The following is a 143,792-nucleotide window of genomic DNA, read 5'->3' on the forward strand; positions in this document are numbered from 1 at the left end:
CATCATGAGAAACACTGGGCTGGAAGAAGCACAAGCTGGAATCAAGATTCCCGGGAAAAATATCGATAACCTCAGATATGCAGATGACACCACCCTTATGGCAGAAAGTGAAGAGGAACTAAAAAGCCTCTTGATGAAAGTGAAAGTGGAGAGTGAAAAAGTTGGCTTAAAGCTAGCATTCAGAAAAGGAATATCATGGCATCTGGTCCCATCACTTCATGGGAAATAGATGGGGAAACAGTGGAAACAGTGTCAGACTTTATTTTGGGGGGCTCCAAAATCACTGCAGGTGGTAACTGCAGCCATGAAATCAAAAGACACTTACTCCTTGGAAGGAAAGTTATGACCAACCTAGATAGCATATTCAAAAGCAGAGACATTACTTTGCCAACAAAGGTCCGTCTAGTCAAGTCTATGGTTTTTCCAGTGGTCATGTATGGATGTGAGAGTTGGACTGTGAAGAAAGCTGAGCACCGAAGAATTGATGCGTTTGAACTGTGGTGTTGGAGAAGACTCTTGCAAGTCCCTTGGACTGCAAGGAGATCCAACCAGTCCATTCTAAAGGAGATCAACCCTGGGATTTCTTTGGAAGGAACGATGCTAAAGCTGAAACTCCAGTACTTTGGCCACCTCATGCGAAGAGTTGACTCATTGGAAAAGACCCTGATGCTGGGAGGGATTGGGGACAGGAGGAGAAGGGGGCGACAGAGGATGAGATGGCTGGATGGCATCACTGACTCGATGGACGTGAGTCTGAGTGAACTCCAGGAGTTGGTGATGGACAGGGAGGCCTGGCATGCTGCGATTCATGGGGTTGCAAAGAGTTGGACACGACTGAGTGACTGAACTGAACTGAACATTTCTTTTCCTTGTCCATGGGAAGCCAGCGTCATGTCCATACACGGGCAGTGGCTGCAGAATTAGACGTGATGGAAATCAAAGTCATTCAGTCTTAGCTAGATCTTGTTTCCTGCAAGGACCCTAAACCTGAGATTTGTTCTTGGTTTGGGGCTTCCCTTGTGGCTCAGCTGGTAAAGAATCTGCCTGCAATGTGGGAAACCTGGGTTTGATCCCTGGATTGAGAAGAGCCCCTGGAGAAGGGAAAGGCTATCCACTCCAGTATTCTGGCCTGGAGAATTCCGTGAGCTGTATAGTCCTTGGGGTCGCAAAGAGTCAGAGACAACTGAGAGACTTTCACTTTCACTTGGTGAAAAAATAATTGCAATTTCGGACCAGGAGTTTTAGATCATTGTAACTGGGCAGACATATCTTTATTTATCAAAATAGGAACCATTATAGTCAACACATTTCTGCCAATGAGAAGTAAGTTTGCTTATTTCTGTGGCATAAAAATCTGTGCTCCAAGATTTGACAAACTCTTGGAAAGCATTTTCTGCCTCCTGCTGGTTGTGGAAGTGCATTCCCTGTAAAAGGTTGTCGAGATGCTTGAAGAAGTAGGTAGCTGGCAAGAGGTCAGGTGAACGTGGAGGGTGAGGCAGAACTTCGTAGCCCAGTTCCTTCAACTTTTGAAGTGTTGGTTGTATGACGTGCAGTCGAATATTGTCCTGGAGAATTGGGCCCTTTCTCTTGACCAATGCTGGCTGCAGGCATTGCAGTTTTCAGTGCATCTCATCAATTTGCTGAGCGTAATGGTTTTGCCGGGATTCAGAAAGCTGTAGTGGATCAGACAGACAGCTGGCCACAAAACAGTGACCATCACCTTTGTTTGGTGCAAGCTTGGCTTTGGGAAGTGCCTTGGAGCTGCTTCTTGGTCCAGCCACTGAGCTGGTTGTCCATGGTATGGACACTTTTGTGTATGAAATCCACTTTTTCTTGCATGTCACCATCTAGTTTGTTGTTGTGTAGAATAAGAGAAAGTGACACTTCAAAAGACAATTCTTTGGAATTTTGGTCAGCTTCATGAGGCATCCACTTACTGAAGTTTTTCACCTTTCCAATTTGCTTCAAGTGCCGAACGACTGTAGAATGGTTGGCGTTGAGTTCCTCAGCAGTTTCTCGTGTAGCTGTAAGAGGATCAGCTTCGACGATCCTCTCAGCCAGTCACTGTCAACTTCCGATGGCCAGCCGCCGTGCTCCTCATCGTCAAGGCCCTCGCCTCCTGTGCAGAGCTTCCCGAATGCCTGCTGCACTGTGTGTTCATTAGCAGGTCCTGGGCCAAATGCACTATTGATGGTGCAAGTTTTCTCCACTGCTTTACGACCCATTTTGAACTCAAATAAGAAAACCATTTGAATTTTCTTTTTGTCTAACATCATTTCACTAGTCTAAAAGAAGCATAAATAGCAAGTAATAAGTCATTATCAAAAAAAAATAAAGGGAGAAATATGCATTAAAATGATATGTAACATAACCACATTTATTTAGGAATGTATTCTGATATCAAACGGCAAAGTTCAACAATGCAAAAACCGCAATTACTTTTGCACCAATCTAATAGAAGGCTGTCAAGACTTAATGGCAGCAGAGTGAATGTCAGTGATTACTTTCTCCTGCGGTAACCCGTGTGGCACAGAATTGAGAGTAGCACGTGGTAAATCTCTTGCTGTGTGGGCCTGGGTCTTTTCATGCTGGGTCTGTGGACCACCAGAGCCATCCCTGAACTTCCAGTGGAACTCATCCCAGACCATGGACAGTCCTGTCTCCAAGTCAGGCTGTCCCGTCAGCACACCACGTGGCTGCATTATTCAGGACCTGTGGGAATTGACATTGACAGGTGGACACAGGTAAAAATTAGCTCAGGATTAACTGGTGTGGCCTGGTGGCTTCCTCAAGCAGGCAGATGGGAGGCTTCATCACACAAGCCTTCTATTTAGAGAAGGCATCTGAGCAACTGGGTTTGGATAGGCCAGGCTCTGCAGAGGGGTTGCTGGAATCTCCAAAGCAGGCTCTCTGGTGACATCACTGGAGGCAGGGCACAATAGCCCAGCTCTGAGGTCACCAGGAAGCAATTAAAGGAATGAGAAACCCCCCACACCTTCTAGGAGCTTCTGCAGAGACAATTCCTTCCCCTGAAGGAGGCTGAAACCAGCTTATTGGCTTCCTGGAAAGAAAAAAAGTGAGGATGAATAGCTCTTTGGTGGTGTCTTTAATGAGCATGCTTTTCTCAGTCCCTGCCCTGCTCAATAGGAATGTGCTCATATGCCTTCCAGAAAGACTAATAAGCGCTAACATAATCACGGACACCAGAATTGACCTTGGGGAAAATATTTGCATCCTTTACAGATTCTCTTTCTAGGCCATGATATTAGCAGGGATGCTCAAAATATTGGCAACGTCTCCTCTTAAATCTTAGAGTAAATTTTAATCATGTACAAGAGTAGAGAGAATGTTAAGTATAACGAGCCCTTGGTATCTAGTGCCCGGACTCAGCAATTACTAACTCAGGGCCAGTGTCATTTCGTCTCTTATCACCTCCTCTGCTTCTGTTAATCCCACTAGGTTATTTGGAAGGAAACCCTAGAATTGTGTTATTTCATCCACAGATACCTCCTAGTGTATTAGCTGGAACTATATGCAATTGCTACTAGATGCACATATTTCTGTAAAGTTGGTTTGTTTGGCTGAGGCTTTGTGCCCAGTTTGGCAGTGACTTCATGTTCTTCTGCCCCTACCTATCTCCATCTTTTCTCTCATGTTCCCGAGATTGACAGTCATCCCGAGATGGAAATTTGAGAAGGAGCTAAATTTGTCTTTGGAAGCCCCAATCTCTTCAGGGGATTGTCAGCCCTTCAGATCCCACCCACCTCCTTTAGCCACCCAGAGATTTTACATTTTCTATGTATTTAGGAATTTTGATTCCCAACACATTCTGCTTCCTTGAAAAAAGAGGATCCAGAGATGAGACAGCCAGTGGATTAGATAGTAGAAGGGCCTCTTTGGTGCTTCTGGGCCTTGTGGACCTGACATTTCTGTTTAAGAACTGAACTAAGGCCTTGTGTGACCCTGGCCGAGTCATTGAACCTCTCTGGACTCTAGTTGCCTCCAGTACGATGCAAGAGAGTATCTGTTGGCTTATTAGCCCTTTCCTTTTCCACTGGTAGAATGGACAGCTGTAGCAGGATGCCTACCACATTGAGAGCACTTGCTCATCCGCTGGGGGAGCTGATCAGAGGCCTAAGACTCGCCAGCCCTGCCCCGCTCAGGGTGTCTCCTGTCCCCCTCCTATTGGTGGGGAGGAGTGTCTCCCATCCCTGACTTTGCTTGGCTGATTGCGAAGAAAACTGCAGACAACAGTGGAAGGAGAAGTGGGCAGGGATGTTAGAGGCCACCTCCCTCGTGTCCTTGGATGGATGTCCCCTTCCTGGGTGCCAGCCTGTGTCCCGGCTCTCAGCTCTATTTCGGGCGCCGTTTGGCATGCGTCGCCTTGCAGAGACCTGAGCCCGTGGGGACAAAAGGCCAAAATCTGCCACAAGAATGGTAATTTGAGGAACCTTGGCCCTCTGCCCCTGGGGCTTCGGTGTTCTTGGGACAAGTCACTGATGATATCATGGACTTAGTTACTTTCTGGAGCACGTAGGGTCCTTGTCTCTGGGCTCCAGCCGGTATGAGGCCCCAGGGAGCCTAATTTAGCAAAAGGAATCAGTGGGATGGCAGCTGTTGAAAGTGCTTGGCTCCTGCCTTTAGCAGAGAATTTAAGGAAAAGGCCCCTAGAGACACCCTGCTAGAGAGATAGGTCTTTCCTCCTAAGGTCTCCCAGGAAAGGCTTAACTTGAAGGTGAAAGGGACCACAGGGTTCATCTTAGCTGGCTGATACCCTTCCCAATACCCCAAGAGGTGGTCATTCTGCTGGTACTTGATGACTTCCAATGATGGGGAGCTCATTCTCTTTGGAGACACCTCAAACTGCTGGACTGCAGCTGACTTCTGCACAGCCCAGTCTGCCTTGATGCCACTTTCATCGCCCAGTTTCACCCTGTGGAGCCACATGGAACCTGCTGAAATCCCTCTCCCTCGTGGCAGCCCTTAGGTATTGGAAAGCCTCTCAGATATTGGAAAGCCGCTCTCCTGTCCCCCTGAGCTGCTTCTCTAGGCTCAACGTAGCTCTTTCCACTGTTGCTTATATGACATGGCTTCCGTCTGCCCCACTGTCTTCACCATTTTCCACTGGATGAGTACTAGCTCTTTGCCGTCCTTCTGAGAGTAGAGGGACCTCGGAGGCGCTGCTTAGAGCAGAGGAGCCAGGCACTGTGTTTATTCCAACTCTCACACAGCCACCGTCACAGCCCTGCTTGGCAGACACCCCTGCTCCTGACACATGGCCAACCCCACGACTTCCTCACACCCGCGGCTGTCAAGTGCTGAGCCCCCTCTGGGATTTGGGCAGCTGCATCTCGGGGCCCAAGTGCAGGGCTCTCAAGCATCTGTCCCATTACAGTTTCGCCTTGTTGGATCCATGCTGTTGCTCTAGGCTGTCTGGATATTTTTGGGTCCTAATTCTCTTAGAAGTTGGCAGCCCGTCTCAGGTCTGTGCTCCCAACACTGTGCTCACCTGTCACTGAGAAGCATGACCTGTGAGATTGGACACGTGCATCCCTGTTAGGCTTCAGTGAAGCCATCAGTCAGTGCCCTTTTAGGGGGTGGCCATTCAACACCTTACAGGCTCCATCATCTGGCTTCTATTTCTTGATCCACTCACAGGGTGCTTGGGGGAGCTCGATTGTGATCCAGATAGTCTGTGTCTTCACAGGACCCCTCTGCAAGTGACTTGTCACAGTGTTAAAGCAGGGATGGGGATTGTTCTGTGCCTGATCACCCGTCCTGCTCCTGGTGGTCCTCATCACCTTTGTGGAGGACCGGGTCTCCAGGTGGCCCTGGGAACCTGAGGGAGGCGATCCTCAGGCAGCACTGCCTGTGTGGTCCTGGGGGCTGGTCAGCAGGTTCTGGAGTCTCTAGGCTGCTGGCTGAGGTCACCAGGAAGGGCTGCCTCAGGAGTGACAGCTGCAGGGAAGGGGGAGCCTCCTACCTACAGGTCTGTTTACCCATGGAACCCTTTCCAGGGACTGGACTCAGTGGTTTTATAACTAGAGTGACTGTAGGTCTTACATTTCTCTGGTTTACTTTTCTTATCTTTCCTTCCTTTCTCACTTTCTCTGACTTCCTTTCCTTTTTCTCCTGTCTTTCAGTACCCTCACTGAACTCAACGTTGCCCCAGGTGCCTCTGTCCTCCAGGTTGCAAGCCATTGGGCAAGACGCATGTCAATCACCAGCATCTGGTGAGAGGTGGGCCCAAGGTGCACACAGGATGCTATGGGAACATGTTATGGGAACATGGAGTTTCTGGGTAATCCCAGTGCCTGAATTTCTCCCCTATGTTCTTCATAAACCATTGACCTGTCCTTGGAATCATCATACTTTGGTGTCCAATGATACCTTCCCACATTGACTTCATACTTGAAGGAGAAAATAATTCATCTGTTAGACTCTGGGCTTGTATTTTGGTTTGGAAAATGTGTCCCTATAATAGGTGAGCTTAAAGTCAGTCCAGGTCATTTTGGGATTCAAGATGTTGCTGAATTTGGCAACAAAGCCTGATAAATTACAGCTCATTGTGATAAACTGGAACCAGAACTGCCTCTGAGCTGAGAGAGCTAGGAACCCTTAGGACCTTCTGGGAAGAGTACAGATTCTCACATCAGCCTTGAGTTTGTATCATGACTTTCCCTTTCACTGTCTGTGTGATGTTGAGCCTCTTAACTTCTCTGAACTTCAGTTTTCCACATCTGTAAAATGGGGGTAGCACTTTGCAATTTTTAATTGTGAGGATTAATTGAGTTAGTGTGGTACCTGATATAAAACAGACATTGTATTTATAACTTCATTGTTATGCCTCTAATAGCACTATAAACTCTTTCAAAGAATCCTACTCTTCTAAAAAGGGAAAAAAGAGTTAGAGAACATGACCCATATAGATTCCATAGGGTGCTTGAATTATGTTTTCAAAATGATTTTCATGTATGTTTCTCATGCATGTAATTCTGTGCAGATTGGCCTTTCTTTGTTGTTAGGTTTTGTTAGGAAGTCTTTTCAGAGGGGAAAATGCAACAGCCTTTCAAAAGAAAACCGCAGGCCTTGCCTTTGCTTGGGACAGCTGGTCCCCACAGAGCAGGAGTCTGGGAGCTTATCCTGAAGATGACCAGGACATGTGGGCCAGGGCCTGTCCTGACCTGTGCTGTGAGGTTGGGTGAAATCAGGGAGCTTCTGGGGTGTTGAGCTGGAAGAGCTTTGGTGTGGCTGAGAGAGGAGGACAGATCGGTGCCATACAGGAGGGGCTTGGGGCTTTCCCATTGACTCCTCCTGGGTTCCTGGGTCAGATTTGGGGTGGAGGACATCAAGGTGGGGATGATTGCTCCTGCCGCTCTGACCTTTACTTCTCTCACCCATTTCCAAGGCCAAGATCTAAATTCCATGTCCACCATCCCAAACACTGTACTCCCCTTGTCTCCTCCCAGGACTCAGCCCAGCCCGGCTGCCAGTTAGCATGCAGCCTTGCTGCACGTTAAGTGGGCTTTTGTCCGAAGGTCATTTCTCTTGTGGATTCACCTTCCTCCCGGGTCCCGGCTGTGCACCATTTCATTAGGATTTCCCAACTCCAAACTCTGTGACACAGTCAGCCCAGGCCATTCCACACCAGGTCAAGTCAACAGATTTCATCCTATTTATAGGATGAGGAGGCAGTTCAGACCTGATGCCTTAGACTGCCAGCTGGGCGGGCACAATAGACTTTGTTTTCTTTTCTCATTTTATTTATTCTCTGAAGTTTTAAAGGTAATTATTCTCACAAGTAATATGTGACTATATTCTCACCAGAAAAGAGTTAAAAAAATTAGAGAAATATAGAAAAAAAAAACACAACAGTGAAACATTTGTGTTACACTTCATTCTATTCTGACTATTCCCTGTGGGTAAGTTTCCTTCTAGTCTTTCTTCTAGGCATTTATATACTTATCTGTGTAAGTGCAAGCAAATATATGTGTGTATATGTAGTACAGAGTTTAGCCTTGCCCCAAAGGAGGTCTGGCCTTTGCCCTTGGCTCCTGGAAGGTGATCTTTGTTTGCCTGGGTCAGCCGGATATAACAGGGTGATTGAGGGTGGGGCTGGCCACGCCAGAAAGACCAACTGGATGATGCAGAGTGCAGGCTTCGCATCGTGCAGTTACTAGCTGACCTGCAGATTAGCCAACCGTGGGGCAGTCAATCAGTGAACCAATAGATCAGCCAGCAGCTGTGCCCGTGTAATGGCACCGCAGTGAACATGCCGAACTCTGCGGCTTGAGTGAGTGTCTCTTGTTAGAGACACTCTGTGCGTGGCGTCCCATGTGACTGTCAGGAGAGTAAACTGTCAGTGACCCCGTGCAAAGTGGGCAGTGGAAACTCCACCTTTGACCTTTCTCATGGACTCTGCCTTATGCACGCCTTCTCTTGGATGAATTCAGTCTGTATCTTTTCCCTGTGATAAGCCGTAACTGTGAATCTGAGTTTTCATGAGTTCTGTGGGCTCTTCTAGCAAGCATGAGGGTTTTGGGAACCACCCTGAGTTTGCAGTTGGTGTCAGAAGTGTCAGAAGTGAAGGTGCTCTTGGGGACAGTACCGCCTAACTTTATGGTTGACTTAAACTCATCTCAGTGTGTGAATTTACATATATGTGTGTGTGTGTGTGTGTTTCAAATTACATAATTGGGAATTCTGTTCATGCTTCTGAGACTTGAATTATTTAATCTTTCATATGCTTGGAGGCCTTCTTTAAGGCTTCTTACTTCACAGGTAAAGTGAAAAGTGAAGTGGCTCAGTCGTGTCTGACTCTTTGCAACCCCACGGACTGTAGCCCACCAGGCTCCTCCGCCCATGGGGTTTTCCAGGCAAGAATTCTGGAGGGGGTTGCCATTGCTTTCTCCAGGGGAGCTTCCTGACCCAGGGATTGAACCTGGGTCTCCCGCGCTGCAGGTAGACTCCTTACCATCTGAGGCACCAGGGAAGCCCCTTTACTTCATAGGTAAAGTGGGGTTAATAGCAGCACCTCTGTCACAGCAGTGGCTGTGAAAGTTGCTTGTTGCTCATCATATCACTGGACTGTTGAGAACAACTCTGATGTAGGCAAGCATTATGATCCCCATTTATGGATGAGAAGACCGAGGCCTGATGGACCAAGCACCTTGCAGCTGAAACAGTTTTCAAAAATAACTTGCAGTTAAGTTTGCACCGTGGGCTGTGTGGGTGTCATAATATTGTGAGTGACTGTCTCTGTGACCAGGAGTCATTTTTCTGGTGACAGGGGGCTCTTCTTCAACTCCAGGACCTGTGCCCCCATCTCTGCAAGGCAGCCTGCATCTTCTTTGACTCCCAGCTCCTTTTGTTTCCAGGCTAGCTACTCAAGTCCTTAGGACTCTGAAAGCAGATTCCTTTGGGCTCTTGGTAATGGAGTGTTTAAAAATTGAACCTAAATGAAAAATAAAAGCCTTAATTAGGTTCTTTTGTAGCTTTATCTGCAAACAAATAAATGGCTGCCTCTGGAGGGTTTTCTTCATTTTTCTAGGCATGACTCATTGTCAGATACATGCATCCTCCAGGATATAGTAGAAACTAAATGAGACTTTAATCTCTGCTGAGAGGAGTTGAAAAACCCAAGTTGAATGCAGGGATGGCCACAGGGCAGCCAGTGAGTGACTCAGGATGCTTTTCTACATGACCTGAGCGTGGACTTTGAAAGGGTGGCTGAGCTCTGAACTGCCAAAATAAGGTCGTGAATGAAACTGGCACTTACTTTCAATGTGAACTTCAGTTTGTGAGGCATCCAGAGACTCTTCCCCTCTCTGTGGAGGGGGCCTTGTGAGCACGCAGGGCACTAGCACCCAGGGCCTTTGCAAAGATAGCAACCCTTCCTCCCTCTGCCACAACTAGAGCTCACATAAAGGGGTCTCTGCCCCGACGCCCCACCTCCAGAAGTTGGGATCCGTTTTTCCTCTTTGGAATCACAGCTCGGCCTGGTACAGACATGGTGATTGATCATCCTCCCAGGCTCTTGTTCTGAGGACCGCAGGATCACTGGGATTTGGAGATTTATTCAGGAATCTTCTGCTTGGAGCAAAACAGTTAATTTGCCCATTCTTCCGGCTTCTTTGAATTGGGTGCCTACTGTGTCCCACTCAAGGTACTAGGAACTGGGAGTGTTGCCTGGCATGGAACAGACGTGGGCCTCCCAGGAGGCCTGAGTACTCTTTCATCGTGACCCCCGGTGTCGCAGCCGCCAGTCTCGGATGGTGCCCACAGCAGGGACGTAGAGGAGGGAGGGATCAGTCTTTCCCATTTTCCAGGTGAGGAAACAGGTTGGAGAAGGTCCAGTGACAGTCACAAACCCGTGTTGAAACTGGGTCTTCAAAGCCACAGTTTTTCCTTACCCTGACCCTGAATGTCTAAACCAATAAGCTGTGCAAACTTTGGGAAAGGTACTTAATGTTTCAAAACCTCAGTTTCCCCTGTGATACGACAGGGTTGAGAGAATCAGTTCTGCAGAGTTGCTGAGATGATTGAGTTAGATGAGATAGATGGGTGCTGATAGATAGATATCTCTCTGTAGAAAGAGAGGAAACATCATAATATGCTTGTGGCCCTTGATACACGGTTGAGAACATAAGAATAACCACCTTCATAATAATAATACTAGCTAATAGTTATCGAATGCTTCCTAAGTTCCAGTCAAATTCTCATATTTTCTCTAATTTTACAGTAGAGAAAAACTAAGTGTAAGAAAGTGAGGTAACTTGCCTAAAGTGACATCGTTTATAAGGTGATGAAGCAAATATTTAAGATTTACAATACATACAGATATATTATATGTATCTCCTTTGCCTCTTATTTCTTCAGTGGAAAGAAAAGGCAATTATTTTGGAGCCATCAGGGGAAAGGCTACAACTTTTCCGCAAATAGTTTATAATATACATTGATTTTCCAGTGCTGTGTGTAGGCTCCTGAAGGAAGACCAAGGCCTGTTTTCCTATCTGTTCAGTAAGGATTGCTATAATTCTCTCAGGCGGTTTTGAATATTAAGTGAAAATGCCTCGCACCAGATATCCTGTCCAAAACACAGATTGTCTTCATGTGCCAAATTCCCGGGACCACGACATTTTGTGTTCTAAATGGGTAACAATTACGTTTGACACAGAGAGAAATCATTCTTCTGAGTCTGCAGTCCAAAAGACGGACTCTTACTGGGGTGAAAGGACACCCAGCTGATCACCCTGGGAGAGTTCAAGTAACTATTGAAATTAAATAAATTATTTCCCCCTGGGCTATTGACCCACTGTTTCAATGGAAGATCTAACTTTTAACTTCATTTTCAAAAGACTTGTTCAGAAACTGTTTGCTCTTTCTAATTTTGCTTTTAACAACCTCTCTCTTGTCTTAAGGGCTTCCCAGAAAGGTCAGTTGGTAAAGAATCCACCTGCAATACAGGAGACCCTAGTTCGATTCCTGGGTTGGGAGGATCTGCTGGAGAAGGGATAGGCTACCCTCTCCAGTATTCTTGGGCTTTCTTCGTGGCTCAGCTGGTAAAGAATCCTCCTGCAATTCAGGAGACCTGGGCTCAATCCCTGGGTTTAGCAGATCCCCTGGAGAGGGGAAAAGCTACCCACTCCAGTATTCTGGCCTGGAGAATGCCATGGACTGTATAGTCTGCAGGGTTGCAAAGAGTTGGATACAACTGAGTGACTTTCACTTTTCACTCTTGTCTTAAAATAATGGTGTCACTTGGTGTCAGGTGAGGTACAAAGGGGAAAAAATAGAAAATTAAAATTTCTTCTCAGAAAACAAGCAAAATAGAAATGCTGTCTACTACTCCATCCATTTTCAGATGTGAAAGAAACATAGGGTAGTAATTTCTTCCTATAGATTTTTTATAGAAGTATTCTTTTTTATTATGGTAAAACATGCATAACAAAGTTACCATTTTAGCCATATAACCCAGTGACATTAAGTACACTCAAAATATTGTACAACTATCATAACTATCCATTTACAGAACTTTTCATCATCCCGAAGACAATCTGTGTAACCATTCCACACTAACTCCCCGTTCACCCTCCCCTCAGCCCCTGTTAGCCTCTCTGCTACTTCTGTCTCTGTGAATCTGACTGAATCTCACCGCATGTGAGTGGAATCACGTAATGCTTGTCGTTTTGTGTCTGGCTCATTTACTATTTTCAAGTTTGGTCCATGTTGTTGTGTGTTAGAGCTGAGTTTTGTGTCCCTCCTCCCTCCATCTGTGAAAATTTATATGTTGAAGTCCTGGCGGTCAGTGCCTCAGAAAGTAACCGTGTTTGTGGAGTGGGCTTGTACGGAGGTAATTCAGCCGAAATCAGGTCATCTGGAGGGGACCTGATCCAGTGTCACCAGTGTCCCTAACAGAAAAAGGAAATTTGGACGCAGATTTATACAGAGGGAAGACCATCGAAAAGCCAAGGAGAGCCTTTCCTCACAGCTCTCAGAAAGAATCAGCTCTACTGACACGTTGATCTTGGGCTTCAAGCCTCCAGAACTGAAGAAAATGAATTTTTGTTGTTTAAGTCACCCAGTCTGTGGTACTTTGTTATGACATCTCTAGCAAACGGCATGTACCAGAAATTCCTTCCTTTTTATGGCTGAAAATTACTCCATTGTATCTAGACCACATTTTGTTTACTCATTTATCTGTTGATGGACACTGGGTTATTTCCATCTATTGGCTGTTGTGAATAACGTCACTTTCAATATTGGTATACGAGTGTCTCCTTGAGTCTCAGCTTTTGATTCTCTTGGCTATATGCCCAGGAGGAGAATTGCTAGCTGGTATGATAGTTCTATGCTTAACTTTTTGAGGAACTGCCAAACTTTTCAGCAGTGGCTGTGCCGTTTCACATTCCTACCAGCAAAGCACAGGGGTTCCAATTTCTCCACATCCTTGCCAACACTTGTTATTTTCTTTTTTTTCATACGTTTCTTTTAAAATTTTTTTGTTCTATCAGAGGTGTTAAGATCAATAAGGAGTTGCACTTATGGGATGGGAGGCTAGGCTCCTAACAGACTGATCCTCCTTCAGAGAATATAAGCTCTGAATAAGACAGAAAATCGGGACCTGAAGACTCTGTAAAGTGCACAGAGTGAGTAGATTTTGGAGAGGGTCAAAACTTGGAAGAAGTGACCCAGCATTGAGTAGTTTGCAGCGTTTTTGGCTTTAGCTTGAAGGTAGTGTGCAGTCATGGTGCAATAAACCGTACCTAAAACTCCAGTAGAAGTCCTGCCACATCGTTAGCCAGGGAGTCAGAGCTTGGTTCTGGGGGGCTACTGAAGACTGACAATGAAGTCCTGGGCAGGAGAGAGAGCTGGAGGCGGAACCCCTACGTTCTCCATTTTCTCCACATGTCTCTGGCTGAACAGTGAAAATGCATGTTCAGGGTAGATGTATGTGGCTTCCGGTTAAGGCTAATCAAAGTCAATTGTGTTTTTATGTATTGGCAGTAAACAATTAGAAAATGAAGTTTTTAGAAATTATATTACCACTAACAATTTAGGAATACATTTCATCAAAATAGCCAAGACTTTTACAATGGAAGTCATCTGCAAGAAGAGAATGAAAGAAGACCTCAATAGGGTGGTATACCATAGTCATGGTTTGAGATACTCATTTTTGTTGAGATGACAGTTTTTCCCAAAGTGATCAACATAGTCCCAATCAAAATCACAGTAGGCACTTTTGTAGGAATTGACCAACTGATTCTAAAGTTTTTGTGAAAATGAGGATGACCTAGAATCAACCAAAACTATTTTGGAAAAGAACAAAGGTGGGAAACTTAGGTCTTCATGGTCTCAAGACTTACTGTAAAATTAGAACAATCAAGACAGTGTCGTGTTGGTGAAAGGTAGACACATAGGCCAGTGGAACGGAAGAGAGTCCGAAATAGACATATGTATGATAACTGATTTTCAACAAAGATGCCCAAGCATTTGGACCAGGAAAGAATGGTCTTTGCATTCTGTTGGCCAAAGTAGGTAGGTCCCAAGGATAGTCCAGATTCAAGGAATAGGGAAATAGACTTTGTTCCTTGGTTGGAGGGAGGCCAAGTTGCCTTGCTAGGACTATGGAGACAGGGATACATGAAGGACTGAAATCCTTCATAATGAAGGCTGGATGAAGATCCGTCTTTAAGATTCATTGGTACCAACTCTATTCATGGGAGTTTCGGGTCAAAGGCCACCTCTTCTGAGAAGCCTTCCTAGATTGTTCTACCTCTAGGTGACCCACAGTTATAGCTTATCACACTGCTCTGTTCAGCTCTTTCATATCTCCACAGTCTCATTCATCTGTTTCTTTGTTCATTGTCTGTCTGCCCTGTTAGGATAGGATTATAGTTTAAGATGGCTCTGAAGGAGATAGAAAGAAATGAGGTTGGAAGAGTACCCAGAGGCTGGGCCATAGAGGCCTGGAATGTCCCAATGAGGAGTGTAGACATGAAGTTGTAGAGAAACAAAGAATCAGAAAGTTAGAGCAAGGGCATGACATGCTAACCCTGATATCTTCTAAAGAGTCTTGTGCCACAGGCAGTGGGGTAAAATGCTTTTTTGGGAGGTGTCTGAAGGGAGAATGAGAGAGGGTGGAAGCAGGAGCCTTTGAGGGTGTCACCGTCTGAGTGAACGTGAACAAAGGGTCAGTGGAGTTGGGGAGGTGGGTCTCTGAACTCTGATAAGTGCAGCCCTTCTTTTTTTTTTTTCTGCAGAATATGGACGTTTAGATATTCTCTGTGGAATCTCACAATTTTTCATCATTGGCAACTAATAAAAATACTTCAACTCTTGCTGGTGTGGAGGGGGTGCTATGGCCTGAAGTCCCACTGGACAGCTCTATGCCAAGCATAATACAGTCCTGATTTCAAAGGCATAATTGTAGCTTAATTTGAACTCCTGGAACCCAGGTTATTGCGCTGAATGAATTGTGTGTGCAGCCCAAGGGGGCTGGGCAAGAGCCGGAGTGGGCTGTGGGCCCCACAGTGGGAGGAGGCCCAGCTCTCCATCCTGACTGGAGGAAGCCTGGATTCTAACACACAGTGAGTGGTCAAAGTACAGTCCCACCACGTCTTCACTTCAGTCTCTTCCTTCCAACATAGAAACAGTATTCATACTTCTTTGAGCTGGTTGGCAGAGAAAACAAGGGCAGGTACTTACATCTGTGGTGATGACCGTCTGCCACATGCAGCTCTCTGTTCTCTGCCTAAATGAATGCATTTAACACTCACAGCGATTCTCTGAGGGCATTATTTTGTACTACTTTTTATGTGGGTAAACTGAGGTGCAGAGAAGTTAAGTAACTTGTCCAAGTCTGCACAGCTGGGACGTGGCAGAACAGGGTTTCCCCAGGCTTCGGTTCTTGCCCCCACTGTGCTATCCTCTGAGATGTGGACGATCTCGACACTTCGTAGGCCCTCAGCCAAGTTATTCATTTATTCAGTTGATGTTTATTATGCTCCTGCTGTGTGCTGGGCAGTGTGCTAGGCTCTGGAGGTAGAGCAGTGGGCTGGGTAGGCAGGACTCCTGCCCCCGTGTGATCTTTGCATGGGGTTTGTAGGCTCCGTGATAAAGAATCCGCCTGCAATGCGGGAGACCTGGTTCCAATCCCTGGATTGGGAAGATCCCCTGAAGGAGGGCATGGCAACCCACTCCAGTATTCTTGTCTGGAGAATCCCATGGACAGAGGTGCCTGTTGGGCTATAGTCCATGGGGTTGCAAAGAGTCAGACATGACTGAGCGACTAAGCACAGGCTCTGTGTTTGCGGATAGGAGACTGTATTCAGATGTAGGTCTTATTACTATTTATGTGTCATGAGGCCAACAGGTCAGGAGAGGACAGCCCTTGAAAAGAGAGTCTGTTGCTCATTCCCAAGAGGAGGGACTCATAATGCCATGGGGGGCTATGCAGGGAAACGCCGGGGTCCTCAGGAGGCAGGAAGAGAGAGGAGGAAGAGTGGGCAGGGGCCTTTATTGTGGTTTTCACAGGAAGGCATGGGAGAGGCAGGGTGAATAAGCTGAGCTGTCTAGGGCTGGGTAGTTTGGAGAATTTTATGTGAGCTCTGGACTTACAGGAGGGTCCCTTCTTGCAGCCTGGCGGTGACTTAGGGCAGGGGAGTAGTGTCTCAAATTGCAGGAGTCTGATCAAAGGTGATGGATGAGGGGCAGGATCAGATTGGTTTCCATATCAAGGTCCTGCTGTTTAAGATCTCTAAGGAGTGACCAGCCCTGGGAGAGACAGTCAAGAATACAGACAGTAAGAAAATGCAGTTAATAGAAAGACACCGTCTCTGCATGAAACAGACATGGTTCTGCTGTGGAGAAGCTTTCAGGCCAGGATGGGAGCACAGAACAGGAGCAAACTCAAATGTAGGCTGTTCATTCCTCTGTCAAGCATTTCCTCATTCAGCCAGATTTATTGAGTGCCTACTATGTGCTGGACACTGTTGACAGTCTGAGGGATCAAGCATGAACAAGGCCCCTGTTTCATGAAGCTTATATTCTGGTGGAAAAATAAGAAGAAACGAAGAAAATAAACACGACCCACTCCTATATGTTGTACACAAGAAAATAGATTTTTAAGTCATATACAAAATACATGTGTCTTAGTCTCTGCTCCTGCTTCCTGACACAAAATTCCTAACACCGTTGGAATTTCCTAGGTGAGAGGAAATCTTTGGTTCTAATGAGGCCTCCCTGGTTGGGCTCTTGAATAGGGCTGGTCACCAGAAAGCCCAAATCCTGACCAAATTAGTAGCTTGGGGCTTTCAGCTCCCTCCCCCAATCTAGAAAGAAGGGAGAGGGGCTGGAAATTGAGTTAATAAGGGATGAGGTCCAAGTGATGAAGCCTCCATAAAAATCCTTAAATCATGGGGTTTGGAGAGCTTGCAGAGTGGTAAACACATCCATGTGTCGGGCGGGGTGGGAGTGATGTTCTCCAACTCTGTACTTGGGACCCTTCCAGACTTCACCCTGTGTCCCTCTGACTATTCATCTGTATCCTTTATCGTGTCCTATAGTAAACCTGTAAGCATTACTGAGTTCTCTGAGCTGCTCTAGCCAATTATCAAACCCATGGAGGCGGTCGTGAGAACCCTGATTTATGTCTGATTGGTCAGAAGTACAGGTGGCGACTGGGGACACACGGTTGGTGCCTGGGGTGGGTGCAGTGTTGTGGGGCTGAGGCTTTAGCCTGTGGGATCAGTGTCAGAAGTGAATGGTTGGACACTCAGCTGGTGTCAGAGAATGGGTGAGTCTGGTCACAGAAGTGAGCTATGAATAGCGAGCATACTGAGTTGGACAGAGGAGGGTCTTAGTCGGTGCAGAGAAGTTCTTGTGTCACAGGCAGGGATGTGACGTAGAGTGACTGGGGACGGGCCTTATGGATCAGGTGGTTGGGGCAGCGTCTCTGTAGAGCTAGCATCTGAGTCAATGCTGGATGGCAACGTGGAGCTGGTGTGTGATGACCCGGGGAAGAGGCAGCATCCCTGTACCCAGCAAGTGCAAAGGTCCTGGAACTGTTATAGCTCAGCAACGCGGAGAGGCCTGTGTGGCTGGAACCTAATGAGTGAAGGTCGGGGTGAGGGAGGGTGAGATTCGGGAGGTTGGCAGGCACTGAATTATCCCAACCACAGAAAAGAGACTGGACTGGATGCTATAGGAGACCCCACCAGGCTGTGAGCAGGGTGGGACTTGAGCATGTCAGCACCAGCTGTGAAGAATGGCTCATGTGGGGACAGGGGTGCAAACCAGTTGGGAGGCAAGTGCCAGGTGCTAGCCTGGACAGTAAGGGCACCCTGGGGTGGATCCTCAGGGATTCCCTGTGTAGAGAGCAGACAGCACTAGACACCAGACCTCACAAACCTGGGACAGAGCCCCCGACCCCCAACACGCCGGCCTCTTCGTGGGGTTTCTGACCTGCTCTACTTTCCCTTCAACATTTCTCTTCTGCTCTGAAACCAGCAAAGCTTCTTCTAAAGTGGCCCCTTGTGGAGCCTTGTTGAGACGTGGCAGAGTCAGGCTTCACCCTCAGTGCTGGGGAAGAGCCCATGATGGATTGTTCTTGACCCTGAGTTTCCCTGTCTGTGAACAGAGAACCAGGACCCTGGCCCCTGCCTTGAGCCGGGGAGCGATTCTAGGGCCGTGAGCTGTCTGTCCGACCTCCAGTTATACTTCTCGAGTGTTTCCCAGGCCAGCCAATATTTTAATGTGGATTCTGTGAGAATGGAGGTCATCTTTGCCTCTCAGTTCATTGAATTGCAGTTAAACCCTGGTTCACATAGGGTTTCTCTGAGCCTGCGGGAATCAGGCCATTGTGGTTGAAACTAATTGGGGTGGCGGGATTCTGTTTGCCTTTAAACTGCTTGCCCTGCAGACAAAATATATGGGCAGAGTTACAATAAAACAAAAATAGGAGTGTTTGTTCCAGATCAATTCCTCCTTTGCTGGCCAACTTCAATTAACTTCTCTGACCTTAGGCAAAAAATGACAAGGAAAACAACAAAAATAGTGGCAAAAACAGCCTTAGCAATTGCTGCTTGCTTCCCTGGTTACTAGCACTGCTTTTACGGAGGAGGTCAAAGGCCTCAGGACAAGGAACCAGGAAAAGGGTGGCCAGTCCCAGGTCTGTTACTTCCCAGCTGTATGGTCCCGAGGCCTCAATTTCCTTGCAAGTAAAATCCCTTCCACCCAGGTTATCATCACCCCTGGTTTGCCGGCTGTCTGCCAAGTGACCCGAGGCTTGTTCCATAACCTTCCTGAGCCAGTGTCATCATCTGCAAAAAGGAGACGAGTAACCTGCAGCGCAGGCAGAACTCCAGCTGTGCGAGGGTCCCCAGAAACACTGTTTCCCAGCTGTATTATTGATACAATATAGTAAGGTCCGCTTACTTGAACAGTCTTGACATTTCGCCCAGAATAATCTTCCTCGGCTCCACACTGGATATCTGGCAATCTTCAATGACAGTCAAGGAAATAAACACAGTGGTTTTGAGCTTGCTTTCCTAAGAGCCACAGAGTCAGTCGGTTTAGGGGAAAAGCAGGAAAGAGCTAGTCCTTGTAGTGATTAAGACTGAGAGCCACACCGTGTTTTGCGTCTAGGATCTGTTGTCTCCTGACAGAGGCTGAGATAGGTCAGACAGAAGGGGGGACCCCCAGAGAAGCTCCAGGTCCTCCTCAAGGCTGGGTGCCTTCCTGACGTCAGCATCTCGGGTGGGCTGGGCCCCCGACCTTTACCTGCAGGGCCCTAAACCTGGCCTGGAAACCAGCTGCTCTGGGGCCACGGTGCAGCTCCAACCGCTTGGCTGGTTAAGCAAATCGAACGTGTGGAAACTTCCCTCAGTTCGCCTCCCATCCATCACCATGTGGGCTGTTTGGACAAGAGTTGGGGTGGTGGTTTCCACTTGCAGCATGTAGTGAGAGGCTAAGCTTGACAGAAATTGAAGGAGAGTCATGAACGTGACCTTTCCAACCTGGGCCCAGATTGCCAGCCTTGTCTAAGACCATTGGCCTTGTCAGAGTCCCCTGCCCCAGTGACCCTCCCTTTCCTGCCCTCAGACCTGAATGGTGTAGTCAAATAAATGGTCTCTTTTGCTTTCTCTTCTCTCCTAATGCCCTTCCTTAAGGAACTTCCAGAAGGAGGGGGGTCTGGCTTCTGCTCATGCCTCAAGGGTGAGCCTTAGTGTCGAGAGCCCCTCCCCACCCCGCCCCCTTGTTTCCTGGGAGCCCTGGGGTCTGTGAGGAGGCCTCGTCAGTTGCTGTCAGTTGAGTGCATACGTGGATTGGGTGGGTCTCTGGCTGCCTTCCCCCTGCTCATGCTTATGGCCCTGCTTTCCTTTATTTCATGTATGAGGAAGCTGTATGAATTTTATTGACATAGAGCATTTGGACAGTGTTTGCACATGCCTGAGTTAGGCCATCAGGGGCTGCCGAGAGAATGTTCTTCTCAAACCGGATTAGCAGAAAGCCAGTGTTTTCTTCTGAGAATATCAGAGAAGCAGGCAGTGCGTTACTAGTACTCTACAATATACACAGACCATTCGCATCCCATCTCTCATTCGGTCCGCAGCAGTGCCGAGGGTGGGTGGGAGGGATGCTCTCGGCCATCACCTGCCTGTATTGGAGGTGATACTGAGGTGAGAAAAGCCTTCAGGGAGCAGGAAAGCCCAGGACTGAGCTCCAGCTTTCTGCCTTCTGGGCCAGTTTCCTGTTATCCCCGATCTAGAACCAACCCTCCCCACCCCACAAAAAAAGAAGGCCCTGACTAGAAAAAGCCTAGGTTAATGACACTTGTGGGAATACACCACCCCCGAAGAAGCAGCAAATGTAGGAAAACCTGTGAAAACAGGGCATAGGAGGAAATTTAGATTCACGAGAAATTTCTATTTGTAAAGATGATTCCCTGTCTCTATATTATCAGCAGGGGACTCTATCACTCATTCACAGAGAAAGCTTAGACTTAAACCTGCCTAACAAACCCTCCTAAACAACCCTAGTTTACTGTACTTTTGCTGGTTACCTTCCTGTAACTTGACCAGCTCCCGCATCTCAAAGCCCAAACCCCCTTTCCTTTGTTGAGCCTGAAATGTGTGCTAGAAATCTCGTTCATCTAGCTGTCTCTTTGAGCTGTCTCTTTGTCAACTCCTGGGCACAGGTATGCAATTAAAAGATTTTTTCCTTTTGTTAATCTTTCTTTCAATAGTTTGATTGGTGGGCCCCAGCCAATGAAAAAGAATTTCCCCCTCCCTGCACTAGCCTGCCGGCAGGGGCCCAGATCCCAGGTCACAGAGAGATGGGTGCAGAGTGGTGTGCTCGTCATCAGGAACCTCAGAAACTTCCTCTTGCTATGTAACAACTGGGACTGACTCCTCTGATGGGTCTTTTGGTGCTGGAGTGTCATGTGCTTCCTCTTCCTAAACTTTTTCTTGCAACATTGCCTGGCCTCAGGTTATTACTGAATGCAAGTTCATGTGCCCGACGCACAGTGAGCTCATATAAACCGAAACATCAAGAGTTTGAGGTAGAGAAAGGTTTTTGCAGGCCCATGCAAGGAGATGAGAGGCTTGTGCCCTCCAAGCCTCAAAATCTGCGCAGGGTTTCAGCAAAGCTCTTTTCACCTCTCCAGCTGTCTATTTCTGGTTGCGCTGGATCTTCGTTGCTGCATGTGGGCTCTTTCTACAGTTGCGACAAGGGGTGATTACCCTTGAGTTGCAGTGCGCAGGCTTCTCGTCGTGGTGGCTTCTCTCGTTGCACGGCGCAGGCTGCATGCATGGGAGCTTCTGTGGTTGCAGCACTCGGGCTCAGTAGCTGTGGCTCCTAGGCTTAGTTGCTCTGAGGCCTGTGAAATCTTCTTGGACCAGGGATTCAACCTGTGTCCCCTGCAGTGACAGATGGATTCTTATTCACTGTACCACCAGGGAAGTCCGGCAAAGTTCTTTTTAAGGGAGAACGAGGGAGGGCTACGGTTGGTTGCTACAAGTTTCTTGATGTTGGAATCCTTTGTTCTTGCAGCTGTTTACCTAGGTCACGTCATGATGTTCCTGTAAATCTCCAGCAAGACAAATGTTTTCTCTGTTCTGCAGCTTTTTATCTCTTTATGAATGAAAGAGTGTTATCCTGTATATTTCAGTCTATAGGTAGCATTCTTAACTGAGGCAAAAGTATTAGAATACAAGCTTTAAAAGAAACAGATTCAACATGGAGTCAGATTTGTTCTTCCCTATGACAAAGTTGCTTCCCAGGTAGCACAGTCGTAAAGAATATGTCTGCCAGTGCAGGAGATGGAGGACACGTGGGCTTGGTCCCTGGGTTGGAAAGAGCCCCTGGAGTAGGAAATGGCCAACTACTCCAGTATTCTTGCCTAGAGAATCCCGTGGACAGAGGAGCTACAGCCATGGGGTTGCAAACAGTCGGACATGACTAAGCAACTGAGCATGCCCTCGCACATTACACAGTTACCTGGGGTGGGTGGGGACAGGGTGACAAACCTTCCTCCTCTTCCCCACTGACAGGAAGACCACTGGGGCCTGCACCTCTAATGTAGTCATTCAGACCGCTGCCCAGGGGCCTGCAGATGACTTAGCCTTTTAAATAAGAGTCATCTAATTTTAAAGAATGATAGAAAATTTCTCTGGTTCTCCATTATAAATGGAACAGACAAGATTCACCGATTCTAAATACTATTTATTCCTTTTCTCTTGGCAAGTTTCCTGGCATGGAGGATACCACATGGTGTCCTAATGGTTGGAACTGGGTTTGCCTTTGGAACAGAAGGAAGTTTCTTGCAGTGAACAGTGCCCCGGCCCCAGTGTGAGATGGATCCCCACGTCGCTCTCTGTATGAAGCCGATGGTGGGATTTCAGGGCCACGTGTGCGTTCTCCTGTGGGATTCCCTCGCCAGGCATCAGAAGGCAGTCTCGATTTGGGCAGAATCTGGAAGATCTCACTCTGACTGACAGATGGACAGCCTGACAACAACCAAACTGAAATAGACGCGTGTACCCATCAGAAGGCACTTGAGACTCTGAATATGGAAGAAGAAATCAGAGTTAGAGGAAAAACTGGCCTCTGAGGCCATGGCAGGCTGCCAGCTATGTTCTGACTTCGCAGCAGCTCAGAGGACGTGTCTCTGGAGCCACGTAAACTGTTGTTTGTCCTTCCAGCATGAGGCGTTTTCATTTCAGGCTGTGGGCGTCTCATCTAGAATGCTTGGTATTTTCTCCCAGGCCTCTATTTTAATAATCTTTTGATTTTTAATAAATGTTTTCTTTAAAAAACGATGAATACATAGGTATAATCATGCCTCATTCCCTCAGACCCATATGCTCATTTGGAATTTGTGATTATTCAGCTCTTACAGAATTGATTCCCTTTAGGGAAGTTACATGCTTGCTCAGTCATGTCCAGCTGTTTGTGACCCCATGGACTATAGCCTGTCAGGCTCCTCTGTCCATGGGATTCTCCAGGCAAGAATACTAGAGTGGGCTGTCATTTCCTCCTCCAGTTAGGAAAGTTACAGTCATATATGGTAGAGAAACCACTTTGGGGATAGTAGGGGGCTTTTGGGTAGTTGGTGGCAGGGAGACAGGTAACTTCTGAAAGTAAATTACAATTTTCTGTTTTTAATTGGAGTGTAGTTGATTTACAATGTTGTGCCGATCTCTGCTGGACAGCAAAGTGACTTAGTTATACACATACAGATATTCTTTTGCATTATGGCTCATCATAGAAAATTGAATGTAGTTCCCTGCGGCATACAGTAGGACCGTGTTGTTTACCCATCCTATATATAATAATTTATATCTGCCAACCTCAAACCCCAGTCCTTCCCTCCCCAGCCATCCTCCCCCTGGGCAACTGCAAGTCTGTCCTCTGTGTCTGTGAGTCTGTTTCTATGTTGTGGATAGGTTCATTTGCGCCATGTTTGAGATTCCACGTGAGTGACGTCATATGATGTTTGTCTTCCTGTGACTTCCTTCACTTAGCGTGACCATCTCTAGTTGCATCCGTCTCGCTACAATTGGTATCATCTCGTTCTTTCTCGTGGCTGAGTTGTATTCCACTGCATATAAAATTCTCAGTCTCGGGTTCCACATGAATCCCATCCATTTACCAAAGTTTGGCCATACAATTTCTCCTAGATGGAAAAGCACTGGTTGCCCTGACCTAGAACTCGGGCTCGTCACACCCTGCTGTGCTGTGATGAGAGCTGAAGAACCCCGTGGCCTAGAGTAGACCCTCAGCAGAGGGCGTCCTCCACGATGATCTGCCGTGTCCTCCAGGGGCTTTTGTTCACCGCTCGTACCATTCACTCAGCTCACAACTTTGTACGGGGCTGCAGGGCAGAACTCGACCACTTGTCACCCCGAGATAAGTCCCCATCCTAGGAATGTCATCTTTTCATTTCATGTGTACTTTAGAACCAAGAAAACGAGATAGTTAGCCTCCACTCTCTGTCCCTGAACACTCACAGAGGACAGCACTTTACCCACTAGAAAGATGCATGTTGCATTTTAAAAAATCCTCTTTTAGAAGGGATAGTTGGTAGAAATAGAGAGCATTCCCCCCGCCCCCTGACTCTGTTTGTGTAATTAGCTGAGTGAACGCTGGCTCCCTGGCCAAATCCAGCTACCTCCAGTCAAGTTTCATTGGCACCCGCCGGCGTGCTTGCTTGTTTCCGTGTTGTCTGCGGCTACTCACCCGACACCATGGCGCAGTTGAGCAGTTGCAACAGAGGACATGTGGCCTGAAAAGCCTAGAATACTTGCCGTCTGGCCCTTTACAGAAACATGTTGCTGAGTCCTGGCCTTAGGTTGGGGCGATGCAAACTGGCTGCCTTCAGAGCAGTTGTAGCAACAGGTATGTTTTGTTGGCGTGTTAGAAAGCGAAGTGATAGGCGGCCACACAAGCAGCTTGGCCCCTGCTGTTGGCACGTGGCCTGCTCCACGGATGTGCCTCATTACCTGGTCCCCGCAGGCACTGGAATCCCATCCCTGGTGAGCAGCTCCTGGAAGGCTGTTGGCTTTGAAGCCAGGAGGCCTGGGCGGTGGTCCTGGCCCTACCTTGAGCTTGCAGCGTGACCCTGATACAGCGCTTCTACTCCATGGTTTCCGTTTCCTCCCTTCTCAGGCATGGGGTCAGGTTGCCTGGCCGCAGATCAGCCTTTCTAACATGCTCCAGCCTGGCTACACCAGGGGTGGTCCTTAGACCAACTGCATCACCACCTGGAGCTTGTTAGAGGGGCAGAATCTCAGGCCGCATCCCAGAACTACTGAATCGGTTGTTCGGTTGCTAAGTCGTGTCTGATTCTTCGCGACCCCATGGACTGGAGCACGCCAGACTTCCCTGTCTTTCACTGCCTCTGAAACTGCTCAAACTCATGTCCATTGAGTCAGTGATGCCATCCGATCAGAACTGAATCAGAACCCACATTTAACAATCTCCCCAGGCAATTTTTCTAAACACTGCATCCGAGAGGCCTTCCTCAAGAATGTCACCTTCCTGGTGTTAGCAGTGAATGCGTGCTTAGTCGCTTTAGTTGTGTCCAACTCTCTGCGACCCCACGGACCATAGTCCGCCAGGGTCCTCTGTCCATGGGATTCTCCAGGCAAGAATACTGGAGTGGGTTGCCATTTCCTTCTCCAAGCAGTGAATACCGGGCTCCATGTTTTAAGTCAGAGGCCTTTGGGGATTTCAATTCCTGAGCTGTTTTCACTCCTCGACTGAGTTAGGTGAGACATAAAATGTATGGCATTTTCAGAGGAATGTTTCCCCTACCTTTTCCCAGGTATTCCCTTAAGATTTTGTGGAACTCGTTGTGAGTCTGCGGGTCAGCAGAGCCACTCACTATTCCTGTTTTTGTTTTTAATGTTTAACTGAATTTTAATGTTTAAATGTTTTTGTCTTTAATGTTTAAATAGTTGATTTACAAAGTTGTGTTAATTTCTGCTGTGTAGTGACATGACTCAGTTATACCCACATCTGCATTTTTTAAAATATTCTGTTCCATCATGGCTTATCCTAGGATATTGAGTATAGTTCACTATGCTCTACAGTAGGGCCTTGTTTATCTGTTCTGTATGTAAGAGTTTGCATCATCTAATCTCAAACTCGCAACCCACCCCTCTCCCCTGCCTCTGCCCCTTGGCACCCACAGGTCTGTTCTCTGTGTCCGTGAGTCTGTTTCTGTTCACAGATGAGTTCATTGTGTCGTAGTTTAGATTCCACATGTAGGTGATGTCATGTGATATTTGCTTTTCTCTGTCTGACTTACTTCACTTAGTATGATCACCTCTAGGTCCATCCGTGTTGTTGCAGATGGCGTTGTTTCATTCATTTTTTTTAATGGTTGCCACTCACCATTCTTAAAACATGCACGACACAAGCACAGGGCCGGCATCACCTGGCTTTGAAGAGGTCGACAGACTTCACTAGCAAGGAGGGGGTGTCGACATCTACAACTCTGTGTGTGCAGGTGTAGCAGGATGCTGAAATAGCTCTCTCAGGGGGGATGCAGGTCTTATTTGGGCATTTACCAGATGGTCTCAGAGATTAGAAATAAGAAAAGGAAGTTTGCTGATGAACTTTTTTTAAAAAAATACAAAATTAAGAAAAAAACACTCTTTCTAAGAGTAGAGGAGATTTCAGTTAAGCCGTCTTCTTCCAGGATCCACTGTTGGGTAATACAAGCAACACTTACTTAGTTCGGTAATTACTGAGCACTTACTGTGGACCAGGAGCTGTTCTACATCTTCTAATGTGCACACTCCCATTTAATTTTCAGAACAGCCCTATAAAGGAAGTGCTATTACTACCCCCATTTTATAAAGGAGAAACTTGGGAACAAAGTGGAGTGACTTATCTAAGTGACACAGTGGAGGTGGTTTTAACATTGAGGCATCTAGCTGCCACCCCTGTGCTGTCGGTAGCCAGGCTGAGCTGCCCGACATGTAGGATCTATTTGGTGACTGAGTGAGGAGGGTCAGGCCTACTGCTGGCCTGTTTTCTAGGAGGCTGGGGAGACTTTGGCAAGGAGCTCAAGCTGGAATTCTGCTGGGATGCAGGTCTGAGTGGATAATGGTGTTACTGCTGGCTCTCCTCTGATAGATTTTGACTCTGTTAGTGCAGAAGCCATGTCTCTTTCATCCACTATTGTATTTCTAAGGCCTAGCACAGCGCCCGTTTCTTAGTAGGCGTGGTGAGATGGATCAAAGAATGAACTAATGAGTGAGTGAGTCGCCTTTTCTGAAGACAAACCTGGAGTCTGACACATGGAGTCTGGTCAAGGGCCACGTCAGTCACACAGTTATCTGAGGCTCTGGACATCTGGAGGAGCCAGCAGGGCTTCCTGGAGGAGGGAGCATTTCCGCTGAGCCTTGATGTGGAGGTGGCAGACGGGTGGCATTTGGGGAGGGAAAAAATGCTGAAAGCTTAGTGTTTGCAGGTCCTGGTCCAGATGTCACGGACACCTCTCCTGCAGAGGGGACCACACAGGCACTGCATTGAATAAACACCGTCTTCCTTGGCCTGGGACTCTGGCGGGAGCATATTTCTCTGTCCCACTTTGGCACACGTGGTCCCCTTGCATTGGCCAAGGATGTCCGCCCACCCGTCGCCTCCTGTTCCCTCTCCCCTTATCAGCTGAAGATGAACTTCGTGGAGCTCTCCTGTCAAACGATGCACAAACCATTCCCTTGTAGGGCAAAGACTTGTGGTTCTTTGCAACAATATTTCATAATTTATATATTTGATTAAAAACCGGAACCTGTGCCAGCAGTCTGCATGGTCTAGCATATTGGGATCATTAGCTGCTTGTGTCACTTTTCTATTTTAAAACTTTCCATATTTGAGCTTGTGGATGTACATCCTTCACATTTATTAAACTTTTCCCATAAAAACAGCTTAGTAAGTCTCCATCATCTTTCATGGAAGAAAAGAAAAATAAAAAGGTCCCAATAAAACCCTGCAGACATTTCCTTTAGGGAATACCATTTTATTTGGCCCTTTAAAAACATTTGTCTTTTCTTGCCAGTAATTAAAAAAAATACCAGGACAAATGAGAGTTTTAGTAGCACGATAATTGCTTCAAGATGAGCTCTGTGACTTGGCTTCCTCCCTGGCCCTTTGCTGTACGCCTCCCAGGAGTCTGCATTCCCCAATCCTGGGATGGCCTCGTCCTTAGATTCCTTGGCTTGGTTCTCTTCTAACTTCCCGAAGTGCTCCTTCTCTGTGCTTTGCTCCTGTATTTTTATCCACCCTCCCTCTCTTTGCCCAGAAGGATTTCCTTTGTCACCTCCAGTTCTAATGGGACCTGTCTTTTCTACAAGGGCCTGACTTATGTGATTTAGGGGTGGCTGATCCCTTCTTTTCCCCTCAGGGATTGGCTGGTTAATCAGGGCACTGCCCATCAAGGTACCCTGCCTGTCTGGGCATAGTCATTGGTCAAGGGATTAGTCATATGATCCATGTTGGGCCATTCCCAGAAAGCCCAGAAAAGGGAGCCCTTTCATTAGGCTTAACTGGCTCCAAGGACGAATATGAGCTTTGTTGCTTCTGGCTGAACCTGGTTGAGCATGAAGTCAACACTGAGGAAAACAGAGGTGAGAGATGGAAAAAGGAAGCAGATTCTCAGCTAGAAAGTAGATTCTAGAATGTGGATTCCCTCCAGTTTTTTTCTTTTCATTGTTGTTGTTTCAACTGGTTTGCGTTGGACTTCCCTCACTTGTGAGAGAGGCCTGGATAGTATTTCTTCTGTCTGCAAGTCCAAATCCTTCCTGTTGTTCAAGAACCAAAGCTGTTCCAGACTCAGAGCAAAGAAACTCATTATGCTGATACCCTCAGATTCTATCATCATAGTACCGAGGGAATCAGTCCAAGACATCATTTTCCCTGAAACTAGTAGAATCTGGCTGAACACACATCGTGCTTGAGAAGGAGGAGCAAGCACACGTCTGCCTTCAGCAGCATCATCTCCGGTCTCAGGTTAAAGGCAGGGAAGTATGAACGGTCTGTATGCATGCCATGGCCCCCTCTCAGCTTCCATGGAACTGTCTCAGATTTGAAGCTAAGCTTTTGGAGCCAAAGTCTATAACCTAGACAGTCAAGCACTCATGCCACTATCGTCTGTGTCCCCCTGGACAGACTTGACTAAACGTCCAGATGAACCAGGGGCTGTAACAGCTTCAGAAATGTGTCAGTCAAGCTAGAGCATGAGACATCTTGGGTACTAGCCACATGGTTTCTGGCTACAGTGAACAAGACGTCACTAATGAGAAACTGTATGGTGAGGAAAGGTATCAGACAAGGAATGTGTAGCCCAGCACAGAGTAGAAAGAAATTGTCTCATGTGAGTTCACTGGCTTGATGACGTAACCAAGGATCTAGGTACTGTTTAAGCCTCAGCTCCATCTCCCTCAGTTTATTAACTTCTTTCACTTGTCTCCTCACGGTTCTAAGATGGTGCCGGGAGCTCCCACCTGACAGCACCCAACTTAAGAAGATGAGAAACGGCTTCCTGAGAAACGGCTGAATCCAAAGCTATCCAAAGCTGGGGCAGGAAAAGCATAAAATGAGCTGAGAGCTCCTTGTGGTGCCAGAATGTAAAACTATGTTCGAGGCATGATGGCAACCTGTCGAAACAGTATAACAGCCCACTTGTAAAAGTTTTTGTTGGCCATATTTGGGACCGTTTGAGCATCAAAAGTAATAATGAGAAAAACAGATAATAAGCAATTTAATAAAATAGACATCTACAACTCCAAACTGACAGAACGATGAATGAATACATAAATAGGGAGAAAATAAAGCTTTTCCTTATAGTAGAATGCTGACTGATAAATATGGGAGGAATGATTAAATTAGAAAAAACCAGCATTTGGCAACTGTTTTAGTGATAATTAAATCATTCAAGAAACCTCAATGGATACTGACAAGCAGTGGGTGGAATTTTGATGAGGAACAAGGATATTAACATAGTCTCAAAGTATCTTCCCACAAAATAGTCATTAAGTACAAAGAGAAAAGGAGTAAGTTTATCATGGAAGAATCTAGTATAATCAAGTGCTGAAAATTAATATCAACACTAAGGGAACAAGTGAAAATCTTGTATTATCTTATAGGATGCAATGAAAGGAAAACAGCATCACTCCTGTGGGCTTCCTACCAGAAAAAGCATAACCTGAATCTAATTATAAGAGAATATCAATTCTCAAACCCAATTTGATGGACATTCTACGCATTAAGTGACCTTTAATCATTTAAGATGTTAAGATGGTAACTGTCACGGCAAGAAATAGGATTATTTCCCAACTGAAGAAGGCTAAAAGGGAAAAGTTAAGTAACTGCAGTATGTCATCTTGGACTGGATCTTTTTGTTATAAAAGACATTATTGGGACAACTGGTGAAATGTGACCGAGATCTGAGAATGAGAAGGTAGAATGGTAATACCTATTTTTGATGCTATTTCACGCTTAGGTTGGAGAATGTCCTTGTTTGTAGGAATCACACACTATAAGATTCAGGAGCAACGGGGCATGGTGTCAGCCACACTCTGACATAGTTCAAGAAGTCAGATTCTTTGTTCTCTTTTTGAGACTCGAAGTTTGAAATTATATCAAAAGAAAAGGAAAGTAGGACTGTTTCCTCCAGAGCATCTCTTTTCCTCAAGGAAGAAAGCATTCTTAAGTAGCTTCCCTATGGCGAAGCCCCACTGGCCTGGCGCAAGTCACATGCCTGTCCTCCAGCTGCCAAAGAGGCTGGGAGAATGAGTGTATGTCATGGGAATGGGCTGTCCCCACCAAGAAGAAGGAAATGGAGCCAGCAATGTCTGCCTCAGACTGAAGTTCCCATATTTGATTTAGGCGCTTTTGGAACCCACTGCCATTAGCAACAGCAACCCACTCCAGTGTTCTCGCTGGAGAATCCCAGGGACGGGGGAGCCTGGTGGTCTGCCGTCTATGGGGTCACTCAGAGTCAGACTGGACTGAAGAGACTTAGCAGCAGCAGCAGCAGCCATTAGCAACAATGAATCATCCCAGGGCCCTCTGCGATTTGTTCTTTGATTTAGTTGCTAAGCGTTATCCTAAGGATTGAAGACCAGAGATGATGACAGTACGTATTGTCTCAAGAAGCACATAGGGGAGCCTTTCTCTAACCATCATTTAGAGCACAATAGAGTCAGTGCGGTGATCGCTGTAAGCCTAGGGGTTTTGGGGAACACAGGTGAAGGGGAAGGGCACCTACAGCAGTCTTGCAGGGAGGGTGAGGCCACGGAATGGCAGTGGTGAGCGTGGCAGCTGCTCTTCCTGCTGACATAGGGATAAACCATGCATGAGTTACAACACTTTAGGGCGCATGTCCTTCCAATTCTGGTGCAGAATCCCATTCAGCTCTGGCAGCCCCATGGACAGGGCAGTAATAGGGCACCATGTGGGGAACTCTGGGCAAAGCGAGCAGCCGGAGCAGCCAGCAGAGATGGGGGAAGCTGGGGTGAGTGCATCTGGCTTCCGAAAGGAGAGTGGGAAGTAGGGTGGGTTGGGGCCGGGAACATTAAGACGTTTGACTACAAAGCTAGGAGTGAAACTCGTTCAGTCATGTCCGACTCTGTGACCCCATGGACCATACAGTCCATGGAATTCTCCAGGCCAGAACACTGGAGTGGGTAGCTGTTCCCTTCTCCAGGGGATCTTCCCAACGCAGGGATTGAACCCAGGTCTCCTGCATTGCAGGTGGATTCTTTACCAGCTGAGCCACCAGGGAAGCCCACAAAGCTTTCCACCTTCTCCTGTGTGTGCCCCTGTTTTGTAGAGGAGACTGCACGGCGAGGCTGCGTTTCTGAAAGGTCTAGCTGAGCAGTGTGTGGACAGGGTGAGTTTGTGGCAGGAAGACTCACTAGGAAACCATTGTCAATCTGGGCAGAAAACATACAAGGTGAGGTACAGCCTTGGGGATGGAAGGAAGAGGCGATGGGAGAGAGGGCTGCACTGAGTGCCCATCAGAAAGGGGTGTCAGAGGGGATTCGGGTATTTCAAGTACAAGGTCAATGTCGTTAGTGGACACTGGGAAGGCAGGAGCTTGCTCTGGGTGGTGTCCACCAGGGTCTGTGGGGGGCATCACTCCTGTCCACAATAGTGTGGACAGAGGCACCAGGACAAACTCAGGCTGGCATCACTCTGGGGCTTCATGTATCCCGTGGTCTCTCTGCCCAGCCATCACCAACCCCTGCTGAAAACTCTTTGCAGGCTTCCTGTTGCTCTTAGGACAGAGACGGGTCTTGTCTGCTGCCCACAGAGCTGACGACCCCCTTGTGCCTCAGCATCCGTGCTCCCTCTCTGGACCTGCCACACCTTCCAGGGACTGTGGTCACCACTGTCTCCAACAGCAATAAACAGGTGCTGAATAAACTGGTGCTGCTTCAGCCACAGGGCCTTTGCACACGCCACCCAGGCATCCAGCTTTAGCATCTTCCTTTCCCTCTTCAGATCTCAATTCACACGTCGCTTTCCCAGGGACACGTTTCCAGACATCCCTGATTAGGCCCAATCTCTTTCGTTTGCTTTATGGAGACACGTTTCCCCGCTACCACCTTTACGGTATCCATGTGTACGTGCACGGGTGCTCAGTTGCTAAGTCGTGTCTGACTCTTCCGCCATCTCATAAACTGGAGCCTGCCAGGCTGCTCTGTCCATGGAATTCTCCAGGCAAGAATACTGGAGTGGGTTGCCATTTCCTCTTCCAGGGAATCTTCCTGACCCAGGGATGGAATCTGCGCCTCCTGTGACACCTGCATTGGCAGGCAGATTCTTTACCATTGAGCCACTTGGGAAGCTATAGCATCTATAGCAGCAGTACTTTTAAATCTACTTGTGGGAATATTTGCCCAAGGCCCATTTCCTGCACAGACTGTGAAGTCCAGGGGCGTTGTTCTTTCTGTAAGCACCATCCCCACCTGTACTCAGCAGAGGAACTGGAACTCTATAGTGCTCAGTGAATATTTGTGAATGAATGAATGCGGGAATGTATGAGTGACTATTCCACTGGTGTTACAGGAAGGGCTGAGAAGAAGGTTATGTTTCAGAAGCACCTTAGGACAGAATTTCAGTGGGGAGGAGTTGGCCTTCAAGGAACCAGCACAGAAAAGGGATGGCGGGAGATGGGGAGGTCTTGAACCAGAGGAGTTCCTGAATGTGTAAGAGAAATAAGGAAATTGAAATCTAGAGGAAGAAAGGTTTAACGACCAGAAAGACAGTTAAGCCAAGTGTTGGAGGGACTTACATGTCAGGGTGAGGACTTTGTTCTTCAGAGGCAACTGGGAGGCAGGAAGAATGCATCTGGAAGCTTCTCCTTGAAAAGGTGGACATGGAAGAGAAGCAGGGTGGCTGGAGAGAGGAGCTGGACACAGAGGACCGCCTGGGAAGGGCGTGGCCATAGCTTCATCGCGCTTGCAGAGCCCATGAATGGGGCTATTGCAGCCAAGAGGGTGTGAGTGGAAGTTGGGTGGTGAAGGCACAGACACTGGGCAACAGATGGGCAGTTTAAGAAAGAGAGGCCAGGGTTGACTGGACTGTGAGCTACTAAGACTCAGGTCTTTTTACACTTAATCCCCAGGAGAGAGGGAAATGTGTTTTTTTTTTTTTCCTGAAACGACTAAGGTCCGTCTAGTCAAGGCTATGGTTTTTCCAGTGGTCATGTATGGATGTGAGAGTTGGACTGTGAAGAAGGCTGAGCGCCGAAGAATTGATGCTTTTGAATTGTGGTGTTGGAGAAGACTCTTGAGAGTCCCTTGGACTGCAAGGAGATCCAACTAGCCCATTCTGAAGGAGATCAGCCCTGGGATTTCTTTGGAAGGAATGATGCTAAAGCTGAAACTCCAGTATTTTGGCCACCTCATGCGAAGAGTTGACTCATGGGAAAAGACCCTGATGCTGGGAGGGATTGGGGGCAGGAGGAGAAGGGGACGACCCAGGATGAGATGGCTGGATGGCATCACTGACTCAGACGTGAGTCTGAGTGAACTCCGGGAGTTGGTGATGGACAGGGAGGCCTGGCATGCTGTGATTCATAGGGTCGCAAAGAGTCGGACAGGACTGAGCGACTGAACTGAACTGAACTGAACTGTGGGAAGGAAATGAATTTGGAGGCTGTAAGTGCACCGAGGTCATAAAAGAGAGACTAGCCAATGAGCTAGTCTGTTTGGTTGGCAACATGTACAACAGGGAGTGATTTCTCATGAAGTCCTCATTTCCTCAGGTCGGCTAGCACTGGCCACCACGTCCCACGTGGCACCCATCGGTTGAGCTTAGGTGGCCCTTTCTGAACACTCTACCTGGTCTCACTCCCAGAGGGGCTCACTCATCACCTGCCTCAGCTCTGAGAGCACTGAACTGCTGCTCCTAAGTTTCCAGGAGGCTGCTTTTAGGTTCCCGTGAAACAGCACTCTCATTTCCATCAGTGCCCTGGGGCTGCCTGGAACTGGGTCATGGGGGTCCTGCCCTGAGGACCTACAGTCCCCAAAGAAGTCTGATGAGACACAGCTGAAGAAGAGGCGCGCCAGCGTTTCCGAGGCTTTTGCCACCAGCGTCAGCATTCAGGGTCTTGGGGCAAAAGAGATACCCTGAAATGCTGGCCACGTGGAAATAATGAGATCAAGGTGTATGCGAACTTCATAAAACTTTTATTGGTGTATTTATCATGCCAACATTATTTTTTATTTAAAATTCAAATTCCATTTGAAAAGGAGGCAGCACAAGATCATTGGGGTCCCAGGCTGCTCCTGGAGGAGCCTCCCCATTCACGAGGAAGCACGCACACCCTACAGCCACAGGATTTGATCATTCAGAGTTGCATTCTGGGAAACTCCTCCTAGAGCCCTGGCAGGATGCCTTTTGTTGGTGGCAAGGAAACAACAACGACAAAACAACTGTATCCTAAGACTTCGCAGGACATCTTTGGCTTTGAAACTATTGACCCTGAAGGATCCATCACCACCCAGCCTAGAACATATGTGTATATATATATTCCCACTGAAAAAAAGATGACGTTTTTGTTGCTGGCTGTCTCGCCAGACCCTTAGGATGGCCCTGGTGCACTGGGTTCCCCTCCTCAGCACGATCCTGTGGGTTCCGGCCATGGGCAGTCAGCCCTTCAGGAGCGTTTGGACTTGCTGCATGTCGGGCACAGGAGCTGACCCTTGGTGACAATGTATGCCCGGCCACCCAGCAGCTGCTCGCAGCCCTCGCACACAAAGTGCTTTCGGTGCCAGGCCAGGTCTTCCACACGCTGGTAGTCCTCTGAGAAGATTATCTGGCAGGGGGAAGCAGAAGACGTACAACTCAGGTTCTATCTCGAGGAGACAGGGCATGTGAGATGGTGGTCCCTCCACCCCCATTCTTGTTTTGTCCTTTAAATGCTTCAGTGGAGAAACCTGACATAAGTCTCAGGCAGTAAGTATAGTATTTGATGGAGATCATGGTTGCATCTTAGCATCTCGGATGGAAAAAAAAAAACACAACAATCCTCCACTATTGGCAGGTTTTATGAATCTGGCATCTGTGATGCTCTGTGGGTCAAATCCAAAGCCCAGTTGTGCTCTGAGCTGGTGAAGACCACCTCACTACAGCCAAGTGGCCAATGGCAAGTCTGCAAGAGTAGGCACACCCAGCGTTACTTGGGCTTGGGACAAAGTAAACTTTGGAACATCTGTGCGATCTGGTGAGGAACCAGAGAGGGGAACAGCAAACTGGTTCAATGTGCCTTCTCATCTCGTGGTCAAACAGGGACAAGGTGTGAATGTTCATTTAAATACATAACAGCTGCATGACTAGGGGCAAATTTCTCAACCTCCCTGTGCCTCAGTTTCCACATCTGCAGGATGGGGATATAAATACCACCTGGCCCAGGGGGTTTTATGAGTGTTCCAAGTGTTGCTGCAGATAGAGTACTCAGAAAGGTAACAGAGTCAAGGTCAAGGCTGTGTGATTAGCACTGACCCTCTGAGCTACACTTTCCTCAGATGTCAAATGCAGATAGTGATTCCCTCCCCCTAAAGGGGTGTTGTAAGATGTTAATAGCACATCACGTAAAAGTCTACAGCACATTAGGATGAGGAGGGGTTACCGCGAGCAAACTGTGGTCCTTAAAATGTAAGCTGGGGCCCAGGCCTGCTCACAGCCCTTTTCCCTTCTTAATGCTCTTGCTCACACAGTTAACGATGTAGGAGGATTACAGGGTCTTAACTTTTCACGGTGTTGGAGAAGACTCTTGAGAGTCCCTTGGACTGCAAGGAGAGCCAACCAGTCCATTCTGAAGGAGATCAGTCCTGGGATTTCTTTGGAAGGAATGATGCTAAAGCTGAAACTCCAGTACTTTGGCCACCTCATGTGAAGAGCTGACTCATTGGAAAAGACTCTGATGCTGGGAGGGATTGAGGGCAGGAGGAGAAGGAGACGACAGAGGATGAGATGGCTGGATGGCATCACCGACTCGATGGACGCGAGTCTGAGTGAACTCTGGGAGTTGGTGATGGACAGGGAGGGCTGGCGTGCTGCAATTCATGGGGTCGCAAAAAGTCGGACACAACTGAGCAACTGAACTGAACTGAACTTCTCACAGAGAGCAACAAGTGGAAGGTGGGAGGCGGAGATCCTAGCTCAAAGTGAAGAAGGCATTTCTGACCTTCATGTGTGCCAAAGGCGAAGGTAGCGAGTTTGCCGTCACCGAGGGCATGCAGACAGTAGCTGCTACCGTCATGACTGCTGCTGTCACTATTCACACACCTGTGAGTGCCTCTAGTCTAAACCCATACTGGAGAGCTGCACCCCTTTCCTAGCATCTCTGACTGTTGGCTTGTGTTATGTTGACACTACATGCTACAATAGTACTGTCGTCTCATCGTGTATTACCTGATTCTAAGACTCACGGCAGCTTCTATTTTTTTAGTCACTAGGTCGGGCCCATGCCAAGCATTTTCGGACATGATCTCGTTTGCCCTCACAGCAACTGCACGGGGTGGGCACTGTTACCCTCCCATTTTGTAGGTGATAAAACTGCGACATAGGAGTTAGGGGCCCATATGCAGAGCCAGGTGTGAACGTGTTCTGTCTACCTCAGGGCGCACCCCATGATGTTCTGAGCACTCACTAAGTGCCGGGGCCCTTGCCAAGGATAAGATTTGACAGGTGCTCTGTGTCCCACCCATCCCAACAGACCTGGGGGCAGGAACTAATTTCTGCCCATTTTGCAGATGGGAAAACAGAGGCCAAGAGTGTGAAGGGGGCTCTGAGCCTGTTTTCCTACCTGTGGATCACATCATTGGCGAAACCACACCCTCCTGGGCCTCGGGGTCCTTTCCTGCAGTCAGAGGCACGCCTACCCCACCGTCCACCCCCACAGGTCCTCACCTCATCACAGCCGGAGCACCGGGGCCGCAAGCTCTCGCAGTAATGACGGCCACACCAGGGCGCCCCATCCTTCCAGAAGTAGATGAGGTCCACCAGCGGCTCGGAGCACTTGGTGCACACGAAACAGGCGGGATGCCACTGCTTGCTGTAGCCTGCCCTGTCTGAATAGACCACAGGGCTGTCGGCGGGGGCCACCCCCTTGCAGAGCTCACAGACCTGGAAGGAAGGGCGGGGGCGGAGCCCCAGGACACAAGGTCGTCAGGAGTGCATCATGACCCTGGTGCCAGTGTCAACCCCAGTCCCCTGCTTCCTGGGTGATCTTGAGAAGGTTATGGTGCCTCTCTGCTATTCAGTCTCCTCATGTGCAAAGTGGAATAATAATACTACCTGCCTAGCAGGGAGTTGTGAGGACTGGAATATTTGTTTAGTACAGTGATTCTCACATATTTTGTTCTCAGGGTCTTTAGACTCTTAAAATTATTACTGAGAACCTCCAAGAGTTTCTGTTCATATGGGTTAACAGCTCATGGTATTTACCATATGAGAAATTATAACTTAGGAAAAAGTCAAATAACTACTTATTCATTAAAAATAGAAAAGCAACAACATGTCAATATAAATATTTGTAATTAGAAATAACTATTTTCCAAAACAGGAACATGGAGCCAGAGTGTGGCCTTGTTTACACTTTTGCAGCCCTCTAATGACTGGCTCAGTAGAGAATTTCTCACTTCCTGTGATGCCTTTAACTTTTCATCTTTTGCATTATGTGGTTTTCTGAGGAACTGAAAAAGAAAAGAAGGCATTTTTAAATAGCCCTTCCAGATAACTGGACTATTTTTCTTTGCTATTAATCAAAATTTGACAAGTGGTAGTTCCTCAGAAGCAAGTTAATGCAGAGTCTGAAACCATATCAACCAGCCTTTCATCCCTGTTTTCAACACAGTAAAACCCACTGGTCCACCTTGCACTTTGAATGAATCTTTTACCTGTGCAGGGTTGCCTTTTACTAAACTTAGAATTTTAGAAGTTTTCCATTTGCAGCTAGAGCAGAGAATTCTTGCAGACCCCACACCCACTGTCCTGCTTGGCTTCTTACATGAATATGGTGTACTCGTCACAATCAGGTAACCAGTACTGATATGTTATTATTAACTAAAGTCCAAACCTTCTCCAAATGTGCTTCGATTTTACCTAAGGCCCCTTTCCTCTTCTGGGATCCCATCCAGGATCCTGCATCACGGATAGCGACCCTGTCTCCTTAGGCTCCTCTGGGCTACGACAGTTTCTCAGACTCGCCTTGTTTTTAATAACCGTGGAGAGGTTCTGGTCAAATATTTGGTATTTACCACAGTGGTAAACGGCTGTCCTCATCACATCCTATCCAGACGGCATCCTCAATCTGTAACATCTTTCCAGTTGTTTTGGAGTTCTCACCCACTACCCAGAACTCCAGTGATGAGGGTGATACTGGTTGTCATCTCCCTGGGGCAGGTGTATATCCAGTATTATGCTTGGGTGTTTTCTCTCCTGATGGACACCCTTATGGAAACCCAAGAGAGTTACTTTCCCTTCTCGAGTTATTGTCCTTTTAGGGAGACCTGTATGTCCTGCTCCCTCCCTTCCCCTCCCCCCACCCCCCAAACATGGCAAAACCCAGGTTCACAGAGATTCAGTCACTGTCGAGCAGCAACAGCTGATGGGAGGCAAAGCTGGGATTTCAGCACAGGCCCAGCCTGACCCCAAACCTGAGGTTCCTTCTACTCCACTACGTGGCCTTTCCATCAGTGCTGGCCCAACTACGGCAAACACGGCTTCTGCCTGCTCTTGTAGGAACCATCAGCTTCAAATGCATGTTACGTTTGAACTCCAATTTAGTGGCATGTTTTTCTGCCCCCAAAGAATTCCATTTTTCATGAGCAGACCTGTGTTACAGACTGAATGATTCACCTCCCCCAATTAGTATGTTGAACCCCAAAGTGTGACTGTATTTGGAGATAGGGCCTTTAAGGAGTTCATTAAGGTTAACTGAGCTCATTAGGGTGGGGCTCTAATCAGACAGGACTTGTGTCCTTAGAAGAAGAGAGACCAGAGATGGCTGGCTCTCTTTCTGCTGTTCTCTCTCTGGGAGTACTCACAGGGAAAGCCATGTGAGGCGGGCTTGTAGCCCTCTACAAGCCAGAAAGAGGGCTCTCCCCAGAACCCAATTGTGCCAGCACCTTGAGCTTGAACTTTTATCCTCCAGAACTGTAAAAACACACATTTCTGTTGTTTAAGCCCCCTGGTCTATGATATTCTTTATAGCAGCCCGAGCTGACTAATGCAACATGTCTTGTAAAAGCCTGTCTTAATTATCCTACTGTATTTTGAATTTCAAAAAGTTGTGGACATTTATTTTCTCTCTTGCCACAGAAAGTTCTCATGTGATATCACTGATTTTAACTCTTGGCCCATAACACCTAATTAATTGATTACCTGGCCCTCTATAGAAATGCTTGTTGACCCATGGCTTGAAATGAACATACTGTCTTACTAAGCACTAATTATATGTCAGCCCAAATAGAGATTATTTATTTTTTTGCTATGTAAAGATGAGTAGGCATATATTCAAAGCCTAAACACTTTGTCTTATTTATACGCTTTAATTGTATGCTTAATATATTCTTTTAAATGAAGAAGAAACAAAATTAAAATGGTGATAATCAGGGAAAGAAAACCAAGTGACAAAAATAAGCTCATGTACTGAGAGTGGTCGCTAAGCACAGCCGTGGCTGAGCGCGTGCCCAGATAGGAATGTGTTTGATTAATTAGTCCTGGCTGCCTGACAACGTGCCTTGGACCATACTGGCTTTGTGGTTTCATTTACGCTCACAAGAATGATGTGTGTGAGTTCCTCCCCAGAGTGAAACCCTGTCCCTTCACACGTGACTGAGCCCCAGCTCACCTGGAACTCATCAGAGCCTGCCTGTGCATGCCCGCTCAGTCGTGTCCGACTGTGTGACCCCACAGACGGTAGCCCGCCAGGCTCCTCTGTCCATGGGATTCTCCAGGCAAGAGCACTGGAGTGGGGTGCCATTTCCTCCTCCAGGGGGTCTTCCCCACCCAGGAACTGCACCCACATTTCCTGCACTGGCAGGTGGATTCTTGACCACTGAGCCACCTGTGCGGCCTCACAGGAAACCCAGATAATGGACCCACATTCACTGACTGTCACATCTCTTAAGCATGGCTGGGAAGTGTCAGCTGTCTGGTGAGGGCTGTTTGAGAACCAAGTGAGTTTCCTATCCATCTGTCTTTCCATATTTCACAGAATGAAGTTTCCAGCCCCTTTTCTCCCACACAGAAGGGCTTTCTGCCCATCCATCATGCCTGGTCAGGTATCACCAGGCAACATCAGTGGGGCTCCCAACTTCAAATTAATTTCCAGCTATTTTGCTAACACAGAGGTGGGAAGAGGAAGGGATGTAAATGTACCTGGGTGTGTCTGGGCGGGGGGAAGTGGTGGTACTGGCAGGTGCCTGCGACCCACCGAAGGAAGCAGAGGGATGTGAGTCAGAGAGGCAGCCTGGGGTGATCACGGGTGACTACAAACTGTGGGTTGGGACCTCACTCTGGAGGTAATGGGGAGCCCGTGCTGCTTCTGGAAGCCAAGAGTGCCGAGTTCTGGTTCATGCCGTGGGAGAGAATTCAGGAGCACTGCCTGAAAGGGCTCTGTCAGGGCCTCTTTGGGGAGTGTCTTTTCTCTCGCTGTCCCCCAGCATTCCTGCTCCGCACCCCATTATTACCAGTAGCCAGTCCTTTTTCTTTTAAGCTGATCCTTTTTAAAGCAAACAGTGTCACTGCCGTTTTATGAAAACATGATGTTTGATTAGTAAGTCCTGTCAACATGAGTCAGGAACCAATTTCTTCTTGCCTCTGAACTGTTTCCCATGCCCCCTTCCCTGTGGTCTCAAAGGATGAGAGATCTGATAGTGTCCTGGCGCTATCAATCTGGCGGCCCCTCAGCCACCAGGGTCATCCTGGCAACCAAGAGTCCAGAGGCCCAGCCTGCCTGGGCCCTGTGATCTGGGGTCTGCCTTTCTTTGCATAAACTTATTCTATCATCCTCGGCACTGAGGATTACAGTTTCTAAACTGCAGCGGATGCTTGGGTGGGGGGGCGGCGCTAGCTGTGTAACCTTGGGCCAGTTAACCAACCTCTCTGTGCCTTAGTTTTTTCCATCTGTCAAATGGAAAATATTACTAATGATACTCAGAACATCATAGGCCTGTTACATGGATTAAGTGAGATCCTAGAATAATGAACTTTATAAGGGTTTAGTACTAATTAGCTAAAAATCTACTGTCATCCCTGCTGCTGCTGCTGCTAAATCTCTTTAGTCGTGTCTGATTCTGTGTGACCCCATAGACAGCAGCCCACCAGGCTCCTCTGTCCCTGGGATTCTCCAGGCTAGAACACTAGAGTGGGTTGCCATTTCCTTCTCCAATGCATGAAAGTGAAAAGTGAAAGGGAAGTCGCTCAGTTGTGTCCGACTTTTTGTGACCCCATAGACTGCAGCCCACCAGGCTCCTCCATCCATGGGGTTTTCCAGGCAAGAGTACTGGAGTGGGCTGCCATTGCCTTCTCCGGCTGTCATCCCTACCCAGCCCTATTTATAAAAAGTTAAGGCTTGGAGGAGCTAAATCCATTTCCTAAGATGACAATGATGTCTCAGGCAGGATCTGCTTCTGGTTTGAAGGCTTGGGTTCCTTTCAGTAGGACCATGAGCACATGGAGTGTGAGGAGGTCATTCCTCCCACCTGTGGGCTCTGTGTTTTTCCATGCCTGTTCTCTTTCTCTGTACAAGGCCAGAGAATTGAGTCAGGCGACTTCCATCCTGTCACTACCCCAGACGTGGCTACAACCAGTCCCTGGCTTGGCAGGCCTGCTCGTCTCCCTCTCCCATCGTACCCCCTCTAAGACCGTGCTCTCCGGTTCCAGACAGGGAGGTACGGCACCTCCCTGACACTGCAGGGTCTGATGAGTAGATCTGGGAGTGGGCAAGGAATTTGCAGACTCCTAGGGGATGCTGGGGTAATCAGGGGACCACAGTTCACGAACCACTGTCATAGAGAATTTAAACATGACCTTATATATAAACTCAGCAAAAATGACATCACCAGTAAGGTTCAGTTGGTGCAAAAGCCAGTTTGAATTCCTGGGATGCTTCAGTTCTACACTGTTCTGAAGAAAGCTCAATAATAGTCATTCCCAGGCGATGTCCCCTCTGGAGGAGACAGCGTGGTCCAGTAGAAGTCCTTTGGGACTGGGTTAAAAGGAGCAGAGAAGAACATTGATCATTCGCATGTCAGTGGGTTCTCATTCAGACTCCCAACTGGCTAAAATCAGAGCTTCCTCATGGGAATCTGTCCATGTACTGGTTGCCATGTGACCTAGTTTTCAGACTGTCATCCCTTGGGGAAAGGAGCTTCAGCACGGACCTTTCTTTTCTTTTTTAGAATATGTATTCATTTATTTGGCTCCTCTGGGTCTTCATTACAGCCCTTGAAATCTTTAGTTGCAGCATGCAAACCCTTAGTTGCAGCACGGGGGGGTCTAGTTCCCTGACCAGGGATCAAACCCAGGCCCTCTGCATTGGGAGCATGGATTCTTAGCCCCTGGACCACCAGGGAAGTCCCCAGACCTGTCATAAGTAGAACATACATGACGTTTTTCCCATGAATGTCTCTTCACGCTGAAGTTTTGCCCTGTCCCTGTTCAAAAGGTGAAAGTATTTATCACAAGGGTCTCAATGAAAGGCTTTTATCTATTCCGTACTCTGGGTCTTTGTAAACACCTGCTTTGAGAAAGCACAGGAGCATGCTAAATTCAGTTGCCTCCAAAGCTCAGACCCTGTAGGGCTGGGTTCCATCCACTGTGATGTGTGGAAATGATGCTGGCAGTTCTGTGGACCTTCCTCCCACCTGTGGGTGTCTGTTTCCTTTGTTCACACGGGTCCTGCCTTAGTGACTCATTTCTGTAGAACCGAATGTGGCAGATGGGATGTTGTCAATTCCCGAGGCAGGACATAAAAGGCAGCTCAGCTTCCGCCAACTCTTCTTTGTGAGTTCTGGTGGGGGCAGAGGCGGGGGACTGGGAAAAAATCCTGAGGCCCCCTTTCTAGGGCAACTACGCAGAGAAAACACAGAGATAGAGGGAGAGGCCAAGGCCCCTGCTATGGTCCAGCCCCAGCCCTCTCCGTCTTCCCAGCATCATGGCCAGAGACAGGCTAGGCCACTGAGCCCTGCCCGAACTGCTGATTTGTGAGCAAAACAGACATCAGTGCTCTGAGCTGCTGCCTCCTGGGGGGGTTTGCTGTGGGGCCCCAGGTAATAGAACCAGCACACATGGGCACGCAGAGTCATTCAGGCTTCTGAAGTGGAAGTAACCAACACACAAAGCAATTCAGGAAACAGCAGGTCCAGGCCAGTGGCCCCAGGTCCCACGGCCAGAGAACTACCTCCAGGGACGAGACACACTAGCCTTCAGAGGTGAGTCTGCAGACACCGAGAACCTTCCAAACCAGCCACAGCCTCTCTCAGGGTGGCCAGCAGTTCTGTCCCAATCATGCCCTTCCCTTCTGGAAGGCTCTTATCCAAAGGCCTCCCCAGTCTAAACTCAGATTACCTCGTGAAAAGCTCGCCACTATAACACAGTAAATATTAACACAAGGGCCTTGAGTCCAGGCGCTGGGTTCCCTCCAACACAAATACTCAACAATTTATTCATAAACAGCATCTCCCCATTTCCTCTTATGGCGATTATTCACCATCTTGGCTTTGCAACCTCGTGCATCCCAGAGTAGTTTGGTTCCACGCCCCATCTCTGCTCTCTTTCCTGGCCTGGTGTTGTGGCGGGCATCTTCAGCCCCTTGTGCTCCTGGCCCCCACACCAGCATCTTCCCAGGTTCCTTCAGGTGCAGACTGCTTGGGGTGGTGCAGGCGCGGTGGTCAGGGTCCCGGGCTTTTGTACGAAGTCCCAGCATCGCTTCATCTTGGGGGCACCTTGGATGACTCAGCCACCTGTCTGAGCCTCAGTGTCCTCCTCTGTGACACAAGGCGGGCCCTGATGCTGGGAAGTGCTTAGCCACCCCATGCTTTGCCTCCTACATCTTCTCAGCCAGGTCCTTGGGGAGGGGGCACTTTGCCAAGCAAGGTAGAATGGCAGGCGTGTAACCAAGTCTCCCTCACTGGTGGTCTGCTGAAGGGGGAGGTGGGAGCCACAGAGCCTTCTTAAATGCCACACTTGGAAGAGAGGCTGTCAGCCTGGCGTCTTCTTGGATCCCCCTTTGACAAGCGTGTCCTTACAGGGGGAGAGTGAGGACGAGGCTCACATGGGGCCATCTCCATTGCAGCAGCCTCACATGGTGCCCAGGCCCCCTGGGAGCTCTGGAAGTGCGGGAGCTTCTGTTGTTTGGAGTCCGTGCAGGGTTTGGAGTGAGGCTGGCCCGCGCTCCAGTTCCGGCTTCATTGCTCACCAGTTAGATGACTGGCTGCTGGGGGCAGTGTATCTTGTCGAGTAATTCTTAGAATTGAATAAAACAGCCATGAGAAGCCCCTGGTGTGGCGCTTGGCACGACACAGGTTGTCAGTGAGTGGCAGACACCACCACCCTCTGTGTCATCATTGTCACCAAGTAACCTCCAACAGGAAAATAAAAGCCCTGTTTTAGTCAATGGACTATTACGCAGCCCACTTCAAGGGGGGCAGGGCGGGGCAAGATACTTGTGAAGCCTTATGTGGCAACACGGAGAAGTATTTATAGTATCAAAAGTGGGATGAAAGGAATTTTCTGTGGAAAAGAAAAATCTCCTTTAATGTCATTAAAATATCTCCGCCGTAAAGGAGGAGGCAGGCGGATGTGGAGGAGCCTGGTAACCATGGCAACTGGGAGGGCTGCCTCTTGGGCCTTTGACCCTCAGTCCTCAGCTCAGATGGGGCTCTCAGGCATGGGGTGGTGGTTTCAAGTGTGCAGAGAGAGACTGGCTCTCCTGCCAGCCCACAAGCCAAACATCTGCTCTGACCAAGCTTTGGAAGTCCCTTGCCCACAAATATGTCCCCATCGGGGCTGGAGTTGGGCTGAGCTGCCAGCTGCTGTAAGTTTCCATCTGCAAGGCTGGCCCACGGGAGGGAGGGGACCAGGCCTCCGGTCCCTCCTCTGTGCATTCTTGTGGGGAAACGGGGTCGGGGGAGGTCCACTGTCATTTGGGACCTGAGGAACACATCTTTACGACTTCCAGAAATGTCTTCGCTTCTTTCAGTCTGTTCTCCTTTTAATCTTCTCTGGGGCCATGGCCTGGCCTGTGAGGCAGGAGCTGGGGGGCTCCTGGCAAGAATGAAAAATACGGAAGGGCGGAGATGACATTAAATGCTATGTCCTGGCTTGCTTGCTTCTTTCTTTGGTTACAAGTTTGGGGTGTAGAGAAGAGAGGAAATTCCTGGGCAGGATGACCATGCCCAGGAAATCTGTATATTTAATTTCTGAGAACATATCCAGTAGGCTCTGTAAACGCAGGGCAGTGGTCTGGTAGAGCCGTTCACGGTCAGCACATCAAGGTCCGGTGTCTGTGGGATCCATCCAGGTGGGAGGGGTTGGGAGCTGGATGTGGGGCCATGCCTTGTGGTTGTGGAGTAGTCCAGGCTGCTGGGGTGGGCAGCTTCCTGACCATGGGATGCTTCAAAGCCCCCAAGACCCGTGGGAACCCACTGCAGGTGGGATTGGAGTGGGCCAGACAAGCCCTTCCCTTGTTCCTGACTTGCCCCCAAATTCTTTGCTGGCTGGGCTGTCAGTGAGTCCACACATCACCACTCCCACCAACAAACAGAAGTGCACGCGCCTTTGCTTTGTCCCAACCCTGCCGAGACCCCACAGGGTGGTGATGCAGAAGGACCTGGGCTGGGATCTCACTAACAAGCCAGTTAACCTCTCCAGGCCTCAGACTCCACATCTGTAAAATGGGTATAACAACCCCACCCTCTCTCACCGGTTGTTCGGGTGATTCAAAGAGATGAATGAGACTGCTGTGCAATGGCAGCCCTCCTGCGCCCTCCATGCACACGTAGTGGGGCAACTCAGGGAGAGAGAGGGAGGCTGAATATTGGGGTGGGGGTTACTTGGCCTCAGTGGTTTAAAGGGTCTGCTTTGAGAGCGACAGTGGGCAAGCTGGAACCTGGGATTTTTCTGTGTGACTTTTCCTCACGAAGAGGGCTGACTCATGGGCATTTCCCATGCTGCCACCTCTCCTAAGCACAGCGTCACAGTGGCGCTTCCAGGGACCTGCTGCTCCCGCCATGCCGCTGCTCTCCGGCTTCACCCAACACTCAGTCCGTGGGCGGGGATTCCATACGGATGAGGATGACTTGGAACAGGCTTTGGCGGGAATGCTCCTCTGGTCTGGTCAGTCTGGTGGAGGGAGGAGTCGGCAGTCCGACCCTGGGGTTGCCACGGTCCGGGATCCTCCCAAGGTTTCCGAGGAAGGCCATCACTGTAACAGGCTGCCTAGCCTCAGGACGGAGCCGAGCGAGCACCGGGGAGGACAGCCGTGGGGCGCAGGCTGCGGGAGCTCAGACAGCAGGGCTCTTGGCCTCTGGCTGCTGAGAGCAGAGTGTTGTGAGGTCCCAGCTGGGGCAGTCAGGGCCGAGAGAGAGTGGGGGCCTTTATTATCTGCAACTGTTCCCTGAACTCCCCGTGGCCAGTTCAAGGAACTTGAGAGTGCTGACAGTGTTCTCAAAGCTGGACACCCAAAGTCGGGCATGGCGGGGAGGCCGCACACGTCTAGAACACGCCTAGGTTAGCGTCTGGAGGACCCTCACTGTGTTAACAGATTGGCGATATCGTTTTGGCTGAGTTTATACATCAGGTCATTTTCAACCCTCTATAGCAGTGTTCTCAAAGGGTGGCCCCCAGCCCAGCATTGGCATCAGCCTAGAGACTTGTTGGAAATGCAGATTCTCAGGCCCCACCTGCACCCGCTAGTCTGGGGTGGGACCCAGGCTGCTGGACTTTAGCCAGGGTGCCAGGTGCTTTTAGACATTGCCATAGTCTTCTGAAAGCTCTGAGAAGTCCAGCCTGAAAGAAACCTGGTTCATTTTGTCCACTCTGATGTCCCCTTTACACGGCCACATGGCCCTTTAATAGCTTCATATCCATGAGCTTTCTGGGCAATACGCTTTGGGAAACAGGAAGATGGGCTTGGGGGCTGACAGAGGTTGGTTTGAACCCCACAGCCTCACCTCCTGTGGCTGGGTGGCTGGGAGCTCTACGTCAGATGCTCCCCTGCTTAGCACTGTCCTTGGTTCAGCAAAGGCCACTGAATGGCAGCTGCCAGCAACAGTCCTGACGCTCACCGTCAGGCTGACAAAGCGTGGTATGTTACAACCGTAGCTCCAGTGTACTGCATGTCACATGTCCTTCTTTTTGCCTCCTCTTTCACGCATCACTGATTTCGAATGTCAGTTCTATGCGTCCTCCCTGTACCCGGGTTCTTAGGTTGAATGCCCCGATAGCTTCTAGCCAAGTTCACGTCCCTCCTCAGGGGAGCGAAAGTCAGGTTTGTGCCTGACATTTGGCTTTGGAGGCTGTCCCGCTGCCCTTTTATGAGAACAAGAGGAGCCCGGCACACAGGCCGGCCAGCACCCACATCCCCTTGATATGCTGCCCCCTGGGTTGGGGCTGCCAGGGACCCACTGTCTACAGCCTGGCAGGATATTAGTTACCTTAATAGAATTTGCTCCTTGGCTTTGAGGAGATAAACACTGAGTTAAATACAGATAACAGGCAGGGTTTTATATTCAGCATCACACAGTAGAAAGAGTATCAGATCCGGAGTCTGCCCACCCCCTTCCCGCCAGAAACAATGGGGCCTCAGACAAGCTACCTATCTTCTCTGAATCCCTGAGTCCTCCCCTGCAGCACATGTGTGCAAAGCGTCATGTCTGACTCTTTGCAATCCCGTGGTCTATAGCCTGTCAGGCTCCTCTGTCCATGGGATTCTCCAGGCAAGAATACTGGAGTGGGTTGCCATGCCCTCCTCCAGGGGATCTTCCTGACCCTGGGATTGGACCTGCCTCTCTCGCATCTCCTACACTGGCGGGTGGAGTCTTTACCACTTGTGACACCTGGGAAGTCCCACCTATAATAGGGGACTTGTGAGGTCCACCCACCAGGTAACGGTCTGAATTAATCCAAGACCTGAAAGTAGTGAACGTAGCATGCAGCACACAGAAGATGATTAAGGCATGTAAACGCGAAATCTCACTGTCCTGTCAAGCAAAACAGCCACCCAAGTGGTCCCCATCTTTAGAGGATCAATTTAGTTTCAGCACTCGTTCATTCACGCATCACATAATTATCAAGCACCTTCTCTGTATATCAGTGGTGCCTGCTGCAGAGATGGGGTGGTTTGATTTGTAGCCCTAGGTTACAGAGACGGACAAGACAGGACCTCAGTGTCTAGAGGGGGTGACGGAAGTGAGTCTGCCAGTGACACAATTAGTTATCTAATTAAGATCAGGTTTAGGAAAAGGAAGGGGCTATGGTGCTGGAGAAGACTCTGGAGAGTCCCTTGGACTGCAAGGAGATCAAACCAGTTAATCCTAAAGGAAATAAATCCTGAATATTCATTGGAAGGACTGATGCTGCAGCTCCAATACTTTGGCCACCTGATGTGAAGAACTGACTCATTGGAAAAGACCCTGATGCTGGGAAAGATAGAGGGCAGGAGGAAGATGGGGAGACAGAGGATGAGATGGTTGGATGGCCTCATCGACTCAATGGACACGAGTTTGAACAAACTCTGGGAGATAGTGAAGGACAGGGAAGCCTGGCGTGCCGCAGTCCACGGGGTCACAAAGAGTTGGACATGACTTAGCGACTCAACAACAACTACTGAGGAAGGAAAAGTCTGTCTTCCCTAACCAGCCCAACCCACCAATATCACCTCCCTGTACATTCCCTATTTACTGTCTGGTCTTGTTTAAAAGCTTCTAAAGTGTCAGAGCTATTTTCTAGAGCTGACTGTTGCCAAGGACCTGGGATCTTAGGCTGCCTCTGCCCTACTTCTACGCTGTCCAAACATGTGGAATCCAGGATGAAATACGTTCTCAGATCAGCATTTCTCTCCTGGGAATGGCAACTGGGAGATGTCACAGACTTCGAGAAGCTGCCTTTCAATCTGGAATTCCGCAGTACTTAGCTGTTAAGAGGCGATGGCTACTGGAGGGCGGATAGAGAGCAGGGCTGGAGAGGGGGCTGGTTTCTGAAAACATGGTCACTGCATGTAATTTTTAAAAATCAACTCCTGGGGTGTGAATTCTTCCTGAGAAACAGGTCTTTTCAACACCAGCACTACTTTGTGCTAGCGAAAATCAGTTTCATTCTTTTGTCTTCGAGTTCATTGGATAGCAATCCCAAATGAATGTCCCCATGGGGTGGGCGTTGGAAAGACAGAACGCAGGTTTTGGATAGCAAATGTGAGTTACTACAGAGAAGAGAGACCCCCTTCTTGACGTAGTGACAGCATCATTTGGGTGGGCATTTCCCTGGGGTTCCTGGCTCATGTGGGTGACTCTTGCCTGTTGCCAGCAAGGCAGGTGATTTGCTTGATGGATTGGGACTTGTATTGCCAAATGTCACGTAGAGTCACAGGGCCGCTTGACTGATGGGGGCTGGGGTTGGGGGTCCCATGAAACTTAGCAGATAGCCCCACGTGGCCCCCAGTCTCAAGCCCACCACTGTTCTCTATGGCCCTTGGAGTAAAGTCTTAAGTCTATGACATCCCAGTATGGGGACAGGGTCCTCTGCTTGTTTAATTTCCTGGATCTCAGCAGACAGTACAGGCTAATGGATCCTTGAGTGATGGATGGATGGAGTGCATGACTCTTCAGGAAATGTGCCTCCGCTGACCTTGCCAGCCCCCCAGTACCACACCATCACCACCTGGCACTTCATTCAGTCCTTTGACTGCCATGCTCTGAGACTCTCACCTCTTATAGGGCATGCTTACCTCTTGAAGGCAACACAGGCCTCCCATGAAGAGCCCAAAGGCCCAGGGGACTCCTAGTGACTCTTGCAAGGCCAGAGGGGGCCTCCCCTCCTCCCCCAAGCCCACCCTCACCATCAAGCAAGGAGAGATGCCCTCTCTCTGAGCTGGTAGGCTCTGCTTGTCTGTGACCGCTTCTGGACCACGACCATACATGAACGCAGGAATGAAGGAACAGGACCTGGAGCTGGGGCCCTGACCCTGCAGCCCCGACCTGGGCATTTTCATCCAGACCCGAGGCATGCATAGGTGGATGGATGGAGGGGTGGGACAGACTTACGTATTCCTTGGACAGGTCACCGATGCTGCCGTTGGCGGTCGGGGCGGCGGTCTCGGCTCCCTCAGGCTTCTCCTGCTGCTTCCCCTCCTCCTTGGGCAAGCCGCCCTGCCCGGGGAGGGCCACCTCGCCCACACCCAGGGCCTCGCTCTTATACTGCTTCACAAACTCTTCCATCACTTTCAGCTCGTTCTCCAAAAGTCCGCGGCAGCGAGAGGGGTCCTGGTCGTAGATGGGGAGCTGGTGCATGAGCTGGCGCCGGCGGTAGAGGGCGCCCTCGGTGCCGGTCACCGGCTGCTTCTCCTTGGGGATGAGCTCCATGTACTGCAGGCCCTGGGGAGGGGGAGGCCCAGCACCGTGATTCCCATGCACCCGGGCATGGGAAATCTGAGCCCTGGCAAGACCTGGGCTCCTCCAGGTTTTGGAGAACCCAAGGATTAGTCTCAAGGAAGAAAAGGGGTGAATCTTTGGGGAACGCCCATGAGAGGCCTGAACAAGCTTCCACTCTCCCCCAAGTCGTAACTGCAGCTTCACATGCTTGATGAGAATGGGATAATTTCAGTAGACTTTCATTTCAGATCTGCTGGCTCTGCAACAGGGATTTTGTTTCCTTAAAAACTGAAGATTTTTACCTCATTTACCTCATGGCAATGCTTCTCATTAAAAAAAAAACTCATTTAAAATCGCTTTTCTTAGCAAAGTATAATTAAATCCTTATAGGCAGAAGGCATTTCATGGTTTATTAATTTTAAAATATGCAAAGGCCCCTTCTAATAGTAGAATCGACCAGGTCTCAGGTCAATAACATTTCCACACTGATATGGCTGGGATAGATGGTAGGCCATCTAACTATACATAGGGCCATGGATAACTGTCTGATTGGCCTTTCATTAGTTTGCTGGCTTGTTTTCTTTAAAATGAGTAGAAATCTTACACTTGGGTGGGTCCCAGGTATGGGGAGATAAAGGTCAAGGCCACACAGCTTGAGAAAGTGTGAAACGCAAATTGTCTATCCTCTGTTTTCCACCTCTGTGCCCAACCCTGACCCTAACCCTCCCGCCGGATGGCCTGATGCCCATGGCTGTGGCTGCTGCCTTCTGTGCAAGCATTGCCTGGTGCCAGGAGGCCCAGGCCCTCGATCTCTGTATGGCTCCCACCTTCTAGGGCCTGCACCCCTCCCTGCTTGACTTTATAAATCGACCCTGTGGTTGAGACTGTGTGTGTGACCTGCAGAGCTAAGGGATGCCTGGCTGGCATCCTGGAGATAGAGACCTACTTTTCCTGTTGCAGCTTAAAGCCCCAGCTGGGTACCAGCTCTCTGCCTCTGCATTGACAAGGCCCCAGCATCTGGTTGTGTTTCGTGATCCTGGCTGGCTTGAGGCCTATGCTACCACTCCCTACTCACTCACACACGGCAGACATTAATAATCAACCCCAATGAGCGTCTCAGAACCCACCTCAACATAGCTCTCAGACAGTTGCCGTCAATTGGCATGGACGTGGGAAGGGGGCGATGGAAAGAGAGCTTGGGTCAGAATCAGCGATCTCTCCAGGAAGCCAACCAAGGTCACGTTCCCAAAACCTTTAGCAAGAGGCCTTTTCTCAGGTCAGTTGGGAAGACTGCTTTAGGTCCTAAACCAATCTTTGGTTTAAGACTGGATGGCCTTTCTGAATCATTTGGTGCTTTGCTCTCTGGTAGTGAATTCTTGGGGAAGAGGTTCCCAGAATCAGGCTTTTCCAGGAGAGAAATCAAAAGATCAGAAAGAAAGGTGGAGGAGAAAGGTGCTCTTTCCCAGGGTTGGGCAGTAGGACACACACAGACTCCGAGGTCAGAAGACCCAGTCCTGGTTTTCCTTTTTCTACCTTCTCCAGCTGTCAGGCAAGGACGGTAAATGGGCTTCACACTCCACTTGGTCCTGGTCAGTCCTGGCAGCCTAGAGTGCGGTGCTGAGAAGGATGCTGAGGCCCAGTAGGGCTCAGTGGGAAACTGATCAGCAGGAGGCTGAGCAGTGGTGTCTGCCCTGGGTTCAGGGGTAGACGATGGCACATGAGAGTGCCAGTCCTGCATGGACTCCTCCCCAGCCTCTGTTTGCTCCTCTGTAAAATGGGAGCAGTAATGCACGCCCCCCCCCCCCCCCCCACACACACACAAATGGCTCAGATGGTAAAGAATCCACCAGCCAATGCTGGAGACCTGGGTTCTTCTATCCCTGGGTTGGGAAGATCCCCTAGAGTAGGAAATGGCAATCCACTTCAGTATCCTTGCCTGGGAAATCTCGTGGACAGAGGACCCTGGTGGGCCATAGTCCGTGGAGTTGTAAAGAGTCAGACACAACTGAGCAACTAACACTTTCCGTGCATGTATGGCTCTTAGCATAGCGCCTGGCACACAGTATGTACTCAATAAATACTAGCAATTAGGTTTATCATGACTTTAGTCTTTAAAAGCTCAAGAAGTTCTCTGGTTTTTATTCTGGTTGGGAAGGGTGATAAACAGCAAGATTCAGGCCATTTCCAAAATGTAGTCAGTCCCAATCACTTGGTAATTTAAGGAAAAGTTGGAAGGGTGAGTGGGAGGAGAGTCATCCAATCTCAGAAATGCGACTTGCTCAGGCAGGCCAGACACAGGGCAGACAGAAGGGCCTTTATCCTGTGCGGTTTTATGAGCCGGCATTAATCACGGCCCGACGATGCCTTCCTCTGATTAGGCTGGGGCCGAAGCATTTGAGGTTTTCACCAGCCAGTTCCTGTCGCCCACAGCCGGCTCTTTTATGAGATTCTTGCTTTAGTTTCCACTAACATCTTGGAGACCCAGTGATGGCTCACCCGGGCCTGGGCGCTGGAGGCAGACCTGTGTTCGGAACCACCGGAACCCGGCACTGCTGTTGTTCAACGCCTCCCTCTGTGGCCCCTGACCTGCCCCTGCCTATCCCCTCATGCTGGCAAAGGGCAGTGAACCATTCTGTGTCCCCTCACAGGTAAACTGACCCCTGCCTCACCAGGTGGCTAAGCTCAGGCATCTCTGAAGTGTTCTTTGAAAGTATGCTTCTCAAAAAGCAAAGCTTAAAAAAAAAAAACAGAACTTTGTCTCTCCTTGCTTTATCTAGAAGGGATTTCTGCACCCCTCCTCCCTTAAACTCCAGACTTGAACCTTCTGTGGTAAAGAATCAAGGTTTCCTTGGGGGTTCTGTTGGGTGGTTTGAATTGCAGGACGATCTGTGGGCTCAGTGTGCCTGGTGAGATGGTTCTCAGGCCATGGGAGGCTGTGCACACGAGAGCTTTATTTGGCCGTCACACACTTGGATGTCAGTTGCCACAGAGGTTTCCCGATATTCATTCTCAATTCCTGTGCTTCTGTTTGTGGGCCAGTCACAAGGATTTTTACGGAGCAGGTCCAGCCCACTCACTGACCACACATAGTGTGTAACTGGCTGGGAGGTCACCTGGACACAAATACTCATCAAGCCCGCTGCACGCTCTGCGCAGTGTGAGGCAAAGGATGCACCATGCATAGGACACGTGTATGCATGCTCTGGGTGATAATGACGCACAGGCTTGCATGAGACAAGGACAGCTTGAAATAAGAGCTTCTAAGGATATACCTATGGCTGTTCATGTTGAGGTTTGACAGAAAACAGCAAAATTCTGTAAAGCAATTATCCCTCAATAAAAAATAAATTAATTTAAAAAAAGATCTTCTAAGGAGACCATGGAGAATGGAGAGAGGGAGAAAAAATATCTAGTGGGATGAGTGACATCAACTGTAGATGGGGTAGTGTGGTGAGGCCCGTCTGAGACTTGACTGACAGAAGGACCCAGCTCTACAGAGAGCCAGGAAAGGATGTTTCGAGTAGAGGGAACAGCATGTGCAAACCCGGAGGAGGGCAGGAGCCTAGAGTGGTCCAGGGCAGGAAGGCAGGTCAGCGCACTGCCCGGTACTGAGTGAGGGGGCATGGCAGGAGCTGCGGGAGGAGCCTGCAGGGCCAGGCCACACAGGACTGGAAAGGCACTTCTTTTCTCCCAGGAGGGATGGGATTCAGTGGCAGGTCTGCATTGCTAACCTTGTAGGGCTTTTAAAAATCTCATTAACCTGCAGAAATCACCCAGGTCCTTGCTACTTCAGGTGTGGTCTAGGAGCTGGCAGCCTCAGCATGACCTGAGAGCTTGGCACGCCAGCCCCGAGCCTGCTGGGTGTGTTTCTGCAAGCTTTCCAGATAGTTTCTGCACTTGTGGAAATTTGAGGGGCGCTAGTCCACTGCTCTGGGTCTTGAAGGGACCTGCGTGGGATGTTCATTTAAATTCTCGTGTCTGATGATTCTGACCCTGCTGTCTGGAGCTTCCCAACTTAATTGTCTCGGGTAAGGCCTGTTCATGGGGACTTCCCTTGGGTCCTTTTAGTTGGAAGCTGAAGGGGGCTGACTTGTGCAAGTCACCTGCTCTCTCTAGGCCTTGTCCTTCTCTGGGTGCCATTTCCCCAGAGTTATATAAAGTAAACTGGCATAACTCCCTTCCAAGCCCAGAGGTTAGGGAGAAGAGAGGAGTGTTCCTGTGTTCTCCCCTAGGCTTGCAAAAGGCACATCACAGCCCACTTTGAGGGAAAATGAACAACTTGTGGATGAAGACAAGCACTCAGAATTCTGAAGGATAAAGCATCCTCTATTCAGAAGCAGAGAGCCCAAAGGGAACCATAAGCAACTGTGTACTGCAGCTGGAATTCCCATGAACACCTCTACCCATTTCATGGATGAGGAAAAATGAGGCCCAGTTAGTTTTCACTTCAAGATCCCAGAGGTAGGAGCAGCTATGAAACCATAGCTATTCCTACCATTCTTACAATCTTGCACCTGTGTTCCCTTGTCTTTGACATTCAGGAACCCATGGTATGACTCCTATTTACAAGAGAAAGGAAATAACCACTTGGTTGCAGGAAGCTGTCTTACCAGTTTCTGGGTGACTCCAGGGGGAGCCCACTCGTAGGTGATGGTGTCAAAGGTGGGATCTTTCCCTGTGGCAATGGGGTTGGTCATGATCATCCGGTTCCTCTTGTAAATCCGGATGCCGTCCCCGCCTTTCACCCGGGCTGTGAGCGTGGAATACTTGGAGTCCATCAGCAAGCGGCCAATTTTCCGATCGTCTTCCAGGTCAGAGCTCAAGCAGTGGTCCTCTTGGCTGCATCTGCATGACTTGCATATTTTCCTGAGGGGTGGGATGGGGACAAGTGAGATCAACCTCCAGAAAAGAGAGGCAGAGTCTCCCGCTGGCAGCATCTACGCTTTGGAAAGCAAGCGCAAAGTTTAACTTTAGTAACTTGAAAAGGTTAGCAGCAGACAAATGGTAACTGGAGACCAAAAGGCCTTTGGAATCAGCACCTCAATGTCTTCCTATCAATCTCTGGGGAATTTGGTATGACTTTTGTTGGTAAAAAGAACAGCACAATTTTTCTCTTGAGAAATTTTCCACCGCATTGGGGTGGCAAAGGCTGGTTCATCATTGGAGATGTTCTAGGTCAGGAATCTTCGCAGCCTTTGGGCTGAACCTGGCTCACAACTTGCTTCTGTAAATAAAGTTTTATTGAAACACAGCCATGCCCATTCATTTAGTGGTCTGTAGCTGCGTTTGGGTGGCAACAGCAAGTGAGTAATTACAAAAGAGGTCAGAGGCCTGCAGAGCCTAAAATATCTGCTATCTGGCTCTTTATTTTAAAAAGTCTGTTGATTCTTGCTGTAAAGAATTATTGAAATTGTCTCCCAAGATTCATGAGTCTCAGAGCTTCAGCAATTTGTAAACACTTTAGCACTCATCCTGAAGTTAAAATACAGCTGGAAATTTTCTTCAAGAAACTGGTGGACAGGACCTGGGGGGAAAGAGGATGAGCTTAAACCCCTCGGGCTAGAGAGATTGACATCCATTGGCAAGCCTTCGTCTTGGGGCTGGAAGAAGAAAAAGTGTCCTGGGGAGGCTTCATAGGCTGACTTGAAAGCCTGATGCTTCCCTCTGACAATTAAAAACAAAAGCAGTTGGCAGCTTTGTGTCATGCTGTTAAGGTTTAGCTATCCAGAATTCCCAGAGTGAGAGGAAAAGCGCTCCCCTCCCTTGCTGGCCGGGTCCCCTTAGGCAGGCTGCATCTCAGATGCTGGAACACACGCGATGCAGAGCTGGTTAGGTCAAGTAAGCTGAACCACGACCTATGGTGGGATGGGGCAGGGCTCGGCGGGAAGATGTCAGGGCAGTGGCCTGAGCGCTTCACAGCCAGGCCTGCTCAGAGGAAGCCTCCTTTTCTCTTCAAAACTCAGGAGATTGATGCATTTAATCAGTTAGCACAAATTTTGATTGTGGGGCTCTGGGAAGCTTACCCTGATGCTCTCCATCAGTGGTTTGCAACTACAGTCAGAACTGTCCCCAGGGGGCATTTGGCAATATCTGGAGACACTTTTTTAAAAAATTATTGGAGTATAGTGAATTTACACTGTTGTGTTTCTGCTGTATAGCAAAGTGAATCAGTTTTAACATATGGATGGGCATATATCCACTCTTTTTTTTTTTAAAGATTGTTTTAGGGTCTTTTCTCACATAGGCCATTATAGAGTACTGAGTAGAGTTCTCTGTGCTATACAGGTTCTTATTAGTTATTTCCTTTATATATCATAGTGTGTACATCTCAGTCCTAGTATTCCAGTTTATCCCTCCCCCAGCCTTATCCCCAGGTAACCATAGTTGGTTTTCTACATCCGTGACTCTATTTCTGTTTTGTAAATAAGTTCATTTGTACCTTTTTATTTAGGTTCCACATTTAAGCAACATTATACAATATTTGTCTTTCTCTGTCTGATTTACTTCATTCAGTACAACAATCTCTAGGTCCATCCCTATTGCTGCAGATGGCATTATTTTGTTCTTTTTTATGGCTGAGCATGGAGACATTCTGGAGAAGGAAATGGCAACCCACTCCAGTGTTCTTGCCTGGAGAATCCTGTGGACAGAGGAGCCTGGCAGGCTACAGTCCATGGGGTCGGAAGAGTCGCACATGACTCAGCGACTAAACCACGGAGACATTTTTGATCGTCCCAGTGGGGTGCTCTGGCGTCTGGGTAGAGGCCAGGGTCACTGCTAAACATCTTACAATACACAGGGCAGCTCCCTCCACGGCAGACAACCATCCAGCCCCCATTGTTGGCAGTGCTGAGGTGGAGCCTGAGATGAAGAGAAGGAGGCCCCGTCGCAGCCTTCAAGGCGACTGCAGTGGGGATGGGAGAGAGAGAGACGCGCGGGTGGAAACTGTAACGCAAGGTAGAATCAGGGTGGGCCACACGAGTTGCATCCACTCTGGGGTGGTTCTGCTGCCTGGACCGGTTCCCCCGGGAGTCAGGATGTGGCACGTGGAAAGCGCTCATCGGTGATGAGTCTGGAGGACAGCAGGCTATAGAAGGTTAAACACGTTTCTTCAGTGCAAGGCTTGCTTCTTGTTTTTAACACATGGTGTGCAGTGTGGTGTTCAGGAGAAGAAAAGACAGCCTTTTAAGCATTATTTGAGGAGAAGCTTCCAGCTTGCATTCAGTGGGCTGCCATTTCAGTCAGTTCAGTTCAATCACTCAGTCGTGCCCAACTCTTTGTGACCCCGTGGACTGTGGCACGCCAGGCTTCCCTGTCCATCACCAACTCCTGGAGGTTGCTCAAACTCGTGTCCATCGAGTCGGTGATGCTGTCCAGCCATCTTATCCTCTGTTGTCCCCTTCTCCTCCCACCTTCAATCTTTCTCAGCATCAGGGTCTTTTCTAGTGAGTCAACTCTTCACATCAGAGGGCCAAAGTACTGGAGCTTCACCTTCAGCATCAGTCCTTCCAATGAATATTTAGGACTGATTTCCTTTAGGATGGACTGGTTTGATCTCCTTGCAGTCCAAGGGACTCTCAAGAGTCTTTTCCAATATCACAGTTCAAAAGCATCAATTCTTTGGCACTCAGCTTTCTTTATGGTTCAACTCTCACATCCATACATGACCACTGAAAAAAACCATAGCTTTGACTATACAGATCTTTGTTAGCAAAGTAATGTCTCTGATTTTTAATATGCTATCTCGGTTTGTCATAGCTTTTCTTCCAAGGAGCCAGTGTCTTTTAATTTCATGGCTGCAGTCACCATCAGCGTGATGGTGGTGCAGTGGTTTTGGAGCCCAAGAAAAAGTCTGTCACTGTCTCCATTGTTTCCTCATCTATTTGCCATGAAGTGATGGGACCAGATGCCATGATCTTAGTTTTTTAAATGTTGAGTTTTAAGCCAGCTTTTTCACTGTCCTCTTTCACTTTTATCAAGAGGCTCTTTAGTTCCTCTTCACTTTCTACCATAAGGGTGGTGTCATCTGCATATCTGAGGTTATTGATATTTCTCCCGGCAATCTTGATTCCAGCTTGTGCTTCATCCAGCCCGGCATTTTGCATGTCATTTGGGACATCGTAAAATCAACACGCTCAATGATGACTTCAGGGAAATTATCTCTAAAGACAAATTAGCACCCTCAAGATGGTAGGTAGCAAATGCAAGAAGGCTTTTGTTTTCATTCTCATGAGAACGGGTTGCTTGTTTTATGCAATTGGAGCATTTTTTCATGACCAACGGGCTTCTCAGGTGGCTCAGTGGTAAAGAATCCACCTGCCAACGCAAGTGACGCGGGAGACGTGGAAAGACCTGAGTGAGACGTGAGACCTGAGTCGGAAAACCCCCTGGAGAAGGAAACGGCAGCCCACTGCAGCGTTCCTGCCTGGGAAATCCCATGGGCAGAGGAGCCTGGCGGGCAACAGTCCACGGGGTCATGCAGACTCGAACATGGCGAGCGAATGAGCACGCGTGCACATGCGTGACCAGCAGTATTCTCTAAGCGCCAGGCGTGGCGGAGACGCCTTCTTTAAGGAGACTGGTGAGGGCGCTTTTGGTCTGTGGGGGTGAGGCAGCAGCAGAGCCAGAAGTGGAGAGAGGAGGAAGAGGAAGGAAGGGAAGGGAAGCCCGGAGTCCCATGGGCTCCTCTGACATCCGCACACCTTCTGTACTTGGACCTGGGGGAGGAAGCTGCCCTTTGGCAGTTTTGGTTCACGTAGATGCTATGAGAGGTGTTGGGATGCAGAATACCTTGAAACGGAAAATGCTGAGAAATATGAGATGTTCTTTGATTGTGTCAACATTATTTCTCCTTTATTTGTGCTGTTTTTGTTGCCAGACTCATTTCTGGGACTTTACAGATGAGAAGGACACCTCCTTGGTCCCATTCCTGCTCTTTCCAGGCACCCAGGTTGCAGAGGAATACACGCATCTAGAGAGATCCTCAGTAGTGCCACAACGGGCAATTCTTCAGCCTGTCGCAGGTAACGTGAAGTTGCGGAAGAGGCATGACATTGGGATATAATCTCAGCCTGAACACAAGCCTACCACAGGCGCCTGCCAAGTTTCTTATCTGTAAAATCAGGCTTTGTCTACACCAGGGGTTGGCAATGTATAGCCCACTGGGCAAATTCAGTCCATCAGCTGCTTCCCTATGGCCTATGAACAGTTTTTACACAAGATTTGGAAGCAGATGATGACTTGGGGACACATGAGCACAGTGAGGAAGTTGAGTTTCAGTGGCCCTCACTGAAGATTGACTGGAACACAATGACACTCATTCACGACAGACTGTCTCCAGGGCCAAGTCAAATAGTTGTCATGGGAGGCCATGTGGCTTGTGTCCTGGACAGGCAGGACCTACAGGCTGAAGTCTGTATTTCTCAATTAAAGTTCCCTTGATGTTCTGGGAACCAGTAGGATGATGAGAAAATGTCAGGATGGAAACGATGCTGAGAGGCTTCCACTCCCAGCCAAGAGGAACGGGGTCCAGAACTGCCCTCCTGCTATAAACAACTAGGAAACCGGAGAGAAGATACCAAACACCCATTCTCAGAGGCCTGACAACAGGGAGTGTGGGCCTGTGCACCTTGAAAGAAGGGAAGGACCTGACCCCATGTGTACATTTAGGGAACACTATCCCCTGGCCCCAAGAACTCTGAAAGGGAGGCACCATCTCTTGTCTTCAGGGAGAACTGATACAGCGCCAACCTCGTCCTCTGACACCCTGATGGCAGGGTCAGGACCGGCGGGGTGAGACGATGGGCAGGCAGACCCTCTTCAAGGCCAGAAAGAGCTCACATGGTCAAAACAGATGTGTGGGGAGAGGACGTCCTAGCTGTGGGGGGAATTGGTACAGGGGACGGGAGTCGGGACTGGAGGACCTAGATGGTCCCTGGCATCTGGAAGCCCATATGAGTGCCTCTGAAGTGGGGGAGTGTCTGGGAGTAGAGTCAGGAACAATCTTGGACGTCAGGACTCTGTGCAGAATGGCTGGCAGCATGGCATGGGGCTTTACTCACAGACCTGAGTTTGAAGTCTGCTCCATAGTCGCTAGGCGCTCATTACCCACCCTCAGTTTCCTGATCTGTAAAATGGACATACTAACACCTCCTGCTCAGGGTTACTTCAACATTCAAGTAGAAGAGATATAGCTCAGCTCAGTGTGTATTTTTGTTACTGCCATCTCACGGTGGAAATCAACTTCTCTGAGACAAACGCCTCCTGAGATGGGCTCCCTCTCTGAGTGCCCAAGGCCACCCTCTGGCAGTGGAGACCAAAGCTCCTTTTAAGCTGTCATGCTCTACAGAGCTTAGCCACTCTCTCCCAGGGCTAGGGGGATGGCCCCCTCAGACTGTGCCCTGCACACCTCCAGGGGGTGCCAGCTACACAGAGGCTGATGTTAGCAGTGCCTGAGGCTTGTGCAGAATGGCAGGAACACCTCTTGTTGTGAGTCCTCAGTGAAAAAAAAATGAAACAAAACGAACAATGCCGTGAATCCAAGTCTAAACTAGATCTCACCGCCCTCCTGCATGGACGTGAAACCAGGCCCTGGCTTTCAAGTGCTGCAGACACAGGGACTTTTATTTCGGTCCCCAGGGCACTTTGAGATCAGAATCCCGGGGGGCTGATGGTGCAGGAGGGGAGGATGAAGCCCACACACCGAACCCCAGGAGAGAGGGGTCTACCCAGCGTGGACCAGGCAGCAGCTAACAACTGCCCACCGCTTCCCTGAGCATCCTCGCCTCCACCTGGAAATGGTTTATAAAGCCTGAACTCCTTCTTCATCTTGGCTCCTCAAGAGCTTTTCTGTCATTTCTGAATTAAGCCAAGCAAGAATGCGTTCACTCCCAAGCCAGTCAGCCAACAACCCATGCACCCTAAGCAGTCCCAGGGTTCCCAGAAAGGACAGCCAAGAAATGAAGGCAGGCAGAGCCTTTCCTGACAAACTCCGTTACCTCCATGAATGTGGCTCGAAGCCCGAACACGTCCCCTTGCATCTCAGACAAGGCACACCTCTTGCTGACTGCTGCTGGCCCAGCGACATCTGGAAAAGGAGACAGAGAAGAGGGTGTGTTCCTTCCAAACGTCTTGGACCGGAGATGCTTGACCTCTAAAGACTTGGCATGCTGGTAAAGCAATTGTGTGGGGTTCAAAGGGCTCGAGATGAATAAGCCATGGCTTTACTGTTTACCAGGGACAGAGGAGACCAGCCGGGAAAGTGGCCACAGGGTAGGCAGGTGTGGAAGGGTGGAGTCCTTCCCATAAAAATGCACTGGGGGTTCATGGGCTTCTTTCTCCCACCCTCACCCACTCCCTTGATCCACTTGTCACTGGAATGGAATCTTCCAGTGAGTTTCTTTTCTCTCATTTATTTGTGATTTATTGATAGGGTGTGATTAAACCAAAGCTACAGGCACAAACAAATGTTCAAGCTGCCAAATGTTTATAGCTCAAAGCATAACTTAAATATTTTGCTAAATCATGGACAGTCAGAAGCATTTGAAATCTGGTCATCCTTTGGAAAGAGAACAAAGCGGGAGACAGGTTTTATTGTTCATTACCAGCCAAAGGTAACCAAAGTGCATTGACTGCTGTTGGCTAATGCATTTAGACTCCAAAATGTGATCTTCAAACTGGCTGCATCACCAGAAGCTTGCAGGAAATGCCCTACCTCTGAGGGTCTCAGCCCTTTTGAATCAGAATCTGTATTTGAAGGAAATTTCCAGGAGGTTCATAGGACGTGAAGCAGTGGGTTAGTAAATGGATCTGGCTGCTGAGAAACTGACTTGATTCTATGCTGGGGATGGGGACTGACTTGGGGGGACTGGCCATGTGTACCAGGATTTTATAGAAGCATTGCTCCATCAACCAGTAAGATAAAGGGATAAGCTTCTCATTCCACAAACTGTTGACTCACTGAAGCATTTATTTAGCATCTGCTATGTGCCAGGCACAGGGATACACTGTGAGACTTGTGGTGCCCTGGAGGAACACACAGTCTAGTGGGAGGTGAAGAAACACACACTTCCTGGAAGGGATAAGTTTGAGGCAAGGGCAGCTGTCTATTGTGTGGTAGAAACCCATGGACTTCGGAGCCTGAGACCTGGATTTCAAACTCAGCTTCATGATTTAGCAGCTGCGTAACCTTGGACAAACTAAGCCTCAGTTTCCTTACCTGTCAAATGGGTACAGAGATAATGCATGTGATGTGCCCGAACACCTTAGGCACCACAGATGGTAGCTGCTATTATTTTGCACATAGACTTTAGGAGCACAGAGGAAGGTTAACCTGAGTGGGAAATCAGGGAGGCTTCTTGGAGGAGGTGGCTCAGAATTGGGGCTGTGCAATGTATGCAGGCAGGAGAAAGGAGAAGAGAATTCCTAGCAGAAGGAGGCGGTGTGAAAGGGCAGAAAGGTACAAAAGGGCTGGATGGCAGGGTGTCACAGTCTGAGCATGCTCTTTAGGGCATGATGCCTCTACCTTCTCTGCTTCTAAGTGGGAAAAAAGACAAGTTGTGAGGCTACCATCATTGCTAGTGTTGGAATTCAAAGATGGACATGGAAAGAAACAGTTACTCTTCACATTATTTCTCTGCTCCCCCACCAGTTCGTCTCATAATAACACCCAGCTCCACGCCGCCTGCTTGGTGACTTGACACACCATGTCTTCACACACTGTGCTGTTCTAATACACCTTCACAACTTAGGGAGTAAGAGTCATGTGGCATGTATTTGGAGGGTTGCATGCTCATGTCTGTGCCTATTTGGTGTTAGATTCATGTTAAAATGGAAAACCAAGACGATGCTCACTGCCATCTCATTGTCTGAGCCAGGGAACTTTGATTCATGGGTGTAACTTTGCTCCCTAAAGCTGTTGGCATAGAAAACCTTGCCTCTCATTTCTGACCTGTTGGATTCTACTAGTTGAAATACAATGGTCCCCTTACACTTAATATTTAAGTCATTCGAAGTTTTCGGCAGAGGTAAACAATTTATGAATCAGGCTTCATCATTGGATGGTTTCAGATCAACTCCCGAGGCAACAAAGCCTGAAACAGGAGAGCTCTGTGGGAGTGTTTCCTCTCTGGTGAATTACCCTGCCCGCTTGAGCACTGTTGTTATTCTGGCTGATTTAACAGCCATCCTACAAGGGGATTAGTCCTAGTGCTTGCCCAGGAGAGCTAACTGCTGGCTCGGGGTCTAGTTTAGAAACAGTGGTGTAAGGCAGCTCAGTGCAGCCGGGTTCTGGCCTGCAGGGCGAGGGGCTGGCCCTCTGGTGCCAACTCTGACATTTATTAGCTGTGCAGCTAGAGGCGACTTCTTCCCTGCCCAGCCTCCATTAGTCCTCTGTGAGATGAGAAAACTGGCCTGGATTGGAGTGGCCTGTATCCTCTTCTGTGGAACCCTCATTGTGTGGGATGTTACAGAGGGGCTTATGGCTGGAGGCAAAAAGCATGAAATGATCAAACAAAAATGGTGGACGCTGGATGACAGTGGGGTCCAGCGCCTTTGAAGAGTGAGGCTACAACAGAGACGTGAAGAGAGATGAAGAGAAGGGAGCTGTTTCAAGTCAGGAGGTCCAGGCTTTGGGGTCAGAGGGCTGGTTTTGATCCCAGTCTTGTCCCTTTCTTCTGCTGGACTTGGGTCAGTGACTGCATTGCAGAGTCTGCTTCATTGTCTGTGTCACGGGGACACTAAGCACCCCTCAGGTGCGTGGAGTCACTGAGAGGGTTAAATGGGCCATGCACTCAAGGGCTTAGCATGCACTTATTATACTCTGAATGTTTGCTGTTGTCAGTACCCCTGTATAAACGTGCTCTGAATCAGACATTCTCAAAAAATTGTTTTACCTGCTTCAGAGTTCTTGGAAACTTTAGAGGAACTACTTTTTAAACTGCACACCTTTAGGAAGATGGCAATGACGACCTTGTATGCAAGACAGGGAAAGAGACACAGATGTGTATAACGGACTTTTGGACTCAGAGGGAGAGGGAGAGGGTGGGATGATTTGGGAGAATGACATTCTAACATGTATACTATCATGTGAATTGAATCGCCAGTCTATGTCTGACGCAGGATGCAGCATGCTTGGGGCTGGTGCATGGGGATGACCCAGAAAGATGTTATGGGGAGGGAGGTGGGAGGGGGGTTCATGTTTGAGAATGCATGTAAGAATTAAAGATTTTAAAATTTAAATAAATAAATAAATAAATAAATAAATGGAAAAAAAAAAAAAAAAAAAAAAAAAAAAAAAAAAAAAAAAAAAAATAAACTGCACACCTCATATAGTTTCTTCTTCTAAAATTAATTTTTATTGGAGTACAGTTGCCTTTTTTTGTGTTTTTGGCCTTGCTGTGTAGCGTGTGGCATCTCAGTTCCCTAACCAGGGATCGAACCCACACCCCTGGTATTGGAAGTGTGGAGTCTTAACCCCTGGACTGCCAGGGAAGCCCCCACCCCATACACTTTCTTACTCCCTCCTTTGTTTCATGATTATAAACGTTGCCTCTCTGACGGTGCAGAAAGCAGGGTTGGCCTGCGTCTCCATCCTGCTAGTGAGATGGTTTCTATGGCAACAGAAGGCCGTGGGTGAGAAAAATAAATGGCCTTGCAAGGAAGAAACCAATTTGGGCCATTGGACCACACTCACTGCCAGTTTCCTGGCTGCCTGTTTAACACAGCGAGCAGTCATTTGTCCAGGGCAGGCATGCCATCCAGCCAGGGGCCAGACAGATCCAGCTCACCCCCAACACAGAAAATGAGTCTCCTGTTTGTTGATGTGGGGGAAGAGCAAGTGTTTCGAATGAGACATTCTTTGTAAACAGTAGGTTTCTCTGATGTGGATGCAGCTGCAGATGAAAGATAGCAAAGTAGCTCACGGTAGCCGAGAAGAGCAGAGCTTGAAAGGAGCCACCACTTAAAAAAATGGGTTCCTGGAATGCGGCCTCCTTTCTGTCCTTTTTCCTGAGCAGGGGATAAAGTGTCTGGACAATTTTCTTTGGCTCAGGATAGCAGGATGTGGTTCACCTGATGCTGTGCCACTGAATTGTGTCGGGGACTTAAAAGGACTGGGATGAGACCAGGAGCCCTCTGGGGTGTAAAAGGTGGGGGGCCGCAGGTGCCTCCCTCCCTCCCTCCTTCACCTTTAGTGAAGCCCAAGGGAAGTCTGAAAAGAGACAAATGCCACTGAGAGTAACGCGGGGCTGAGACCAGGGGGAACTGAGAAGGCCAAGTGTGAGATGGAGTTTCAGGATGGGCGCCAGACTCGGAATTAGGAAGCAGGATTCTCCTCCTGGCCCAGCTTCTCTCTCTCCTGTGTAACTAACTCAGTTTTCTCCTCTGGAAACAGGTTTTCCCTGACCTTTTTGCCCCAACAGGGCCATTATAAGCATCATGTAAGTGAAGTGAAAAAAGTATTTACCAAAATTGTTGAAAAAAAAATCCAAAACTTGGATGTAAGGCAGAAACGGGGGTGGCACACCCTTTAATGTCACATGGTGAGGCCTGAGTGTTCCCTCTCCATCCCGCCTCCGCGAGGATCTAGGGAGGTTCCCTCTGTGCTCTTCTTACACTTGGCCGAGTTCCATGTTAGCTTGTAGATTTTTATCCAGTAGTGACACCCATGCAGAGAGTTTTTGTCATTTTGAAAAAGACAGCCCCAAAGGCTATGGTTCATCGTCATGTAGGATATCAACTAGTTCTGTACCTATCAATCTTGTCCTAACATTAAACTGCTTATGAACCCCTAGCTCCTCAAATGCTTTTTGGACTGCTCTAAATATCTTACTGGTTCCTTCACTATGTCATGAGTTGAATAGAATCTTTGCTAAGTTTCGTTTTATAGTTGTACAAGAATGCTGACCTTACCTTTTTGAAAACTATATCTTAACACCATCACATGCCCTCCTGACTATCTGTGGGCTTGCTCTTTGAGCAGGGATGTTCTGAACTGATATTAAATTCTATTCCAAAGCAACTCCTCTGACTTGTCTTTCACAGGTAAATTCTATAAGCATACCTGTGTTGTTATAAAACATTACTGGTCAACGTGCTTTGTTAAAAATATCCCTTTCCCCCAGGGTCCCAGGAGAGGAGGTGGGGAGAGGATGGAGATGAGTGGGGAAAAGGTGAAGTTATGAGAAGGTCCAGAAGAACTGAGATCATAAACAGGAACATGATCAGAAAGGTACTCGACTACCCTCAACAACCTCCAAATAAAAACAGCTCGACGGCCCACAAAGCGATTTCCCTTATGAAACCACTGTCTTCCTTAACAGTGATGCCAGCCCTGTGGGGGATAGTCATTATTCCCAGTCATCAGGTGATGCGAGGGCCGTCTGAGAGGAGAAGCACCTTGCCCATTCAGAATGCCCCTCTGGGGAAGGCTGGTGTCCTGAGTCGATCCTTATTTGAATTACAACTTCAAGCAAAACTGTTTTATTTTTCCGAGACTCCCCCGGTGGTCCAGTGGCTAAGACTCTGTGCTTCCAACGCAGGGGATGTGGGTTTGATCCCTGGTCGGGGAACTAAGATCTCACATGCCATGTGGCATGGCCAAAAAAAAAAAAAAGATATATACCTTAAAAAAAACTGTTTTATATTTTCTAATGATTATGATTATAGCTAGCATTTACCACCTTATGTGGGGGCATATGCCAAGCATTTGCATAATATTTAATCTAAGCTTCTTGATGAACCTACAGGAGGCACTTTTTGTAACCTTGTTTCCAGGTGAGGAAACAAGCTAAGAGAGGTTTCACCTCCCCTTCAAAATCCAACAGTCAATGAGTGGTGGAGCTTGGACATGAAACCAGGCAGGCCTCACTTCTTGACTACGCTCTCATCTCATGTTCTACAGCCCAGGCACAGCACTTTACAGGTTACAAAGTGTATTCACATCCCTTCTCTCACGTGGTTTTCACAACCAGCCTAAGATGTCAAGATTTAGCATTTGGCTCACGAGCAAAACAAGCTCCCAGAACTGTTAGGATACACCACTCAGAACATGATCCACACTCATGTCTTTGGATTCAGATCCTGCAGCTTCCAACCACACCAGGTGTCTCCAGACCCCAGACAGCCTCCTGCGAGTCTCGCCTTGACTCGGGGCCTTGGACTACGTGGGTCCAAAGAGGTGGACAGCACTTCTGTAGGGGTGGGATGTCCTGGAAGGATTAGGAGTGGGGAGCAGTAAGACAAGGTCATGATCACCCTGGTCCCAGGATTTCTACCAGCCAACCTTGTTCTGCGAAATAAAGTGTAGATGCTCAGGGCATCAGACGGGCTTCAGTGGGAGAGGTGGCAGCCAGTGGAGGAAGTGGACCAGAACCATGGGCAGTGCCTGTGTGCGTGAAGCACTGGGCACTGGCTTCCCCCAGTTGATCTGCCCTGTCCTGGAAGCCTGAAATGACTACAGGTCACAAGTGGCTAGGACCAGGCCAGGGAGCTGGTGCTTACGCCGTGACGCAAGTTTACATTTCAATTTAACCCATACACTATAGGCAGTGTCAAGAAACTATCTCTAGATATTGTGGGGCCCTTACACTGACTTCCGTAATAACTCACATACATGAGCTGAAGCTCCAATACTTTGGCTACCTGATGTGAAGAGCCGACTCACTGGAAAAGACCCTGATGCTGGGAGAGATTGAGGGCAGGAGGACAAGGGGGCAAAAGAGGGTGAGATGGTTGGATGCATCACTGACTTAATGGACATGAGTTTGAGCAAACTCTGGGTGAAAGTGAAGGACAGGGAAACCTGGTGTGCTGCAGCCCATGGGGGTCCCAAAAAGTTGGACACGACTTAGTGACTGAACGACAACACTGGCTTCTGTAATAACTCACCTGAATATACTGATACAATTACAAGTGCAGTTGATGCCAGGAAGGAGGGAAGGCGTGTGCCACAGGATCGTACTTGAGTAAGACGATTTGGCTGTGTCTCGTGGACCAGCGCTTCTCAAGTTACCCGACTCTCTGATTAGCAGAAAGATCCCCTGAGATCTGGCCAGTGTGCAAATTCTTGTCTAGCAGATCTGGAGTGAGCCTGATATTCCATGGTGCTCCCAACCTCCCAGAGGAGGCCAGTGCTGCTGGTCTGGGGGCCACACTTTGAGTAGCCAAGGGCCACATCAGTGGTTCCCAAATCTGAGTGCATATTACAATCACCTGGTGGGCTGCCGTCTATGGGGTCGCACAGAGTCGGACACGACTGAAGCGACTTAGCAGCAGCAGCAGCGGTAATGAAATGAAAGTGTTAGTTGCTCAGTCATGTCTGATTCTGTGTGACCCCATGGACTGTAGCCCACCAGGCTCCTCTGTCCATGGGATTTTCCAGGCAGGAACATTGGAGTGGGTTGCCATTTCCTCTTCCAAGGGATCTTCCCGTCCCAGGGATCAAACCTGTGTCTCCTGCACCATGGATTCTTTCCATCTGAGCCACCAGGGAAGCCCCTAGAATCAGCTAGAGATCTTTTCAAACTTCCGAAGCCTAGGCTGAATCCCAGAGCAACTTAGCTCCAGTCTTGGGGGATGGGCCACAGGCTGTAGACATTTTGGAAGTTTCCCCCGGGGATTTTAACATGAAGACAAGTTTGGGAACAACCGGGCCTCAGTACTGGGCCCTCGGCTATTCTAACTTGGACTTGAAGGCTCTCAGCTCCCTGGCTTAATGTATTCTCATCCTGTACTCCTCTTGCAGACCATCACTCCTCCAGGGTGAGGTTTTATGGGCTGCCTGACTTTTGTTGTCCCTTCATTTTGGTCCCATCTTCCCCGGCACAGGCCTGCCTCACAGGCTTCTGTGCCTAAAGCAGTAACATTCTTAACAGCCAGACGGAAGGGAAACCACACCCTTCCTCTTCCTTTAAATTTCACTGGCGGCCCAACGCCCCTCAGGGGCTCTCAGGGATCCTGAGACCCTCTGCCAGGCCTGAGGTCAGGGGTGGTCCTCTCCTTACCCCACCCTGGGGCCAAAGCGGGGAGCGGGTGACGGTGCCAGACGGAGGAGCCCAGCCTGGCTGTGGCTTCAGATCTTGGCCGTGAGAACCCTGTTTCCCCAAATAGGAGAGGAAAGGCAGGGATGTGGAGCCCAGACCCTGGCAGGGTCGTTTATCCCCTCCTCCGCCTTAGGAGGACTGGCTCAGAACATGGTAGCAGCAGAGAGTGCAGAACCAAATGCTGGCAGCTGCTCCCTTTTCCAAATTTCCATCCTGTGCCGTCCCACCCATGCTCTCTATGATGACGTGTGTATCAACCATGGAGACAACTTTGGATAAAGTGCTTTCTAAAACCACAGAGTGCCCCCAGGCTAAAGCAACATCCTTGTCTACGTTAGAGGTCATATCTGGGGGCAGAGATGTTCTCCAGGGGGCTGTATCGAAATCTACTGTTTCTCCCCCAAGTTTGCTCCTTGAGAATTTCTCTTCCTCTGTCTGGACAAGCACAAATGTGAAGAAATCTCTTGAGTTTAGACCCTCTTTTCCTAAATTGTGTAACAAGGCTAAAAATGTACAGACTAAACAAATTAGATGATCCCTACTGATCTAGTGCTTAGAATTCTGTGCATGGAAAAATTTCTTTTTTCTTTCTGATTATAAAGAGCAATCCTATTTAAAGTGACAGTAAAGGAAAGCATTGGGTGGGTGACAAGCTGATTGCAGAAATGGCTGAGTAGTTTGCATTCTAGGTTAAGACTCAATTATTTTTCCTATTACATATGTGTGTTGAAATTGATTCCTTGGACTGGCTGTGGTTGGGACAGTTGGTCCGATGGCTTTAGTTTAGGATGTTAGGAGTGTCTGGCGTCCCAAAGATAGTTTTACAGATGCCCCTAAAGAGTACTTTTCACTCCCTGTGATAAATGGTGTTTCATTTGGGTTTTGTCCACTAAGATAGTTTGTATGGGTTCAGCTCTAGATGAATTTGGGTTTGGGGCAAAACATACCATGTTGTCCTTTATTGTTGTCTTTTTAAAAGAGCTGAACACAGTTCCCTGTGCTGCATAGGAGTACCTTGTTGTTATCTGTTTTATAAACAGCAGTTTTTCTCTGCTAGAACGAAACCCCTAATTGATCCCCCTCCTCTTCCCCCTTTGGTAACTGTCAGCTTGCTTTCTATATGTGTGAGTCTGTAAATAAGCTCATTGGCATCACTTTTTAGATTCCCTATGTGAGTGATATCATGTCTTTCTGATTCGCTTCGCTTGGTGTGATCATCTCTAGGTCCATTCACATGGCTGCAAATGGCATTACTTCCTTCCTTTTCCTGGCTGCGTAATATTCCATAACATATAGGTACCATATCTTCTTTATCTGTTCACCTGTCAGCGGACACTTAGGTTGCTTCCATGTCCTGGCTCTTGCAATCAGTGCTTCTGTAAACACTGGGGTCCACGTATCTTTCTGCATTAGAGTTTTCTCTGGATATATGCTCAGGAACTGTCCTTTCTCTCTCAGTACATCATGTTTAACAGGTAAAATTAAGTTTAACTCAGGGTGGCCAGGAAGGAGAATTGAATTCACAGATGCTCCAGAGCTGCAGTCCCCAACCTTCCTGGCACCGGCGACCAGTTCTGTGGAAGACAGTTTTTCCACAGCCTAGGGGTGTGGGGGGCATGGTTTGGGGATGATTTAAGCACACGCCATTTATTGTGCACTTTGTTCCTAATCTAATGCTGCTGCTGATCTGACAGGAGGTACTGATCTGAGGCCTAGAGGTTGGGGACCCCTGCTCTAAAGTACGTGAAAGGTAGGCAAAAACCATGGTGGGTCCAGACCCTTTGTGGGGTGAAAGGGCCTGTTGCTTCTGTGTCTCCCACACCAGCTGTCCCTGAAGCGCGTCCCAGTCATCTGTTCAGGCTCCTCGACAAGCATGTGCCAGGAAAGTTCTAGAAACCACTGTCCATTTCCTCCTATCGCTTCCTCAGGGAGGTTCTTCTTTTCCTAGGCTGGGTCCTCCCTCCTGCCCCCCTTAAGTTCCTAACCACCAGACACAACCCTTTATGGCACATTTTTAATAGTTGTAATAATTTATATGGTTCTGTTCCCCTCCAGGGGAAGACATGATTCGAGATTCCCAAGGGTCACATCACGTGTGAACAAGGGTTAATCGGGCTAGGAAAACCAAGTCGGAAAGCAAATCCATATGTGGCCAGGGAAATATAAAATGAAAACCTTCTCTGTTTAAGACCCGGCCTTTGCCTCCCCTGCCCCCACCCTTGTCGGACAAGCCTCATTGATTTGTGGTTGGTTCCAGAAAAGCAGGAATGCCCAAACCGCCTGCCTTTGGGGCGGCTGGCTCTATTGATGATACTGCAGCTGCCCCGCCACCCCTGCACCCTAGCTGACCCTATGCTCAACCGGCTGCATCCTGGAGCTTTCCCCTGATTAAAAATGTCTTATTGCCATCATGGTGGAGAAGGAAATGGCAACCCACTCCAGTATCCTTGCCTGGAAAATTCCACCGACAGAGGAGTCTGACAGGCTGCAGTCCAGGGGTCACAGAGTCGGACACAACTGAGTGACGGAGCACGCACACACACGTTGCCATCGCGGGTGCTGGTTATCGGCCTGCTCGGCCGAGTCTGTGTGTAATGTCTGCCTGTCCCACATCATCACTTGGCAGCGCAGAGTGGACACCGAGTGCTCAGACAGCCACGGTGGCGGATTATCTACCCCTTTTTTCTTTTCCTTCTTTCTGTCTGCCTTTTCCATACATTGACTCTCTTGTATTTTTAGCACTTGCATCAAAAAGGCAGCTGAGAGCACCAGACGGAAATCAGGACGTTTTCCCCAAGGGTTGGCAGCTTATGGGAGGGCCTGACAGGAGGGCCGTTTAGAAGGAACGGCTGTAGCAACGCTATGAAACAATTGGTGTGGCCGGGCTCCTCTCCAGCTGGCACTGCCAGAGCCCTGGTAAGGGGGCAGCCTCGAAATACTTGCAGAGTATCTTTTACCTTTCAAAGGAGATGGGGCTTGGGGTCATTTTGAGAAAGAGGAGTACTGACTGGGGCAAAAAGTCCCATCTCCTAAATTGAACCACCAATGGCTGGGTAGCTGGATCTACTTGATGGCTACGGAAAACCTAGGGCATTGTCAGCCCCCACCCAGGATTCTGACTCCTTTGTTTAACATTCTGTTGGCAGAGAGACAATGATGACGACCTGGGAGGAAAGCAAACCAGCCTCTTGGGCGGCCAGCTTCTTGTTGATAGCTGACGTTGTATCCAAAGCAGGTCCACAAGTCTTTGTATTAGGTTGGCCCAAAAGTTCGTTTGGGTTTTTCCATCTGTAGCATCTTACGGAAAAAGCTGAACGAACTTTTCGGTCAATCCAGTATGAGGAACCCAGCTGGACTCAAGTGATAGCTGTTTGTTTTGGACTGAATTCTTATTTCCCTTTGACACCGGCTCACTTTGCACCAGCTGCAGAACCTGCCCAGGACACTGTGAAGAGCTCACCGCAAAGCGCAAAGAGGTCAAAACAGCCCAGGGGGCATAGCCCTTCTCTCCTGTTTTTGAGAATCACCCACTTTTAGAAAAGCCTGCCCATCATCCGAGCAGCTCGCTCACCTGCTTAATCAGTGTGTATGGCGGGGAGAGGTTCCTCCTGCCTTCCTGCTCTGCCACCCCCAGACTTTTATGGATCTTCTGAGACACTCAGGTTCCCAGAACATGGGCACCGTTTCATCCACTGTGAAAGGGATTTCCACACAGCAGGAGGAGCTGACCTGGCATTTCTTTTCCAACTAAGTGTTTCCAGAAGCTCCAACAATTCCCCCCCCCCTTTGTAGTTGTCTTTTCCCTCTTGGAAAGGCCCTGCCTGCTTTGGGGGAGATGGCAGTAAAGCCACCAGGAGTTATCCTGTCCTGCTGGGAATCCTATCTAGAGGTTTACCAAGTAGCCTGGGGAGTCAAGATCAAAGAAAATGAAGTCCCTGAATAGAGTATTTATTAGCAACTCCCCCTTCTAAAGGAGAACAAGCCTGGAGTCCTGAGGTTACACTGGAAGTGAAGATCTCATTGGTTACATGGTTCTTAGGTTTGGACCCTTAAAAGACTCCTTCTCAAGTATAAAACTGTAAGCTTGAGGCTGGCAATGTTTACTTATTCTCTCTCATTTTAGAGGCCTGGTGTCTTAAGAACAGCTTCTGGGACTTCCCAGGCAGTCCAGTGGTTAAGACTCCATGCTTCCAGTGCTGGGGGCATGGATTTGATTCCTGGTGGGGGAACTAACTTCGCTCATGCTGCTTGGGCAGCCAAATATAAATAAATAAGAACAGCCTTCTGTAAGGATGTCACTTGGTGTGTGTGACTGTGTGCATCTGAATCCTGAAATGGCAGCATCACTGAGCTTTTCAAGGATAATACACTTTTATTGGAGTTCATTTTGGAAATGTGTGTGTGTGGTGGTGGTGGTGGTGGGGGACTTAGCAACTCATATTGGAGAATTTTTTTTTATCTTGCCAATCTGAATCTTAATATCTTAAAAGGAAATGTGTGGTATAAAGGTATAGCCCTGTTATTAAAAGTCTGAAGGCTTTACTTATATAAGTGATTCTGCTGGGAATCTCACGGTTAATGTATAGGACAAGGGAAGCGTTGAGACACAAACGTTTCCTTCAGCCAGCACTGGGGCCTTGATGGAAAAAAGCACTTGTGTTTTAGGGTGGTGTCTTTCACAGGACATTTTCTTGGTTTAAAACAAGATCCTTCTTATAAACGACTTCCCTCTTCTGTCTTTATTGCTATCATATGTTTCTAAAACTAACATTCAATACACTTTCAAATATTTCATCCTTTCCTTGATTTTCCAACCCTGCATAATGTACCAGTTGTCCACACTCTGTAGAGTTGAATGCAGCCTTTAAGAAAACCTGAGACAAGAAAATCACAGATTCTGAGAAAGGAAAACACCTTAAAGAGGAGGTAGGCCAAGTTTTCATGTTTATGAAACAGAAATTAGCAGATGTCATTCATTTTGCAAGTCACTCACTTTCCAGGTCCCACCTTTGAAGCTCATGGAACAGAATGAAAATGTAGAATTAGAGATAGAGAAGCCAAGTGCCCTGCCAGCAAATTATCTCTGGGGTAAATTTAGAATTACTCATGTAACTGTATGCCCTAGAAAAGATGTCAAATTCCTCTATCCCTTTAAGCTAGCCCATAGGCACTTCCCTCTGCTTGGACTATCTTCCTTCTCTCCTCCCTTCACCTAACAAATTTCTACTTGTCCCGCAGGTATTTAGGGTCTTAGAAAAGCCTGCATCTTGCACTTCTTTGTTGTATCTATTGTGATTATCATTATTTAATGATGGTATACCCGTGAGTATATACACTTTGATGTCATTTTTTCCTGGTGGGCTGTCAGTTCTCTGGGGGCAAGGTCCCTGTGTGTCTAGGTCATAGCTCCATCACCAGTGGCTAAGGTAGTGCCTTGCACTCGTGTTGCCCCTGTAAACATGGGGATCAATAGCTTCCTCTGCAACAATTTCAGTTTTTCCTTTGAGCACTGCTTTTTGGTGCTTTCCAGGTGGCTCAGCTGGTAAAGAACCTGCCGGCAATGCAGGAGACCCTGGTTCAATTCCTAGGTCGGGAAGACCCCCTGGTGAAGGGATAGGCTACCCACTCCAGTATTCTTGGGCTTCCCTGGTGGTTCAGACAGTAAAGACTCTGCATGCAATGTGGGAGACCTGGGTCCAATCCCTAGGTTGGGAAGATCCCCTGGAGGAGGGCATGGCAACCCACTCCAGTATTCTTGCCTGGAGAATCCCCATGGACAGAGGAGCCTGGCGGGCTACAGTCCGTGGGGTCATTAAGAGTTGGACATGACTGAGCGACTAAGAACAGCACACTGCTTTTTGGTGCATTAAAAGCTAACACATAATAGTGATCTTCTACCTGAAGCTGATGTCTGTAGTTTGAGTTGGAAGAAGAAAGATTGACTTCGGTTTCCTGTTGTTTCCAGAATTCTAGCCTCGCCTGATCACCCCACCTGCCTGGCCAGCCCTTGTGTGCTTCCCTCACTTGCTGCCCTCCCCTTTCCTGGGTTCTAGTGCTGGGCTCTGGTCTCCCTTTGGTTCTCAGGATGCTTCTGTCTTAGGCATTAATCTGCTCAAACTCTTCCCTCTGGCTCACAGCATCATCCCTAGGAGTATGTTCAGCTCCTGCAAGCTCTTCCTGGATAGACTGGCGGAAATGCCAACTCACCTCCTTGGTCATCCAACCCCACTGGTTGTCCCACATTTATGGACTCCCCGCACATCCAGTCACCTGGCCCTGCAGTCTGAACCCTGGCCAACTGCTGGGAGAAATGTTCTTCCTGGGCAGAAGCTGGCTTTCCCTCTTTTATAGTTTGTATCATCCCTTCCTTAGTGTACCCCAGAAAGTTGGACATGTGCTCCTGACAGGAGAACCAGTTTTGGAACTATCTAAAAAGTGAGTCACTAGCAAGAGAAAGTCAGGCTTCTTTAGCAAAACTAGAATGGCACTGATACATGTATACTATCATGTAGGAAATGAATCACCAGTCTATATTCGATGCAGGATACAGGATGCTTGGGGCTGGTGCACGGGGAAGATCCAGAGAGATGATCTGGGGTGGGAGGTGGAAGGGGGGTTCAGGATTGGGAACTCATGTACACCCATGTCAATGTATGGCAAAACCAATACAGTATTGTAAAGCAAAATAAAGTAAAAAACAAAAACACTAGAATGGAGCAACTGTAGGCTTGTCCATGAAACAGAATATACACAATCACTGGGAACTTATGAGACTCAGGCAGTCAAGGGAGCCATCAAGTTCTACAGACGTCCTCTGGCATTTTGGGCCTTGGTTACTTGCCTTGGAGTACCCCTTTATTCCCTCCTGCCCTGACACGATGTGCTGGGGACACTGCGGGAGGCACCGTGGATCTTGGACTTGACCCTGAGCCCTGGGTGCTTTTTCACTGTTTGTGTGACCACGGTGAGCCGTTTCTGCTCTCTGAACCTTGATGTTTTAAATGGCTCATCTTTGAAACGGATCACAATCCCTACCAGCTTCATGGGGTTGTGGTAAGAATCCAGTGCAGGTCATTTATACAAGAGATGTCGAAAATTGTAAAGTGCTGTAGAGATCAGGGATTATCAAGTATTAGATGTTTATGAAGCCCTACGTTCCTCTTTCCTGAGTCCTATCCTCAGTATACCATCTCTGTGGTTATTTACTCTTAATTTTTCTTCAAAAAAAAATCAGTTTTTTAAAACATATTTCTTAAAAAACCCTTTTTCCTTACAATTTCGAAAAAATAGGAGGTAAGCCACAGACATAGAAAATAAACTTCTGGTTAACAAAGGCAGGGAGGAATAAATTAGGAGTCTGAAAATAACACATGTACACTATTATATAAAAAGGGATAAACAACAAGTACCTACTGTATATCACAAGGAACTATATTAAATATCTGGTAATACCCTATAATGGAGAAGAATCTGAAAAGTGTATATATATATATATTTGTGTGTGTGTGTGTATGTGTGTATAACTGAACCACTGTACACACAAAACTAATACAGTATAAATCAACTATATTTCATTAAAAAGTTGCTTGTTTTGAAAAAAATAAGAGGTAATAATAAAAATGCAATACATATGAACCAACACCATTAAATTCTAGCTAATACTCTTGCTTTAAAGCTCTGAACCTGAGGACTGCTCTCTCTCTGTTCAAAGTGACACTGGGCAAGTGATATAGGTGTTAAAGCCCTATGAGCACCAGGTGGAGACTTTCTCCTGGTTATAATCCAAAAGGTAAGAGAACTGAAAATGGAGACAAATTCCGACTAACATGGTTCAGCACTGTTAATGCATGTCTGGGTACCAACTTCATTCATCTTGTGACCAACAAGTTCATGGCCCAACATTGTGGAGCCCTATAAACATGTTTGGTATAGATGAGAAATGGTTTAGAGGGAAGGCGGTTGCTGAGGACTGAACTGTCTACATTTAATTCCCATTCATCGCATCAGCTCTGTCACAGTGGCAATTTACTTCATCCCTCTGAACCTTAGTTTACACATCTGTAAAATGGGATTTATGTAAAGACGAGGGGAAAAAAACCTATGTAGCACAATGCCTGACACATAGCCCATGTGTGGTAAGTACAGGTCATATGCCAAGTATAAGAGCAAGGCTTCTATTTTTGCTCGTCATACCAAGAGCATAACTGGTTCAAGTTTCTGGTGTTTTGGTTCTGCGGAGCATGGGATGACTAAAAAACCTGAGGAGAAAATCTGGGGCCATTTCTCTACTAGCAAAGTAAAAAGGAGAATTAAAGTGATGAACTGGGCCATTCAGATTTTCAAAAGATGGGGAAAATGTCAACCAACAAAGCAATCTCACCCAGCAGAACTTTGAATAGTCTTATCCACTCTTTCAAAAAAATGATCATAGTCAGCAGGGTGTCAAAGACTGGCTGAAATTATAAAGCACTGAGAGGTGTTGATATTATGCATTTTTAAAGAAGGGAGTGCCAACTCTGAGTCTGCAGAATAAGAAGAAATATGATGGGTCCAGGGACTTTTCAGAATTATTCTTGCACTTCAAAGAGCATGTACTTGGCATTGATTCCACCACTTTCCTGAGTTTGGTCAACGTGGCTGAGGGAAGGCAAAACTCTTAAAAATCCACACAGATGGAACATTTCCACTGGCCCTATTTTGGTATAAATATTCATCAAGGACTAGAAACTTTAAGTAGATATCGATGTGAGCTATGAGTGGTTTGGACTAAATTTCAGCCAGTTTTCAGTCGTCCTGCTGTATCTTATCTCTCCGGAGGGCCAACCCTTCTGAGATGTGGCTGCTGTTGTTTAGAGATCCCAGCCAACCTGTCTCCCCGGACCGGGGAAATCATGGGAGTTTGTTCTCAGGAGGCTTCCTGCCAGAAACAGGGGGCCCGCTTCAAGGTTCAGATGGGGGGGGGGTCTGTGTTAGTTGTCTGAAGGCAGGAAGCAAATCAAGGCTTGGCTCATCCGCCACCTTGAAGTGTACCCTTGTGTAGATGAGTTTGAAGGAGGATGAGTTTGAATTCGGCACCAGACATGGAAAATTCAGGCTGCTCTGGAAGGGAGCCTTTCTGATTCCCCCTCACTTTCAGTTCCTTTTCATCTTAGGATCCTTCCTAAATACTCTCTAGGAGTCTTCCTCCCACTCTTCGGGCTACTTTCCCATCTTGCCAGTTCTGACTGCGGTCCATGAATCAGAAGGTTTTAGATTAAGCAGCGTGTATGGGGCTCTGGAAGAGGCTGACGGTCCAGCCTACTCTATTCCATGTCTCTCTGTGTCCTCTGCCCTGCTCCTCTCCGTCTCCCTGTCTACTCAGGATTCCTTGTCTCTGCCAGGAAGGAAAACCCACTTGCTCTTACTTCTTTTGATGCCTCTCTTCTCTCTCCTGTATCCTGATTCCATCTCATTTCCTTCTCAGTCCATTCATATTTTTGAGCCCTTCCTGTATGCCTGGCTTTCCAGGGTGACACAAAAGAGAAGTAAGGCCTGGCCTCTGCTCTCAAGGAGCTCATGAATGGAGGATGTAGGCATAAGAAAGATGTCATGGGATAGGAGTTAAATGGCCAGGAAAGGGCTCGTTGGTAGAAGAGCTAGGATTAGAACTCAGGGTGTCTTAGCATTTCAGATTCAGAAAGACTTAAAAATGATTTTGTCCAAGTACCCCATCCACAACTTTAAATGCGAGATGGAACACGTGGCCAGATGCTGTGAGAGCCACTTATAAGCACTGAGACCTCGTCAAAAGATCAAGTGTTTTTAAAATTCCTTTAATTATTAGACAGCTTTTTCTTATTTCGAGCTAAAATCTCTCTCTGAACCTAACCTCCCTCTCGCCCATTGGTACTGTTTCCTTAGTTCGTTAGTTCGGGGATGCAGTGGCCACTTTTTTCTCGTATCTGGTTCACCGTCCAAGTCCTACATATTGGTCAAGATTGCGGTCAGAGCATGTGTTTCTTTGGTGACTTCCTACCTGCCGGGAGACCTAGTAGGGTTCAAAGGAGGTACCAGGCAAGCGGCAACAGCTCTTCTAATTAGTGTGAATCTTGCTACAGAGTAAGTTCTCCCAGTGGGCTGTTTGCGCCTGTAGGCTGTGAAAGAGGGCAGACGAGGAAATCCAGCTTTTCCGTCAAACTTCACCTCTTTGTCAGATCCTTGCAAACCCAGGGACTGTCCCCATAATTTCATTTTCCAGATAACTGGCAGGGAATCATCTGTCATTTCCCGCCCCCCCCACCCCCCCAACCTGTTTAACATACCATCTGCAACTGACCCAAAGCAACTGCCAACAATTATTTCAGTGGCATTTCGATATACAAACCATGTGGTTTTCATTGTGCTGCGTTACCTGCCCAGAATCATGGCAGGAAGGGGCCCCACAGTCTCAAACCAAGTCAGAAACCTGAAGGAATTGTTCTGATGCAAGGGATCGTTCTTACTCAAGTTTCCTGATTTTCCTTCTCACAGTTTATCAAGGAATTCTCTGTGGAATTTCTTTTCCTCTAATTACTAGCTGAATGACTTCAGAATTGGAAGGTGGATAAAACTTGGGGTGCTCACACCATCCTGTGGTCCTCACAATTGTGTTTTCACATTCTGCTCACAGGCAAAGCATGCTGGATTTCACAGAGGGTGTGTGTGTGTGTGTGTGTGTGTGTGTGTGTATGTGTGTGTGTTTCTCTCTCTCTCTTTGTTCCTTTCTTTCCATATATGTTGCATATCCTCAGTTATTATTTTTTTTCCCTTCAATCACAACACAAATCTACATCTTCCTGTAAAAATTCAAACTGAGTCGGGGTGAGCTTGCTGTAACTTCTCTGCTGAGCTTGGGAGTCTCAAGCATGCCAGCTTGGCAGGCTGTGCTATCCTATCATCCCAAGGGTGTTGGTTGAGAGGCGAGAGGGACAAGTTCTCGGATGAGAAAGTTACAAGATGTGTCTGATGGATGGATGGATATGTAGGAGTGTATCTCTCTGTAGTTGAAGATGGATGATACTTCTCAAGTTAGAAGTCAAGTAAAACTGAGAACAGGCGTGTCAAGACTTGGAACTCATAACACTGGCCTGTGACCCAAGCATAATATTCATTCATCCTTGTCTTTCAACATTCAGCTCAGATGTCACCTCCTTGGTGAGCGTTCCCTGACCTCCCCAGGTCGGGTTAAGTACTTCCTCTCTGATCTCCCTCACTCCCTCATTTGAACCTCTGATCAAGGCTTTGATTCTCTGGTGGCCAGGCTGGCTGTTCCATCTCTCAAACTATCAGCTTCTGGAACTTCTTTCCTTTTTACTTCTCTGCTTCCCAGCTCAGCCCCTGACTTATAGTAATTACATGGAATATGTGTTTTCACAGAATGAATTCTTAAAGTTGGCCAAATCAGAGGGAGGTGATGAGTTTCACCAGAATAATGTTTGCACATTTTACTTTCATTGGGTCTTTCAATAGTGATGATAACTCATGTGTAACACACACTCAGGAGCTGTCAAATGCTGTATTAAGAACTTTATAGGTTATTGTCATGAGGACAACTTTTAGGCCCATTTTATAGATGAAAAAACTGAGGCTCAGAGGTAATGGGATTTACCCAAATAGGAAGCAGGTGATAGAGCTGGGATTTGAACTGTTTGTCTGCTCCACACAAGAGGCTCACTATGTGGGTTGAGTACATGTGCATGTATGCAGATATTTGTGTGTGTGTATGTAGAATATTGTCAGAGCTTTTTTTTGACAGAAGTCTTAATCTGTTTGCGTCCTTTTGTCTGATATGAAAGTGTCCCTTTTCAGAACCATGTTCTAAAAGCACAAATGAAAATATATAGTATTACAAAGAAAATGAATATTACTGAAATAATATCAATATGTAAAAGCTAATCTGTAATTTAGTAACATACATGCCTTTGTTAAATTAATTAACACCACCAGTCATGGATTTAATTACTGTTATTTCAGAACAAGGATGAGTATGAGCAGTATGCCTGTCATCCCTCTTGGCTGTAATAGGATATGAAAATATCAGATTTCCGTCAGTATGAAGGACACAGGGCCTATAGCCAGTTATCTTTTTCTAACTTAAATGTCACATTCAATAGCTTTATTTTCTTAACAACAACAAAAAAAAGGCACAGAGGATGCTAAACTGCCAGGGCTTTTGTTTTCATTTATAATGGAAAAAAAAGAAATGCTTCATTTTGGTTAGAGGTTAGGTATATAAGGATGCACTAATTTTCTTCATTTCTGTTCCTTGATATCACCAGTTCTATCCACAGATCCCTGTTTAAAAAAAAACCTTCTCCTCTGTTGATACTAATAAGAGTAAAAACAAAATCTCCCTCCCATACTTTCTCTAAAATAAGCCTCAAATGCTGACCCCTACCCCCATCAGAGCCAGACTCCTTAGCAAGGACACTGGTGACCACAGGGCCAAAGTGGGGTGGGCGCACAGGTGTCCCTCGGCAGGTGGGTGGCTCTCCTCCAGGATGAGGGCAGGGCTGGGCTCCATTTCCCCTCCAACTCTTCTGGCCAGAGGACTAGCTGGGTCAGTCACCTTGGTGGTCAGCCGTGAATCAGTACGTGGAAATGCCTCTTAGTCACACGGCCCAAATAGCTGCTACCTTCCTAAGGCAGGTTTCTTAGGGGGCATTAGTCAGCCAAGAGCTCTCACCCTGTGTTCCTGCCCTTTGGTGCCCCTGACACCAGCATCGTGAAGGACATCATGGGGTGCTGAGCTGCCTCTGAGGACATGGGCTGAGCACAGACAACTGGTCTACCACCGTGTGTATGCAACAGGGCTGAAGGGGCCACTGTTTACTGGCTATTGCCTTTCCCAGACTTCTCTTCACTCAATGCCCTGTTAAAATGCAACAACTGGAAGCAGAATTGTCATATGTACATCACTGTGATACTGTAGAGATGACTGGGGTTGGGAGTGGCTCAGATGTGTGCAATGCTCAAATCTGAGGGCAGACAGTAAAGGAGGAGAAAAACAGCGGTGTGTCTGTGTGTCTCTGTGTGTCTGTGAGATGGAGGAGGTCAAGGAAAACACAGAGTAATAGAACACTGACATTATTTGGCTCTTCTCTCCCATGTATGCTAAGTTGCTTCAGTCATGTCTGATTCTTTGTGAGCCCATGGACTGCAGCCCACCAGGCTCCTCAGTCCATGGGGATTCTCCAGGCAAGAATACTGGGGGTTACCATGTCCTTTTCCAGAGGATCTTCCCTCTTCTCATACTTTCATGTGAAACACATTCCCCCGGACTGAAGTCTACAAGGCAGGGACCAGAACTTTCTTATTCATTGTCTTGTACTGAGCGCTCAGCAGAGTGCCTGGCATGTAATAGGTATTAAATAAATATCTGCTAAATCAAGAAATGGTGACTATTATGCTGTTTTAAAAAGCAAGACATCCGAGGCTTGGCGTGGCTAAGTGCCTGGGTAAAATCACCTAGCTGGGATCAACGAATGGTCTCCGTGAAAAGGAGGACTACTTTTTAGAAGCACAGCCACCGGACACCCGGGGCACATTGTTGCCATTGTCCTGATTTTTGCAGATGCTGTGACCCGGGTCTATTTATGGCCAGGTCTAAGTTTAGCTACAAAGAGGTCCTGCAATCTGATATCTTAGAAGCCACCTGTGACGTCAGTAAGATGAACTTGGTCTTCCATGTTCTAGCACTTAACTTCCTATAGGATTTCTGTGCTGGGGCTGATGAGAAGAGGATACCAATAGCAGCAGGAGGAAATGTTATTTTGAGAACATACTATGCATCCAGGTGCTTTACATACTTTCTCATTAGACTATTGCTTAAATATAGAATTATTATTAACTTTCTTTCTCAGATGAGGAACTGGAGGTCCAGAGAGGAGTAAGCAATTTGGTTGCAGACCTATGAAAAGCTCAAAATGGCCTTTAAACCGTGTGGCCAAAGCTACATTCACAGCCAAAACGTTCACCTGACCTTCTGAGCTTTGAGGGTATGAGGGTGACATGAAGTCAGGGGACCCTGGGCATGGAAGTGATGAAACAGAGAAGATATCCTTTTCTTCATTCTTTCAAGATCCTGTGAGTCAGTGCCTCTCTGCTATGTCACAGGCAAGTTTTGGATATAACATTGCCCCCATGTCCCCTCTGCCACCTGAAGGGACTGACCAAGCAGATCAGTAGCTTCTTCTCAGCTCTTTTATCTAATGATTCCTTCACATTTTCTCCAAAGATTTATTTTACAAAGGAACCCATATTTTAAAATAAGAGGAGGGGAAAAAAATCAATACATACACATATCATATGAATTTAAAACAACTGCCACGGGCTGGACCCTAGCGCCAACTTTGTCCTACAAAAAGAGTGACTTGCCAAATAGAGCCTTTGGTTTCTTCTCCCTCAGCAATCTTATTTCCTTTTAAAGCATGTCCTAGTGGGGGCTCGGGCTGTGTTTTGCTTGGTCCTGATTCCTGGGTTATTGGGTAGACCGTGAGTCAGGCTGACCAGGCATGTAGAGAATATGCATTCCAGAGGCCAAGCTTATCCCCAGGATAGAATTTCCTGGAAGCTCCGGAGCTTGGATCTCTAGGATTTTTTTTTTTTTTTGTCAAGTGTCCTTGTTTCTTCAGTAATTTCTGGATACTATTATATGATCCCTTAGATTGTCTCTCTACCAGCTTCCTCTCTAGACAGTTCTAGCAGACTTCTAGAAAACGAGGAAGGAACAGATCTAGGAAGTCTTTCTTTTCTGCCTGGGAAATGGCTTTGACTTGGTGTGGATGTCAGCATACACCTGGTTGTGGCCAAGAAGTATCAGAGAGGTACAGAGGCCTGGTAACCTTTGGCAAATGCTGGGCCATCCCTGAATCACCATCAGCAGTGGGCTGACCTGCATCTGTGTGTGAAGCCTGTAGTAGCAACCCTAGTCCTTCTCCACCAGACTTGTGCTTCTGACGAAAGCCTTCGGTGTCTTCCTGCAGTGGAAAGAGCTTCAGTTTTAGAGTCAGAGAAGAATGGGTGTGAGTTCTTAATCTGTCATTATATGATCTTGGGCGAGTCATTGAAACCCTCAGTCTTCATTTACTCATGTGTAAAAAGGACATCATTATGTTTGCAATGTAGTCCTAAAGACTAAATGAGACAAGCGAGAGAAAACATCAGGCATCCTGAGTGTACTCAAAAGATGTCTCTCTTTTTTCCTTTCCCTTGCCTTTCCCCAAACTGGTCCATTCTAGCAGAGAACGGATGAATCTTTGTGCAGATCCTTGGGGGACAAAAGTCCTAATGGATGATGAAAGTAAGACCAACACAACCTGGGAAGACATGTAACAACACTTCTCATATAGGAGAGCAGACAGTGAACAAAGGGTTGATTTAGGGGTTTTATGAAGCTTTGTGATTGTACTGTTATTTCTGTTTTTGTGAAAGCCCAACTGAAATTCCACATCAAATATTTAGGCCTAAATACCAAACACAAGTTTAGGCCACTAAAATAGTCTAGGTCCACATAGGAGACCAAACTTCTTATTTCACTGTTTCTTGAAAAGCTTTACAGAAGGCATTTCTGGAGCTTCTGAAGATCTGGGCCATTGATACACTCTAAGCTCTGAGATTTAAAGATGCCTGCTTCTTGTGGAAGAATAGCTATGACAAACCTAGACAGTGTATTAAAAAGCAGAGACATCACTTTGCCAACAAAGGTCCGTATAGTCAAAGCTATGGTTTTTTTCAGTAGTCATGTATGGATGTGAGAGTTGGATTATAAAAAAGGCTGAGCGCCAAAGAATTGACACTTTCGAACTGTGGTGCTGGAGAAGATGCTTGAGAGTCCCTTGGACAACAACGAGGTCAAGCTAGTCAATTCTAAAAGAAATCAACCATGAATATTCATTGGAAGGACTGATGCTGAAGCTCCAATTCTTTGGCCACCTGATGCAAAGCGCTGACTCACTGGAAGACACTAATGCTGGGAAAAACTGAGGGCAAGAGGAGAAGGGGACAACAGAGGATGAGATGGTTGGATGGCATCACTGACTCAGTGGACATGAGTTTGAGCAAACTCAGGGAGATAGTGAAGGACAGGGAAGCCTGGTGTGCTGCAGTTCATGGGGTCACAAGGAATTGGACATGACTTAGGGACTGAACAACAGAGCTCCAAGAATGGGTTCAGGACTGAAAGTTGCATGGGAATTGAAGGAAATGGTACAACTTTGAGGGTCTCCTGTAGAAGTGGTTGGTGGCCCTGCACCTGGTGAGATCACAGCAGCAGCTGCCAGCCAAATCTTCCTAATCAGCAAATGAAAGGGAAGAGGGGGCTATTTCCAAATGAAGGCACTTAGAGAGCAGCAGCTGTCTCTTCCTTGTGGAGGTCTCAAAAAGCTCTTCCCCAGTTCCGCTCTCAATGGAATGGTGTTTGTGTCCTGTTTTCCCATAATCATTTGTTATTTAGGAGACAGTCTGGGGTCCAGAAAAGGTCAGTGGATGGCAGGAGGAATGAAGCTTCCAGCCGTCATTCAAAGTCAGCCCCTTCTGAGGAAAAGCGACCTGTCCAAAGTCACCAGTAAACTGCTTGCAGTTACTGTGGCAGCTTGACCCCTTGCCAGAAAACTCTGCTTATCATACATATTTCAGTGGTGTTGGATGAGCATGGGGGAGATAAGAACTGCCAAGGTCTGTGCTTTCAGGACTGATTTCCACTTTATTATAAACACACTATTTTGAATGTGCAAGTAGAAAAGAAAGATTCTCCCTTGCAAAGTCAAATGGCATCTCTCTGTTGGAGCCCAGCTGACCCTAGAGGGTGGGTTACAAGAGGTACTATTCCCTGACTTCTCTGCTCCTGATCTAACCCTCCCCAGAAGTAGCCAGGGCAGGGGAGGGAAAGGAAGATGCCCATGTGAGTCTGCACATCTGCCCCTCCTCCTGGTCCCCAGCCTTTGCTGAATCCAGCTCATTCTTTTTCTCCCTTGTCACCTCTGGCCAGTTAACATGGAGAGATCAAACTGTGGGATCTTCAGAGGGGAATGCCAAAGTCACTCCATGTCCTGCTTGTAGAACTGTTGGTCAGCTCTGGGCCAGGAGAAGGTCTTGGAGCAGAGATGGCTAGAGTAAAGCCTAGAGCTGATCTGCGAGATAGCTTTCCCTGCCCCCCACCACCTCAGGGGGCAGATGTATTGGTGCAAATCAATTGTCAACCCTAACCCCACATATTCGAATACGTCTGTACGGCATGACAAGCATCTTCAGTGTACAAGTAACGGCTTCAGCCATCTGTCTGGGGAGAGCTTTCAGGACTTGGATAATTTCTTTCTTTCTTTCTTTTTTAATATGGCTCTCTTTGGGCCAAGTTGCTTATACACCTATGGGCATGTCTCCAATGATTTGGCTATTAAAGTCTTTAAATGACAGCTTAATATATTTCTAAGATGGAGGGAGCCAAGGACAATTCTCGAGGAGCCGTGTTGACATTGGATCGGCTCACCCAGGCAGCGTGCCAGCAGCTTTGCACACGGCAGGAACTGGAGGTGAAAGCAGGAAGGGCTGAGTACAGGGGGGAGGGCGAAGCTGGAGGACAGGAAAGCCAAGAGGGACGTGATGTGGAGAAGGGTGGAGGGAGACGCCCAGCTGACCCTGGCGATGCATTTGGACGAGCCATCCTTTCATGCTCCTTGGACATTGTGCTGAGGGGTGAGAAATAGAACCCTCTGGAGCCGGTCCACTGGCAGGCACACAGGCAGCAGTGAACATGCTCTCAGATCTCTTTGTTCTAGTCCTTGCTAAATTCCTGCAAATGGTTCTTTGGCAGCCAAGAGCCTGTATTCTTGCAGAGCCTACCGGGCCCCGGCCCACCTTCTTAGCAGTCTCAGAGAAAGGACTTGACTGCTCTGGGTCTCAGTTTCTGTACCTATCAAGTGAGAAGAGCTCCATGTCTCCTTCCAGGCCTAACTATTCCAGGACTCCACAGTGAAATGCTCACTGACTGATGATCTCTGTTGTCTAAGCAGATTTTGTATGTTAGGCTAGAACGAAGACAAGGTCATCGGTCATTGTTCTAGGTTATCAAGGCTGCTGGCTTTTGTTCAGCTGAATGAAAATTAGTTGCTCTTCAGATGGGCCAGTCATCTGAAGAAGTGTGTCCTCATTCACCAAAAGACTCCTTTCAGCAATCATGTGCTCACTGAAATATACACCCACCACCACGGACCATAACAATGGCCAAGTCTACTTGCCCTCAGGTGCTGAGCCCTTTGTATACAGCAACTTGTTTAATGACTACGGGCCCCTTGGAAGGAAAGCTAAGTACTGTGGCCACCTCACGTGAAGAGTTGACTCATTGGAAAAGACTCTGATGCTGGGAGGGATTGGGGGCAGGAGGAGAAGGGGACGACAGAGGATGAGATGGCTGGATGGAATCACCGACTCGATGGACATGAGTCTGAGTGAACTCCAGGAGTTGGTGATGGACAGGGAGGCCTGGCGTGCTGCGATTCATGGGGTCGGACACAATTGAGCAACTGAACTGAACTGAACTGAACTGGGAGGGAGATTCTTTTAGTGTCTTCTCAGTTTTCAGATGAGGGCACAGACTCAGAAGTTAATCAGCTTACACAGGAGCACACAGCTAGTAGGTGGTGGAGTTGGGATTTAAACCCCAGTCTGGTTACAAGACTATTCATGACTTAATAAACCAGAGAAGAACACACCCACTGTGGTGGTTGATTCCACCAAGAGAAATGGCATTTGATCTTCCAGGCTTTTTGTTACCAGGGAATGTTGGCTAGTTCCTGATTCTCAGGGAACAAGAACTCCATGCTAGGAAACTTTTTTCCCAGTTGAAAAACAAACCAGGGCTCAAGAGTAGCCAATGGGAGCATTTGGCTCAGTGCAGATGGGAGGAGGGAAGGGACTGTTTCTATACCCTGCCATGAACTAAGGATGGGACCCATGGCCAGTACCCCTGTCTGCCTGGAATTGGGGAGATGATCTCAAAGGCTGCCCCAACTTGGAGATTTTAATGTTCTCTCGCTCAAAGACTGTTTTCTGACTTTCCAGCTCTTGGGATTCCCTGTGGCCCCCCTCCCTTTGGGTGCAGGGCAGCGGAGTCCTTGTGGAGGCCATTTGAAACCATTTCTCATTTTGTAAATCGGTCTCTTGCAGCTCTAAGAATCTCTGAAATTGCCTCAAAATGCCTAAGTGTGATTATGCCTCCTGAAGCCAAATGTTAGCAAACCCACCACTGTTGCAGATTTAAAAAGTAAATATGCCATAAAAGCCCTGCAGCATGCTGTTGATACAACCCAGCATTTAACCGCCGATACACACCTCAGCAAAGAGAGATTTCCCCCCATTCCCTTCCCTTCCCTCGGCTTTCTGAGTGGAGGACCTGGGTTCATCACCCATATGGTGACCCTCCTCCTGATTGTCACAGTCCCAAGGGGTAAAAAATATCCTCCCTTTCATCTATACCCACCACATTCTTTCACTAAGCCTGTAATTGGATCTAAATGGAAAATAAACCCTTTGCAGGGCAAGGAAGTTGGCACTAGAGGGTGACAAGTAGGAGACTGTGTTCCACCTCTAATCCGGATAATCACACTCTCCCATGCAAAGGAAAATAAAAACAAGGCTTCCTCCTAGCTGGGACCTGGGCTGTGCTGAGAAGAGAGGTTCCGTGTCTCCTGTCTCCCTTTACACATTAACTGTCCATCAGCTTGTAATAAAACAATCCTGAATCATCTGATGTGCCACTGGACAATGAGACACTGCCCCTTTCGCTCTGAACTCTTTTCCTTTGGCTGAATCTGGGGAGGCAGTTCAGACACACAAATATGTTGGAGCTGCCACAAGTTAGAAAACAGTAACACACAAACTGTACTGTCTGCGAACACTATGGTCTTAGCTGGTTCACTCATAGTTTATTGAGTCATGCTGTGCATGGCAGCCTGCGTCGGAACACAGATGAGCAAGAAAGGTTTGTCCCTCAGGGAATTTAGAAAGATGGGTAGAAAAGTAAGAGCAGTGCCTGCCTGACTCACTAGTAGGTAGAAATTAACAGGACAGGTAGCTTACTAAGGTCTAACGTGAGAATTCCAGAGAAGGAGAGATGACTGGATTCTGCGAACAGTCTGGCAACTGTGAAGCGGGGGTGGGGGTGGGGGGGGGCAGGAACATTCCAGAGGGATGCTCTCTGGATGAAGTCTGCCCTGGTGTACACATTCAGAGGTCCGATGGACTCTGTGTGGGAGTCTGGGGCAGGTCAGCCTTGCAGTGGTACAGTCGTAAATCAGATGCATAAATCCTGCACCTCTAAGTGGCTCACTTGCATTTCGATTCTGACATAGTTTTTCTTTTTCCTTCCCCCTCTCATTCTATCCCGCCTTGCCCAGGTAATAGCAAATGTTTACAGGGGACTTTGCCTTGAAAGACCAAAAGTCTGATTTTCCCTGAAATCAGAGTTTAAGTTTAAACAGAACTACTTTGGGAGAGAACACTAAGGGGTACCATAGCTATTATTGCTGCTGTGAGGGAGTCGGGGCCTAACATCCCTCTATGGGAGACAAGGGAACTGAGGCTCAGAAAGGTGATGGACGTGGTTGGTCATTGTGGAGCAGCTAGAAAGTGGCACAGCTGGGGTTTCCATGCCTAAGGCTTTCCCATAGGCTCCACAGCCTCCCAGAACCAACTCTCTGTGACCCTGAGACTCAGTTTCTTCACTGGTCTAGGCTGTCTCTGGGCTTCCTTCCAGTTCACAGGTCCTCTTAGCCCCTAGCCTGTGACAACCTCCCCCCACCCTGCCCCCGCCCCCCACCGTCTACAGGTAAGTAACCATCAGGGATTGGAGCTAAAGGCACAGCTGCAGGCCCCTCAGGCAGTCATTCACCCATGACCTTCTGGGCTCCCAGCCAGCCCTTCTTGAAAGGGAAAAGCGAAGACCCTGGGGACAGAAATTAGTTCCCGAGTGCTGGAACTGTCGCCACTGCCAACACCACCAGCTAAAGAAACTGTTTTCTTTGTATGTGTGTGTGAAAAACAGAGAAGGCTGGGATGAGAGCAAAGGGGGTAGATTCCTTGTGAGTAAATAGTACCCCTTCCCACCTTCACCTCAGTCACTGGAGGAGGAGGGTAGGGTTCCTTCCCCACTCCTCCAAAAGCACAGAGTTAACATTTAAGAAAAAAGTTTTTTACCTTATTTAAATTTTAATTAGCATCATCAAAGAACCAAGATCCTTTGCAAATACTTTACACAAAGGCTTTTAAGAGTAGCATTTGGGGTATGTGCCTGTTGGCTCAAACCTGTATTCCCAACGATTCTATTTTCTATAAAGTCTTGGAATTTAGTGAATTTTCTTCTCCATATATCTAGGAAAGCCTCTTCAAACAGGAGAGGGAAATGGGAAAAGGAGTCTGCCTAAGTACAGACAGATCTCAGCTCACCTTCTGAACTCTCGGGTTGAGGTCCTTGGCCACCTTTGCCATCCTCTTCTGGGGTGGACAGACAGCGCCTGGCTGCTCAGGCTTAGGCGCGAGGGCGTGCAGTGGGGACAGCTGTGCTTGAATGGCTAAGATCGCTGGCCCAGGGGGAGCTCTGTGCGCAGCCTGTTGCGGCGGGGCCCTTTAATTGGAGAGCGGGACTCCCTCTAAAACCTCGCCAGCCAATCGGCGCGGGCGCTCGCACTTGGCCAGCCAATCCCAGCTCGCGGGTCCCCCCCACCCTTCGGGTGTTCGGGCCCGGCCGGGAGGCTGCGGCCGATTGAGCGCTTTCCTGACGTCAGTGAGGCCGCGGCCCCGCCTGTCCGGGTGGCGCACATCTGTCCCTGAGCGGCAGGAATCCGTCCCCACGCCCTTCTCCTTTAAAGGACAACGGGTCGAGGGTGGGGCGGGCCGCCGGGGCCCCGCGATCCATTCAGGTCAAAAGGGAGAATGATCAAACAGGGAGGCTTGGGGTATTTTTAGTGAGCTGGGTCCAAAAATAAATGCTGAGCTGTGTTCCCCTGCCCACCCTTTCTGCCTTGTCGCCTGGGGGATGCGAGGGGAGCGGAGGTGGGTAGGTGGTGTAGGCGGCAGCTTGACTCAGCTGGTTAGCCTTTCCCAAACCTGAGCAACTTTTCCAATCACCAGAGAGGAGGTGAGATTCGAGTGAGTGGTGATTTCTTTAAAATTAATGTTTCTAAAATATTCATCGGCCTTTTATAACTTGCTTTCGCATAAATTGTCCCGATTCAGGGAGGGAGAGAACACTCCTGATTTTATAAATACCAACATGTACATCTTCACTCCTGGAGTCCTATTTTCTCATGACAATCTCATAATTATCACAAGTGTTGTTATGATAATGTTGATGATGATCACTCCCATTTAAGAGATGAGGGAATAGGATCAGAGAGGGTCATTGGTCCAAAGCTGGGCTTTTCAGTGAGGCTTTAACCAGGGAGAGAGAGGGTGAGATTTCACCTGGGTAGAAGGTACTCAGGATAAAGAGCCATAAACTAAGAAATTAAATTTTTTTTTGCAGATTAATTGAGTCATGCAGGTCTGAACAAGCAAGTTTTCTCATATCCTTGGGATGAAGTCTCTTGCAACATCTCACAAGTCCTATAAGTCAAAATCTACTAGGACTCACTGTTCCTATAAACCCACATCTATTAAGCCAGTTCCACAGACTTGGGTTCCTAGAGCCATTATCCTAGCCTAGACAGAGGATTAAACACAGTCCCTTTTCACCTTTTTTCACAGACAGAATACTCTGTCATGAAGTTTTCTTCCTGTCACCCTCTGCTGGAAACCAGGGCTCAAGTGGACTAAACCTTGGGTTGTAAGGAGGCTGCAGAGTGGCTTCAGATGCATGGCGTGGCCTGATGTGAAGGGAATGGGGGGCTGCAGGTCACTACGTAGGGCTTTTTCTCTTCTTGGAGGTGCTTTCCTTAAAGACACCTTCCGTTGGTTCTTTTCTTTTTCTTTCTTTCTCTTTTGGCTGTGCTGGGTCTTCATTGCTGCGTGGGTTTTTCGCTAGTTGTGGTGAGCAGGGGCTGTTCTCTGTGGTGGCTTCTCTTGTTGGGGAGTACAGACTCTAGGGCACTTGGAGTTATGCAGCTCCGGCTCCCAGATTCCAGACCACATGCTTTTATCAATAGTTGTGGCTCATGGGCTTAGTTGCTCATTGGCATGTGGGATCTTCCGGAATCAGGGATGGAACCTGTATCTTCTGCATTGGCAGGCGAATTCTTAACCACTGAGCCAACACGGAAGCCCTCTAATTGGATCTTAACACATCATCATCTTTAGTGATCCCAAATCTGAGTTTGGGATCCCATGATCCCTGCTTGTGGCTCCTTTTTCACCTTCTAGAAAGGGCTTTCTATGTATGACTCCTCTTTTGCAACATGAAGAATGATCTTTTTCTTCTTTCATAGATTTCTGCTATCATCAATGTTTGTCTCACTTGCCCCTACCTGTAGCTCTGATACCTAGCACACGAGCAATGCTCAGAGCATGTCAGTGGAATGAATGGAGGTTGGCTTCTGGCTTTTAATCAGCAGTGAGTTGGCAAGGTGGGACTTGGAGAGATGGCCAAGTGCCATCCCTGGTCTGGTTTGTCCAAACTTCCTAGGTGGGCTGCATGATTAAGCCAGGGTGTAAGTAAATGGTAGCCAACGGAAGCCTGGCCTGGGAGAAGTTTCCATGTGAATAGCCCTTTCAGTAGCAAATCCTAGGAACAATGGTGTTGAAACTGGGATGTTCTGCCAGAAGCCTTTATACTTCAGAGCTACGGGGAACAGAAGCCAGGAGAACAACAAAGGCAAGCTTTATCCTTTGCAAACTAGGCAGAAGCCTGCCCAGTGAAGTCATTTCCCGCTCTCTTCCCAGCCACACTCCTTGCCCCATCTTGAAAAATTATCATTTCATGGAATAATTTGACTTTTATGAGCTTTAACAATGATTAGCTCCAAATAAGACCCTCTTCCCCTCTCCTTATTTTTATCGTTGGCCCCAGTTTCAATCAAGAAGGCAGATATTGTGGCTGTTTCTGAGAATGTAAGAATCAAAAGCTACTGCTTGGATGGCCTTGCCTTTCATGCCTGCTAAGTCGCTTCAGTCGTGTCCAATTCTTTGCAACCCTATAGACCAAAGCCCACTACGTTTCTTTGTCCATGGGATTCTCCAGGCAAGAATACTGGAGAGGATTGCCATGCTTTCCATCAGGGGATCTTCCTGACTCAGGAATCAAACTTGTATCTCTTATGTCTCCTGCATTGACAGGTGGATTTTTTATCTGTGAAGCCCTCTGGCCTTGTCTTTTTTTCCTTTTTCCTAGTAAAGAACCTGTCATGGGCAGAACGCTGCTCCTTGCTCCTCTGGAACTTGTTCTGTCCCCCGCTGAAGATGATGCTGACTCTGACTTTTTAAATGCTACTCTCAAGACAAAGGTTTCAGGGGATCTATAGTCAGTTTTGTCTGGACACCTGGACTGCTGCTGCTGCTAAGTCGCTTCAGTCATGTCCGACTCTGTGTGACCCCATAGACAGCAGCCCACCAGGCTCCCCCGTCCCTGGGATTCTCCAGGCAAGAATACTGGAGTGGGTTGCCATTTCCTTCTCCAATGCAGGAAAGTGAAAAGTGAAAGTGAACTTGCTCAGTTGTGTCCGACTCTTAACGATCCCATGGACTGCAGCCTGCCAGGCTCCTCTGTCCATGGGATTTTCCAGGCAAGAGTACTGGAGTGGGGTGCCATTGTAATTGGGATTCTTCTGGAAGATGGAGGAAATAGGACCTATTACATCTTAAGCCTCACTCCATGGCTAGGATCCTTTTGCTTCTGTTTGGAGGAAAATGGGGTATCAGAAAATAGGGTATCTTTTCCAGGTTGGAACAATAGAAAGATCTGATTTCCCCAAGGTTCATTGCTTTGTGATGCTGGGGATTTTTAGAAATTTTATTCACCCATCAAGTAGTTTTGGGGCATCTGCCTTAAACCAATCCTTGTTCTAGGTGCTGAGGGTACCCACATACATAAAAGAATCCTTCCCCTTCAAGAATGTCTTGCTGTTATCTTACTTGATCTTCAAGACAACCATGATATAATTCTAATTATTTCCTAATAATTCTAATTGTACCTCTGGGAGAAAATAGAGATTTGGGACAGTCAAAGGCTTCATGCAGTGTCACACTCCAGCAAGTGGCAGAGTTGAAATTCAAACTCAGGGCTTTTAGCTCCAGACGGTGTCCTTTTAATTATTACACCGCCTCCTATAGTGACTGTAGAGGATTGATTGCAGGTTAAGAGTCAGCAATCGCAGCAAGATGGTGGTGTCATCCTCCACGTCACTGGGTTTGTCCGAAGTGGAATTTTTGACTCTGAGTTTCATGCTCTTTTCCCTGTTCATTCATGCATTCAACAAGCACTGAGCTGAGAACTATAACTGGTGTAGCCCTGAGCTGAAGATCCAACACTGACTGAGTAAGGCCAGAAAGCGTCCTGCCCTCACACAGCTGCTGTTCCCCGGGGGGGAGGATGACATGGAGCAGGGGAACAGATCATCGTATGAGGTAGCTAAGAGCGGCGGCGAGGGCCTTGCAGGAAACGAGGAGTGAGTCACTGACTGTGTGACCCCTTGAGATCAGGTGGTCCAGAAAGGCCTGGCTGAGGTGATGTGTGAGATGAAATAGAAAGAGGGAGTTTGAGTCAGCATGGCAATGAGTCGAGCACCATGAAAAGAGCATTCCAGAAGGACGATGTCATGCATGAAAAGACCCTAAGGTGGGCATGGGCTTGATGTGTCTGAGGGATCATAGGGCCACTGTGGTTGGAGAATAATGAGCGACGAGGAGAGTCTGTGATGAAACCTGGGGGACCAAATCACCTTGGATACTGCTAAGCAGGTTAAATTCTTTTCTGAGGACAATGAGAAACTGTAGATTAGTGCTTTCCCTCTGAGATATAATGTGAGCCACATACACTATGTAAGTTTCTAATAGTCACATTAAAAACAGTTACAGAAAGGTAACCTGTTTATATTTTATTTAACCCAGTATATCTGAAATGGTATCATATCCATCTGTGCATGCTATAAAACATTCCCTTCTCCAGGGGATCTTCCCAACCCAGGGATCTAACCCAGGTCTACCCACATTGCAGGTGGATTCTTTACCAGCTGAGCTACAAGGGAAGCCCAAGAATACTGGAGTGGGTAGCCTATCCCTTCTACAGAGGATCTTCCTGACCCAGGAATCAAATCTCCTGCATTGCAGGTGGATTCTTTACCAACTGAGCTATCGGGGAAGCCCCTATAAAATATTATTGAGATGTTTTCCATTCTTTTTTTCATGCTACATCTTTGAAACCTGGTGTGTGTTTTATACTTACAGGACATCTCAGCTGAGGTCAGTCACACTGCAGATGCTTAATAGCTCTGTGTGGGTAGGGGGGTTCAAGATGGGGAACACACATACACCCACGGCTGATTCATGTCAATGTATGGCAAAAACCACTACAATATTGTAAAGTAATTAGCCTCCAATTAAAATAAATAAATTAAAAAAAATAAAAGTGTTAAAAAGAAAAAAAAATAGCTCTGTGTGGACTGTGGCTACCATATGTGATCAGGCGTGCGGACACCTGATTTACTAGTTAACTCACAAGAAGGACACCCAGGAGGTTCTAAGAGAAACCCAGTTGGTAACTAACAATCTCTCCTTATGAGAGAGTAAGGCTGAGGGGCAGGGGGCCCACAACTGAGTGTCTGGTGTCTTACATGTGTTTCATGCAGTGAGCTGGGAGGGGAGAGTGCTTCCCTCAAAATCACAGAGCTAGATATGCGGCCAAGCAAAACCCTGAACCCAGATCTCTTAGTTTCAGGCCAATTTAGAAAATCTGCAATCATCATGGCTCAGGAAGATGATGTTTTTACTGTGTTGCAAGCGTGGCTTAGTTGTTTTAATACACAAACATGAGTGATGGCTTCTATTTGGTTATGATTGTTCTCAGCATACTGTTTTCATTTAAAACAACCAACACTTAAGAGTAGGTAGATATCAATAATCCCTGAACCACATAGTATATTTTAATATGTATTAACTGATATAAACATACCATGAACCACATAATACCTTTTACTTTGTATCAGCTTGTCCCATCATTTGTACAATATATATGTGAATTGTTCACAACTTGAATTTTTTTATTTCTTTCCTGCCATTCTTACAGTAACTTTAATTTTAGAAAAACTATCTAATTTTCTCCAGATTTTTGGATGGACTCCTAGATCAAGAAAGGCTTTGCCTGTGAGGCCAAATCATCTGGATGAGAACAAAACATGATTTCTGGACCCAGCTATTCTCTTGCCTTCGAGCTTGTCTTTGACAGGGACAGTGAAAGACACAATGAGATCTGTCCATTGTGAAGGAGCACTGAGTCAGGAGTCCAGAGCCCTGCATTTGATTCTAGCTCTGCTAAAAGCCATGTGGCTGCCATCGTGCACAAGGCCACTTGCAACTCATTTATCATTTACTGGGATCAAGTGATCAATAAGCTCTGAACATCAGCTATGTGTCCCACTTGATGGTGCAACAGAGCTTCCCTTCTTTGCCAGTTTGAAACGTGGAGGAGAGAGAACATTATTTTAGGTGCAGAAGATCTCCCTGTGTGTTTCAGCTTCGTCACAGAGGCGAGCTTATGATTTGGGTAATATATGTAAGAGTCTCTAAGTCCCTGAAAAAATGAGGTTAACCATCTTTATTCCTCTTACCTTACAAAGCGTATCCTTACATTCATTTATATATGTCTGTACTGGGCAGAATTCTAAGTTACTGCCAGGTTACCCGGCCCCATGCATAGTCCCCTCCCTGTGAATGTGGGTGGAACTCGTGACTTCCTTCTAACCAACAGATTGTGGCAAAGATTGTGGGATTCTGCTCCTGTGATTTTGCTGAGTATTGTGACCAAAGTGAAGCGATTTTACAGGTGTAATTAAGGTCTCTAATAGGGAGAGTCTCCTGGGTGGGCCTGGCCTAATCAGGTGAGCCCTTCACAGGCGGAGCCAGCAGTCAGGAAATCTCTACCTCTGACCCGCTAGCCTTCAGGACGTGAGCTGCCACCAGTTCGATATCTGTAAGGAAGTGAATTCTGCCAACAACCATGTGGCAGGATGATAAATGAGTGTTGTTCTAAGTTGTTAAGCTTGTGGTAATTTATCATGCAGTGTATTGACAAACTACATTCTGTCATCCTCATTCTTGGATCTGTTTAAAAGATTTACTTATCTGCTATTTCTTGGGGTGAAGATGTTTGGTATCCCTTTTCAAAAAGAAATACTTCTGCTCCCCTCAGTTCTTAGCGCTTCTTGAAGCATTAAGTTACAGGAGTTGGGTGAGTCCTTTAGGAAGCAGCCTTTACCGTGGACAGGTGTCTAGTTACTGTCCTGGAGGACTGAACCATATCCACACTTAATTTCTGTAGGGGTACTATTTACTGCTATCCTCGGTGTGTGCGTGTGTGTGTGTGTTTGCGCCCACGTGCATTTCTGGACGCGTGCGTGCGTTTCTCTGCCGGCACATGCGCTTCTGCGCACGTGCGTGCGCGCATATGTCTGAATAGCAGGGAAAGACGAGAACAGGTGCGCGGGATTTGCTCCGTGCCGTCTGCATTTCACGTGGATAAGCCTTAAGACCACCCCCAGGTAGCAGGTGTTGTTAACCCTATCTGCAGATGAGAAAGTGAAGCTCTGCTGTGTAAGTGAGCTGCTCAAGCTTCAGAGCTACTTGGGATCCACACCCAAGTGGGGTCCCTCAGGAGATGGCTGGCTTTGGAAAGAGGGCTCAGCCCGGACGACGGCGGAGGGACAGGACTCCCGGCCGTCAGAGATGGTTCTGGATGTTCCCGGTGACCCCCTCCAGCTCTGGGCCTGGGAGGCAGGGGCTGAGGCCTGAGGTGGGTGTCTTTCATCTCCCGGCTTCCTCGCGGTTGGCCTGGGCGTTGGATGGCCGTTTTCCTCCACCTGTCGCCACAGCTCCTGTCGGCCTGGGGGCCGCTGTCCCCCTCGGCCCCTTCAGGCGGGGCGGGGTCCCGGAATCCCGCGGTCGCTGGCCGGGGGCGAGTCCTCCGCCCCTCCCGAGTGGGTTCAGGGCCGCTGCTGTTTCCACATTCGTTGGCTGCCCTTTCGTTAAACTCTCTTCAGTTACTCCTTCGAGTGTTTCCAGTCAGGACCCTGACGCGTCCGGGCGCGAAAGTGGGCTTTAGAGAGGACTCCTCCCCTGGAGGAGATGCGCGTCGCCCTGCGGTTTCTCACGTCGTGCTTTTGGCTCTTCGCTTGTGAGTGAGTTAAATGAGGCTTGGCACTTCATTAGGATGGGAAACCCAGAGAGCTGGGAAAGCAGGCCAGGGAGCTGGCGGCCCTCTCCCGGGAAGTCTGCCGGCTGCTCTGGAGTCTTGAGGAGAAGACTGAGCGTGCAGGGCTCCTGCGGCGGGTGACAGTGACGCGCGCGGTCCCTCGCTCCCCTGTGCCTCCGGTACCTGGTGTGTGAAGACGGCGGCCGTGGGCCGTGGATGGGGGGCTGCGGCCTGCACCGCCTTTCCAAAGGCGCCTTGTTCCCATGCCCGCCCAGCTCACGTGACTCTAGCCTTGAGTTTTTGGAGATGAGGTTCTTTTCGGGAGACGCTGGGGAACCCAGGGCAGTTTGCGGATCTGGGCCCTCTTCCTAAGATGAAATCCTTGTAATTCGCTGACCTCGATGGAATTTGCAACCGCGTGGTAGCAAAATACTTGTATTTCGCCTGGCCCACTGAGAGGGAGGTGTTGCTATGACTCACTCCAGAGAAAGGCTGTTGAATGTGATGAAGAGGCAAACCTGCAGTTCCGGGTTCCTAGCCTGAGAATGATTTTGATCTTTGGGTGATGGGTGGACTTGGAGGGGGTGCAGTGGAGGGTTTGCCATGGCCTACCCAAGGAGGAGCTGCTCAGCTTCAAGGGAGGTGCTCAGGATGATGGAACCCAAGTGCCCTTTTTGAGCTCCCATCAACAAGACTCTGCCAGACTCTGTCCCTGAGCTGTTCCGCAGCATCCTCACAACACTTTCCTGAGGTGGTGGTCTTGTCACCCTTTGACCAAAGAGCAAACTGAGTCCCAGAGATGTTATATAATTTCTCCAAGGTCATGTAGCTGGTTGCAGAGTTTTAAATTGGATGCACGTATGTCAAACTCCAAAGATGGTAGGAATGGAAACTACAAAACAACAACCAGCAACCATTTCTTGGACTGTTCCCCATATGTCAAGCTAAATTTCATCACGTTTAATTACTCTGCAGTGTAGCACCTCGATCCCTAGCATAGATGTAAAAAGCATTTCAGCCCCCTGACCCCCAACACACACTTAACACTGGTGGTTGTCTAATTGTAAGTAACCCTCATGATCTAATTATGACAACTGTTTAGAACAAAATCTATTTTTAAAATTTTTGAAAACTTTTCATTTTATACTGGAGTACAGCTGACTATGCGGATCACAATAAACTGTGGAAAATTCTGAAGTAGATGGGAATACCAGACCACCTGACCTGCCTCTTGAGAAACTTATATGCAGGTCAGGAAGCAACAGTTAGAACTGGACATGGAACAACAGATTCATTCCAAATAGGGAAAGGAGTACATCAAGGCTGTATATTGTCACCCTGCATATTTAACTTATATGCAGAGTACATCATGAGAAACGCTGGGTTGGAGGAAGCACAAGCTGGAATCAAGATTGCTGGGAGAAATATCAATAACCTCACATATGCAGATGACACCACCCTTAAGGCAGAAAGTGAAGAAGAACTAAAGAGCTGCTTGATGAAAGTGGAAGAGGAGAGTGAAAAAGCTGGCTTAAAGCTCAACATTCAGAAAACGAAGATGATGGAATCCGGTCCCATCACTTCATGGGAAATAGATGGGGAAACAGTGGAAACAGTGTCAGACTTTATTTATTGAGGCTCCAAAATCACTGCAGATGGTGAGTGCAGCCATGAAATTAAAAGACGCTTACTCCTTGGAAGGAAAGTTATGACCAACCTAGATAGCATAGTCAAAAGCAGAGACATTACTTTGTCAGCAAAGGTCCATCTAGTCAAGGCTATGGTTTTTCAAGTAGTCATGTATGGATGTGAGAGTTGGACTGTGAAGAAAGCTGAGCCCTGAAAAATTGATGCTTTTGAACTGTGTTGTTGGAGAAGACTCTTGAGAGTCCCTTGGACTGCAAGGAGATCCAACCAGTCCATCCTAAAGGACATCAGTCCTGGGTGTTCTTTGGAAGGACTGATGTTGAAGCTGAAACTCCAGTACTTTTTTTGGCCACCTGATACGAAGAGCTGACTCATTTGAGAAGACCCTGATGCTGGGAAGGATTGACGGCAGGAGGAGAAGGGGATGACAGAAGATGAGATGGTTGGATGGCATCACTGACTCAACGGACATGGATTTGGGTGGACTTTGGCAGTTGGTGATGGATAGGGAGGCCTGGTGTGCTGCGGTTCATGGGGTCGCAAAGAGTCAGACATGACTGAGCGACTGAACTGAACTGACAGCTGATTAACAATGCTGTGATAGTTTCAGGTGTACAGCAGAGTGACTTAGCCATTTAAAAAAATATTTATTTGACTGCGTTGGGTCCTCGTTGCAATTCCACATGGAATCTTTGCTCTTTGTTGTGCCATGCAGCGTCTAGTTCCCTGGCCAGGGATCGAACCTAGGCCCCCTGCGTTTGGAGTGCAGAGTTTTAGCCACCAGACCACCAGGGAAGTCCCTAAAATCTATTTTAGAATAACTTTTACACACTAAGGATAATGGGGAAATTCAGCCCTGTTCAGCACATCAGGAAGTCAGTAATGAACAAGAGGTTGGGTGGGTGCCTTGTAGCACCCAAGTTTCCCAGGAGGACTTAAGGAGCAGAGAGGAGATAAAAATCAGTGTAGTTGAAGCTGCCATTAACATCTTTTCCCATCATCATGTTTTCCATTCAGTTTGCCATATTAGCATTTAAATTTTCCAAAGCCTTGTGAACCTATTTCCTGTTAATATCTTCTCTTGGCATGTTGAAATCATACTCTTAAAAAAAAAGATAATTGTTCTTTTATATGTTACCTTTAGGAGCAAGGTTGACATATGCAGGCTTCATTCAGATTGAAATGTCTGAGGTCCCGTCTGTGAACCCGTGTTAGGGGCAGTTTGGAACCAGTTGTATAGCTTGGTCTCAAGGCCAAAATGAGACTGAATTGTGAAGGAGGTGATGTCTGGTTTGATCCATTTCCTGTTTCTTGTCTTTCTTCAGTGGTTACATTGACCTGTCTGAGCAGCCCATTCTGACCTACTCCCCATGTCTTCCTCTACACAGCAGCCTTATCTTTCCTTTTCTGTTAGTCACACCCTACCTGTCCTGAGAACTGTGCTTTCAGAGCTGTGCCCAATCCCCCCTTCCCTGAGTTCAGTATGTAGTTTGAGTACATATTGAATTGATAATTCCAATTTTCACATTGTTATTGGAAACCATATTAATAAAGGTTTTAGTTATTCCCATGCACAGTATGAAAAAGAAAAAACTTTGGAGAAAAGAGAGATGATTTTGAAATAAGGCCTGAGTATGAACCAATTATGAGCTGTGCAGCCATGGGCAAATTAATTCTTAGATTGGTCTAGCTGTGAGATAATGATGATGACCCTAGTTTGAGAGGGTGATACCTGCCTTTAATAAAGGAATGTAGCCAATCCATTGCAAGCAATACAGTAATACCCCCAGTTTCCTTCCTCTCCCAAGAATTTTGTCCCTTCTAATGTCCACCCTGTTCTTTGTTTATCACAAGTAGATTCAGAATAACAGTTCCCCATCATTGCTCCCTCTGTCCTGAGGACGATGAAAGTGTCACAATGGGCCAATTCTGCATAGGCTGTTTTACTTGCATGCCTGTGGCAGATAACTGCAAGGGTAACTTTGTCAGATGGTTACTAAGCATCTCCCCAAAGCTAACAGGGAGAGTTGGACAGGACCTCTGAGCTATCTCCCATCCCCTCCTCTTTGGCACCTAACAGGATGTTTGCTGCCATCTGCGAGGACTCTTTCTGTGTCTGAGAGCCCATTCTCTGACCAGACCCAGCAGTTTTGGACAACTCTCATTGTTACAAGGTGTCTTGCTACCTTGGGCTGACATCTGCCTTCTGGGCTGTCACTCATGTATTCTTTCCAGCCTTTGGAATCTCTTTGGAAGGCTCTCCTTTACCCACGTGTTGGCAATAGATCAGCTAGCAAACTGGTCATGTGTTCACGAGGTCTTCTCCACCTTCTCCCCTTTAGATTTTAGGCACCACTTTATCCTTCTTAAGTTACACTCCACTCTTCCGTTCTGCTTTGTCGGCAGTCACCTTTCCCTCCTATCTCAGTGTGCTGTGGTTCAGCCTCTGCAGGAGTAGGAGCACCAGCTTTGAAACTAGGTCTGGTTCACATACGTGCTTGTCCCCTAGTGGAAGCCTCAGTTTACCTGTCTGTAAAGTGGAAACAGTAATACCAGTGTCATAGTACTACCATGCAGGTTAAATGCTCTGCTGTCTAGAAAGTGTGCTGTCTAGAAAGCGTGCAGTCTAGAGCATGGAATGGAGAAGGTGTTTGATACCTGGTGGCTGTGTAATTATTTAATTATCAGGCAGTTATTGTTTGTTCAGTTTCAGGTAGGTAATTATCATGTTTGGTTCTCTTAGAAAGTCTTCCCAGGGACCCTTAAGATTTTGCCCAGTCTGGATGTGGGTGTCCTTTCCTCCCTTACAACAGGAAAGTGACCTTAAGTAAGTGTTTCCGTTATTTTCTTTATACTCACAGATTCTTAGGATAGGATCATCAAAATACCGTCTGATGGTCATGTGAAGTACCTTAGTTTGAAGCAGGTTATCATTTAAGAACAGTTTGCATCTTCTTTGGCTGAGTATGTCCTAAGAGGCTCCATGAGAATGCAACACGATGTCCAGACGTCTGTGGGCAGAATTCCAGAGCTTCTGAAAGATGAGCCTGTACTGTGGCTGATGAACAAGGTATGAAGACACTAAATCCCCCTGAGGGAGTCTAGCAAGGCCTTGCCCCTGACTGGCCGTTTTGGAAAGATGGGATGAGTTCACTCAGAAAAAAGGGATGGGGGTGTTTTCAAGGAAGAGTCTTCCTTGTCAGAAATTAGACAGTGAAAGATCTAGGATTTTCTGTTGATTTTCCCAGTTGTTCTTACAGCCCAAGACACATGGTTTGGCCATGATGTCATCTGACACGGATAGACATGCCACAGCCAGAAGCTGTCAAGCAGGTCCTGGGTTATGATGGAGGGTGGGAGGGATGTGCAGTTTGAGGGCTACGTGAGTAATGTTTTCCAGTAGGGTATTATCACCCGTCCCATCACTGATGGAGGGGATAGAATTGAACTCTTTAAAATACTCAAAACCAGCTTTTCTGTACCATCCCCAAAGACCCTGATTTTCCAAGTTAAAATGCTGTATTTAGCAGTCTTGTCTTTTGTCATGCTGGGAAGTATTTTCAGATCATCCAGTTGAATGTAGATGATGAATTTCAGTCATTTGTCTATTAATTCATTCAATCGATGGATCATTCAATCATTTGGTCTGTGGTTCAGTTGGTCATTTGGTCTCATTCCATTGGTCCATTGATTTTTCAGTCTTTCAGTCATTCAACAAACAGCCATTGCAGAACTCTGTATCAAGAGCTCTGTGGGTGTGGGGCAGCCCACAGTGATTAAAAAAAAAAATTCACAGGATCTTCTGCTGGGAAAGGCAGACGTTAAACAAGAAATTACAGCCAAAGGTGATGAATGAGGAGCACTACAATAGGAAAAGCAAGGGCCCTGGGGGAAAGGATGATCAGTTTGGCTGGATATTACAGTTCTCTGTCATCTAAAACATCAGATTCCCGTGACTTAACTTCCTGGGTATATAAATAAATAACTCCAGACAGCCCTCCACTAGAAAGAATTAGAGCTCACATTTGTGAAGCTTTTGATATGTGGTCAGGCCCTGAACTAAGATGAACAAAGATGGTCATAGTTAATCCTTGCAATAACTATGGGTTAGGGACTCTTAAGTATCCCCATTTCACAGATGAAGAAGCTGAGGCTCAAAGAGCGTTAGCAACTTGTCTGTAGTTGCAGAGAGTGGAGTGGCAGAGCCAAGACTGAGCCCTGTTCTCTCTGCTTCCAGAGCACATGGTGCTAACCACAGATGCTTTTTTCCTACTTGTGCCCAGTAATGGGAATCCTGTAATAAAGGGAGAGAACCCAAGGCAAAGAGAACCGCAAAGAGAACCCAAGGCAAAGAGGACCCTTCCTGGCTTACTCCCAAAGAGCCAAGTGTTCTGCAGTGAGGCTGGCAGCCCATGAGAATAAGAGCAAGGACTTGCGGTGACCAAGTCAGAGAACATCTTGGGGTGAGCTGTGTTCCTGCATCCCAGAGAACCTGAGAAGTCTTTATGGGAAGCTGTTTGTAACAGCAGAAAGACCTTAGGCAATCCAGCCCAGAAATAAATCAATCTTATGCTCACGCATGCATTTTAAATGTAGCTAGAGTAATACAAACTGAAGTAAGAACCTACTGCCCACATGACATCTTTATTTGGTTGTAAAGCACTCTATTACACACACTTGCTTGCTTTTTCGATGATCAGAAAAAGAAAGTGAGTCAGTCATTTCTGCAGAAATAAGTCCTGTGTTTCAAAAGAAAATAGTTTTCTTAGAGAACACCGCCTTCTTTCTATTTTTTCCCCGCTATGTCCCCTCCTCCCATTCAATAATATGTATCTCCTGTCCAGATGTTAGATGACTTTGAACTAATTTGGAAGTCTTCGTGCTTAATTTAGAAGTGATTCACATACGCACTGAGTAGTATGTAAGTTTTGCCAGAGATGGAGATAGTTGTAGTGATGTGATTCAGGCTTGCCAGCGAGAGTCAGCCTTCTATCACTTGAGATGTGACTGAATCACTATGGTGACTCAGCTTGAAACTCTACATCTGTGAACATAGTGATGAGCATGCTCAGCAGCTTTTAGTGTCCGCCACGTGGTGTGAGTTGATCCTCTGCTAATGGGCACATGTTCTCGATGGAGATGTGAGTGGCTCATGTTTCCTCATATCTCTCTGTCCCTTTGGCTTGTTATCTGCAGTTACCACAGGCTTCGTTCATCCATCATCCCTTCCCCAAAGGGATTCTTCTACCTGATGTCTTACTATCCTTAAAGACTGTGTGTGCTCAGTCATGTCCAACTCTTTGCGACCCCATGGACTGTAGCTTGCCAGGCTCCTCTGACCGTGGGATTTTCCAGGCAAGAATACTGGAGTGGATTGTCGTATCATTCTGCAGGGGGTCTTCTCAGCCCAGGGATCAAACCTGTATCTCCTGCATTGGCAGACAGATTCTTTACCACCGAGCTACTGGGGAAGCCACATCATTAGAGACTGCTTCACCATTAAAGAGAAATAAATTAGGAGTTGGGGATTAACAGATACACACTATTGTATATAAAAGAGATAAAGACCTTCAGTATAGCACAGTGAACTATATGTAATACCTCATAATAGCCTATAATGGAGAAGAATCTGAAAAAGAATATATATATGTAAATGGCCACCTATTCCAGTATTCTTGCCTGGGAAATCCCATGGACAGAGGAGCCTATAGTCCATGGGGTCACAACAGTCAGACACAATGTAGAAACTAGACAACAAATATATATACACACACGCACACATATTCACACACACATTTATATGTATATATACACACATATAACTGAATCACTTTGCTATACCACTGAAACTAACACATTATAAATCAGCTAAACTTTAATTAAAAAAAAAAGACAATTCCTTCCTTTCCAGAGTCACAAACAGTGAGCATCAGAATCCAGCTAGTCCGCCTAAACGCCATGCAATGGTGCTGTCTCTGCTAGTGCAGTATTGTGACTGTCACCATCTGCGCTCCTGTTAGTACCAGCAGGTGATACAGCGTAACACTTACCGTGTTACAGCCACTGGTTGAATTCTTTATATGCTGTGTCTCTATTCATCCTCGTACCATTCGCATTCGGAGGGTGCTATCTGGATCCCTCTTCTGCTGAAAAAGCAAAATGAAGGGTCAGATAAGCAAAGGAATTCACCTGAGCCTTAGCCATGGGTAAATGGCAGAGGTATTTTGTAAACCCAATTAACTTGACACTGTACCGTAACCACCTCATCGGTGCTTTCTATCTTCCTGAGCTTTTTCACCACCTCATATCCAGGCACCTCTGTGCTGTTGTTTATGTGATACTGGTGGCTTGGCATTCGCCATACTCAGAGGAAGAAGGCGGCAAGAGCAGCAGAGTCATTTCCAGAGGTCACAACTTTTAACCTACTGATAGTTCAACTAAGTCTGCCTCATCCATCAAAGAAGATCCCCAGAAGGAAAGCAGAAGCCTGGATTAGCACAGATTCTGCAGGAAGAGCTTGTTGAGCCTCTCTGTGATACTTTTCTTATCAATATCCAGGCAAGAGAGCCATTCTCAAAGTACTTTCTTTTTGCCTCATAGACTTTTTTCCCCTTATCACACTATTATTACAATTTTGTTTCCTCTCCTGAGGATTTTAGCTTGTTCTTTGTAGGAATAGTCTAAGGGCATCTAAAAGGTTTTGTGCAAACTGTGTTTCCCTGGACTGGTTGACTCTGATCTCCACTCAGGAGGACCTGATGGTGTGTTTGGACACTGGAAAGCATTCCATGGCTTCTGATTTCAAGGTGGAGGGGTTACTCCCACAGGCAAGAGTGGCTCCTGTCCTGGGGACTCCACCCTGGCTTCCTGGTCACCCAGTCCTTCCAGGCCGGGTTTAGGTTCCTTGGGCCCCAGAATTCACTGCTCGAAGGAGCTTAATCCCATTTTCAGAGCAGAGCAGGGGCCGTTCTCCTCCACGGAGAATGGTGGAGGGAACCAGGAGGTGGCTGTTTATGGGGTGTGGATCGAGTTTGAGAATCTGCATATGTGTGAGTAAAGACAGCTTAGAGTGTGGGGAGGAAAAGGAAGATGGAAGCATACTAGAAGCCAGAGGGGAATCAAAGAGTTTGGAATTCAAACCTAGCCTTCCAGGTAGTTTTAAAGACATTTATCATGGTAGGAAGATAAGCCATATTTTTATTGAACAGTGTGTTCTGGGTTTATAACTTCTGTATATTCAGACATATAATATCTAAGCCTCTGCTGGTAGTCTTTCCCCTGGGTTCCTCAAATATTAGGAATAGGCCTTTAGCTACCACTAGGGTGACCATTTGTTCTATTTTATCCGGGATAAAGGGGTTTCCCAGAATGCCAGATTGAAACTGCTAATGGAGAAAGACCTAGGCAAAAAGTGAGTTGATCTCTTGAGAAACTCACTATCTGTAATATACTGACTGTTCTTGGTTTGTTTAACTAAACAAAACTCAAGACGCCTTCTTTTGGGGGCAAGAAAGAGCTTCTATTTACATTTTCATCATAATAGCACACTAGAAATTCCATTTAATGATAGACCTGTTCACAGAGTCAGGAGAAAATTAAAGGTCGTTTTACCACAGGCAGGCCTCCTGTCTCCAGGCAGGATGCTGCCGTGAGCCGTGGCCTTCGTGAAGGTGCCACCCAAATCTACAGCAAGTGTTCAGTGACCACTGAAAGAAGAAACGCCGTAAGAAGGAAATCAAAATAGGTTTTTTATATCTGGGATGGTCTCATTTTCTCCACGGACAAGGAGACTGGACTGGTTCCACCAGCATTATTCCTATCCCATTTCTGGCTGTGTTGTCTAAAATGACTCCATGCCAGAGAGAGCCTACAGGTAATCAAGGACTGTGGACATTTTGGGGTACTTGGCACCTGAAAGAAGGCTAGATGGGAGCATCCTCAACCAGACAACTCTCTAGGCAGTATTGAGAGGTAGACAAAGCTCGTCTCTACTCAAATTGCTGCTTCTACTTTTCCTGAGTTCCTCGGAACAAGACATCCTTTCATTTATTGAATGAGGCCAACAGGGGTAGCTTTCCAAGCAAGAGGAACTGCAAGAGCCAAGGCTCTGCGGCAGGAACATACTTACTTGAAAATCTAAAAGACGAGAGGGGTGGGTTGGCAGAGGGGAAATATGGGGAAAGATGGGATCTTAGGGGCGGGGAGGGGCCGGGTCACCTAGGAGCTAAGAGCCACAGTAAATGTGTCAGATTGTAACAAGGGTGATGGAAGCACAGTGTGGTAGGCTGAATTGTGAGTCCCCCAAAGAGATCCACATCCTGGCCCTGGGATCTGTCACAGACAGAAACGGAGTTTGCAGATGTGGTGAAGTTAAGGATCTTCAGGTGGGAAGATGACGCTGGATTGTCTGGGTGGGCCCTGAGTGGTACTCCACGTCTCCCTGAGAAGGTGGAGGGAGAGGAGCGTTGTCACAGGAGAAGAGAAGCAGTGTGGTCGATCAGGGAGTGGGTGGAGTGATGGAGTCACGAGCCAGGGCGCGCCAACAGCCTGAGGAGGCTGGAAGAAGCCATGAGCAGATTCTCCTCTGGAGCGTCCAGAGGGAGCCATGCTGACTGCAGCCCGGGAACACGGACTTGCGGCCTTCAGAACTGTGGGGCAGGCAAGTTTTTCCGTAAACCACCATGTTTATGGTGATCTGTTACAACTGCCAAAGGAAGTGGATACAGGCACTGCTTAACTTCAGGCTGGAGTGCGATTTGATGGGTCTTGCATCCTTCGGTGACCACTTTGAGTGCTTTGTGGAGCAGAGAACAGAGGCAGGCAGAAGTGGAAGCAGAGAGACCAGCTGGGAAGTTGTTGGCAGAGCTGCGATGCAGCACTGGAGGTGGAGAGAGGTGGAACTTTCAAGATTTTATGCTCTGGAGGTTGAGTGACGAGACTTGCTGACAGCTTGCCGTGGGGTGAAGCAGGCTGCGAACAGGCTCACCAGCAGCTGAATCTGAATGTCGATGTGCTCTTTCTTCTGAGGAAAGCTTCTGATTTTAAGAAGCAGCAGAAGGATGACCCAGTGGTGGGATTTTAAGCTCTGTGTAACAGTACAGTTGTGGAGAAAGCGCTTGGAGGGTGGTGGGCTTGGGAACTTGCCCTGCAGTCCATTGTGTCACTTGGTGCAGCTGGCCTGCTCTGTTCATAAGCTGTCACCAGTCTTTTTCCAGAAACAGATGGGCTGCGCATCAACCAGTGACACCTTCCTTGTCGTCTCAGAGGAAAATTTTGTGATGCTTCTGGGTAGGGGAGGCATCTGAAAGATCTGGTCTGAATGCCACAATGATGATGTCCTTATGACATTTCAGAGGTCCTCCATCCTGGTTCACATTCTGTGTCCGATTCACCTGGGAAATTTCTCCATGAAACAGATTAGAGAGGTGAGGCTGCAGAGATTCTGACCCCAGGCTGGGGTACCATGTAGGGCAGTGGTTCTCAGACTTTAAAGATTCTGATTCGGCCAGTCTGGGGGCAGCCCAAGATTCTGCATCAGAGTTCCCCAGTGATGCTGATGCTGCTGGCCTCTGGACCGCACTTGAAATAGCATGATATAGGGGTCACTCTCAGATCTGTATGCCCCACATGTTAAGGATGAGCCTGACTCCAGTTTGGATGTGAAGCTGCATGTACCAGAAACAAAGGTAGCTGGACGCATGATGAGCCTCCTGTGCAAGGGCCCAGCTGTGATGGGGGTGCCGCAGACCCTTCTCTTCTGAAAACCAGGGGCACTTGGTGTTCTCTCCTGCTGAGCTCACAGAGGCTCCCTGCCAAACCCAACAGGAATCAGCTCCCTAGACTGGATTGCGAGGCTGAGGTCTGCCAGGCTCACCCCTTCCAGAAGAGCCAGGGCCAGATGACTGCCTCAGCCCGGTGGTGTCCGTCTTGCTTGGGGCCTCGTGAGGGCTGGCTCGCAGCCCTCAGCTTACTGTTTGTCATGCACAGTCCCGGCCATGCTTCTTCCTTACTTCAGACCCTGCCCTGCTCACTGGTTTCCCCGTCAAGTTCCACTCCTAGCTCCAGCCTCTACAACCCACCGGATATTAATCCCTCGCTTCCTATGTTCACTTCTTCTTCTCTCTAGGCCTGAGGGGTCACAGTTTAACTCAGAAGCCATCCTTATATGATGGGGAAGGATATCTGTGGTGATGAGAGAGAGGAGCAGAATCTGGGCCTGAAGAGAGACAGTGCAAACTGGTGGTTAAGAGGGTAGATTTATCTCAGTATAAATCCCAGCTTGGTTGTACCTAATCTGGGTGACTTTGGTCATTGTTGGGGCCTGAGTTTTCCAATCAATAAAATGGGGGAAATAAAACTTGATTCTCAGGGTTGTTGTTGTAAAGGGTCAATGAGCCATTGCACTTTTAAAATTAAAAGGTTTTATTCTGCAAGGGGCATGTTATAAGCGCAGTTCAGATTAGCCACTGCTGTTTGTCCTTCCCTCTCCTCTCCTAACCTGGCCATCATTGCCCCGTCTCTCCCAGCTCTTAGGATCTTGAGCCTTTAGTTGAGGTACAATCCTCAGCATGTCCTCCAGGTGAAATTCCAGAAGTAGGAAGAACTGATGGTATTCCAGAGACCATTTCTTTTTGAAAATTGCCCGTTGGGCATGGTTTGGGGCTACCCACTCCTCTGGGCTGGCCAAAGCCCTTTAAAAGGAAATGAAGGGAAGTACTGACAATTCCGGCCATTAGTCCAGACTTGAAATAAACAGGAACCTCTAGGTCCAAACATTTCCCCTGTACAGCTTTGTTTATCTTAGAGACCAACGGCAACACAATTAGGTTTCAATATCAGCAACAAGGAAAGGTTTGAGGTCAAGGGCAGTAGAAGCCTTTTAAAAATCAAGTGTCTGGGACCAGAGTTAATGCCTTCCTTCCTAGATGGGGAGGTGGAGACATTTCAGGGTTGCCCCATCATATTAAATAACGAGGAAGTGACATTAGGTTTGATGTATGGTCCTCCCTAGATATTTGGAGGAGACTCTTTGAATCAGTGCAGTTGAGGCCCCAAGATGAGTGTTGGCTGGAGCCCTGCCTCCTCCACAGCCAGCCAGAGTAGACATTGTTGTCCATGGGCCACTGATGGAGAAGCAATAGAGGCTTTGGCTGGGGTTCATTCACCTACACGCATCACCAGATGTTCCTCAAGTACCTGGTACACGTCAGTGGCTGATGGAGAGGTGGTGGTACAGCTGTGAAGGAAACGCAGAAATCCTGGGCTTCACGGAGCCTGCCTTCGGTGCATGTTTAAGTCTTAGGAAATACCTGTTTGCTTCAGTCTGAATTCAGAGACATCAAGGATTCCAGGACCTGGGTTTGGTTGGGAGAGCAAAGATTATCTCGTCTATTGGTGCCTTAACTTTTTTAGGGTCTCTTGAGCTGCACCCCACAGGCCTACAAACCCTGTAGTTGACCACCTTCAGGAGCAAAGAAAGAGCCCAGAGTCAGCAACAGAGGCATCCATGGTTTAATGGATGGGGGAGCTTACATGTCTGAAGCAAGCTCCCATAGCGACACTACTGTGCGGCGGAGAGCAGGCAGGATGTGGTGCCAGTCTTTGCTCTGGCGTCAGGGAGGAGAAGGTTACCAGTCATAAGGGAAATTGATGTCAGGTTGGCTCATAGGTTACCAAGGAAATGAGCAGAGGCGCATACCCCTCAGCATCCCTTTGTTAAGCCATCATGGTGGCTAATCTTAGACCAGTCACTAGCCTGGGGCAAGTATGTAGGACTGTGAGTCGGATATAAGTGAGGCAGGCACTGGTCCAGCAGGCGATGTTCAGAGAGCAAGAGAATGGCCATCTTGAGCTGCATACTTCTATGAGAATATTAAGAAGCTGTGAGCCTGCATTCCAGTCCTGAAAACTGTCTTCAGTTTCAGAGAGTTTTTATTTCATCCTCTCTTCCTCCCCAACTTCCAGCTTCTGATCCTGTTCCACCAGAACATTCCTCAGCATCTTTGCTAAGAGACCTTAGCACAGTGTGTATGTGTGTGTGTGTGTCTGTGTGTCTGTGTGTGTCTGTGTGTGTGTGTGTTTTAAGAAATGGGAACTTGCTGCCTTCCCAGGCAGCTCATTTCATTTTAGGACTATGTAGACTATGGACCAGTTTCTTCTTTCACCATGTTCTCTGCCTCCAAGCCCTGAGACTGAGATCTGCCACCTTATTCACCAGTGTCCTGATTTTTACTTCTACTAACCCTTCTGGGTTTGGGGGCTTTTATGGGCTTGACTACCATCATTTTCCCTGAAAGGGAAAGACTCCAGTAACATTTCTTCTCCTAGTCTCTCCATAAAGATACTGGCCTGGGATAGGCTTCCTTAATCTCCTCCACCCTCTGTTTACCTTCTTATCTGAAAATATGACTGGATTTGCAGATTAGCCAAAGGAAACAGAGACATGTTTTTAAGGCTGGCGACTTGCTTTTTAAGCCTGCCGGTATTTATAAGAGCTTAAATGACTTCTCTGTTCCTTGTGTTGTGTGGGAGGAAAAACTCTTACCTACAGCGGGCTGGGAGAGCGGTGTCAACAAGCTCCCCCAGTCCCCCTCCAGCTCTTTCCTGCTGAAAGCCAGTTTTCTTTTTAACCCAATGTCCAGGCTGGGTGAAATCCTTCAAAAGGAGAGAGCCAGAAACTCAACTAGGAGAGTTCTTTCAGAAGGGAAAGTGGTGCAGGCAGGTCACAGCCCTTTAAAAGTGTTTTTACCCCAAAAAATCAGCTGAAGATTTAGGAAGTAATTGAGTCTCGTCACCTACTGGACAAGAGCTGGGTGGTGTTTAAAAGCACCAGGCTCAGTGGAGTGGAAAGGCTGCGTTGATTCACAGTCGGTGGAGCCGTGAGGCAGAGGGAGTTGGAGTGGAAGGAATTTTATTTTCTTTAGCTCGCTTGAAGCTGTTTTCCAGCCACATGCACACCATAAGTGTGCGCCAACCGCCACCCCACAGAGGGTGCCTGTATGCTGGGTCCTCACCGCGTCCCCGCTAGAAGGGACCATTGTCATCTTTGCCGTCGGTCCTCGGCGTTTCAGGATTGGACTAACAGTGACTCCGAGTTCACGAAACCTGCTAAAGCTTACATATTTTAACAATGCAGGGAGCACTCGTGGCCTGAACTTAAAGAAGCGCAGACACTAACTTGCCCCTCAGCGTGGGAGTCCCCCCTCCTGGCCCCTGGGCCGCCCCTTGGAGACAACCATTGTTTTGAGCCCCATTCCCACCACCCTGAGCTTTGTCTGTTTATACGATTGCGTGGCCTCTATATACATTCATATATACATATATATATGTACACATGAGTATTTCATTTCAGTTTCTTTTCCTTTGTATCACAGGCTCTCACATGCTGTATAACGTGAGGAGCTTGCTGTTTCCACATACCTGGCTGAGGTCATCTGTATTGCGCCCTTCTCCTGGTGTATCCATAGTGATGGCCATAGCAGCTCCCACTGGGGGAATATCCACGGCTGATTCTTTCACTCATATGCTCCTAGGTTTTGGGTGATCACCAGACTTTTGTCCTTGTTAACAGTGTGGCCTTTGAACATTCTACTGTGTCTCGGTTTTCCAAAGTGGTTTTGTCCATTTACACACTTATCAGCAACGTAGGAGAATCTCATTATTATTCTGTGAGCTGGGGTTTCTGGTAGCTACTGACAAGAAACCAAGCTGTGTGTTTTTCACATACAAACGTGCTGTAAGAACATTTTAAACTTTTTTTTTTTTTTTTAATTGGAGTGGAGTTGCTATACATGAACTTGGGCAAACTCCGGGAGTTAATGAGGGACAAGGAGACCTGGCGTGCTACAGTCCCTGGGGTCGCAGAGAGTCACGGCTGAGCAGCTGAAGAGCAGCATAGTTGCTTTACAGCGTCGTGTTAGTTTCTACTGTACAGTGAAGTAAAGCAACTGTATGTTACATATAGTCCATCTTTAGGTCATGACAGAGCACTGAGGAGAGTCCCCTGAGCTTTACGGGGGGCTCTACATAGTATCAGCAGCATACGTAAGTGTGTGAGTCCCAGTCTCCGAATTCACCCCACCACCCCCTACCCCTCTAGTATGCATACCTGTGTTCTTCACCTGTGTCTCTGCTTCTGTTTACACAGGAGAGCTTGAGGCTGCCTCTCATTTGGCAGAAGGGGTCACAGAGTCAGGACTTAGACTTCCCGTGCACCATCTCCCCCTACCCCCCAACACCCCCACCCGCCCCTTCACATCCCCGCCCCCCACCCCCCACAGCTGCACTGGCAGCCGAGGAGGACGCTCCTCTGGCAGCTTCCCTACAAGCCTCGGACCTCTCTGAGTGGCCAGACTGAGCTTCAGGTCCTGACCCAGTTCTTGTAGTCAGCACCACGGAATATGCCAGTAGATGAGACCTGGCTCCATCAGGTGCCCTTGGAACTGAGAGTGGAGCTCTCCGCTCCCAGACTTCGGGAACCCAAGTGGGAGATGATCATTCCCCTCCAAGAAAATGAGAGTGGTGCTCCCAGAAGGGAGGAGCGATGCTAGGCAGGCAAAACCAAACCAAACCAAACCTAAAAGGCAAGTTTTTAGGAACAAAAATGGTTCCATTTATTATCATATGAGCTCAGGCAGGGAGCCCCTAACATGTCCATGTGGAAAACTCCTGTATGTCTCTCCGAGCTCACGAAGACCTGAGATTAACGAGGGGAAAACAGTTTTAGAACCTGGCTCTTTGTGTTTCTTCCAGTTTATCTCTTTTATCTCCATTTTTGGATATTTTCAGGCTGGGGAAATGTGACCCTTTGGAATACATTTTTAATATTGTTTCTGATCCAAGAAGGCCCTTGCTTTTATAGCTGCTCATGCAAACCTACCGCTGTCATTGTTTTCATTCTTGCAGTTGCCAAAGGTGAGTTCCAAAGACTGGGTCAGGACAATTGCATGAGAGGGTAAAGTTCATTCCCAAAATATTTTTGAAGCTTCAGGGTTGCCATAGTTGCAGATGTTAGCAAGGTTACATGTCTCTAAGAGGTCTGGGGTGTCTCTTGTGGCTTTGAGAAATCTACATTCTTTAGAGAATTCTTTTCCCGTCTGAAATCATTTCTCAATGGCCAGGGTTGGACCATAACAAACCGACATCCACAACCCAAGGAACCAGCGCCTGATTAGGGATTCACACTTGCAGTAAGACTTGTGTCCAGATCCTGGCTCTACCCCTTTTTAGCTGTGTGATCTCAGACAAGTTGCTTAACCTCTCTGAGCTTTACCTTTTCATCTGTCAAATGAGGATAACACTGGTGTTGAGAAGACTAGATGAGACAGTGTATGTAAAACTTAGGTCAGGGAGAGAACAGATCCAGTCTTTTTTCTTAAGAAGTTAATAGTAAAATGATTATTAATACAGTAGACAAGTCCCTATAGTGTCCCGGGCTCGCAGGAATGCTGGTGCTGGCTTCTAGCTCAGTCTGGATCCAGCCCTGGCTAGCCACTTAACAGCTATGCAACCTTACGTCCCTGAGTTTTATTTACCATTCTTGTTTGTAAAATGAGGGTGAGGATACCACCTCATGGGATGAGGATGTGAGTTAAAGCAGTTTCAGTAAACCCCTTGGTGTGCTGCCCGGCACAAAGCACGTGCACAGCCGGCAGTGTTACCCTTCCCCTTTTCTTTCTGAGAAGCTGGAGCCAGCCCCTGTCCCTGCAGTGAGAGCGGGGTGGCTAATGTTGTCAGAGCACAAACCAGCTGAATTCAGCGGGGTTGAGAAGAGAGTGTTCACAGCCTGTCTCAGACACTGGCAGTCCAGTGTGGAGAACTGTCAAATCCCCACCTCTGGGTACCCAGGGAGTGCTCATTATGTTACTTCCCCTTTTACAGGGTTTGACTTATACAACAACTGCCATTGCTGTGTGCATGGCAACCATCATTCGAGACGTGGGGAAGCATGGTCCAATGACGAGGAGGAACCTCAGCTGTTTGTGTGTGGGCAGGGCTGTCCCCTGGTAGCTAGCCTGTTACACACGCGGCCTGAGTGCAAAGAACCGTGTGGGATTTTACTGCCATGACCCCAACTGGAGAACGCTTTGGGAGCAATTAATTGTGGTGTAAGAATCTGGGTGGGAGTGCTTGGCTTCCAGAGTGAATAATTCTCTGAAGACAAACCGTCCCAGGCTACCTCCTGCCAAGAGAACACTGTTTCTCATCCTGGCACTGTTGTAGCCGGGCTCGCTGAGCAGGAGCCGGATGACAGGCAGGTCCGATCAGAAGCAGGAATACACAAGGATGGATTTGCCTGGAGCTGGGAGACTTACAGATTCCCTTTGGGGGTCCTCGACAGTGGGACATAGTGAGGATATACATTGATGCTTGTTGCTCGTCACTTTTTTCTCTCCTAACCTGCTGTCTCTTTTCTGTTTAAACTCATTCCTGGCTTCCCTTCCAGTATGTTTCCAACTCTGCCTTCTGTGTCTTTCTCATCATCTGACCCAACAGTGTCTTGCAGGGCAGCCCTGCTCACAGACAGCTTGAGAGAAGTGGAGAGCTCTCCATCTGCCCAAGTGATCCCCTTAAAATGTATTACCCCATGTCTCCTTGCAAGGGCCTGAAAGTCTTACTTGGCCATGTAACACTGGAATTTCAGAAGGTACCTGTTGTAGGGAAAATCTATTACCCAGGAGATTGGCACCAAAATCCACTGATGCCCAATGTGCTGTTCAGCTATTCAGTTCAGTTCAGTTGCTCAGTTGTGTCCAACTTTTTGCGACCCCATGAATCGCAGCACGCCAGGCCTCCTTGTCCATCACCAACTCCCGGAGTTCACTCAGACTCACGTCCATCGAGTCAGTGATGCCATCCAGCCATCTCATCCTCTGTCATCCCCTTCTCCTCCTGCCCCCAATCCCTCCCAGCATCAGAGTCTTTTCCAATGAGTCAACTCTTCGCATGAGGTGGCCAAAGTACTGGAGTTTCAGCTTTAGCATCATTCCTTCCAAAGAAATCCCAGGGCTGATCGCCTTCAGAATGGACTGGTTGGCTCTCCTTGCAGTCCAAGGGACTCTCAAGAGTCTTCTCCAACACCACAGTTCAAAAGCATCAATTCTTTGGCGCTCAGCCTTCTTCACAGTCTAACTCTCACATCCATACATGACCATTGGAAAAACCATAGCCTTGACTAGACGGACCTTTGTTGGCAAAGTAATGTCTCTGCTTTTCGATATGCTATCTAGGTTGGTTATAACCTTTCTTCCAAGGAGTAAGCGTCTTTTAATTTCATGGCTGCAGTTACCATCTGCAGTGATTTTGGAGCCCCCAAAATAAAGTCTGACACTGTTTCCACTGTTTCCCCATCTATTTCCCATGAAGTGATGGGACCGGATGCCATGATCTTCGTTTTCTGAATGTTGAGCTTTAAGCCAACTTTTTCACTCTCCTCTTTCACTTTCATCAAGAGGTGTTTTAGTTCCTCTTCACTTTCTGCCGTAAGGGTGGTGTCATCTGCATATCTGAGGTTATTGATATTTCTCCCGGCAATCTTGATTCCAGCTTGTGCTTCCTCCAGCCCAGCGTTTCTCATGATGTACTCTGCATATAAGTTAGATAAGCAGGGTGACAATATACAGCCTTGACGTACTCCTTTTTCTATTTGGAACCAGTCTGTTGTTCCATGTCCAGTTCTAACTGTTGCTTCCTGACCTGTGTACAGGTTTCTCAAGAGGCAGGTCAGGTGGTCTGGTATTCCCATCTCTTTCAGAATTTTCCACAATTTATTGTGATCCACACAGTCAAAGGCTTTGGAATAGTCAATAAAGCAGAAATAGATGTTTTTCTGGAACTCTCTTGCTTTACCCATGATTCAGTGGATGTTGACAATTTGATCTCTGGTTCCTCTGCCTTTTCTAAAACCAGCTGGAACATCTGGAAGTTCACAGTTCACGGATTGCTGAAGCCTGGCTTGGAGAATTTTGAGCATTACTTTACTAGCATGTGGGATGAGTGCAGTTGTGCGGTAGTTTGAGCATTCTTTGGCATTGCCTTTCTTTGGAATTGGAATGAAAACTGATCTTTTCTAGTCCTGTGGCCACTGCTGAGTTTTCCAAGTTTGCTGGCATATTGAGTGCAGCACTTTCACAGCATCATCTTTCAGGATTTGAAATAGCTCAACTGGAATTCCATCACCTCCTCTAGCTTTGTTCGTAGTGATGCTTTCTAAGTTCCAGCTGGCTTCGCATTCCAGGATGTCTGGCTCTAGGTGAGTGATCACATCATGGTGATTATCTTGGTCTTGAAGATCTTTTTTGTACAGTTCTTCTGTGTATTCTTGCCACCTCTTCTGGATAACAAATAATCCCAGAATCTTAGAACAGGCTTATAGCTCTGTGCATTGACTTGGGTTGTGCTGGGTTGGCTTTGTTCCACAGGGCTTCATTCTGGAACTAGGTGGAGGGGTCTATGTGTCCCTGGGGGAACCCACTTCATGGGGATGGCAAATGTCAGCGGATAAGCACAACTGCACAAGCACATTTCAAGCTACTTGTATTGCATCTGGTAACATCCCGTTGGCCAAATGAAGTCACATGACCAAACCCAAAGAGAAGGGAAAGGGTTATACAATTTGTCTAATTGTGGAGGAGCTTCATGGCTGCATGGCAAGGGGCATAAAATGCAGGGAGGAGTGAAGAATTGGGGCTGTTAATTCAGTCTATAATGGCCAATAACACCCGAGTGTGAATTAGGTAGCTTAGGCCAAGAAGAGCAGCAATGGGAGAACCTGGCAGGTAGGTCTCATACAGTTCCATGACAGGAGGTGAGCAGAACATAAGTAAAGCCTGTCTGTCCTCTAGATATGGCAGAGATTGGGGCCTGAAGACAATGAGAGGCCACTGGATAACTAGGAGCAGTGGTTCTCAAACTTCAGCGTGTATCAGAATTAACCTGGAGAGCTTGTTAACACAAACCTCTACACTGTCCTTCCAGAATTTCTGGGAGCACAGAGTTTGTACTTTCAACACATTTCTAGGTAATGCTCATGCTCTTCATTCAGGAGCTACATTGTGAGAACCACTGCCCAAGGGATATGGGTATGACTGATGGCGATTCCTGTCCCCTTGGATTCCGTGCCAGTTCTGTTTCCTTCATTCCCACTCATCTCCCTCTTGATTCTGTGCCCCCTTTCCTTACCCGAGTGCTGTTCAATCCTTCTCCTTCTCTCTAACTCCTTGACATGTGTTCCCCTTTTCATTTCCCCTAGAAGACACTAGAACCCAGAGTGTGTGTGGCTGGAGTGTGCCCACCACACACACCAGACACAGCTTGGCAGCTGAGTCACAACCTCCTGGAGGAAAACACTGCATGTTTTGGATAGAGATAACTAGTCAATACAGAGATATTAAATATCCCAAGGCGTATATAGGCCCCTTGGTTCTAGTTATGACGTTTTTTTTTTCTTTTTTTCCCATCTGTGCTACCGCATGTATTTGTGCTTTCTCTTCAAAAACATGTGTTTGGTGCCACTGACATCAGGCACTGACTATAATGACTTCTGAGGGATGAAGATGGTCCCCATGGGACCATAACAAATGTGTCGTGAAACTTACCTGGGATTTGGGGAAGTGGTTGGACCTCAACCCGATTCATGCTCACAACCCAACTCACCAGCGCCACCATTAACTCCCGGCGAGCCCAGCTCAACCTCCTGGGCTGAAGTGCATAGTGGCCGAGATGACGGTTGCTCCAGCGTGTCCTTCAGCTCCTGTCTGAGCAAGTCAGTGATCTGGAGATGTTAATAGCTGGTTCTCAGAGAAACAGAAAGATAGAAGAGGAGGTGGCTACTACACAGGAGCCTACCAGTGGCTCCTTAATGGCTATGCACCCCTTTGTAACTGGGGCCTGGGTGATGCACAACAGAAAATTCTCGTTCTTCTTTTTCCTGTAGACCTCAGGGTCTCAGTCTGCTATGTCCTTGGCCATAACACACATCCTCCTTTGGGACTTTGTGGCTCCCAGGCCTGGCTGGGGGTGGAGCAATTCTCTTTCTTTCTCCTGCTTCTCCAGGACACATTCCCACAGGGACATTAAAGTCAGTTTAATGCTGATTACCAGAGGACATCACAGTCATGTCGGCCAGTGGTTTACAGATTTTGTCTCTGTAATAGTAAATAAAAGCATCATGTTCTTTACTTTCTTGGTTGCAGGCCCTATAAATTCTGATTGCTTTCAGTTTGGCATGAGTGCAGAAGGCACCTTTAGTGGAGGTGACTTTGTTTCTGTAAATGGTTGACTGACTTGAGTCTTCTCAGTATTAGTTTTCTACTGCTATGAAACCATTTACCACAAACTCAGTTATTTAGGACAAGACAGTTGTTAATTACCTCAGAGTTACTGTGGGTTTGATGTCCCGGCACCGCTTCACTGGCCCCGCACTCAGTCTTACCTGCCAGCCATCCAGGAGTCAGCGAGGGCTGTAGGCTCATCAGCTCAACTGGAAAGAATCGCCTCTGAGCTCCCTTGGGTAGTTGGCAGAGCCCATCTGCTGTGGTTGTAGTAACGAGATCCCTGTTTTCCCTCTGGCTGTCATTGGAGGACCACTCTCAGCTCCTCAGCACTCTCAGGACCCTTTGCCACATGCCCCTGACTGTCGTCTGTCTCACAACAGGATGGCCAGCAGCAGAGAGACGACTTCTCTCACTCCGGTCTGCCAAGGCAGAGTCTCACATGATGCTGTGTAGGACTGACAGCCCATCATCCTTGCCGGTTTTGTTTTCATCATGTATTTTTAGTTCATTCAACAATTGAACTGATATCATTTTTTCCTGTTTTTTAAAAATTAATTTTTATTGGAGTACAGTTGCTTTACAATGTTGTGTTTCTGCTGTACAGCAAAGTGAATCAGTTATATGTATACACATATCCCCCCTTGTTTGGATTTCCTGTCCATTTAGGTCACCACAGAACACTGAGTTGAGTTCCCCACGCTGTACAGTAGGTTCTCACTAGTTATCTAAATTTTATACATAGTATCAATAATGTGTGCATATCAATCTCAGTCTTCCAGTGCATCCCATCCACCCCCGCTCAACAAATACTGATGGAACACCTATCAGATCCTGGGCACTGTTTCAGGCACTGGGGAAACAGTTATGAACTTGACAGGGTCTCTGTTCTCATGCAGTTTTCATTTCCGTAGTGGAGAGAAACAATAAACAAAAATGTATAAGTAAGTGACAAGTGCTGTGAAGGAAATAAAATGTGGCTGGAACACACCAGAGGAATACTTTAAATGGGGGCAATGAAGCAAGGTGTTATCCAGCAAGTGGTGCTTGAGTTGAGCCTTGAATGATGACAAGGAGCCACCCATATCATCATTTGGAGAAAAAAAAAATTAAGGTAGGGAAAGAGCAAGTGCAAAAGGCCCTGTGGTTCAGAGGAACTTGACCTGTTTGAGGAGCTGAAAGGGAAAGCCCATTGGCTGGAGCTGGAGGGACATGAAATTGAGGATATTGGCTGTGGGCTGATCTTGTGGGGTCTACAGGGGTACGAGAAAAGTTTGAATTTGATTCTTGTGTGATGGGCAGCCACTGGAGGGCTTCAGTAGGGATGTCATGTTCTGTAGTTGATGCTTGATGACGTTCGGTGTGGTTGCTTTAGAGAGAACAGAGTTTAGGGCGGCAGACAAAGGAGACTGTAGGACCAGCCCGTCTGGAGTTTACTGCAGTCTTCCAAGCAGTGTGAGACCATTAGCTTGGGCTGAGGTCGCAGCAGTGGACTTGGGAGAAGGGATGGGAGTTGGAATGTCTTTGAACTTGCTTCATTTACCTCTGAAACATTTGGGTTGAACACACTCTGGTCATTTAGTTGGTAAAGATATCAGTCCTCAAATTGAAGATGATCAATTTCTTCAGTTCGTGAATGTTTGCACATTTCCCTGATGAGTTGAGGAGGTGATGGAGGTCTTTCCCATGCCCCACTCCAGCTGCCCCGTCAAAGGCTCCAGCATCCATTTTCAGCCACAGGAGGGCTTGCTCCAACATGGAGACTCATAGAGTAATTAGAACTTCACTGACTGAAGAATTCCACATGCTAGGCCCTTGTGCAAACTGACTTCTGCCCCCGTGGTGTGGCTGTGGGGCATCCATAAATATTTCCCCTCTGCTTCAAGGAAGAGAAGAGAAAGGGCCACAAAGTTCCCAGGGCAAAGGAGGGAAGCAGACTCTTTGCTGCAGCTTGAACCAGTGCTTCCTGTTCACACAGAAACACAGTGTCCATTCCTGGCCCAGGACTGAGTCTAGAGTGAGAATGTCCGGGTAAAGTCCCTGTTCTGCTGCGTCACTCTGAACCACTTGCTTAGCTTCCCTCTGCCTTGGTTATCTCATCGGTAAAGTGGGAGGATAATAAAATCAGCTTCATTGGATTTAACACATTCACACTTGTGAAGCACTGTTTCAGAGTAAAAGGAAATGCTTGCTCTAAAGGTGTTAGCTAAATTAAAAACAAGTCAGATACTGCCATTATCTTTAAGACCCTCAGGATATAGAAGGAGCCTATTAAAAATGCAAGGTGATTTTTCTTCCTTTAATGTAAGTGTCACCATATTTATTATGGAAAAAAATGTGAGATTTGGTGTCAAATGAGATTGATTGAATCCCCAAACCCTGCCATTTACAGAGTATGTGACCTTGGGTAAGTAACTCTACTTCTTCAGGGCATTGTTTCCTTCACTGGAAAAAGAGAAAGGATCGTTAGAGAGGTGTTCCGATAAATGGCTGATGACAAGCTCTTGGCTAATCAAGAGCTTCTATTTGTAGTTGGCTGATTACTTTGGAGTAAATGCACCCCGTGCAGTGGGCGTGAAGCTGTCTGTGTTACGGCACGAAGAGCAGAGGTGGTAGGAAATGTACACGGTCTGCTCTTGGGCCGGCATGCCTGCTCCTGCTTCTGAATGAAGGCACTGCCTGCCATTTACTGACCGCTTAACATGCACGGGCCTCCCTGGTGGCTCAGATGGTAAAGAATCTGCCTGTCGTGTGTGAGAACTGGGTTTGAGCCTTGGGTCAGGAACAACCCCTGGAGAAGGAAGTGGCAATCTACTCCAGTATTCTTGCCTCGAGAATCCATGTGGACAAAGGAGCCTGGCAGGCTGCAGTCCATGGAGTCGCAAAGACTTGGACGTGACCGAGTGACTGACATGCGTGCAGATCAAAGCTGATATGAAGTGAAAGAGAATACTTCACTTAATCTTCAAAGCAGCTTCATGATGAAGGCATCACTGTGATTTTTGTTTTACAATAGATTCCATCAAGGCATAGATGGGTAACTTGCTCAAGGTTATACCCCTGGTAAGGATGCAAATTGCTCAGTTTAGTGCCTGGCCCCTGGGAAACACTCAAGAAGATATATACATTGATATTAATTGCTTCTGTGACCGAGGGAGAAATACTTACTAGTCATTCCTATAATGTCCCATTGGTTTTCATAAAATGACCCCCGATTGTCATACTTCTAAAGGAACTGTAAGTTCATTCTTTCCATTGACAATGAGAGTATGAGGTACAAAGAACCACTCTCTTAATTATTTCTTAATAGACAAAAGCTGAAGACTTGACTTTGCTGTATACTTGGTAGAAGGATTAGGGATGGAGAGAAGATGTGGATGTTTATTGAGTACCTACTAAGTGCTTGGTGCTTCTCGTGCATTAAATTGTCCCAGAAAGAATTATCCTTGCCCTGCTTCCCATCCAACAGATGACGATACTAAGGCTCAGAGAAATGCAGTGACCTGCCCAGTTTTACATCATGATAAGTATCTGTCCTGGGATTTGAACTCAGGAACATGAGCAAAACTTGGTTCTCTTTGCTGTACCATGCCGCTCATGCTTGGGCTCCCCTGTTGTGTGAACTTCAGTGAGACTGTTTAATAGAAGTCAAGTTGGAACCCTGTGAAATAAATAGAGCCTTGCCAGTTTCAGAGCATCTTTTGGCAGCTGGCTCAGCCCTTCTCCCTCTGACCACTGTTAGTAAGAGCAGTGGCTCAGCTAATGTCACCGCCGGTGGCTAGAAAAACACAGGGGCCCCGCTGTGGGCCTCTGATAGTGTTTACATGAAACCATTCCATCCATGCCCCTGTGGTGCCCCGAGCTTTGGCCGCTTGTTGAGGGAAAATATCAGCGAGTGTTCCATTTCTGGTTACCATCTGTACCCATTCCAAAAACGAGCGCTCCATTTTAGCTCATGACCAAGTCAGCTTCGAGACTGCAGATCCATAGCCCTACTTGTCATGACTCACATTCATCTGTTTGCTTTAGGTCCAGAGCCAGTGTCCAGAGCAGTCCTGAATTTAAGTTCTTATCTTCACGGCCAGAGGGCTGAGTGGATGAGATTACATAAGAAGTACCATCGGAAACATGGACGAAAATACTACTGCTGTAGTATCTGGGATTTTCTGACCCAACAAATTGAATGGGAAGGGTTATCTTTTTCCTGCTTAAGAAGGGTTGCAAGCCCATGTACTTTCCAAGCATGACAGGGAACCCTAGAATGTTCAAATGGAAAGGGTCTCCATTTCCCATATTCAATCATTCCATCACTCATCAGATGTTATTTGAACATCTTCTGTGTTTCAGAAACTGTTGGGTGTCCAGATTAAAAGGTGAATGTGACATGATGCTCATTAATATGAAGCTTCTGGTCTAGATGGGGAGGAAGCTTCAGAAAACAGTCCTATAAATACATCTAAAATTGCCACTGTGAAAAAAAAATTTGAAAGCACTTAATAAAGGCTCTTCACTCAAACTATGGGGACCCTGGGCGGCTTCCCCAAGGAACTGATCTTTGAACATGGAAGATGGAAAATGATGGCTGAAATGGAGGGAAAACTCCAGGTAAGGGAATAGCATATGCAAATTCTAAAGGTTGAAGACAGCATGCTTGTCCAAAAGTAGAAAGAAGGGCAGAGTGGCTGGACCATTGAGATTAAGTGGGAAAGAGGGATAAGTTGAGACTGGGGAGCCAGGTGGGGAGGGACTTGTCTCTAGGTTAAGGATATCACTCATCTCCCGAGAACCAGGGGAGGCATTGGAGGTTTCCAAGCCCCATGGTGATGTGATGGACACTGTCCTTTCAGCAGAGCACCTGTGGACAGTAGTTGGAGGGAGGAATAGGTGGGTGCAGTGTAGGGATGGAGAGTTCAGATACATCTTTTCAGGGGATGAGAGAGAGAACACGGGGAGAGAATGATGGTGGCCTGACCTGAGACGGTGGTGTTAGATGAAGGGGGAAATGAAGACATTCCATCCCCAGGAAATTCAGGGAGCAGGTGGACAGAACTCGAATTTTTTTTTAGGAAGGAGGGCAAGGGGAAGAGGTACCAGAGATAAATTCCAGATTTATAGTTTATGTGGATAGATGGATGTTAATCTCCTTTACCAGTGTGGGAACATGTAAACTTTTTTCCAGGTACGTGGAGTTCATTAGTCAGTTTAGGCTGAGGTGTGTGAAGGTAACAAGCGACCCCAGCATCGCAGCGGCTTGCAGAAATGGGGGTGTGCTTCTTGCTTATTCTCTTTGGCCGCAGTGGTCAGCTGCATTTCCGTCGCATGTCCTCTTTGGGACCCAGGGTGGTAGGACAGAGGCTGTTCACAGGACCGAGGGAAAAGAAGGCAAAACCAGTGTTCTTAAAGCTTTGGAGATGACACACGCCACGTCTTAGTTTTCAGACGGCAAAGCAGGTCACAGAGCCATGCTTGAGCATATAATCCTCCTACAGGCAGGGGTAGATGACACATGTTTGAACAGTATAAAAATCTTCAGAAGGAAAATTAACATTTCAACTTCATCATCTGTAAAACCTGCATGATGACGGTATTTACTTCATAGGATTCTTGTGATGACTGAATGAATGCAGGTAGAGTGCTTAGAGAGGGCACGCAGCATACCCCATGTCTCAGACAGGAGAAAGAATCTGTGGAGTCCTGTTTTTATATAGACCCACCCCACCTATCTCCCAGCTATGTGGGAAAAGTTCACTTCCACCTGAGAAACACATATTGAGCACATACTACATGCAGAGCTGAGATTTGGATTCCTTCTGGAAGGAATCTGTGGGATAATAGGGCAAAAGCATGTGCCGACAAATGTAAAACCCAGGGATCGTGCAGCAGTGCTAAGTCAGAGCGGTCAGCTCCGGGACTTCCATTTCTTCTTTGGTTGAGGAAACACGTCTGAAATTCCCAGGGTGTCTCAGAGATGGTGGTTCTTGACCTAGGTCTTGAAGCCTTGAATAGTTCGTCAAATGGGCAGTGTGGAAAGGGCGTGGTGAAAAGAGGGGATGGTACATGCACTCACGAGCCGGAGCTGCCTCGTGTGTTTGTAAACTCTGCACGGTGAGTGAGGAGCGTCCATACCTGTCACTCCCTGGCCTGGGCTTCACCACGAGTGCCCGGGTGTCAGGGTGTATCTGATGATCTGACTTCAACCTTTCAGTTAGCCGCCTGGCTCTTTGTTCAGTGAATATTTGAGCTGAGGGTGGGGTGAGGAGAGGGAGTTAACTTCGGTTGGAGAAAAGGTGTTTTTTTTTTTTTTTTTTCAGTATTTATTTGGCTGCACCAGGTCTTAGCGGCGGCATGTGAGATCTAGCTCCCTGACTGGGGATTGAACCCAGGCCCCCTGCATTGGGAACATGGAATCTTAGGCACTGGACCACCAGGGAAGTCCTTGGAGAATAGTTTTGGCATCAAGACGGGAAAGAGACAGTTGGTGGTTGTCATAGGGAAAGGAATTTTGAGAAAATATTTTTTAAGGGACATTTGGTGAAATGATGCATGGTCTTAATCCCCCTTTTTGGCCTTCTTTCCACAGACCTTCAGTAAAATTCTGCTTTCTGGTCTGACTGGTACAGGTGGTGGATTTGTGTGTCTATGTATATGTGCATATGTGTGCATAAGCACATGTGTGTTTGAGAGAAGGTGAGGATATGTTGACCTTGACTGTATTGCCATCGTAAGCTGTCTGTGAAAGTCCAGGTTACATTTGGGTCCCAGATAAACAGCTTGGTATTGTTAGCATGTAAAGTAAAATAGAGGCACTGATAGGCTATGAAAATGCAGAAGCAGGCAGGGTCAGTTGTAAATGGTCTTGAGTATCAAGCTAATACCTTGGACTCTAGCACTCAGAAGTGAAGCCTAGTTACAGGTGCACAGGATTCATGTTGTCTGGGGGACTAGAGAAAGACTACAATCGCTTGGTGAAGATATGTCCTCGTATGCCCTCAAGAGAGTCTGCCAAGACTGGTGTGATTGTGGAGTGAGAGAAAAAAGCGGAGAATTCAGTTCAGTTTCAAGATAAACAGTATTTTTTTTTTAAAGCCAAACCTACCATATCTCTATGTAGTGTTGCCATGGAAAGAGCTATTTTCATCGAATGTGAGAGCAGGAAGCCGCATAAAACATAGAGAAATGGCTAGAATGCAGGCTTGAAATATCCCTGGGCTGCCCTAACTTAGTAGCATTTTTAGAGAGGGCAGTTTCTTCATGTTTATATGACAGGAATGAGAAAAATGAAAGGTCTCAATGACCTATTCCTTCCATTTTCCCACTGAATGAGAAAACATGCCTAAAATTCATGGAACAGATATTCCAAATAAATGACGACTTGCTGAATGAAGAATGGTTTCCAGATGGCATGTCTGGGGGATCACATGTCCATCACCACCTCCCCCTCCCAACACCAGTACCATCTTGGAACAATGTAGCGGATCTTGTTGCTTCCCTGTTAAACGTCTGCATCGAAGCTGTCCAGGCAGTGGCAGTTGACTTTTTAAGGGGCATATTATGCTCCAGTGAAATCTGGAAGGCCATAGTGAGGACATACAGATCTTTCCAAGAAAAATATGTTTTAAAAAAGAAGCATATTCATAATGTTGGATGAAAGGAAAGCGGAGTCAGAACTTGGAATGAGATTCTGGAGCCACTTTAGGGGTCTGAAAAAATGATCGGTGCCCCATTGAGTGGTGCAGTTAGGGACCAGGACAGGAATTTTCGGAGTCTGGGGGACTCTGGGAATTGAAGGCTCCTGTCAAACACACCAGAAACCAGGGAAGCAAATCATATTTTGTTAGCATGTCTGGCTTCTCTGTGACCCTGTGGTCAGGATCTTAAAGTTGACAGAGCCCTTGAGGCTAGACAAGGGAAGGATTTGTAATTTGAGGCAGCATAAGACTAGGACATTAGGTCTTGTGTTTTCTGGACACTTTTAGCAGGGGGGAGGGGTAACAGACCTCTGCTTGAGAAGTGAGTGTGAAGATGCATCCATTTCAGAGAGAGATGAGGCCCAGATAACAACCAACCCAATGTCGTTTCCTGTTCCTTCTGTGTGATCACCCTGATAAACAGGGGTTAGGAGGTCAGAGTGCACACACTAGACTTTTCACTGAAAACAGTTCTTTCTGGTGTGAGAATGTGGGGCAAGATTACTTTTTTATGGCTGGCAGCCTTTCTTCTTAATGTTTTGCTCAAGGCACGAATCATATGGGTTTGCCTTCTCTGGAGAGCTGAATATCAAGGAGTACAGAAGCCCCTCGAATGCCCAGGTCAGGTTGGAATGGCAACCAATTTAATTTGCAGAATGCAGAACATTTACTGAGCACCTACTGTGTTTGAGGCAAAATGCAAGCCTTTAGAAAACAAAGAGAAACTGCATATTTTTCTCCCCTTGAGGAATTCACACACATCCACAGATCTGTGTGATTAATGCTGGAATCCCAAAGGAGCTGAGTGAGATGCTGGGGCTGGACCTTTCATTTTCTATGTGCTTGACCCCATGTAACTGTCCCAGGAATTCTGTTAGTTGATGCTATTCTGACCATTGCTGTTCAGATGAAGAAACTGCGGCCCAGAGAAGTGAACCGTTTTCCAGAGCACCCATAGCTGTAAGGTGGGGAGCCAAGATTCATGAGATTGTCCAGGGATGTGGAGGCAGAGGAGCAAGGAGTCAGCCATGGTCCCTGTCTGGGCAAAATGTCTAAGGGATGCCAGTGGTAATCGATTCATCTTTCACCAGTGCCAGTTGCTGGTGGAGGCACTGGCTACATAATGACGACCAGAACTGGAGAGTACTCTGTCGTATGGGGCATCCTCAAGCCAGGACATAAAGAAGTCTATGAATGTGCCAGTAGACCACAGACACATCAGCTACCGAGATGCTGAGAATTCACATCACATCGGGAAATTGGCTCTGTGGTCAGGCCTCTGTGATGAACATTTAGGTGGAGGTCTGAAGACCAGGGGCTTCCCTGGTGGCTCAGGGGTAAAGAAACTTCCTGCCAATGCAGGAGATATGGGTTCGATCCCTGGGTCAGGAAGATCCCCTGGAGGTGGAAATGACAACCCACTCCAGTATTCTTGCCTGGGAAATCCCGTGGACAGAGGAGCCTGGCTCGTTACAGTCCATGGGGTCACAAAGAACTGGACACGACTTACCGAATAAACAACAACTGAAGACCAGTTACAAGCCAGCTGCACAGAGATCATGGGGAGGGGCACCTGGAGCGGGGGAGCAGTCAGTAAGGGCAAAGGTCCCTCGGTGGGAAAATTGGGTCAAAGAATCCGTCCCCGCCAAAGCTACGTCGCAGTGTGTGCTTGCTTTGTCATGTGGCCACATGATGCTGTTTGATGCCCAGTAGAGGCTCATGCAGGATGGCTCCAATTTGGAAATTCTTCTGAAATTAGTGCATTGATTGTCGGTTCTGAGTTGCATAAAACCTACTCATGTGTGTGATGTGTTCAGTCATGTGTTTCATCCAACTCCATCTCTAAGCAGACAGCCAGCTCAGATGATTCCTTAGGCCGTGTGCTGTCTAAACGTGCCTGCTGGGTTGGTTCTGCCCTAGCCCTGTCCCTACTCTTCCCCTCCGAACAAATCTTCCAGTGATTAAATTGCCACATTTTAACTACATGGCATCAATTACGCACCCCCCCCCCTCTGTTTTCACTGTGGCCATGAAAAGCAAACTTGCATTAATAATCTCCCAAGTGTTCTGTTCTAAACCTAGGCTAAATGAGGTTTCTACCACTGAGATCATTTGAAGACTGCCAGTTTCCGTTAATTAAACATGAACTTTTTTCCCAACCAGCTACCCTGCTCTTGGTTTGGAATGATTCTTGAAAGTCGTTTTTGTTGTTCAGCCTGGAGAGGAGAAACTATTGAAATGCACAGACTGGTTGCTTGGTTCCTACCTGCCAGGGAAAAAATTAGGTGGAAGCTGTGAGGAACGTTGGAAAATGCCGAAGGGAGGCAGTCACGTGACCCAGACCTGGTGGATATGTGACTGGAACTGACCAGTCAGCCTCCCTCTGGACAAAGAAGTTGGATCGGGATGGTACCTGGTCTGAGGCAGGCCACTGAGCATCAGATGATCAGGCACTTGGGCTGGAAAATTGGGGAAGACGGTGTCCTTTCTCCTGGGGTTGTTGAACTGGGAGCACTTGGGCCTGCAGCCTTTGACCATCCCATGAAAAGCAGAGTCCAGAGATGAACTGAGACAGGTTCCTGAAAATATTATTTGAATACCTGGATACAATACAGCCATGTCTCAAAGCCAGTACAATGTCAGACTTCTCAAAAATGGGAACCAGTAAAATATACTTAATCTTCTCCGAGACTATTTTAAATGGGTGCCTATTGCTTCAGACTCAAAGGGCTATGTTGAAGACATGGCCACAGCGGCTCTGCTGCTTCACCTTTGGTATCCGTCTTGATTTGCTTGTTCTTTTTCCTCACTCAGGAAACACTTATGGAGCTCTTGCTGTATGCCCAGGGCATGACCACTGCAGCAGACCATTGACCGATATCTGCTCCTTTCCTGCCCCCGCCTTTCCTGGCTGGCAGAGTCCCTAATAACTCACCCCTGCCCTTTTCCATAGAGCTGTCCACCCGGCACAGTGATACTTTCTTCATTCCCCATAATGGATCTGGCCCAAGCAATTCTCTTTTTAAAAAGAAAAAAATTTTTATTTTTGCCTAATTGTAAGGGTCTTGGGACCAATTTCTGGCCAATGAAATATGAAGGGAAATCATCATGGAGGGGGCCGCTTTGAACAGTAACAGTAGGGCAGGAAGAGTCCCTTTCTTGCGATGAATCGTATTTCCATGTGAGACAGTGAGAGGTAAAGTGAGACCATGGCAGAGCAAAAGGGCGGTTGTGAAAATGTGGCCCAGGGTGCCGTCACTGAGCTACTGGACTGACTCTGGGTCCTCTGCACTTCCTGATGGGGGAATAATGAGTGGCCTTATTGTTGAAGATGTTGGCTTGTGTCTTCTGTTGCTCACAATCAAAAGGATTTCTAATAGATACAGATGCTCATACACAGCGATGCATGAATTGACAGCAGTGTTCCTCCTAGAGAGGTAATCTGATCCAAGCAGATGGTCCCATGGAGAGTGAGGGCACTGTGTTCTTTCTTTTTAAAATTTTTCTTTGTTGAAATATAATTGATTTACAATGTTGTTAGTTTCAGGTGCACAGCAAACTGATTCAGTTTTATACACACACACACACACACACACACACACACATATATATGTGTATCTATTCTTTTTTCAATTCCTTTCTATCATGGGTTATTGCAGGACATTGAGTATAGTTCCCAGTTTTATACATTAGGTCCTTATTGGTTATCTATTCTAGATACATAGTTGTGTGTATATTTTAATCCCAAACTCCCAATTTATCCCTGCCCCACTTTCTCCTTTGGTAAACATAAGTTTGTTCTCTATGTCTGTGAGTATATTCCTGTTTTGTAAATAATTTCACTTGTATCATTCTTTTTGTTGACTCCACATATAAGTGATATCATGATATTTGTCTTTTATCTAGCTTACTTCACATAGAATGATAATCTCTAGGTCCATCCACATTGCTGCAAATGGCATTATTTCATTCTTTTTAATGGCTGAGTAATATTTCATTGTGTGTGTGTGTGTGTGTGTGTGTACATGCAGATACCCCACATCTTCTTTATTTGTTCATCTGTCGACAGACACTTAGGTTGCTTCTAAGTCTTGGCTGTTGCATATAGTGCTGCTATGAACATAGGGGTGCATCTGCCTTTTTGATTTATAGTTTTCTCCAGATGTTTGATCTGGAGTAGGATTGCTAGATCATATGGTACTCTTGTTTTTAGTTTTTTAAGGAGCTTCCCTGCTGTTCTCCATAGTGGCTGTACCAATTTACATTCCCACCAACTGTTTTAGGTGTCTTCAGCATTTATTATTTGTAGACTTTCTGATGATGGCTATTCTGACTGCTGTGTAGTGATGGAGAAGGAAATTGCCACCCTCTCCAGTATTCTTGCCTGGAATTCCATGGGCAGAGGAGCCTGCTGGGCTACAGTCCATGGAGTTGCAGAGTCGGCCATGACCGAGTGACTGAGCACATTCTGACTGCTGTGAAGTGATACCTCATTGTAGTTTTGACTTCATTTCTCTAGTTATCAGTGAGGTTGATTATCTTTTTATGTGCCTGTTGGCCACCTGTGTCTTTGGAGAAATGTCTGTTTAGATCTTCTGGAGGGCACCATGTTCCGTGTCTGTTTTTCCATTATGTGAGCTTGGACACCTGGGAGACCCAGGGGACTGACTTCCTGATGATGACCAGATTCACTTAAGATCCATTAGGTATTAAAAAGAATTGGAGTCAGTTTATTAATGTACATTTGAAACTTAACTCCCGTCTGAACATTCTCTCCCTATAGACAAATCTTCATTAGAAGCCAGTGATAACTGGAGAGGAGCTGACTGAGCTTGGGGGTGGAGCCACAACCAGGAGGCTTAGTTCTCCATTGCATGACTGTGATGACGTTTGTCACCCAACCACCAAGACTGAGGCCTCTGTTGCCACCGTCTGTCCAACCTGGTCTTGCAGCTCCCCATTCTTGCTTCCCCCTCTGTTTCCTCCAGACATGCCACTGTTTCTGTATAGGACAGTTTGCATAGCCAGCTTCACTCACCTGGCAGGCTTCTGTTTGTCCTTCAGATAGCAGCTTGCTGTCACCTCCTCCAAGAAGCCTTCCTTGACTATATTCTCCCTCCTTCTAGTCCTGCTGTCACCTCCTCCAAGAAGCCTTCCTTGACTATATTCTTCCTCCTTCTAGTCCATATCAGTCTCCTCCCAGATTGCTATAGTTCCTTTGTGTTAACTTAAATGTTTCCTCTCTCCTGTTCAGTTGTAATTGTCTATTGATTTGCTGTCTGCTGCTCAAGTGTGAGCTCCTGAGAAGGCAGGGACCGTGTTAGTCTTGGTTCCCATTGTATCCCCATTTCCTTTGGCTTTGCTTGGCACTCCAGGTGGTCAGTACATGTCTGCTGAATAAACAGTGAATGAGTGAATAATTGTGAGGATATTTGCAGAGCCAGTCCCATCCCCTTCTTACTTGGTGGGTACTGGCAGTGGCCTCTCATGACTGTTTTTTGATGGATTAATCCTTCTGTAGTTACTTAAATTCCCTTGGCTGGTTAATTTCAGCTACTCCCAGTCACTCTGGGAGTCCTGCTTTGGATTCAAACCTGTGTTTTAAGAGCTCTCCTCTGTCATTTACTTGTGATCTTGGGAGATGTTCTTAATGCTCAAGAACTATAGTTTCACATCTGTAAAATGGGGCTGATGGCAATACTCTGTCTTATGAAAATTAAATGGAAAAAATGCCTATGAAATGCTTTCCACAGCATCTAAAATACACTAGATGCTCAATTTACATTCTCAGTCATTATTATGAAGCTTGGTAGCCCTCCTTTGAACTCGGGCTGGAAAGGGAGTGTTTCTCCTGAGATTATTGACCACTGACAATCTCTGCCCTTCATAACAGAGGAAGACAGAACTAAGGACTTCCACCTAGCATTTCCAATGATTGCGTTTGTCCATAAATGTTTAAAAAAAAACACAAAACACAGTGTAAGAATGTTTGAGTTCAGCCCAAGAATGTATGTTATGTTCTTTAAAAAGGAAATGTCAACAGAGTGTTGGGTGACAACCAGTCTCACGCAGATCCTTCCAACAGCTCGAAGAGGGCATTCCATGGAAAATAGTTCTAGAGGGCCTTCTCCGAGGGAAGTTAGTTCTAAGTCAGAGGACAAAGGGTCAGATCGTGAGATGGAGTGAGACTTCTGGAATGAGCCTCCGTAACAGCCGAAAGGACCTAGCCACTCCCTCTGGAGTACCGTGTGGGGGCAGCCTGGCCTGGCAGGGGCACTCCAGTGGTGAGAGACACATGGACTGCATGGTCCAAACTCTGCCACCTCCTTGCACAGGCTGACATCTCCAAGTCTCAGTTTTCCCATCTGTAAAATGGGCATAAGCATAGGTAGATACCTAATGAGAGATGTTTGGAGTGGAGCAGTGTCAGAGCCCTTTCTTGTTCCTCTGCTGCCTCCCTTGCTCTGGAGCCAGACCAGGGAGGTGCCAAGAGTGTCAGGGTGTCAGGGCGACAGTGGCATTTGGGACTCCTAGCCTGGCCCTGCGTGACGGTGGACACAGGGAGGAGAAGTAGCACTTGGCGGTTGTTGTGGCCAAGCCTCGGGTCACAAAAGAAGAAACTGAAGCCCAGGGAGGTGAATACTTAAGACTAGTAATGAGAGCACTGACTCTGGAGCCAGCCTGCCTGGGCTTGCGTCCTGGCCGTGGGCTTTCTCCATACCTCCATTTCCTCATCCGTGACTATGCCCCTAATTCACTGGACCGTGATGAGCGCTAAATGTGTGAGCATGTGTGGAGCACATGAGCGGTGCTTGGCGCCTGGTTAGTGCCCTGTAACTGCTAGCTCCTACAGTTGTTATTTATTGGTATCATTATCTCACCGGATCTCACAGAATCTGTTCATTCTTCTTGTCTGACTTTGCCTCGCCAGCCCCGCTATTCCATCGCACACAGGATGGGGTTTTCTGGTAGCAGATGTGGAGGTGCTTACAGGTGTATGTGACCTTCCTTTGGGGCCAGCACCAGTGAGAGGATGGGCAGGGAGCAGAGGGAAAGCTGAATGGCTCTCCAGGCCCTTCAGCCCCTCATCCCCCCAGGGGTTCAGGAGGTGTTCCCTGTGATGCAGAAAGGGCCAGGCCTTTATACACATCTTAACTCAGTCGTGGGCTGCTCCTGGAGGCTGGAGCTCCTGGGAACAGCCCTCTGCAACTGAGGCAGACTGCTCCCCATGAGCCAGGAGCCAGAGACAGCACCCTTCTCTGGAGGTGGATCTGGGGAGCACAGCTCTGGGTCTGTGGGGCCACGTGCTGGCTGGATTTACAGGTTGCTGTGGTCTGTTGATCACTCCACACAGGGCTTCTCTTGAGTTCCTCCAAGAAAGACTGCAGAGCAGAGAATGCTGCCGCTGGAAGAGGCCCTGCAGCCTCTGGTCAGGCCCTCCCCTCCTTTATTTTCTGATGAGGACTCTCCAGTGAGGGGATGGGACTTGCCTAAACCAAACCCCTGAGCTGGGATTAGAAGCCAGTGGAACCGGAGACCTGCATTTAAAATTTTAATTTCAAATGATACAAATTTAATATATTCACTTGGCAAGTGGCTGCTGTATTCAGACAGTGCGGTAGCCTTAGCAGAAGGCATCCTGTTAATCTCCCCGAGAGCCCATCATGTCATCGCTGGACAGGCTGCAGAGAACGCAGAGACAGGAAAGTTCTGTGACCCCTTGTCCCCTCCCACACCGAGACCAGTGTTCTGCCCCTCTTCTCAGTCTTTCTTGGTATCCTTTGATTTCAGTCTACTCAAACGACTTTGTTTGCAAAGACTGTGAAGATTGCTTACTCTCCTTCCCTCATCTCTGCTGTTTATTACAAATACGTAATTTGCTTACCTGCAGACTGGCAATCTCTTACATTCCATTTGTAAGGCATCACCTTGCCCCTCAGGTGCCCTGATTTACACCAGGAACTCTAAATTCAGCTCCCCAGGGGTCCACACTTGGGTTTCTCCCGGGCCGCCCTCCGTCTCACTTCTGTGATTAAGCACCGTCATTCGCCCTCTGTGCGGCCTTCTCTTCAGGCCTGGATGCGCTTAGCTGCCTCTCCCAGCGTCCACAGGGATGCTGTGTGGTGCCTCGCGGCTGCGATGACTTTGCGGTGTGTTCCAGTAATGATCAGAAAGCGGCAGTGACCTGCTGTTTGTTATTAGAAAGCGTCTTGGAGCCTTAAGGCCCTGGTTCTGCTTGTGAAGATGAGGATGTGGTTCTAGGTAACAGATGGCCTGCAGCCCACCCATCAGAATCCCACTGGGGCTGGGTCAGTTTCTGGGCACTGCTTCTTAGCTGATTTAGATTCTGAGAACTTTTCTTCTTGCCTTCCTTTATTTTCCCTTTCTCTCTTCCTTCTTACCCTTTCTTCTTTCCACCTTCCTTTCCCCTGCCCGCTCCTTTCTTTAAACTATTATTGACTGTGGAAAGCTTATCATGTACCTTATAAATAAAGACCAGTAAGATGAAGGCCCTCATTACTTGATCAGTTGTGAGGGTCTCACTTACCTTCCTACAAGTCTCAACTTTCTAGATTCCCACTGAAAGGTGAAGTTCTTTAGTTGTAATTAATTTAAAGGAATAGCTTTCATTGCTTTGTAAATTCAAGATTCTTGACCTGGTTATTTGTAACCATAGCTGCTGCCTTTAATGAGTACTCATAAAAGATTCCACATCAGAATGAACACTTCTTATTTTTTTCCTTTTAATCCTCAAGTCCACCCTGTGAATAGGTACTAACATTGTGCCCATTTTACAGATGGAAAGGGAGAGGTTGAGGAAATGACTCATCTCAAGCCACACAGTGGGAGAATCAGAGTTTGAATCCAGGTTTGACTGCTGAGCTCACACACTTGACCCCTGGCCACCCAGTTAGTTACCTGTCATGTAGTGACACGTAGTGACATGTAGTGAAGGTAACCTGGGCAGGAGGGCTTCCGTGGTGGAGGAGGTGTGTTTGGTGGATTGGTGTTGTTTTTGACTGTCCAGCAGTCTTTCTCAGCCTTTCTTTTGGTAACATATCTTGTCTTTAGGCCAAGCTTTCTGAAAGCAAACCCTGAGAGGGGATTTGGGTACAAATTGAGAGGGCTCCCCTGGTGGTTCAGCAGTAAAGAATCTGCCTTCAATGCAGAAGACAGGTTTGATCCCTGGATTGGGAAGATCCCCTAGAAGAGGGCAGGGCAACCCACTCCAGTATTCTTGCCTGGAGAATCCCGTGGAGAGAGGAGCCTGGAGGCTACGTAGTCCATAGGGTTGCAAAGCATCAGACATGACTGAAGCAACTGAGCATGTACCCACGAGTTGTTCAGAAACCGTTCCCCGGAGACCCTGAGAGAAAGTGGAGAACTAGAAAGTGCCAAGGAAGCTAGGTCTCATCCTCAGCCAGATCCTGTGGGCGCTCCAAACTGTGAATTTCAAGTCTCTTTCTCATGTGAGGCAAGAGAGCTGGATTTCCCACCCCAGCTCAGGGCTGTCCTGGGGGACGGACATTCTCAGGCCCTGTCACTCTCTGAGTCTGTAAGTGGCTCCCACAGCTCGAGGACCATCCTTTGAAGAAAGTGGGAGGTAGAAATAGTAAGCTGGGTGAGGGGGAAAGAGAAATGGCCAAAGGGACTCAAGAAATCTAGGCAGAGCAGACAGTGGACATGTCCTCTACACCCTCAACTCTCCATTAGGGAAATGTTCCTTCTGCATTCCTGTTGCACCAGTGAATCAAGACTGGAGTAGTAGTGTCTCAGCTTGGCACTACCGATATTTGGGAAGGAAGGGTCTTTGCTGTAGGGGCTGTCCTCCTTATAGGACATTAATCAGTTCCCTAGTTGTGAGAGCCCATGGATCCCTGGGATGTGTCCAGATAGTGCCAGATGTCTCTGGGAGGAAGGGGAGAAAACTGCCCCATGTTGAGAACCGTTGGTCAAGATGACTTGCTTTCCCTGGCTGAGGGATGGACATTGGATCCATCCCTTTCAGGAGTTTCACTCTTGCTGAGTGAAGCAAAGCATACATGTTTGGCATTGATTAATCAAGAATGCAGTGTCATGAAGAGACTGTTCCAGGCCCCTTTCTTGCTCCCTAGATGCTCAAGATGCCCTGACTTTTGGCTTTTTGAGGACTCTTTTTTTTTTTCCTCCCAGTTTTTCTCCTATTCTATGAATTATCCCACATGCTTCAGTATATTTCTTCTCTGCTTAAGTTAACCTGAATCAACTTCTGTTGCCTCTGATGAAAGACTCTGAATGATTAATCTATTAAATTTTGTGGCATGGTAACTTAAACCAAGAACTCGAAAGTATCTGAAGACCCAGAATGGAGTGGAAAACTCAGCTAGACTGAGTTCACATCGCCTTTTTTCTAAATCTCCACTTTCTCCCTCTTTCCTACCCTCACACACACTGTTGACAATTTTCCTGTCATTCCAGGTTTGTTAAATAAAAGAGCCAACAATCACCCTGAAGAAAGCCTCTTTATTGTTACTTCACCATTCGTTGGCTACAGAACAATCTATTGCTTCAGGAGACATCATCTTCCTAGGAGACATAGATCTGGATTTTTTTCCAGGATTTATCTTTTCCAGATCTCACATATAGTTCTTTCCCTGCAAAAAGAGGAGCTGTTCTTTGCTTTTTGTTTTTGATTTGGAGACTATTCTTTCTGTATTACTGGAAAGTTTCCTAAGGTGCTGGAATATTTCCACTCACAGAGGTGTATAGTATAGATTGTTCTTGACGTTTGAGTGTAGCTCTTTGGGGATTGGGTCTGTGACTGAAGGCTCCCAGTTTGCCATCTTCTCTTAAATGCTGGCATGTACCTTTCTGTCTTTGCATGAGGCTGGACTACTGCAAAATATTAGGGAATAGCATTAATGATAGACTGGCAATTTTTAGAAGAACTTATCAAATTCTTGTGTTTAAATCATTGAAAGATTTTGATCATTTGGAAATGTTCTTTGGGAACTTGCCACTAGGGAAAAACGTTTTCTTTACGTTTTTGTGAAGAATCACTTGTCCAGATCCTAAGAATTAGTGTAGTGTTTCCCCTTTTCTTCTGCCTGCCAGAAAGCTCACAGTGAAATTTGATGCTGCTCATAGATTCTGTGTTATCTATGCCACCGTGTTTCATTTCCTTTCTCCCCTTTTCCTTTGTCTGTATTTATTTCGTTAGACTTGTTATACTCTTTGCTGCGCTGCTGCTGCTGCTAAGTCGCTTCAGTCATGTCCGACTCTGTGTGACCCCATAGACGGCAGCCCACCAGGCTCCCCCGTCCCTGGGATTCTCCAGGCAAGAACACTGGAGTGGGTTGCCATTTCCTTCGCCAATGCATGAAACTGAAAAGTGAAAGTGAAGTCTCTTAGTCATGTCCGACTCTTAGCGGCCCCATGGACTGCAGCCCACCAGGCTCCTTGGTCCATGGGATTTTCCAGGCAAGAGTACTGGAGTGGGGTGCCATTGTCTTCTCTGCTTTGCTGTAGGCTTTCCTAAAACTTTTAAGAAGTAGGATATGAATAAAAAATAGTTTACAGCCAGCTGTTGCTCCGGGGAGACAGATGAGACTGTGCTAAGTATCTCCGTGTTGTATACTCTGATGCTGCCCTCTTGCTACTTCTCCATTTTTGACTTCAGTGAATGGAGCAGCCCCAGACACATTCAGTACTTGGTTGGTTGTTTGATTTTTCATTGTTTTGTTCATCTTTGGTTCTTTGGATTGGAAAGGATCATGTACCCGGATGCTTATTTTATTTCAAAGTGAGGGGAAGGATGTAGGAAGGGACATTTTGTTTGGTCTGCTTAATGTTTTAAGAGCCGACATAACGAGGCAGGAGTTTCAATCGGTTGAACAGTAGGCAGCTCCGCTCTGTCACCTTGCCCTCATTTGGGTTCAGCATTTGATAATACCTGTTTGGCTCTCAGGGTCACTTACATTTGAGATGCCTGCTCTGTGATTATGAACCCATTTTACCAGTTGTTAACAAATTTGTAAAAACAGAATCAGGTCCTAAATTATAAGAAATGCCCAATATTGAAGTCATTCCAGATTCCTGTTGAATGAACGCCTATTTTATGTTCTTTTTGCAAGCTCTGACCCTGGAATTTTAATGGAAAAATTTGTCCAGTGCTGAAAATCTAACTTTGAATGCATTAAATTCTGTAGATGTGTTTTATCTTTGAAAAGAGGTAGCCTTGTATGGGTGTATTTCAGTGTCCTTAATATTCCAGATATGAAATGGCATCATCTCTTTGTGTATATTTGCACGTGCGTGTTGGGTTTGGGGGAGTGAACTCAGTGTTCCCTCAGTCCCTTCCAATACTGGTGAGTTCACACACGACCTGAGAACGGCTGCTGTAACCCTCTGGGCCTCAGTTTCTCTGAGAACTTTCGACTGGCTGCATTCATGTCTGTTATCAGCTTGTGTAGTCCTGTCATCACCTTGGAATTGAATGAAGCTTCAAAGTGGTGTGGCCTATGGAGAGAGTAGAGAGACAACCCAAAAAGTAGGACAAAATGTTTCATCTTGTATTTGATACTGATCTTCTATCAAGACTGCATTAATATCTCTTGAAGTGAAGTGAAAGTCGCTCAGTCATGTCTGACTCTTTGCAACCCCATGGACTGTAGCCTGCCAGGCTCCTCTGTCCATGGAATTTTCCAGGCAAGAATACTGGAGGGGGTTTCCATTTCCTCCTCCAGGAGATCTCCCCGATCCAGGGATCAAACCCTGGTCTCCTGCATTGCAGGCAGATTCTTTACCCTCTGAACCACCAGGGCTCAACAAAAAGACAAGTCAGTTAAAATATGGGTAAAGAACTTGAATATTTCTCCAAAGAAGATATATAAATGGTCAGAAAGTACATGAGCACAAATGATACTCATGTCATTAGCCAATAGGGAAACACCAAATCAAACCCAGAATGAGATACAGCTCACACCCACTGGGTTGGCCACAGCAATAATGACAACAACAACAAAACCCAAAACAAGTGCTGGTGAGAAGGTAGAGAAACTGCAACTCTTCCACATTGCTGATTGGAATGGAAAACGGCACATCCTATGGAAGACAATAAGGCAGCTCCTCAGTAAGACAGAATTATCATATGACCCACTCCTACATATATACCCCAAAGAACTGACAACAGAGGTGTAAACAAAAGCTTGTATGTGTGCGTGTATCCAAGCACTAGTCACTAGTTAAAAGGTAGAGGCAACCTAAATATCTGCCAGCTGATGAATTTGATCAACAGTGTAGTCTAGCCACACAGTGGAATATTATTCAGCCATAAAAACAAATGAGAGACTGATGATGTGGCCACATGGATGGACCTCAAAAACATGTTGCTCAATGAAGGAAACCAGACTCAAAAGGCCAAATCTTATATGATTCCACTTACTTATGTATTTAATAATGTTTATTTATTTATTTGGCTGTGCTGGGTCTTAGTTGTAGCATGTAGGATTTTTTCAGTTGTGACATGTGGGTTCTAGTTCCCTGATCCCAGGGATCAAACTCTAGCCCCTTGTGTTGGGAGCATGGAGTTTTACCCACTGAATCATCAGGGAAGTTCCCTATATGATTCCATTTCTATGAAATGTCCAGAATATGTAAATCTATATATAGAGAAAGGAGATTACTGGTTGCCAGGGATTCAGAGAAGCCAGGAGTTGGAAGTGATTGAACCAAGGGTGTTAAGTTTCCTTTTTTGGTGATAAAGTTCTGGAACTAAATAGTGGTGATTGGTCCACAACATTGGGAATGTATGAAATACTCACTGATTTGTATACTTTAAAATTACTAAAATGAAAAAAAGATTAAAATGGTAAAATGTTTTGTCCTGTGTATTCAACACACAGCTGCAAAATATCCAAAACATGAGAAACGTTTCTGGATTAAAGGAGATTTAAAAGACATCACAACCATAAAAAAAAAGACATGGCCATTTTTGTTTTAGTAGGACTTGTATGGATTCTTTATATGGAGGTACATTAAATAATATAGAATAATACCAGTTTTACACCAGTGTTACTCAAAGTGTGATCTGCAGATGGGTGATGTCTACACCGTCTGGGAGCTTGTTAGAAACAGAAATTGCTGGGTGCCTCCCAGACCTATTGCATCCGATTCTCGTGCACTCAAGAATGGCTGCTCTGATCTCTCCAGGCAGCTCTTCTGCAGGCACACTCAAAGAGCATGGCTTTAAGTACATCAGGCCCATGGGGATCAGTTTTCATCGTGGGTCAGAGTCGTCTGGAGATCCTGCTACACATCTTCTCTCCCAAGTCTGCAGATTAAAATTCCTTAGACGTGGGTGATGCTCAGAAACCCTGTTTCTAACAGGCATCCAGGAGATTCTAATGCAGGTGGTCCAAGAACCCATGCTCAGAATAATGGTGGGAGAATTGATCTGCAAACTTTACTGGGCATGAATATCCCCTACGGAGGTTGCTGAAAATGCTGATTACTGGGCCCTGCTTCCAGGCAGTCTGGTTTTAAAAGTCTAGGATGGGGGGCCCCAGGAACCTGCATTTTAAATAATCACCTCAGTTAATTCTGGTTCAGGTGGTTAAGAAGACCACAATTTGAAAAACACTGCTCCAGACAGCTCTTTGAGGACAGATGACAGCTTTTAAATCATCTTTCTGGACTAGAGCTTTGACCTCAGTCTAGTAAAATAGGATTAACTGGGATGGTTGACAAATCCAGGACTTGAATCTGGATCATCAATTATATCAGTAAAAAATGTAGGACATGTAGCTGAGCTGTAGTTGATGTAAAAAAAAAAGGAAAAAATCACTTTGTGCTTTTATTCAGTGGTAGATACTGAGGCAGCTTGAGGCTTCCTTACTAGAAGTGAGGGAGGTGGTTATCTCATACATAATAATATAGTGTGCAGACCATCCTGAGACAATGTCTAATTCTAGATGTTGCACGTTATATGGGTAATCTGCAGAGGAAAGTGAAGGCACTGTTTATTAAGCATGTCCTATATGTCAAATGTACATTTCCCTCACTTGTTAACCTATTTTATCTCAGTGAATGCTCCCAGTGGCCTTGTCATGTGTAGATTATACCCATTTTAAAGGTAAGCATAATTGTGGCTGCCAGAAAGGGGAAGGAGCTTGCCCACTGATTTCCTGCTTCTTTCCAGA

General features: G+C 47.3%; 1 protein-coding gene across 1 annotated transcript; it reads right to left on the minus strand.

Moving 5' to 3' along the window:
* Positions 1-34,193: 34,193 nt before the first annotated feature.
* On the minus strand, positions 34,194-91,522 carry LMCD1 (LIM and cysteine rich domains 1). The gene is made up of 6 exons (XM_069562102.1): positions 91,121-91,522; positions 61,622-61,710; positions 55,235-55,490; positions 50,298-50,627; positions 36,940-37,155; positions 34,194-34,843 (listed from the first exon to the last, which is right to left on the minus strand). The coding sequence occupies exons 1-6, from the start codon at positions 91,160-91,162 to the stop codon at positions 34,685-34,687; spliced, it is 1,092 nt and encodes a 363-aa protein (XP_069418203.1). The 5' UTR covers positions 91,163-91,522; the 3' UTR covers positions 34,194-34,684.
* Between the last annotated feature and the right edge of the window lie 52,270 nt (positions 91,523-143,792).

Source organism: Ovis canadensis, chromosome 19 (genome assembly GCF_042477335.2).
Source record: "Ovis canadensis isolate MfBH-ARS-UI-01 breed Bighorn chromosome 19, ARS-UI_OviCan_v2, whole genome shotgun sequence".
Classification (NCBI taxonomy): Eukaryota; Metazoa; Chordata; class Mammalia; order Artiodactyla; family Bovidae; genus Ovis; species Ovis canadensis.

Excerpts from the sequence above, each read along its gene's own strand:
- LMCD1 (XM_069562102.1), bottom strand. The coding sequence starts at position 91,162 with ATGGCAAAGGTGGCCAAGGACCTCAACCCGAGAGTTCAGAAG. Across the intron at positions 61,711-91,120 it reads TCAACCCGAGAGTTCAGAAG|ATGTCGCTGGGCCAGCAGCA; the intron begins GTGAGCTGAGAT and ends CTCCTTTTCCAG. Across the intron at positions 37,156-50,297 it reads GTGACCTGTCCAAGGAATAC|GTCTGTGAGCTCTGCAAGGG; the intron begins GTAAGTCTGTCC and ends CCTTCCTTCCAG.